This window comes from Pan paniscus, chromosome 2 (genome assembly GCF_029289425.2).
Source record: "Pan paniscus chromosome 2, NHGRI_mPanPan1-v2.0_pri, whole genome shotgun sequence".
NCBI classification, from domain to species: Eukaryota; Metazoa; Chordata; class Mammalia; order Primates; family Hominidae; genus Pan; species Pan paniscus.
In genome coordinates, this window is record NC_085926.1 from 31,340,166 (window position 1) to 31,484,344 (window position 144,179).

Consider the following 144,179-nt stretch of genomic DNA (forward strand, 5'->3'; position numbering starts at 1 on the left):
TGAAAGATGTTTGAAAGAAAACCCAATTCATTATTCAAAGGATTACAAGGGCCAGGAGAAACCCAAATAGCTATTCCTTTGTCCCTAACCTCGGTCCTTCCTTGCTGCCATTTAAATTCCGCCCAATCACATGCAACAGCTATTTATTCGCTTGGATGCTTATTTCCTCAAATGCCAAGGCAGCATCAAAGACTTTCCATGTGGCATGAAGAAATCCTTTTGAATATAACTTCCGTATTTGTTCTGAAAAAGCAACCAACAATTAAGAATCTCCACTATTTCATGGGCGTGAAATACAAAATGTCAAAAGCACATCCAGAGACACTTCTAGACTCTCTCCTCCTCTAAGCCTGTAACTGAAAGGACAAAGCAGCTTAAACCAAACACAGCAGCAGAGTGTAAAAAATCATCCCACACAGTGCTGCTCCTCAAGGTACCACCCACTGTCACCACCAAATTTTAGGTACCTTTCTCCCATTGCCTCACCCTTGTTGATTTGTACTCTTTAGCCCTTAGATTTGGAGACAACTCCTTGGATTTGAGTCCTTGGCTTAGCCCTGCCTCTTACCAATGATGTGAATTTGGACAGGTCACATAATTCCTTTATGCTTCAGTTTTCTCACCTATAACAATGAGACTGCTAATACTGAATATCTCACAGATTCCAGGAAGCATTAAATTATTACAATAATTTAATAATGGATGTACAGCATTTATGCTAGCTAAAATGTATTCTGTTATGCTGTAGTAATAAACCCCCAAATCTCAATGATTTCACCCAGCAAAAGTCTATTTCCTTTTTATCCTATATGTCCCAATTGGATCATTAGCTTCTCAATACATGCTTAGATGATGAGAAAAGAATATGGCAAAAGTCAGACGGTTTTCAAAGATTCCACCCGGAAGTGTCCTCTACCAGTTTCACTTACTAACATTTTGTTGATCAAAGCAAGTCACATAGCTATGCCTACTTTCAGAGAGAGGTAGAGAAATAGAATCCTATCATGTCCCAGAAAGGGTAGAAAAACTACCACATATTTTAACAGTCCTAATGGCTACCAAGGCATTAGAACATAAAGGTTAGCTATTATTGTTGTAGTTGTTATTATTATCATCCAGTGCATCATCATGTCAGAGCAAGAAAAAAAATCGCAGGAGTTCCACTGTATCCCGTTTGTTTATTCACTCAATATTTATATTCATAATTATTCAATATTTATTGAGGGCTATTGTATAATAGTTTGTCTGGTCTTTGTCCTGGGTATCTGGGAGGGAGCTTCTAAACTCTTGCAATTCCTTGAGTGATGGAGTGTATTTGTTATTTGTGGTGGGCTCTTGGAACTGCCCCTGAGTTTGTGTAACAAGGTGACATGTGGTAGGCCCCTAGATAGTTTCAGGAAAGGCACTGACTATACCAGAAAGACCAACCATGTGATTGGCAACTTGGAGCTTTGACCCACATGATATCAGCCCAACCTGCACGGAGGAGACAGGGTCTAGGATTGAGTTCAACCCCATAGCCAATGATTCAGTCATGCTTGTGTAATGAAACCCCAATGAAAACTCAAGACACTAATGCTTAGGTAAGTGTTCCTGGTTGCTAAACACATCAACAGGTTGTGATGGTAACACATTTGGATTTGACAGGGAGATGACATGCAAACTCCATGTCTGGGATTCTTCCAGATCTTGCCCTACGGTCTCTTCTTTTAGATGGTCCTGATTTGTATCCTTTATAATAAAACTATAATTGTAAGTGTAGCACTTTCCTGAATTCTGTTAGTCATTCTAGCAAATTATCAAACATGAGGAAGTAGTAGGAATCCCCAAATTTGTAGCCAGTTGTTCAGAAACATGGTGGCCAGGGAACCCCCAAATTGTGGCTGATGTTGAAGTGAAAGCAGTCTTGTTAGAGATGCCCTTAACTGGGAAGTCTGTGCTAATTTCAAGTATTTAGCATTAGAATTGCATTTCAAGGGTGTAGTACACACCAAGCATCAGAGATATAGAAGTTAATGAAAGAAGCACGGTTCCATTCCCATAGACCTCATAGTCAAGAGAAGGAGACATATATTAAAAACAAACCAAAAAGGTCTAAAAGAAATATCATCATACACTGAGTACTTTTAATAAAAGAGGTGGACATTGTGGAAAAGAATAACTGGCTACACCTGGTAGCCTTGAGACTAAATTTTGCCCAAAGATGTGATGTGCTTAGCCCCAAGTTGTATTAGTTGTCGATCATTTAAAATCAGAAAATTTAGCACAAAAATCTAGATTTTGGTCTTCTCTTGAAAATTATGATATGTGACAACTCAAGATCCCAAAGTTCCCCCAACAGCCACCGCTTTAGGGAAGCATGTATTCCCTGGCTCACTGTAGTCTGCACATACACACCTTTACTGATTTAGGCCACCTGGTGCCCACAGACATTTGTGTTGGTTCCCTTATTCTGAAGCAAGCCATTTGTGGAAACTGGGGCCTACAAAGGGGAGCTAATTTGTACACAAAGAGTTGGTCTGTGGCAAAGCTAAGACCAGAGTGCAGACCCCTTAAGGTCCAATCCAGAAGCTTCTTCCACCACTCAAAGCCATAGTCAAGCCTATCGTAGGCTCCCACTTCCTCTAAGAGGAATAGACGCTTTTGCTTAAAGACATCTCACCACAGGCATTCAGTTCTTGCCTAGGATTCCTTGCCTGCATCTGCTGGCCTTAGTCACACCCCAAGGTGCAGATATTTTCAATCCCTCTCATCCATCATAATGTACTTCTCCTTGGATCATTCTTTTACTCATTCATTCAGTCACTCATTTAAAACTTGTATATGCCAGTCAGGATGAGGAAGTGACAAAATCCAGAATCACCTTCCTGCAATAAACAACTAGAAAACTGGAAAAGAATATAGGACACAAGTATTTTAAGATATTAGACAAAAGTCAGTTCAGAACTGTAATCTCTGGGAGAAGGGAAACAAATGAGGAATAGTCTTTCTTTCTGCCCAGAGGCAATTTCCAAATTGCAGTACAAGGGAAGAGAACTGAAGCAGAGCCTGGTAGTCTTGCTGAGTTGATAAGGCAGATACCAGAATCTGAGGAGGTAAAAAAAAAAAATACTAGAATTTTCAGTGAAGAGCACCCAAAGAGAAAGCTACACAGAGAAGGCATTCCAGAAAAAAATAGAGTATTATTTTGAGTTTGACTGGATACTACATCAGGCCTACATAGTGTAAAACCTCATGAGGCCGTACACAGAAACTTTTGAGGAAAGAGCACTAACTGAGGAGCAAGAAGATGAGTAACCCTTAGATTCACACAATACCAGGACTCATTAGGGTTCCTACAATTCATTGTGAAGATACCTCACTGAATATACAAGGATTCAGTAGGAAACCCAGAGGACTATCATGCCTTAGTAATGGGGTTAATTGAACCCTAGAGCAGTGGTTCTCAACTGGATAGAGGTTTGACAATGTTTGCCCATATTTTTGGCTGTCACAGCTGGAGAGTTACTACTAGCAGCTAATGTGCAGAAGCCAGAGATGCTGTTAAACAATCTACAATGGACACACAGACCCTCAAAACAAAGAATTACCTGGTCAAACTGTAAATACTGTTGAGGTTGACAAAATTCTACCTAGAGTAAACTCAGAATCACCCTAAAGGAGATTTGAAAGAATACTCCGAAGGTTCAAACTAATCTGCAAGAAACTTAACCACTTGCCAGAATAACATCTGACATTCTTTAAAGAGTACAAAAAGTCCAGTATTCAACAAAATAAAATGTACAATGTTTGTCATTCAATAAAAAAATTATAAGACATATGAAGAAGTAGAAAAATGTGATTCATAACCAGGAAAAAATCTGCCAGAAGACATAGACTAAGAAGTAAAAGATACGATGAAGTTACAAAGGCATTAAAACAGCTATAAACATACTACATGTTCAGGCACTGTGCTAAGCCCTGATACTACAGTACTGAGCTCAACAAACATGGCCTCATGCAGCTTATATACAGTAGAAAACACAAGTATTTAATAAATAAATAAGTAAATAGATATATAATTAAAAATCATGATACATATTGTTAGGAAAAACAACAATAACAAAAAGGTGCTAGAGGAGATAGTAATAAAGGGAAAATTATTTTATATACATATTCAGGGATAGAGATTACATTAAGCCAAGACCTAAAGAGCTAACCAGCTCAAGAGCTACAAGAACAGCCTTTCTGGCAGTAAGAATAGCATGTAGAAAGTCCCTGAGATAGGGGAAAGCTTAAACAATTAAAAGAAGAGGCCACAAAAAATGAAACAATATTCTATGTTCATGAATTGAAATAATCAATATTATTAAAATGTCCATACTATCCAAAGCAAGATACAGATTCAATGCAAAATCCCTGTCAAAACACCAATGACATTCTTCAAATAGAAAAAAAATCCTAAAATTTACATAGAATCACAAAAGATCCAGAAAACCCAAAGCCATCCTGAGCAAAAAAAAAAGCAAAACTGGAGGAATCACATTAGCTGACTTCAAATTATACTACAGAGCTATAGTCACCAAAACAGCAAGCTACTGGCATAAAAACAGAGATAAAGACAAATGGAACAGAATCGAGAGCCCAGAAATAAGTCTATACATCTACAGTCAACTTGTTTTCAACAAAGGAGCCAAGAGCATACACTGGGGAAAGGACAATCCTTTCAATAAATTGTGCTGGGAAGACTGGATATTCGTATGCAGGAAAATGAAAGTATGTCTCTTGCCATATATAAAAATCAAATCAAAATGGATTAAAGACTTAAATCTAAGACCTGAAACTGTGAGACTACTAGAAGAAAACATTGGAGAAACACTCTAGTATATTAGTCTGGGTCGAGAGGTCTTGAATAAGACTTCAAAAGCACAGGCAACAAGAGCTAAAATGGACAAATGAGACCACATCAAGCTAAAAAGCTTCTGCACAACAAAGAAAATAATCAACAAAGTGAAGGGACAATCCACAGAATGGGATAAAATATTTGCAAACTACCCATCTGACAAGGACTAATAACCAGAATATATAGGGAGCTTAAACAACTCAATAGGGGAAAATAAAAATCATAATAATAATCCAATTAAAATGGGCAAAAGATCTGAATAGACGTTTCTCAAAATAAAATAAACAAATGGCCAACAGGTATATTAAAAATTCTCAACATTACTAATCATCAGGGAAATGAAAATCAAAACTACTGTGAGATAAGGTGTCATTCCACTTCAAATGGCTTTTATCCAAGTCAGCCAATGACCAATGCTGGCAAGGATGTGAAAAAAGAGGAACCCCTGTACACTGTTGGTGGGAATGTAAATTAGTACAGCCACTACAGAGAACAGTATGAAGATTCCTCAAAAATCTAAAAATACAACTATTGTACAGTCCAGCAATCCCACTCCTGGGTAGTATTCATCTGAAAGAAAGAAAATCAGTATTTCAAAGAGCTATCTTCCCATGTTTATTGCAGCACTATTCAAAATTGTCAAGATATGGAATCAACCTAAGTGTCCATCAATGGACAAATGGATAAAGAAAATGTGGCACATATACACAATGGAATACTATTCAGCCATAAAAAAGAATGAAATCCTGTCATTTGCAACATGGATGAAACTAGAAATCATAATGTTAAGGGAAATAAGCCTGACACAGAAAGACAAATATGCCTGCTTTTTACATTTTTTTTCATTCATATGTAGGAGCCAAAACCAAAAATATTGAATTCATAGACACAAAAAATAGAATGATGGTTACCAGATGCTGGGAAGGGTAGCAGAAAGTGGAGGATAAAGTGGGGATGGTTAATGGGTACAAAAATATAGTTAGAAAAAATTAACAAGATCTTGTATTCAGTAACACAACAGGGTGACTATAGTTAATAATATATTGCATATTTTAAATTTACTAAAAAAGTGGAATTAGAATGTTCTTAACACAAATAAATGATAAATGGGGTAATAATACCCTAAATATCCTGATTAATCATTACACATTGTATGCCTGGAGCAACATCACACATACCCCAAAAATATATACAATCACTATGTACCCAAAATAATTACAACAATTACACATTTTTAAAAGGAGTTCAGTGTTGGGGGAGTGTCAGGTTCTAGGCCAAACTGAGGTCCGAGAGGAGTCGGTGGGCAGGTAAAGGGTAACTAGAAAAACACTCAAGAAATCACAGGCAGTTTTGACATGGCTTTATTCTCTCTCTGGGCGTGAGCCCAGCCATGAGCCTGGGTGAGACATAGGTACAGCATTACTCGGGTTGTTGTACCTTTTACAGACAATAGTGGCTCCGTCCAAGCCAAGCACGAGCTCACGTGAGTGATCACCTAATGCGCCTCACAGGGCGTGGTTACATAACGTGTGGGGTTGTAAGCCTGTGCTCCAAACCTGCTGAGTCATGCTGTGCTGGAAGGCCGCCTCGGCCTACTCCAGACTAAAGTGCTGCCATCTCCTTTACAGGGATTATAATGAGCAAGTGGGGAGGAAGCATAAAATGGTGATGAAGACACAAGAGGATGATGAAGGCTGGTAACCCCTGGAATATAATTTGGATTTTCTTCTAGTACAATAAGAAACCACTGGAGCAGTGGCTGTCTTCCTTGGCTGCACTGGAATCAACTGGAGCTTTTGAAAAATATGCTTGTGTCTCAAGCATAGAAATTCTGAAATGATATGGCATGTGGCTAGAGCATTAGGAATTTTTTTTTTTACTCCCCAGGAGAGAATTTTTATGGGCAGCTAAGGTTGAGAACCACTGTAAGGGCAGATTTTAAACAGGGAGTGACATCATTTGATTTTGAAAGTTCTGTTACACTAACCCTATACTCATTATAAACTTGGCTATAATGTTCCCTTCCTTCTAGGAAACAAGGCTCACCTGAAGCTCTTTTACCATAAACAACATCAGAATGGTCATAATGAATTCTACTACTGAGAAGAGTGACACCCACAGTATTCAGAGAAATATGCCAGTATTTTCCTTCAAAACACCTGTTGTGGCCTAAATTGAGTCAATCTGTAATAGTCAATTCCAAGTGCTTTGTATTCAGCTCATCCAGAGACACAGGCAGAATGAGCTTGGCATCCAATTTTCTGTACTCTCGTGTAGCTCATGTACTCGTACCTCTTTGGAGCTGAAGAAGAAATCTAGCCCCATAAACTCACTCTTTGTTCTTCCCATAGATCCCTGTCTCTTAAACCCTTTTCTCCATCATCATCTCACCTGTATCCCACCTCCTCTTTTTCTCTGTCTTCAGCTTATGTTGTCAGTCATTCATTTCTATCACCTGAGGACTCAGAGAAAATTTTTGATCCACTCAAGTGATCTAAAGAGGAAGGCAGTGGATGAAGGAGAGCAGCCATCAGTGATTGATTCATTGATTCAAGATCAGTGGTTCTCAAAATGAGAACTATTACAAATGTCTTAGAAAAAAGCCATATATGCGCAAATGTGCACCTTATGGCATATATTTGTAATTAAGATTTTACTTCAGGCCAGATGTGGTGGCTCATGCCTGTAATCCCAGCACTTTGGGAGGCAGAGGAGAGTGGATCACTTGAGATTAGGAGTTTGAGACCAGCCTGGCCAACATGGCAAAACACCCACTCTACTAAAAATACAAAAATTAGCTGGGCATGGTGGCACACACCTGTAGTCCCAGCTACTTGGGAGGCTGAGGCAGGAGAATCGCTTGAGCCCAGTGGGGGCAGAGGTTGCAGTGAGCTGAGATCATGCCACTGCACTCCAGCCTGGGCAGCAGAGTGAGGCTCTGTCTCAAAAAAAAAAGAAAAGATTTTATTTCATTCAGAACCACTGGTCTTGAATCATCCTGCTCAAGGGCAGGAGCATCAGCATCACCTGAGAAATGAGAAATGCAAAATCTTGACCACCAACTCAGACCTACTGAATGCTCAGAAAGTCTGGACATAAAGCATAGCAATCTGATTTCACAAGTTGTCCAGTGGTTTTGGTGTACACAAACAGTGGTTTGGAAACTATTCTTTAAGACAATCAATGTTTGTGCATTATTATGCCATGAGAAACTTTCTCTCTTTTCATCCTTGAGTTACACTGTGAAAGGCCTCTTTCTCTTACCTTATCTGGTATATGCCTAACTCCAAATGGGTGTGACTGTGTAGCATGACTGAGATAACAGATAAATGGGGAGGAAATAAAACCAACAGCATCTTGCTATACCCCACATGATAAAAGTCAAAAGGACATCATAGCAAAAGGCTCTTATTACAAAACAAAGTTATCCTGGAAAAAGATACTGCATTGTTAACATCCGTCCAATCTGAAGTACCTTTTCTGTAATTAAATATCAAGAAAAAAGCATTCACTAGCTGAATACTAGTGCTACTATTACAAATCTCTTAGAAAAACATCATATATGCCCAGATGTAGATCTTGTGGCATATACTTGTAATTAACTTTTTACTTCATCTTGTTATTGCAAAAGTTGTTAGGAAAAAAAATGTGGACATATGTGTATATGTATTTCCCAGAGAGAATGATTTTGTCTTGTTGTTTTTAAGATGCCTCAACTCCAACAAGTTGGTTTTGAGGAAGGTACCAATATAACAACAAGGCCAATAATTCCTAATTGCTCCTTCCCATTCCAAGGTCAAGAAGGTTTACACAAACAGGTAAGGATTGATGTTTAAACAGATTCGGCTTGGTAAAAGGCCATAGAGTCCATGGGGCCATGCTCCTTCATGAGTTTTATTCATCATGAAAGCCATATGGTTTTCACTATAGATGGCCCAAATCCTCACCTCCCCAGGTCAAGCGAAGTGAAGACAAGAATATAATCCTAGCAAAGTCATCATTGGCATTTTGGTCTGTTTGCTTCTCACCAACTTGGGATCATACCATGTGCTTGTGTGTGTGTGTGCACATATACGTGTGCATGTATGTTATGATTAAGATCATAACCTATATAATGTTATATATCTGCTGATCCTAAGATAGCTATATATATATATAAAAGTATACATATACATATATAAGCATATATGTATAATATATATTATATAAAAGTGTATATATACACATATATAAGTATATATACTTTTATATAATATATATAAGTTTATATATATTTACCATAAGTTATATATATACTCTCTATATAGTATATGTTTATACTATTTTTTCCTCCAGCAAAGAGTAAGAGTATATTATGCTCTCAGAGAAAATCTGGCCTGAAAACAATAAATTTAACACTGAAACGTATATAAGTATATACATATATATTATATAAAAGTATATATATACTTATATAAAAGTATATATACTTATATATAAGTATATATACACATATATAAGTATATATATACTTTATATATATAAAGTATATATATTTATACTTTATATATATAAAGTATATAAATATATATACTTTAAATATATATATATACTTATTTATTCTCTAACAATTTATCCTAAACACCCTGAAATGCACAGGATGGCCCCCACAGCAGAAAATTATCCGTGACAAAATGTCAACAGCGTTGAGGTTGGGAAACTGCACTGGAGGCATCCCCTTTAAAATCAGAACCCAAACAGGATTCACTCTCTTAGAACGAACCTCATTCTCTTGGGAGTTCTAATCAATGTAATAAGGGCAAAATATAAATAAGATATTGAATTACTGGCACGAAGAAGACAAAATTATCATTTCACAACACATCATTACGCATTTAAAAATAAAAGAGTCAACTGAAAACAAATAGCATGAGTAGAGAATATTACCTTGCCATTTCTGTTTCCCAATAAAGAACTACCTACCAGCCAGGTAAACTTGACTACATATCATTCACATGTATTTATATATTTATTGATTGAAATATTTATTGAGTACCTACTAGTTCCCTGGTATATTTCTTAGCACTAGAGACACAACAGTGCATCAGAAACAATATCTCTTAGCTGCTGCAGCTTGTATGTTTTTATGAGTAGACAAAAAGTCAGATAAATAAGTAAGTATGCAGTGTATTAGTTAGTAATAAGTGCTATGGAAAAAAATTAAGCAGGGCACAGAGGAAAGAGAATTCTTAGAGGGGCAGAAGAACAAGCTCTTGTTTGTCCTATAAAGATTTTGTATTTATCGTATTTGACTTTTGCTCTGGGGGAGTTCAGAGGGCCGTTAGAAGATTTTGAGCAGAGCAATGACATGTTCTAATACATGTTTTCAAAAGACACTATATGTCTAATGAGTAGGAAATAGACTTTCAGAGGTAAAAAATGGAAACAGGTAACAGATAAACCAGAGACAAGGCCAGGTAGGGATCTATAGGTTATTATAAGGATGTTAGATTTTACTCTGAGAGAGATGAAATGCCCCCAGAGAGTTTTGAGAAAAAGGTGTAATACAATCAGACTCAAATTTTTAAAGGAGCACTCTGGCTGTGGTGTGGAAAACATACTGTTTAGGAATGAAAGGCAAATGCAGAAACAACAAAGGAAGACAGTCTTTTAATGCTAGCAGGAAAATTCTAGCTCCTTCCCCCATCCATTTTTGTCCAGCTGATTCTTACATGCTATAGATAGATGAGTAAGGAAATAACATTGCTTTTCATTCTCTTGGCAAGCAAATATTAATAAAAAGGCTTTCAAAAAAATTAAGTTGGTAAATTTCCTGTTTGTTTCATCTTGGCTTCAGCGGGCCACCCAGTAGTTTCTTTTGCACAAGAGAGGATTAAGTTACTTGACCCTGTGACTTTAGGGAAGAGTTAAATCTCACAGCCAGAATCGCTGTCAGATTCTAGTCTTCCCTAAACATTCTTGGGAATTATTTTTTAGCCTTGCTGACTGGAGCAATCTATATGTGAGGCTTTTTAAAGAAGTAAAACCTTGGAAGTGCTCCCAGCCCCTATCATTGGTTTCTTTTTCATGAATCCTTTTCAACAGCATCAGGCTCTGTTCATTAATGTCTGATCCTTATAGGTCACACAGAAGAAAGGAATTATATTGTCCTCTAGACAGACACCCTCATGTGATTCAAAAGTTTGAGGTTTTTGAGATAAGGAGAGAAGACAAACCACAAAAGACTTCATCAATTCTGATTCAGAGAAGACAGTGACCCCTGACTACGCTGAGCATCACATTCCTTAACAATTCCTTTAGGGGACATAAAAAAAGAATTCCTTTGGTTTATCAGCTGACTTTGAAAAAATGAAGACTAAGTCCATTATTTTACTGCATTACAAATTTTGACTTAGTGGTTATGATTTAATGAGGGCTATAGTTGGTTAGGACTGTTTGATGTGAAGTTTTATGGACAGACAAGTGGTTGTCACAACTTAGGAACAAGGCACAATGAGAATATCCACAAAAGCACAGAGCAGATGTGGGAAAGATCTGACTCTTGAATTACACATGAGGGCAAGGCAGGTACTGAGGGAAGTGGCCTGAGTTCAGGACAAGCCCCAGACTTGGATGGAGATGGTGAGTACAAATGGGGAGTTGGGAGGCAATAGGCTCCAAGGTAGATGTCCAGCCTTATATACTAGTCAACGTGGAAAGTGAATGGAAAATCTAGCTCTTAAGAGAAACTATGTCTTTCAATTCTCATCCCTGGGAGTCTCAGACCGTAACTTGGGTTGTCACCAATGCATGTATGAGGCAGCTGTGACCTTATGGGACACTAGACTGCATGGTTCTTGAAAGAAGAATGTTTCTGATATGCTGTAGTTTCTCAGTGACTTTCCATTGAATCAAAGATTGTTTACATGAGTACCTCATTGGATAAATCCAGGCAGATGACTTAATTTTAAGCAACCAGATGGAAGAGCAGAAGCTATTGGCATATTTCCTTAGTTGGTTTGTCTCTAAACCTATATACAGGAATCATCACTGTACCTGATTTTAACTTACTGGGAAAGGCCAAAGGAATTGATGTGATTCAGAGTCTGTTCTTATTGCCTTATTCAATAAGTTTCCATCAAACAAAAACAATCTTTCAGTGGATTCAGGGGCTTCTTTCACTTTTATTCAAGTGTGGTATGACTTTCTCTTAATGCTTTTAGAGTCACTAATGGAGATGTACAGAAGCAGATAAAATTATAAAACCATAGGGAAGATGCTGAACTAACAGGGCCGGGGAGTTGGGGGGTGGATACTAGAATGAAAATAGAATGGAGAAGAGCCACAGAGTCTGCTTTGGGGGATAGCTCTTCACTCCATGACAAAACAAATCTAGTTTGCTTTCCACCAATCACTTCTGCCTCCTCCTCCTCCTTCTTAACCCACACTAGTGAACAAGGACAAGAGGGAAGTCAACTGGTCAAAGATGGCTCTAATTAGAGGGTAATTTTAAAAGACGTGAGGACAGTCATTTGATAGTTCCTGCTCTTTGTTTTTTCTGACAAGCCCTGTAACTTCCCACCTAATTTTCTTTGCCAATGTGATCACCCCTCCCTGACAAGCCCTTCTTACCCCTTTTTCTTTGGAAGCCTTGGCTGTTTCTTAAAGTCTGCCTCCAACATACCCTCTACCACCATGGGGCCTCTCAGGAGCAGTTGGTCCTTCCCTTGGACCACAGTTGGAACTTTCCTTAAAGTCTGATCTTAAAAATCTTAGTCTATATTAGCTACGAGCAATCCAACTAATCTTTCGAAGACTCAGCTTCATTATTTGTGAAATAGGGATGCCATCTGCATTGCTTCTCTCAGAATACTACTAAGATGAGTGATATGTGTGGAAACTGTGCAAACTATATGGTGCTTTGCAATTAAGATGAGAACTGTTATAGGTACCCTTGTGTCCTATAATCATGGCCAGATAAGGACTTTTAAATGTCCTAAAATCTCTGAAAAGATTATGATGCTCCCCTAATGTAAAAAGACAAAACTATAAAAATAAAAATAATAGTTAAGCATAAGTTAAAAGCATGAATAATGTTGGAGGATGACTATTTCAATGCTTTATCATTTTGAAAACTCAAGTTCTGCTTTTTCTTTGCCTTTCCAGCTTGTTTTGAATCTTGGTTTCACTAGTTTCCTATGCGTAATAATTTTCTAGTGCTGCATTTTATCTCATTTACTAGGTTGGAGATTCCTTGAAGCCTCTGTCTCAGCTTGTACATAGCCAATGCTCAATAAATATTTGCTAAATTAAATTCTTCCTCTTGACACTTCACAGAAATGTGTCTTCTATGCAATCAGGAAGCTCCACAAATAATTTAAAAACATAGCTGACTCTGAGCAGTCATACCTTAATCACTCAACAGGAAAATATTAAAAGAGAAATAGACATATAATACAGAATTTGAAACAATGGAAAATATTTTTAAATGGAAGAAGCAGCCCATACCCCCAAAAACTACATGGGGAGAGGGGGATTTGAAAATGAGAGTCATGGGAAGGAGTAATTGAAACATAACTGGGAGAGGGAAGTGGTGAATAAAGAAACTAAGCAAATTCTTGAAATATTAAATTATAAGAAATCATTGTTGGAATTAAAGTTGAAAAGAATCTTAGTTGATATTTTAGCTAACCCACCCATTCGCCCAAATGTAAGCTCTTATCCACATGCAACAAAAGCTCATAGAGTAAGCACACCATGTATTGCAATCTCCATGACAGCACCTCACTTGGTTTTCAAGGGCATCCATGCTTTCTGTCTATGCTAACTAATCCTTATTCCTAGAGATGGCTATGACTCAGCACTTTTTTGAGACTATATTATACCCTAGAAATCCATGGCATTTTGCTTTTTGTGTGGATATACATAAACATTCTTAGTGCCCTAATTTCTCCCTCATTTCTCTCTCTTACTTTCTTTTAATTTCCTTCTGCCTCTGGTCCTCCATCATCAGCATTTTTTCACCTCAACATGGTCCTTTTTACCATTCTTTCTCCATGCTCTTCATGCTTTTAGCAAAATGCATTCTCCTGGAGGGGGTTACATACTCAAGAGACTCATAGTCATCTCTTATGAACTTTCCAGAGTTACTGTAACCAGGATAAATGCATATGGTTTAAAAAATGAAATGAAAATCAACTTTTAACCAATGCATTACATTAGGAGAAAAAAAACTCTATTGCACTTATTTTAACTTTACATTTGCATATTCTTTTTTATTTTGTATTTGGGTCAGAAATTAGTGAGTATATAGTTATGGAATGGTCTTTGTCATCAGAGAAAATTTCACCACTTCCTTTCTATGGGCCTTGGGGGAGCCATTTCACCTTCTCAGGCTTTAGGTTCCACTTCTGTGAATGGGAATAAAACAGAGATAACAAAGAAAAAGCACTTAGCCTGGTGCCTTGCCATTTCCAACTTCCCTCCTCCCGTTTTCCTTCACTTCTAAAAGAAACTACATGTCCTTGAATTCTTGTCTCTAGATCTGTTTCTGGAGTATAGAGAGGCAGACATTGTCAAGATACCTTGAAGCAGAGCTTTGCTCAGACAGCAGTCATTTGCATGTTCTTTCTTAGTTTTTTCAGTGTAGGGCAAGTAGATATTGTGGAGTTGGCTCCAGGTCAAAATCCTATGTGTGATTTTTTAAGCCCAGTTGCCCATAGGCAATTACAAAGTTTTCATCTCATAGGCCTCATGGGGGAAAGCTGCCCTCCCCAGACTTTGGGCACAGTGGGAGAGATTTATAGTCAAGAACTCACAGGCCTGGCCATGCAAAAAATCAACATTCTTCGCCCAGGCATCTCCATTCTGAGGCCTCCTTATCAGAGGATACCTCCACTGATGCCTTTCTCAGGCACCTCTGCTAAGACCACATTATCTGGTGAGCCTCAAAGACATTTGACTCAATATTCCATATTTTTCCCACTCATAGCCCTTCCTTCGTTCCTTCTTCACCTAGCCTTCACATCCACAAAACAGAAGGAGCTTCTTGTTCACAGCTCCCCATGACAGTGAGATGATCCCCACATCTGTGCCAACCCACCTGACCCTCCCACCTACACTACTCAAAAATGGAACAAGGTGTGGGGGTGGGTTCTGGAGCCCTTTCATGTTCAGGTCCTGTTTACAGTTTTGCAGTAAGTGGCTAAAGTCTTTACAGGTGCTTTGGTTTTGGCTTGTTGTTTTAATGGACCACCTCAACACCTGTCAGCTCAGTTCTTTCTAGCTCAATGCTTAATGAAGATCATTGACCTGGGAAAAGATCACAGTAGAACTTTCTCTGGCCTAACAAATGCAGGCCTCTTTTTTGTTTTTGTTTTTGTTTTGTTTTGTTTTTGAGACGGAGTCTCGCTCTGTCCCCAGGCTGGAGTGCAGTGGCGCAATCTCGGCTCACTGCAAGCTCCGCCTCCCGGGTTCACGCCATTCTCCTGCCTCAGCCTCCCGAGTAGCTGGGACTACAGGCACCCGCCACCACACCCGGCTAATTTTTTATATTTTTAGTAGAGACGGGGTTTCACCGTGTTAGTCAGGATGGTCTCGATCTCCTGACCTCGTGATCCACCTGCCTCGGCCTCCCAAAGTGCTGGGATTACAGGCATGAGCCACCGTGCCCAGGCAGGCCTCTTTTTATTCATAACTGGTCACCACAACCAATTTGCATGAACTCTTGATCTTCTAGAGAGAAAGAAAAACAGATCCCAACCACTGCTCCTGGGAATTTAAAGTTAAAGAAGCCTGTCAGGATAGGTCAGAGTGGTTTTGACCAAGATCTGCAAGTATAAATTGCCACCAGTACCCCAAAGGGCAACCTGACAGGAGTGGAGGGACAGTTGGGGAGTCTGAGACTCTGAGCCAGTGATCCAAGCTCAAACAACAGTCAAAGAGTCTTGAGAGGAGGCAGAATCTGGAATAGCATATAGCTAACATTGCAAGTTCCTCAGGACCAAGCCAGAGGGCAGAGGGTCATGCTTTGAAGACTAATCACTGAGCATGCAAGAACTGGGAAACTATAACCTGGGAGCCCAGGCAGGTGTTAGCACTGCCAATGGGGAAAGTTTCAACGAGCATGGGCACCATCACAGCAGCAGGCACACATGCATCAGATTATGCAAGGTTAGTGTTCAACAACTGAAATAAAGGCTGCTACAACTTTCCAGCTCTGTGTATGTGTATTTGCAAGCATGCACACACACGAATGTGTGTATATAGGTCTTCTGCTTGTTTTCATGACCAAACTCGGAGTGACAGAGCAAGCCTGCTGATTCTAAAGGCAGTGCCCTCTCCATTCTGTATGCTGCTTTCCAGGAAAAGCAACGTCTACTACTGAGTTTTAGGACATAGCTAGTCTGGTAACTATAGAGGGCAAAGAGGGCAAAGAGTCCAGTCATTTTTTTTCTTTTATTATGTTCTTTATTTAGCTTTATCCTTAGAACAAACATAGTAATTCTTCCTCATACAGATTCCACAGAAAGCAAGAAGAATATAATAAAAGTCATTGATATCTCACTATGCACAGATAACCACTGTTACCGTTTTTGTGAAATTATTTTCAGTATTTTCCCTTTTTTCATAAAATTCAGGGGACAATATATCCATAAAATTGTAACCTGCTGTATCAGAGTCCCAGCAAGAACACCCAGTATTCTTAAAAGAGAAATTAAGAATAGCTTAATAAAGGGCTATTTGTTTAGGCATGGGCAAGGCTACCACAGAGGACAGTGCAGGGCCCCAGACCAATGACAGCAAAATGGCATATCCCTGGGCCTGAAGGGGTAGGTTGGGGTGAGATTACCAGAACCCCAAGGCAGAGAGGGCTGACTGGAAAGAGGTTTCTGAGAGAAGCTGAGATTTACAATCCAGAAATGGAGCCATCCTGTGGCAACCACACAGGAAGGCAACTGGAATAAAGTCCCCAACTCACCTTTCTCTCTCCCTCCAAACTCCTGCCATGCTCCAAAGTGATAAACCTAACCAGAACCTAGAGGGCAAGGGAGCCAAATGATATACACCAGGGGCTGGCAAACCTTTTCTGTAAATGGCCAGATTACAAATAGTTTAAGCTTATAGGCCATATGGTCTCTGTCACAAATACTAAAATCTGCAGATGTAGCAAGAAAACAGCCATAGATGATACTTAAATGGATGTGACTGGATTTGACACCATGGATCAGATCTGACCCGCAGGCCGAAGTTTGTCAACCTCTGGTATAGACCATATGGGTCAGCCTCTCAGCCTCACACAGAGCAAGGTAGAAAACATGGAGAATAGATCCAGAAAGCTTAATGAAAGATACCGAGCAATGTGTTTTATTGGCCTAACATAAACATTTACTGTGTTGAAATTTTTATTAACCTTGTGATAAAGTAACTTTATTGGAAAGAGGGGCAAACAGTTCAGCAAATATTACAGAACTAGTAGCTGTAGTGTCATATATATATGTGTGTGTGTGTATATGTGTGTGTGTATTATATATGTGTGTGTGTATATATATACATATATATATATACACATATACACACACACACAGATAAATTAGGAACTTACTTTACCGATCCCACTCTTTGTATTTAGCTTATTTATACCACATAATGTTACAAAAAGGTTTTAAGGAGGCTTAAATATACACTATGAGTTGAAATTAAATATGAAATAAATGAACTTTTAGGAATTTACCCTGTAGATATAACCATTTGTGTGTATAGAACTTAACATATTCAAAAAGAGTTCAAATTAAATTAAAAATAAATGGATGAACTTATAGTAATTTACCCTGTGGATATAAGCATGTATGTGCACAAAGACATATACATAAAAGATATCCATTTCATCACTGCTCTTAATGGCAAAAAAAGGGAAAATTATCCAATTCAATTGGGAAATGATTAAATAAATTAAAGCATATCCACTGAGTGGATACTTTTCAACCATTATAAAGAACTCTACAAGAACTTGTGTGGAATGACCTCCAAGGTGTTGTACTATAAAGATATGTATGTATGTGTGTATGTGTCTGTTTGTATATATACACAGTTATGTTTATATACACATACATAACTCTGTATTTGTGTATATGTATTTTTCTTTTCTTTAAGGCATGGTTTATGGATAGATAGACAAAAAATTAAAAATACTGGTTACTCCTAGAAAGGGGAACTGAGTGATGAGGGGGTAGAGTAGCAGAGAAACCCATTTTCATCTGCCAATGCTTTTGCACATTTTAAATTTTGCATCATACACCTGTGTTACCTTTTTAAAATAATTCATTGATTTAAATTTCTTAAATGGTTAAAAAAAGATCATGCGTTGGTACAGATGTGCAGTCTGTACAGCAGTACATACTCTCGGGTTTGTATTAACTCTCCTGCTCATTATCTAGCCTGAGGGAACTTGATCATCCAGACATTCTAGAGTGCCACGTTGGTCCCTATATTGATGATGTCTTGCCTGAAATTGGAAAATAAAAAGTACTTTCTTCTGGAATAATCTAAGTAAGACACAGGCATGTCAGGGGATGAAAGATAAATCCCACTGAGCCAGGTATCTCTTAAGTGATGTTCTCAGGGATGCATGGGTCTGGGACATGGTGGCATAGTCCCTTTAAAGTGAAAGACAAAATTCTATACTTCGTGCAACCCACCACTAAGGAGCCACAATAATTGTTGGGCCTCTTTAAATTTTAGAGGCAAAATACAGCATGTTACCTTTATAAAATAACACATAAGGATGCCAATATTTATTGGGGCCCAGAGCAAGAGAAAGCTATATGATAAGTACAGGATGCAATACAAAGTGTTTTGCCATTTGGGCCACATGGTCCAGCAGTTACAATGGTACTCAGGGTGCCGTAGCAAATAGAAACACAATGAGACTTCTGGTAAACTCCAATAGGAGAATTCAAGGACACACTCACAGAATTTAAAATGCTTTCATGCCTTCTTCAGTCAATAATTATTCTGATTTTGAGACATAGCTTTTGGCTCACTAATATACCCTAATAGAGACTGAACATCCAACCAAGAGGTATCAAGTGACCTTGGTGTCTGACCTACCCAACATTAACTTACCATCATTATCTGACCCACCAACTGTAAAGTTGGATGTACACAGCAGCAATCCATGTGGTTTATCCAAGATCAGGCTCAACCAGATTTTGAAGCCACAAGTAAGTTGCATGGGCTTAGACTCCCATGGTAACCACTCTTGCTGCATTGTTGTTTATCCTCAATCCATACCAACAGCCCCATGGAAGTTTCCTGTGACTATTTGACTAAGGAAGATAAAACTTAGGTCTGGTTTACAGATGGTCTATACAGTATTCTAGCCTGAGCCAGAAGGAAATATTGCTGACTCACTCTGAAGTGTGAAAAATATTGAAGAATCCATTCCTGGGCAAAACTTTAATAGCACATTTGACACCCACTTTGCCAGACAGAAATATGGTAAAAGAAATGGATCCACTTCGATTCTTGAGCAATGGCTAATGATTTAGCCACATGGTTCAGGAACTGGAAAAACAACTCTGTAAGAGGAATGTCAGTGGGAATGGTGGAATAAGGACCTCTGAAAATCTGTTTCTCCATAAAAGCAATGAGAACACTAGCAAATTGTAAAAATCAACTTTTTCAGAACTCTGGAAATTAACCAAAGGCTCATAACAATCCAAGGAGTGTTTATTCAAGAAAAAGAGCTGACTCAGTAAGAACAGCAAGCTATGTGATATTTTAACTTGCCCTATTCCCATTCCCCTCTCCTAGCTACCCAGAAGGCTTGAAAATAAACAGTTTGTAATCACAGCAAAAACTAGAAGCCTAGCAGCCACTGGAGGAAGCAGACAGGCACTCTCCAAAATCACCAGTTCAGAGAATTGTCATTATTTGACCTCTCTGGCAGTTTCTTGGAAACTCTCACTAGCAGGTCTTTATATGACCTGACTGGAGCTCACTTAGTGTGAACAACCTTTTCCTTGAGGACATTTAGCAAAAACAATCAGCAGCAATTGTTTCCTATCACAGCTGCCTGAGGTGGCAATAATAGGCAATCAACAAACTGACCAAGAAACTTAAAAGGAAAAGCAAAGTCGATAAGGAGCTTTGAAAAGCGCTGACAACATCCTGGAAATTTAGAAGCCCATTCATAAGTTCAGGGCTGTCCACATGCCCAGGACTGCACAGCCAGAAAAAAACCTTGAGAACACTCCAAACTCTCATCTCTGGCTTACCTTGAAGTTCTGCTGAAGTCTGAAGTAAAGGCTACTGCTTGAGCATTGAAAGCATGTCCTGATATGCACACAGAGTTCCTCTGCAAAGGCTGGGAAATTTATTGGTTCAAAGCATTGAAGGAAGTCTCTATGCAATCATTAGCTAATCTCTAAGCTCATTGAGCAAAGACTTCAGCAGCCACACACAATAAAGAATGTAGACTTTACCAAATTAGTTCAGGAAAGTCACTAAACAAACAAATCACTTCCATATCTCAGTTTTATGCTCATGGAAAACCTGTTTTTCTTCTGCTTTTGAAAGTTCCAGACCTTTAACATTTCCTTCAGTTCCATGTATTTTCTGCATTGTCTTAGTCCATTTTCTGTTGCTTGCAACATAATGGCTGAAACTAAGTAATTTATAAAGAAAAAATTCTTACGATTCTGGAAGCTGGAAAGTTCAACATCAAGGGGCTGAATCTGGTGAGGGCCTTCTTGCTGGTGGGGACTTACTGCAGTGTCCCAAGGCAGTGTAGGGTATCCCATGACAAAGTGGCTGAGTGTGCTAACTGAGGTCTCTCTTCCTCTTCTTATAAAGCCACCAGTTCCACTCCCATGACAGCCCATTCATCTATTAACCAATTAATTCATTAGTCCATGAATGGATTAATCCATTCATGAAGGCAGAACCCTCATGACCCAATTACTTCTTAAAGGCCCTGCCTTTACTGCTACATTGGGGATTAAGTTTCAATATGAGTTTCGGAGGGGATAAACATTCCAACCATAGCAGGTGTGATAGGCCTCCACTATTCTGTGTCCTTCTTTTCCCATCTGAATCTTAGCTGAAATTTCAGCAGTCTGGCCTGTTTCTTAATTGACCTTATCATTCCCTATTGAGAACAGTATGAAAACTGCTTGCTGGAATGGTGCTTTCCTTCTGTTTGCTTTCACATTGCTTTTCTGGCCCAGACATTTGTCTTTCTAACTTATTCCTCTAGATTTTTTTTCTTTTGGGTTTCTCCAGAGTGTCTGATACCAAGTCAAGGAATGAACAGTTTTCAAAGCATGCCATTTTCAAACAAAGCTTGTTTATCTTCACCTCCTTGAGTTGTATAATCCCACTCAGGAGGCATCATCTCATCAGATCAATATCCAACTCAGGACTGACCTCAATTTATTTTTATCTTGCCTGGCTCTCTAGTAGTACATCTTATTTGCCCTGTGAGTTCCCCTGGGGGGGATCATAATTCCATAAATTTTCCTGGCAGGTTTCCTCAGGCACAGGCAATTCTTGCTTCCCCATCTATGATAACTGTACAATTTTCCAATTTACGACTCAGTGCCTTCAGTATTTTATCCTGGCTTCTCAGGCTTCCTCATTCACATTTGTCCAAATATTGTGCGTAGCTGTCTCAGTCCTCAAGGGGTGCTTACCCATGTGTTCTTATTAGGGAATATCTATCTGCAATTTTATAGAGATATTCCTCAATAGTTTCCTAATTTCAGGAACCCTCTAGAGAATCACACTCATCTCCTCCCTGAGATCAATTATCTTTTCTGATCTTAGAGCAGTTGTATAGCAATCCCTTCATCAGACAGGAGCAGCTAGATAGATGTGCTTCTCCTGTTCAGTTTCAGATATGTCGAATTTGGCCTCCAAGAACTTCTTCTCTTTCATATTTGTCTAGACTATATGCTAAGACTTTAATCATTTTCCTAAAGAAACGTCTCCCTTCTCCCCGTTAATCAGATGTCTTCCTTTATTTTTATTTCATTCTTCCACTTGCTCCTATTTTAATAGTAAGATCAACACATAATTTAAATAAATTCAGTTCCTCCTAATTCCCTGAGCAAACCTGATTATTAAACACAAAGTGTTATGAAGACAGACCTTTGTATTGTCTTCTTTTATTCTGATGGGCAGTAATTATTTATTTTCTTCATCCCAAGAAAATGTCCCACCCCTATTTAACAAAAGCTCCCAATTCAAGTTTATGATGTTTGGTAACACCCATGACCCTTCTCTGTGGGTCTCTATTATGAATAAATGGCCCATCAAGAGCAAGCAATTGTAAGAAAAATAAAGCCTTGGTAAATGGTGTGTAACAAATAGTCCACTTCTTCAGTTGCACATGACAAGGGCCATTTTATAAAAACCAAACATAGATGTGGGTAGTATAAATATTAATTTTCAAAATGTCAGAAAATGACTAATAGAAAACAGAAAAATAGGGAAGTAAGGTTGTAGAGGAAAGAATGTGAATGAAGGAAATTTTTTTAACTTTTATTTTAAGTTCAGGGGTACATGTGCAGGTTTGTTATATAGGTAAAATTGTGTAAAAATAAACAAGATAGAAAACAATACCTATATTTTAGCTAATCAGAATAGGAATTACAGAAAGCAGGTTGTAGATGTCACCATGACCATCCATTCAGGACGATAAATTAGGGGAAGGAGATATTCAAGTGCAGGAACCTGAAAGGAAATGTTCCTGTCCTAGAAAGCAGAGACTCATCACAAAGTGAAGCAGGGGAGAAGCTCGTAGACATGATTCTTTTCAGTGTCCTGAAAGGAGTAAGAAGAGAAATACACCTCGTCTTTGAGGTCAACAAAGCTGAACTCGGTGTACCTGCAATTTTTCTGTGTACCTGCAATTTGTGAAACCAAAATAATTGTATTTTCAAAATAATTTTAACTCTGACATTTCTCATCCTGTAGCTAATCAGTATAATATTGTGGTTAAAAACACAAATCCTGGATTAGACTGCCTGAGACAAATTCAAGTTCTGCTACTAATTTGTTGTTTGAAGTAAAGTCATTTAAACTCTTCTAATTCAGTTTCATCATCTATAAATGAGAATATTATTAATACCCATCTCATGAGGCATATTGGCAGGTTGAAATGAATTAATACACATCAAGTATTTAGAACGGTATCTGCCTCATGGGAAGTGCTCAGTTACATATTAGGCATTAGTATCACATGTGACACAACTCCACCAGGTGGTAGAGTACACAACAGGATCAAAGAACTAAGCTTTGGTTCTAGGGCTGGCAGTTAAGAAACGCAAGACCTTGTTCTCTCAAGTGGTGGCAGGGAAGGTAAACAGGTTTCTGTGAGCAGCCTTTGAAGTTTACCATGGATTGACTCATGAGGTATTAATTTTTTTGAACCGTGACTCATGGTTAGCTCGGTTGGTTCACTGTACTTATATAGCCTGGGCTCTGGTCTGATCTTCTTATGAGTTTTCTCCCCCACCACTTCTCTGGGGTCACAGACTGTATCCAATTCCTGATAAGCTACTGTGCACATAGCTATACTTAGTCTAAGGAAATTGAGTCAATAACCGTCACTACTTGAAGAAAAATTCAGAAAGCCATCAGTCTCCAGTTATTTACCCTGGCAAATGCAACTCACATTTACTTAGGCCCATGTTAAGTACCAGGCACATAGCAAGAATCAGACGTGGCATTTCATGAACACAAGCATATTTAATCATCATATCAACCCTATCATGCCATGAGCCCCATTTTACATTTTAATGTCCTTCCTAACTGTAAACATAAACACATGATCACATTAGTAAAACTGACACAGTGACACTTCTGCTTCATTCTTTTGGTTAAAACCCAGGTTCAAAGGAAGAAGACTACACAAGCACATGAATACTTACTCCACTTATTTAGGGGGTGAGATACATTGGAGTAACAGACCCTGTCTCTGCAGGGCTTAGTTCAAATTCCCCAGACAATCAAGTTCATCCCAGTCCATCCAATTGGTTGTAGCCAGAGAGGAAAAGAGTCATATAAGACGAACATGGACTCAAAAGCCATTCTTTCATCTAGAGCTATGTGGTGGAGAGAACAATTCTTAGAAACAAAGAACGTTAAGTCCTGCAGTTTTGTTCTTAAGATTGCCTTCGATATGGTATTAGTTTTCTACTGATCCTGTAACCATGTACCACAAACTTAACAGCTTAAAACAACACAAATTTATTGTCTCACAGTTCTGTTGTTCAGAGGTCTAGATGGGCTCAACTAGTTCCTTTGCTTTGGGTCTCACGAGGCCAAAACTATAATATCAGACAGTCTGGGTATTTATTTGAAGTCCCTTAGGGATAATGTCCTTTCAAGTTCATTCAGGTTTTTGAATGAATTCAGTTCTTTGCAGCTGTAAGACTGAGTTCTCCACTTACTTACTGGCTGTTATCTGGGAGCCTCTAACAGCTATAAGCCCACCTGCAGTCCTTGTCATGCTACCCTCTCTATCTTCAAACCACCAGCAATGGTTTGAAGATGAGTCCTTCACATACTTCAAACTTCTCTGGCTTCCTTGCTGCATCTCTTCTGTATTCAGTCTAAGAAAGTGGTCTGCTTTCTAGGGCTCACATGATTAGATTGGGACTATCCAGGTAATTCAGGATAATCTCCATATTTTAAACTCCATAACCTTAATTACACCTGCAAAGTCCTTTTGCTATGGATCATAACTATTCACAGGTTCCATAAATTAAGATGTGACCATTTTGGAGGGATCATTTCTCCCTACTGCAGCTCTTCTAGGTCTCTTGCATTTCCATACACATTTTATAATCAGCTTATCAATTGCCACAAAAACATTTCTAAGGTAATTTTGATTGTAATTGCATTAAACCTACAGATTAATTTGGTAAGAATTGACACCTTAACAATATTAAGTCTTCCAATCCATGAATGTAGTATATTCTTCCACTTATTTAGGTCTTTTTAAATTTATCTCTGAAATGCTTGTAAAGATATTTAATACTTTTTGGTGCCCTTATAAATGTAATCTTTTTCTTTTCTTTCTTTTTTTGTTTTTTTGTTTTTTTTGTTTTTTTTTGACAGAGTCTCACTCTTGTTTCCCAGGCTGGAGTGCAATGTCTCCATCTCGGCTTACGGCAACCTCTGCCTCCCAGGTTCAAGCGATTCTCCTGCCTCAGCCTCCCAGTTAGCTGGGATTACTGGCATGCGAAATGGCGCCTTTTTATTTTTTTAAATTTTGTTGGTAACGCACTTTTTATTAGGCATGATGTATCATCAAAATTTAGCACAGTACTTGGCAAATCCTAGGTACTCAACAAATGTTTGTTGAATGAATGAATTGCACTTTATCTAAACTCCTTTTATGAACTTTGACATTTAATACTTTTTCTTACAGCTATTTGTGTACAAGTCTTGGTTTCTTTTGAGATGGTGAGCATTGTAGGGTAGGGATATTTTGGAGTCAGCTGTCTACATCAAGTTCCTAGCATCAGGTTTGATATGTTATAGAACCCATTAAAGCGTCCAAATATGCTATAACTAGGTGGCATGAAATATCTGGACTCGTGAAGTATATTCTCAAACTCCTTGCTAACTTATCTTCATAGAAACTTATGTTGCATGAGGTATTATCGATGAATTATTTCATAAAACATATGTATTCCACATATTCTCTAGTGTCTGGAGTCTGGACTCCAGACCCTCTAAATTATGTCATTGGGTTAAGTCAGAAAGTTGTATACCTAGTCATTAAGCTTTGTAATCCTGGGAGAATTCATTTTTCTGAATTGTATTTGGCACTAGGTCACTGGCCTGTATTGAAGCACATCCTAGAAAACAGTGTTGTGAAATTCAGTTTGTGCTGACTGTTGAGATAATGTTGAGAACATAGTGCTCTACATCATAAGTTATCTTTTTTTTTCTTATTTTTTCTTCAAAAGCAGTCCCATTCAAACTTGTGAATCTTGTCCATGTAGAAAGATCACCAGTGTCTGAAGCAGAAAAATAAACTTTGTCTTGTACATGTGGACAAAGAGCAGGATATCGTTGGCCTGGTGGGAACTATATCATGCTAGGGTCTAGATCCCATGAGATAGCATCTGGCAATGCAAGGCAGTATTGAAGCTCGAATCCCCAAACCATCCAGCTGGACATACCTCCTGTCTTGAGGATCTGATGTTCCAGCAAATTGTGTGGTTCCTGTGGGCCTCCGCCAAACACTGCATGTGGATCAGCAAGGCCTTCAGGACTCTTTTCTAAAAATCTCAAGTTTAACATCTTCAGCTGCTTTTGCTCTTCCGTGTGCATTCTTTTCTCCTAAGTTGTAGAGGGTTTTTGTCCAGCCTAAATTATCATCTGCAATTCAAGAGCTGTTATCGAGAGCAATGGTCTGGTTTTTCAAAGGGCAAGTAAGTCCTTTCATTTCATATCCTAAAGCTTTGGCTTACTTTTAATTTTTGTTTTTGTTTTTTGGCCTCCAGATCTTCAGGGTATGGCTCACATTTTTATTTGCTGTGGAACTTTTCTTCTCAATCGCAAATCATTCTCTCCCTCTACAGAATAATTTTCTGTGAGTTTTCTTATCATTGTCTTGATAAGAAAGCTCAGTCTGCAAGTTCATGCTAAAGCTTTTGAATCTCATTTTAATATTTTCATTTTCTGATCAACAATGCATTTATTTTGTTTGAGAGTTTTGATATAATTTGCTAGTGACTGTTTTATCTTCTCTAGCTAGTTGAGTATATAGTCAACTTTCTGCTTCAAGAGTTTATAAGGAAGCATTTAGCTTGGTGTTATCGGTTTCCTCAAAGCTCATATTGACTGGTCATTTAGGTGGTATCCAATTCCTGATCTAATTCTTTCCATTTCCTGGTGACTTCATCTATATTATCTTTTCCTAGGACAGCAGCCAAACCCACCATCTTTAGCAGACAGATTAGTAAGAGTTTTGATCTGATGTTCTTTCTCATGTAGAATTTTTCCACCCATGCTTTGGAGCAGTGGTTCTCAAAGTGCAGGAGTTGGGGGTCCCAAGACTCTTTCAGAAGCTTGTGAGACCCTCTGAAACTATTTTCATAATAATACTAAGACAGTATATATTTTTGTCACCATTGACATTTTGTACTGATAATGCAAAACAATGCTGGGTAAAACTGGTGACACTTTAGTATGAATCAAGGCAGAGGCACCAAATAGTACTAGTAGTCATTGTATTCTTCTTTGCCTTGCAATCTCAGTTTAAAAAAAAAACAAACAAAACAAAAACAGCTTCACTTAAGTGTGTCCTTGATGAAGCAGGAGAAAACAACTATTAATTTTATTTTATAAAATAAAGTTTTACATATCTAAGCCTGACACCTTGATACAAATTGTTCTAGTATCTTGAACAACAAAATTAGAAGCACACATAAAATATTTCTGCTCCATACTGAGCTATGACGACTGTCCAGAGGCAAAGCATATGGAAAGCATGTGCAGTTGATTGAGTTGCAAGCTAAATGACTACCTTTTTTTTAATAAAAAAACTATTTTCACCTGAAAGAAAAACTGACAAACTATATAGATTAAAGTATTGGCAGACATTTTCATAAAAATAATCAAAGTAAGCCTATCAAACTTGACAGAAAACTGACAGTATTTTTTGCTAATGATAAAATTCAACTTTCCAAGAGAATACTGGAATATAGGAAAAAATTATATCTGTTACCATGAGCTTGACAGCTTCCCAATACTTAAAAAAAAATTCTGATTAAATCAGTGGAGTTATTAATAAATGTAATATTTTGATATTTTACAATAAAATATGTCAATATTTGGAAAATTTTAATAACTCAATGAACCGATATTTTTCAAGTGGCTAATATATGATGTTACAAAACCATGCATAGGTAAAATAAATCCATTCAAAGTGTGGTATCTAGACCAACAAGTTTTAATGTAACAGAATTTGGAAATTTCATTAATCTAATGTCAGATTCCACATTGCAACCACCCTTTAATAAATAATTATCAGGTTTTAGTAATAACAAAGAATACCCACAATTATCTAAAAGGCCTATTAACATACTCCTCCCTTTTCCAAGTACATATTTGTGTAAGACAAGATTTTCTTTATATACCTGAATTAAAACAACATAGTGCAATGTATTGAATGCAAAAGCAGTTATAAGAATTCAGCTATCTTCTATTAAGCCAGACTTTAAAGAAATTTGCAAGTCTATAGAACACCAGTCATTTCACTAATTTTGTTGTTGTTTTGGAAAAATTTGGTGATTTTAAATTAAAATTTGTTATTTATTTTAAAATGTAAGCAGCTTATAAAGATACAAACCCTTAATTATTATGATAAATACAATAATGAATAAATATTTATCTTAAAATTTATCCATTCAATTTCTAGTGCAGTAAGCATCAATAGATCTAATCCACATAAAGAAAAACTTTTTGGGGTCCTCAATACTTTGTAAGACTGTAAAGGGGTCCTGATACTAAAAAGTGTAGAACTGCTAGTTTAGAGACCTCAACCACTTTTTTCCTGCTTATTGAGTTTCTCCCTCTTTCTATCCACCAGCCTATTAGGAAAGTAATTTTATGTTTTCCTAAACATGGGCATATTCATCCACACTTTTCTTTAATGCTGTCATTAGTTATTCTTCACTCTTCTAACATAACTTTAAAGTTGTTTTGGCTTCAGCCACTTGGGATTGAATGGCTTCTGATTCATCTTCTAGCAACTGTATTCTTGTGATGTGAGTCCTCACCAACTCTTATTCTGGACGTCTAGATTTCTGCTCTCTTGATTCTTTTACTGAAAAGTCTATTTAACCTTAAGAAGGACCTTTTCAGTTTTTGGAGTTTTTAAAAATTATTTGCCTCCAGACTCAGCTTGGTCTTCAGAAGGCTGGCCTCCATCAGAAAGGATTCCAGTGCTTCATAATTTCTTAATATTCCCGAGCACAAAATTTTACTTTTTCTTTGTCTAAGGCAGAAAAAGTTATGCCAAGCTTCTTCTCCCCACCTCTAAAAGTTGATGTTTATCTACAAAAAAAAACCTCATACCATCTCCTGGGCAATGCCCCTGAGGGCTGCACCTGGGCTCACACCTTCAGAGATGGTGCTCACCCCTACAGGGCATTTTCAGGATGGCCCGGTGGAAAGCTTTGTAGACATCACCAGGCTCTAGAGCCACAGAAAGCCCAGGTCATCAGAGTTTTGTGGGGCCCAGAAAAGCACTCTGTAGTGTTCTGCTCAAAATATATGGGCCTAGCAAGCGGAACAGATCAGCAGTGGGAGCAGTCAGGGAGGAGCAGGAAGGAACAAAAATGACAAAACAGAGCTTTTCAACATTTTCTATATCACGGCCACACCAGTAAATCATTGTCACCAAAAGAAATGGGAGGTTCTTTGTGGCCTAGGGTACAGGCCCCACCTGGAAGCTGAGAGAGATGAAGTGTCCACATCATTCCGCACCTATGGGCCCTTCCAGGATTGCTGGTCAACAAGATGTTCTCTGCAGGAAAGGGCTTGTATGTTCATTGCATGGGCCCAGCTACCTCCTTTATGTCCTGCAGTCCTAGACTTGTGATTCTGTCTGCAAAAGTCCCAGAGATCTCCCTCCCCGCACACCCCGACTCAAGGTTATTTTGTCAGTATGGGAGCATCCATGTGCATGGCTGAGTCAGGAATACAAAGGGCCATACAGTACATTTCAGTAATCTGTATAATGGTGATATGGTCTGGCTCTGTGTCCCCACCCACATCTCATCTCGAATTGTAATCCCCACATGTCTGGGGAGGGACCTGGTGGAGGTGGTTGGATCATGGGGGTGGTTTCCCCTATGCTGTTCTCATGATAGGGAGTTCTCACAAGATCTGCTTGTTTAAAAGTGGCAGTTTCCCCTGTACTCTCTCCTGCTGCCATGTAAGACATGCCTTGCTTCCTCTTCACCTTCTGCTTTGATTGTAAGTTTCCTGAGGCCTTCCCAGCCATGCAGAAATGTGAGTCAATTAAACCTATTTTCTTCATAAATTACCCAGTGTCAGGCAATTCTTAATAGCAGTGTGAAAATGGACTATTAATAATGCAATGGCAGATTTGTCTATTTCTCTCTTTAGTTATGTCAGTTTTGCTTCAAGTATTTTAGTGCTCTGTCATTAGATGCATACACATTTAGGATCATTATGTCTTCCTGATGCTTGACCCTTTCGTCATTATTATGAAGTAACCCTCTTTATCTCTGGTAACACTTTCTCTTGAGGTATTATTTTTTACATTAATACAACCAGAGCAGCTTTCTTATGCTTAGTGTTTGTATGGTGTATCTTTGCCCACCCACTATCAACTTTTTTTTTTCTATGAAATTTGTCTCATGTAAACAGCAAATGTTAGATCTTGCTTTTTCATCTAACCTCTGACTCCTTGGCTTTTGCACGGAAGGTTTAGTCTATTTACATTCAATTTTATTATTGATACAGTGGAATTTTTTTCTCTTTTTCTAATTTCCTACCTTCTTTTGGATTAATTAGGTTTTGTTTCATTATGTTTTGTTGTTGTTTTTAAGTACTTTATTTTTGGTGTTATCCTTTAGTGATTGGTCTAGAGATTAAAATATGAATCTTTAGATATCAAGTAAAATGATATTGAACTACTTTATTAATAATTCAGGAAACTTACAACATTCTAATTGTATTTAACCCCTTTCATATCGTTTTTGCTCTTGTTGTCATATGAGTTACTTCTATATATGTTATAATCCCACAATATATTTTTATTACTGTACTTTGTTTTAAGAAAATGGTCAATAATAAAGAATATACGTGTGTGCATGGAGATATACATTATACATACATTATAATGTATGTAATTATACATTATATAATGTATAATTATATATAATGTATGTATAATGTATATTATACATTATATATTATAGTGTATATAATGTATGTATATATGTGTGTATCATATAATTATATATGATTATAGATTATAATCATATATAATGTATATAATGTATATATAATGTATATCTCTATGCACACACACATGCATATAGTCTTTATTATTGACCATTTAAAACAAGATATATATATTAAACCATTTAAATAATGTATTTATAAATTATTTGTAGTAAGAATTTGCCATTATTCTGTAAGCATAATAATATGCCTTTTTCTTCAAACTAATTTTATATTTTCTTATCTTCATCTTTTGGAAGTTGACTACAATTTGCTTGTAGTTTATTTTGAATTTATATTGCTTGAAGTTCACAGAGATTTATGGATCTGTTTCATCAGTTTGGACACATTCGTGGCCATCGTCTCTTCAAATATTTTTTTCTGCCCCATTATCTCTTTCCCTTCTTTTAAAACTCCTATTATATTTGATCATTTGATATTGTACCTAAAGTCTCAGATTTTTTTCAGTTTTACATACTTATTTTCCTTTTTTATTCAGTTTATATAATCTCTTTTAGCCTTTCTCCATGTTTACTGATCTTTTCCTGTTAGTAAGCCTATCAATTCAATTATTAAAATTAATTCTGATAGATATTTTTCAATTCTATCATTTTCTTTTGGCTTTTAATATTTTCCAATTATTTTCTGAAAGTCTACATTTGTTGTGCCACATATGAGTCTAATTCTTTTAACTCTTTTTCTCCCCCTCTGGATTATAGGTCACATTTTCTTCCTTTGTCTCCTGACTTGTTTGTTTTTAAAAATTATGTGCCAGAAATTTTGTACAAAAGTACAATGAAAACTGAAGTAAATAATATTCACTCCCAGGAAAGAGTATGCCCCTTCCTCTCTCAGGTCACTAGTACATGGATGGGTGGCAAGAGAAGGGGACAGTGATGAGTCAGTCTAATCTGAAGTTTAGCTGAATTTGGACATTGTTGGCATCTCATTTAGTGAGATTTAGTTCAAATATTCTGATGGTAGGATCAGACCTCTTCAGCAGGGCTTTGGATCTGAGCATCAGTGACAATCTGGAAACTTCTCTGTGCTTCGGACCTCTGTGTCCAGCTATCAACTATTTGGGTTGCTAGTGAGTTCCATTTGCTCTGATACCAATTTATTTTGTTTTTTTTTTTAAACTTGGAAATTATTTAAACTCCCTACAAGAAGAGAGTGCTTATGTAAGTTATGGAAAAACCAGTACTGAAAATGTATGCACTGGTTTATAAAATACTTCTGAGGAAAAAGCAAAATCCTTAACATGTAATGTTAAATTTAAAAAAACAGAACATTAAGCTATATGAAACAGAAACTATGCAAAAAATATGTATATACATAGAGAGAGAAAGATGAGTATTGAAAAGAAGCCCCTAAAAATAAAATGTTTGAGTCATTCATGTCACAGGATCATGAGCTGCTTTGTTTTAATTTTTATTTTGATTTCCACCGATATTGCCAATTGTATTATATATGATATACAGTACTTAAAAAGACAACCTAAGTCATTTGGGGCAAATCTTAGACAAGTCAGAAATAACAATAAAATATCTTAGTCTATGAAAGATAATCCAGAGCAGAAACAGGCCAGCTGTCCTCTTCTCCCTTAAGGCCCACACAAAAGGAAACTAGTTTAAAATATAGCAGGAAGACTGAATTAGGAGAAAAGAAGAAAGAGCCTTTGGACCATCAGGGTTGTAAAATGATGGCTAAAATGACAGAGTAAGAAAAGAGGAATGACTTAGAAAAACCCAGGTGCTGGGTAGTTCAGTCCTGCCCATAGGTTCTACATTAATTGATGACAATGTTGTCAGACATCTCAGAGTAAACCATCTTCATTTCCATCACTATTATTATGGACTGGAACTGATTACTAAGGGAAGCTCTGGCATTTTTTCCCTGGAGGCCCTTTAAAATCAGATATGAACAACTACCTGTCTAAATAACTCAGGTCCCATCATGCCTAAGGCAGGGGATTGAACTAAATGTCCCCTAAAGGTCCTTTTAAACCCTATGACTTTGTGATTCCTCTGCTAATAATATTAAGAAAGCGTTAATACCTAACTTTTTTCTAATCCTTTTTTATTTACTCTCTACTTGTATTTTTTCAGATTGGAAAGGGAAACTTCTTCCTGCAAATAGTCCATTCGCATCTCTCCCTGACACAAGGCTGAAATTTTAGTATTGCAAATATCACTGGGGAATATTTCTCAGCTGCAGTTGATTATTTCTTCCTTCACTACCAGATGTCACTGTACCTGGAAAGAATTCACTTAGCAAGGAAGGGGGAGGCAGTGAGCTGCAGAGGGAAGAAACAGTGTGCCAAAGAAACTGGTGGGTGGGCCTGAGAGAGAGTGGAGGAGGCTGGGGGAAAATTTGCTAAAAGTCAGAGACACAAAACTAGTATTTGAGATTAAAAATAAAATTAACTAAGCCATAGTTTGTGTGTGTGCACGTGTGTATTTAAAGTGTCTTAAGACACCAAATTCTACACCATTCAATCGAAGCTATTTGACCATAGCAATTAAAAATATTAATGAGGCCAGTCTAAATCCTTCATAAGAATTCATCCGAAGCTGCCAGAAAAGGCAAAAAGTTTTAGGCAAGATTTATATACACCCATTCAGAATGAAAAATTAGTGACCTGAAATTAGCGGCCAGAATGAGAAGTAACCAAATAAACTTCTATTTTACACCTGAATTTATCATCTCTCTAATTTGTCAGTGGTCAATTCTGGGAGTTCTTTTGGAGGACTGCCTTTTGCCCTTCTTTGGAATGTGATTTTCATCCAGGGAAGAAATGAGGGCAGGAATTATTGAAAGCTCTGTTTCAGATCAGCATTAACAATTCATGGAACTCATCTCTAGTTCTACCCAAGGCATTTGGAAGGACACCTGACGTGTAGCAAAGGCTTGTTCAAAGTGTCCCCTAATCTGCTTTGAAATGCATAGTGGATTGGGGCCAACACAAGGTCAACACCCGTCCTCATTTAGTGAGCTGGCTGGCTGCGCTCCTCTGGTAGAGGAACTGAAAAGACAGAACCTACTGCAAATCCACTGCAGAGTTTTTCAGCTGGTGGCTGAGGGTCTTTTGAAATGCAAACCTCTAGAGCTGAGGGGGAAGCTTGTTTTCCATTCTGGGCCACTGGCTCACAGAAGGGGAAAAAATAATCACCGAAAAGTAATTTAGGTTGGGTGATTTACAAAGTGAGAAAGATCAAAGGTTAAACTCACACAATTTAAATGTTGAGAATAGGGAATTTTCAACATTATTCATTAAATATACTCAATTTAGGGGAATGTATCTTGATTTCAGATGAGAAGCAGGTAAGGAAGACTTTCGTTCCTTCCACTCCACCAAACTTGATGCAGGTAAAATTAATGCATTCTACAGCACTGCTCATTCCCCCCAGCCACACTCTCTTCCTCTGGCTTCTGCGATGCCAAACTCTTCTGGTTTTCCTCCTCCTCCAACTTCCCACTCCTCAGTGTCACTTGCCAGGTCTTCCTCCTCTTCTCAAACTTGACTATGATATACCCTTGACCATGAACTCCTCAAACTTGACTATGAAACCCTGTGATATACCTGCCTCCTTCAAGGTCGGTTCTCTAAGGCTTGGTCCTAGGTCTGCTTTTATTCTGCCAATGTACTACCCCCCCACAGGACCTCATCCACACTGTAGCTCCACACCTTCTCTAAGCAGATGATCATGTGTTTGATCTTCATCCACAGCTCCAGGCCCACACATCCAGCAGCCTGCTGACTGTGCCCCTTGTATGTCTCACACACAACTCAGCGTGATCCAGACTGACCTCCACCCCTTCCTTCAATCCCAGTCTTCCTCCAGTGTTTCTTTTTCGGTGAAAGCAAATCCATCTGCTCAGTTTCAAAAGCTAGAAAACTAAGAGTCAGTCTTCAAACTCTCTCTCCCTCACCCCGCATCTAATCCGTCTCCAAATCCTAAATATCTCCTCTTCTCTCTACTCCTAAAGTCCAAGCTGCCAGCATCTCTACATCCAAAATGGCAACAGCTTATTAACCAGTTTCTCTGCATCTACTTTGCTCCCTTCAGTCCGTTCTGTGCATACCAGCCAGGGGGATTATTCTACAGGGCAAAGCTGATTGTGCCTTGCTGCTGCTGAGAATTGTTCAATGCATTGTAATGCTTTTAGGATAAAGATCGACATCCTTATCACAGCCCAGAAAGCTGTGAAAGACTTGTCTGCACAATTCCGCAGCCTCATCTTGAGATACCTTCCTGCCTTCCATGTCCTCTCCCAGTTCCACTCTAAAAACCACACAGGTTTTTCATTTTCTCAAGCTCACCCCACTTCTCTCCACCTCAGCACCTTCAAAAAGGGCTGGTTCTTTTCTGGCCTTTCATGCTTCCTCCTCACATTGTCTAGTTTCTTCTCATCTTTTAGATCTCAGTTCCTCACAGAAAGCTTCCTGCATCCACAAAGCCAGGTCAAAACCTCTGCTTACTCAGTGTCGCAATGTCTTTGACTTTCTATTTTTGTAAGACTTTTCATACTTTTTAATTAAATGGTGACTCTACATATTTAGTTGTTTTCTATCTTTTGCATTGCTACTTTTCCCAGTGCCTAGTACTGTGCCCTGCACATAAGATATATTCAATAAGACTGTCCTGAATGAATGAATGAATGAATAATATAAAGAGATAAAATCACCCAAAAAATGAGAAAGATCATTTCTAGCCAACTTACTCATAATTTGTGTGTTTTTATTTCTTTGAATTTGGTGAAATGCTATCTCTCTCAGTTACTTTTTTTGGTATTAGCAACCAACTTAAACCCCATTGGATTTGTTTTACATTAACTGAAGTCAAACCAGGTATATCTCTATGCTTAAGCAATTTCGTTTCATTTAAATGTAAAGTTTTATATTTGAGAAAAAAGTATTTTTGAAATGAAATTCTGCAAGTCAAGATAATAACTGTTCTCACCAGATGTCATTTGAAAATACTATAATCATGACTTTCATGCCTTTTTCAAATTGTTAATAAATTGTCCTCTTATGCTAGCACCACAAAAACCCTACGATACACCTGCCTCTTTCCCCATGTGGCAGGAATAATTGGTCAATTAATTCACTAGCCTTTCCCCAACCTCTTAGTCTTTCCTTTTTAGTTATAAAGTTTAAAACATGCCAGAGACCCACTTTGCCAGTTTTCCTTGAAGCTAGTGTTGTCTAGTGAGAAATAAGGTACATCTATAGAAGAAATGTGGAAACATATTTTGCTGTCATTTAAAAAAAAAAAAAGCAATATCAACCCAAGACATACTTTTTTAACACAATTACTCAATTGCTTCTACCTTTGAGTGTGGTTGCACTGCCTGGAACCATGGAAGCGATCTGATGATCATGAGGTAACAAGAATGAAGGAAGAGTCAATACGATGAAAATGAAGGAGCTTCTGAACCAGCCTGTTATGCCTATCCACAGAGTTCTTGTTATGAGAAATAACTGTATCTTCATTGCCTAAACCACTAATAGATAGGTTTCCTGGGATTTACACTCAAACATATCTGAAATGATGCAATCCGTTAGAACGGGACATTGATGAACATTCCAAGTATAGTTGATCATTCAGACACAACTCTGTCTACCTGCATTGAACAGCAATCATCATTTCTCTATCTTATCCACAAAGCTATCTTGGAGACTTTATTTTAAATTCCTCATTCAAGTCAAGGTACATTGAGACTGTGAGATTTCTCTCCTTTGAAAGTTCTGTAGGTTTACCCTATAAGCATTGCTCTTGGCCTGAAAAGAGTGTAGATAAGAGATATAGTGAGCTCAGGTCTTATGTCCGTGAGATTTGGTCTGCATTAACATTAAGCTTCTTAAGACCTTACTTTCTATCAGCTTCGTCGTCCTCTTTTTCATAATTATTTTTTGAAGTGGATAGGTACTCTTCTGAACATATAAAAATGAAAAAAACAACAAAACAAAGGGAATAAGTTCTCCCTGCTGCTCATTCAAGCCCTTTAATGGTTCTTTATCCTGACAAATTCTTCAGAGGCTCTCTCCAATAAATAGAATAGTCACAGCATCCCCTGGTTTTAGTTAGACTATCAGCTGGACTTCTGTATCATAGACCCAAAATAACAGTGGCCTCAATAAAAAGGTGATTATTTCTAACCTAACAGCCCAGGCATTGGCAGTCAGAGTGGTATGGTAGCCATAATTTCAGGCAGTTTCCCTCTCTCTTCTTCCTCTAGCATATCTTGTTGGCTTTTCCTCTTGGCCCACATCCAAACCATGGCATAAAAATGGGGACAGAAGAATGGAAGATGTTTTTTCCTTTTAAGGCATGACACAGGAATTGCCCTCATCCCTTCTGCCCACACGTAATTGACTAGAACTTAGTCACATGGCCACATCCCGGTGTAAGGAAGGCTAAAAAATATAGTCAATATTATGGGAAGCCGTGTGCACATAAAGATCAGGGATTTTACTACAAGAGAACAAAGTGAGAAAAAAAATTGAGGAACAACTTACTGTCTCTATCAGAACACCCTCCCAAAAGAAATCTTATTTTCTGGGCTGAAGTTGCGTAACAAACTGTAAGGTAACAATCTAAATGAAATCAAGCCAAAGGCCAAAGCTGGCTCCCAGGTTAGACAGAGGTCACCCACTTCGATAAGCAAAGCCCAATATTTTCTAAGAAGATTCTCTATCATAGTGGTTCTCAAAGTAAACTTGGCACCAGGAGCATCAGCTATCAGTGTCACCTGGATATTAGAATTGCAAATTCTTGGGCCCCACCTCGACTTACTGAATCAGAAACTCTGGAGCTGATGCCCAGGAATCGGTTTTAACAAGCTCTCCAAGTGATATTGACGCATGTTCAAGTTTAGAAACCACCACGCTGTAAAGTATAGCACTTCGTGGGTTTATAATGAGCACTTACTAATTCCTACAGTAAGACACCAGATTACCTGAGTAATTCTTGGGCTCAGGTGAGCAATGAAGTGTTCAGTTAGGAAAACATTCTGGTCATAAAATGAATTCCAAATAAAAAAATATATCCTTATATCAAGGAGTCTTTAATTCTTCTTAGGAAAGATTCTATTAGGTTTACCTTCAACCTTTTCAAAAACAACAGTTTTTCATCTGCAAAACGGAGTAGTGAAAAAAACAGTTATACAGAAGTGGATTTAAAATCAAGCAAAAGGCAAGCCCTTCTCTTACTGTATTGTCATCATAAAGACATGGACCAGCTAGCTCTCTTTTGGATATGGTCAGCATTATGAATAGCATGTTACATGGGGTCATCCTTCCCCAAGGGAAGGGATGCCAATCACTAGCTCAACAGGTGGAGGAAGGGGTCTCTGGGGGAATCCCTCTACACAATGCTTCTCTTTTCTGGCTCATGTATCTGAATAATTACTTATTTCTACACTCTAGCCTTTCTCTTCAGGTTTCATTACTTATAAGAGGTAATATATTGTATTTATAATCATTACATCGGGGTCTCTCAAACTTTAATGTGCCTGGGAATCACCTGGGGACCTTGATAAACTGTAGATTCAGATTCAGTGGGTCTGGGACCAGGCCTGAGATTCTGCATTTCTAACAAGCCCTCAGGTGAGGCTGATGCTGCTGGTCCACAGACCATAATCTGTATAAGAAGGATTTGTAGTATTAAAGGATAGAGAATAGAAGGGCTATTTCAGAAGGCCTCCCAAATTTAGCTGATGAAGTCACCACCCACGGTGACTGTTTAAGCTTTCAACACCAGGCATGTTTAAAAAAGAAAAAAAGACACCTATTTGCTGGGAGTAGTGGACAAAGAGGATAAAAAGGAAGTGGGGCACATGCTGCGCATTCCCCTAACTATTGTCCCACCTTTGCTTTCAGGACAGGACATCTTCACAGTCTGGGTGTTTTCCCTGGGAATCATTATGGTTGATGACAGGTATTCCCTCATGCATGCATTTATTTTAAAAACATTTATTAAGCAATGACTACATGGCAAAGGGGTCAACTCAAGTCTCAACACATTAACTGAATGAGCAGAAGGGCATCATCAAAGTCCCTGCCCTAACTGGGCTTTAGCCCCTTGAAGTGCCCCCATCACTCCTTCTGTCCATCTGAGCACTGGCTCATCTCCAGAATATTACCTTGGAAGTAGGGGCTCACTTCTCTTTGGGTTGTTTAATAGCTTTGAGGCTCATTTATATTTGACTCAATTTCTTTATCTTGCAAAAGACAATGTTTTCCCGTTGGAGAAGATAGGTCATCCAGGAGTATCCCATGGACACCTGTCTCCTCTATCTACTTACAGAGCTAGTGTACAGCATTTCTTCCCTCAACTCAAAATTATTCTTTTAGTCAGGTCTCAATGACAGAGAAGCTGTATCTGATTTACTGTACACACTAAACCCAAACATTCTCAATGTCTTAACCAAAAGATTATTAAGACAAGAGGAACTTTTGGAAATTTCCCATATACATCCTGACTCTCCTTTCCTCATCCTCCACAAGAGACCATTAAGAAAACTTTAAGAACCCTCCTATTCAAGGGAAATCAAGACATCATGTAGGCCCTGGACAAATTAAACAAATTTTTTCTAAGCCAAAATTCAAGAATATGCCTGGAAAATAAGAAAGTACTAATTGGAATAAAGGAACAGAAAATTTTAAAATAAGTGTATCCTAAAAGTTTCAGGCATATATTCATCTTGGCACTGGGTAGCTAAAAGTGTTCTAGAGGAGACATAGAAGAGGAAAATATGACACAGAGAGCAACACAGAGAAAACACAAAGACTGTGTGCTTTATAATTCTGTCATTCAGGGTAAGTTAGTCCAGTGTCTCTGAACTGATTTTTCATTATCGTTTCCCTTAAACAGTCTTTTTGGACATTTTTTCTTGATCCCCCAACCCACGATATTTAGTTTGTAAAATTTATTTATTTTTAGTTGCCAAATAAAAATTATATATATTTATGGGGCACAATGTAATGTTTTGATACACACACACACACACACACACATCAAGGGAAAATTAAGTCAAGATAATTAACATATCCATCACCTCATATATTTATCATTTTTTATGGTGAGAACATTTAAAATCTACTCTCTTAGCAATTTTAAAATATACATTATTATTAACTATAGTCTCATCTCCATGCTTTTCAGTGGATTTATAGAGCTTACTTCTCCTGTCTAAATGAAAATTTATACTCTTTGACCAATATCTTTCCATTTATGTTCACTTCTCCCTGAAATTTGAATACCACAAATGTGCTAAGTGTCTGCTTATGTACAGTGTGTGCACACTGTTTTTTTTTTTCTCCTATCCCAAGGGCCAATTTTCATACTCTTGGAAGTCATGTTATCCATGTTAGGAATGCAAAGGTTAGATACTGCTTGGTAACACACAATCCCAATTTTTAAAATTATTATTATACTTTAAGTTCTAGGATACACGTGCAGAATGTGCAGGACTGTTACATAGGTATGCATGTGCCATGGTGGTTTGTGGCACCCGTCAAACCCTCATCTAGGTTTTTAAGCCCTGCATGCATTAGGTATTTGTCCTAATGTTCTCTCACCCCTTGGCCCCCAACCCCTGACAGGCCCTGATACATGATGTTCCCCTCCCTGTGCCCATATGTCGTCATTGTTCAACTCCCACTTATAAGTGAGAACATGCAACGTTTGGTTTTCTGTTCCCGTGTTAGTTTGCTGAGAATGATAGTTTCCAGCTTCATCCATGTCCCTGCAAAAGACATGAACTCATCCTTTCTTATGGCTGCATAGCATTCCGTGGTGTATATGTGCCACATTTTGTTTATCCATTCTATCACTGATGGGCATTTGGGTTGGTCCCAAGTCTTTGCTGTTGTGAACAGTGCTGCAACAGACATACGTGTGCATGATTTATAATCCTTCGGGTATATACTCAGTAATGGGATTGCTGGGTCAAATGGTATTTCTGGTTCTAGATTTTTGAGGGATTGCCACATTGTTTTCCACAATAGTTGAACTAATTTACACTCTCACCAATGGTATAAAAGCATTTCTATTTCTCCAAATCCTCTCCAGCATTTGTTGTTTGCTGACTTTTTAATGATCGCCATTCTAACTGGCTTGAGACGGTATCTCATTGTGGTTTTGATTTGCATTTGTCTAATGACCAGTGATGATGAGCTTTTATTCATATGTTTGTTCGCCACATAAATGTCTTCTTTTGAGAAGTCTCTGTTCATATCCTTCACCCACTTTTTGATGGGGTTGTTTTTGTAGATTCTGGATATTAGACCTTTGTCAGATGGATAGATTGCAAAAATTTTCTCCCCTTCTGTAGGTTGCATGTTCACTCTAATGATAGTTTCTTTTGCTGTGCAGAGGCTCTTTAGTTTAATTAGATCCCATTTGTCAATTTTGGCTTTTGTTGCAATTGCTTTTGGTGTTTTAGTCATGAAGTCTTTGCCTATGCCTATGTCCTGAATGGTACAATCCCAAAACTTTAGTAGCTAGTTACAACAAAGCTATTTATTCACATCCTCTGTTTAATCACAGATCAGATGGGGTAGGTGCTGCTCCCCAGATCTTCTCACCACAGAATTCAGGCTAACAGGGCAACTGCCAATTCCAGTGTTGCCAGTTGCCAATGGAGGAGAGAAAAAGAGTGTTCTGGAAGTTTTCACACCTGCAATTAAATGCTTCAGCCTAGAAGAGATATAAGTCACTTTTCCTCTCAGCTCATTGGACAAAACTAGTCATATGGCCCTTGCAACCACGTAAGGTCCAAGAAGTATTACAATTCTATTGTATACCTAGCAGGTGGAGAACAGGAGGAAATACTAAGCAAAAGGCACCAAAGATTCAAAGCAACCTTGCCTTTGGCCAGCCCTCCCAATCAAAGAGAATATGCTGCTAACTGTATACAGACAGGCTCTCAGGACCATAGGACATAAACTTACCTCGTCCAAGGCTCACCTGAGTTCTTGCCAAAATTAATCAACAGAGACACTTCCCCTTGCCCCATCATCCTGTCCAATGACAGTCCATTCACACCCCAACTACACTGTAGCCACAAACTCTCCACATCCTCTCTTTCCTCCCTATCACTTCTACTTCTACTCCCCCAGTATTGAAAAGATCAAAAACCAGCAAAAGGAAGTTAGAAGGCTAAGAAGACTGTCTGTTACAGAAACTCTATAGATTGCAGAATTGTACCTTTTAAAGAAAGCAGATGAACTAAATACAAATTGTTTAACACAGAGGCAAGGGTCATTAGACCAAGTGAAAGAAGGTAGAGGCTCAAAAAATAACTGATACATGAATGAATTTACGATTAGATAAATCAATGAATGAAAAGCATGATGTGCCATCCATTTTTCTTTTCTTTTTTTTTTAACTTTCAGGTTCAGGGGTACATGTGAAGGTTTGTTACAAAGGTGAACTTGTGTCATGGGGGTTTGTTGTACAGATTATTTCATCACCTAGGTATTAAGCCCAGTGCTTAATAGTTACCTTTTCTGCTCCTCCCCTTGCTCCCAACCTCCACCCTCAAGCAGACCCCAGTGTCTGTTGTTCCCTTATTCGTGTTTGTGAGTTCTTATCATTTAGCTCCCATTTGTAAGTGAGAACATGCAGTATTTGGTTTTCAGTTCCTGTGTTAGTTTGCTAAGGATAATAGCCTCCAGCTCCATCCGTGTTCCAGTAAAAGTCATGAGCTTATTCTTTTTTATGGCTGCATAGTATTCCATGGTGTCTGTGTACCACATTTTCTTTATTCCATCTGTCATTGATGAGCATTTAGGTTGATTCCATGTCTTTGCTATTGTGACTAGTGCTGCAGTGAATATTCACATTCATGGGTCTTTATGGTAGAATGATTTATACTCCTCTGGGTATATACCCAGTAATGGGATTCCTGGGTCGAATGGTAGTTCTGCTTTTAGCTGTTTGAGGAATTGCCTTCCTGCTTTCCACAATGGTTGAGCTAATTTACACCCCCACCAACAATGTATAAGTGTTCTCTTTTCTCCACAACCTTTTCAGCATCTGTTATTTTTTGACATTTTAATAATAGCTATTCTGACTGGTATGCGATGGTATCTCATTGTAGCTTTGATTTGCACATCTCTAATGATCAGTGATGTTGAACTTTTATTCATATGCTTGTTAGCCACATGTATGTCTTCATTTGAAAAGTGTCTGTGATGTCCTTTGCTCACATTTTTTTTTAAGATGGAGTTTCATTCTTGTTGCCCAGGCTGGAGTGCAATGGCCAGTCTCAGCTCACTGCAACCTCTGCCTCCCAGGTTCAAGTGATTCTCCCACCTCAGCCTCCCAGGTAGATGGGATTACAGGTGCCCACCAACCACAACCGACTTTTTTTTTTTTTTTTTTGTATTTTTAGTAGAGATAGGGTTTCACCATGTTGACCAGTCTGGTCTCAAACTCCTGACCTCAGGTGCTCCACAAGCCTCAGCCTCCCAAGTGCTGGGATTACAGGCATGAGCCACCATGCCCAGCCCTTTCCGTACTTTTTAATGGGGTTGTTTGTTTTTCTCTTATAAATTTGTTTAAGTTCCTTATAGATGCTGGATTTTAGACCTTTGTCATATGCATAGTTTGCAAACATATTCTCCCATTCCGTAGATTGTTTGTTCACTCTGTTGCTAGTTTCTTTTGCTGTACAGAAGCTCTTAAGTTTAATTAGATCCAAATTGTCAATTTTTGCTTTTGTTGCAATTGCTTTTGATGTCTTTGTCATGAAATCTTTGCCTGTTCCTGTGTTCAGAATGGTATTGCCTAGGTTGTCTTCCGGGGGTTTGGTAGTTTTGGGTTTTACACTTAAGTCTTTAGTCTATCTTGAGTTGATTTTTGTATATGGTGTAAGAAAGGGGTCCAGTTTCAATCTTCTGCATATGGCTAGCAGTTATCACAGCACCATTTATTGAATAGAGAATCCTTTCCCCGTTGATTGTTTCTGACAGCTTTGTTGAAGATCAAATGGTCATAGGTGTGTGACCTTATTTCTGGGCTATCTGTTCTGTTTCATTTGTCTATGTGCCTGTTTTTGTACCAGTACCATGCTGTTTTGGTTACTGTAGCCCTCTCATATAGTTTGAAGTAAAGTATTGTGATGCCTCTAGTTTTGTTCTCTTTGCTTAGGATTACCTTGGCTATTCAGGCTCTTTTTCAGTTCCATATGAATTTTAAAATAGTTTTTTCTAGTTCTGTGAAGAATGTTCTTGGTAGTTTGATAGGAATTGCATTGAATCCGTAAATTGTTTTGGGCAGTATGGCCATCTTAATGATATTGATTCTTCCTCTCTATGAGCATGGGATGTTTTTCCATTTATTTGTGTCTTCTCTGATTTCTTTGAGCAATATTTTGTAATTCTCATTGTGGAGCTGTTTCACTTTCCTGGCTAGCTATATTCCTGGGTATTTTATTCTTATTGTGGCGATTTTGAATAGGATTGCCTTCCTGATTTGGCTCTCAGCTTGGCTATTGTTGGTGTATAGGAATGCTAATTTTTTTACATTGATTCTGTATCCTGAAATTTTGCTTAAGTTGTTTATCAGCTGAAGGAGGTTTTGAGCTGACACTATAGGGTTTTCTAGATATAGGATCATGTTGTCTGAAAACAGGGATAGTTTGACTTCTCTTCCTATTTGGATGCCCTTTATTTGTTTCTCTTGCCTGATTGCTCTGGCTAGGATTTCCAACACTATGTTGAACAGGAGTAGCCACCCATTTTTCAAAGTCCTCAAATATACATTTCCTTTTATTGCTGTTTTATTTATCTTGATTTAGACAAGTGGGGCTCTCCTTCCTTTCTTGCCGTGTTCCAGTCTTAGCTAAACAACAAGCTCTGTTTCCTTGTGGTCCCATCGTTGGCTTGACAACTTGATTTGGATTACCAGTGTTTATTACTCCACTTCCTCTTTCCTTCCTCTCTATTTGCAGTCAAGGTCTTATAACTTGGCCCCTTCTTTAAATTATTCTGTTACCTAATTGACCTATGACTATCCAAGCTTCAAATTAGCCCTTTTCAAAGTCCCCAGAAGAAAGGATCTGGTGACATAAACACACCAGCAGTGAAACAATGATATTGACAAGTAGAAAGAAAGTAACTGGTTATTGTGAAATGCCAGATGCATGTGCACAGAGTCCTGCAGGTCCAAGCCAATAATTGTTTTAAGTTTGTTGTTTCTCTCTCTCTTTTTTTTTTCCCCCTTTTCTTTAAGACAGGGTCTCACTCTGTCACCCAGGCAGGAGTGCAGTGGTTCAATCACAGCTCACTGAAGCCTCAACTTCCTCAGGTTCAGGTGGCCCTCCCACCTCAGCCTCCTGAGTAGCTGGGACTACAGGCACATGCAACCACACCTGGCTAATTTTTTCTATTTTTTGTAGAGATGAGGTTCCACCATGTTGCCCAGTCTGGTCTCAAACTTCAGACCTCAAGTGATCCATCCGCCTTGGCCTCCCAAAGTGCTGGGTTTACGAGCGTGAACCACTATGCCCAGTTCATTTTAAAAAGCATTAATGAAGCAGGGGGTTAGCAGTCAGTATTTTTCCTTTTTCCACAAATGGTTATGTGCCCAAGCACTCTTGATGCAAGTGGCATAATGAACTATGATCAAGAACCAGTCATTTGTCCATTTAGGCAGTTCAAGTGTCCAAGTGGAGATTTGTCACTTTCAAACCAAAATATCTAATTGAATATTAAAATATTAAAACCTCTCCTGAGACAGGGCTAGGGATAGAGTGAGGATATAGGGAATGGGAGTTAGTCTTTATGCTCTACAGAGCAATGGAGTCATTTTTTTTTTTAATACCGTTAGGGGAAAGGAAGAGGAAGAAGAGGTTCCCAGGTCAGCAGAAAAATTTTGAGTCAGAAATTGTAGAACCAAGCCTCGGAAAGGGCAACATAAACTTGCTTCGAACACAAATCAAACATCATTAACACACCAGATGGCCATCTGGGTTGTCTGTATCCTATAACATGTCACTCCTTGCTATGTGCTCCAGAGAGATTATAGATTTCTATTTCCATTTCTATTCATCTGATATTCTTGGCAAACAACATAATGGAGAAGAGAGAGTGCAGACGGCATAGAAGGAAAAGGATCTTTCTTTGCCCTTTCCATGTAGGCAATATATTCATGATCATGCACATGTGTATTGATGACAATATGAGACAGGCACTCAACTAAGAAGCACTGGAAATACAGCTGTGACCAACACAGACCCAGTCCCTGACCTCAGGCAAGTAACATTTTAATGCAGGAGAACAGACAATAAGCAAATAAACAAATGAATAAGGTAATTTCATGTGACAATAAATACTAGGAAGAAAATAGTATATTGTGATTTTTAAATGATATGAGAGAGATGTAACTTTAGATAGAGGTCAAGTGAGATTTTCTAAGACAGTGTCATTTGAACTGAGACCTAAATGATAAGAAAGGGAACAATAAGTACAAAGCCCCTGAGGCAGTAATGAGTTTGGTGTGTTCAAGGAACTAAAGGAAGATCATGTGCTGGGGAAGTGAGGAGGGGAACGATAGGAGATGGAGTTGGAGCAACAAGCTGAATCCAGGTCATGTGCAATCTTAAAGACCAAGGTCAATATGCCTGAATGTCTAAGGGTATGCGTAGTATGGTTGTCCCAAGTCAGAGTTAGGATAGTGAGCATTGAGTCTGTCTTCCTATACGTCTATTCTATCCCAGCCTCATTGTGTAGCAGCTGGTGAATGGGAGAAGTCTCACATCTTGTTTTGTTATTAAAAAAAAAAATTATTCTGTTCTACATCAAGTTTCCTAGGAGCCTACCCCAAAATAAGGATTCCTGTATAAGTAATTTATTAATGAAGTGTGCCCCTCAAAAAAGCAGTAAGGGAGGATGGGGAAGTAAGTTAGAAAAGGTGTGGAAACTAGGGAAGGGAGAAATCTCAGGCAGAGTCCCACAGGTAGGGCTGCAACCATAGAGGGAACACTCCAAAGCAAAGATATTTAACTCAACATCTCCAGGTTGTCCCAATTTGAGGCGAGAAAGCTGGCTTTCATGGTCTCACACTTGAGAGTCATTGACTAAAGGCCGTCCCAGGAAAAATGAGTTCCAATGTCCTGGGTACAATTCTCAAAAAAAAAAAAAAAAAACCACACAAAAATACTGGAGGTGGCAACTGTTGGAAGCAAAAGCACAATGAAGTGCATGCACACAGGCACACATGCACACACACAGGTAAAATCAGATCTAGAGGGTCTGGTAGACCACTGCTATTATCCACTATACATCCTAACTGAAATACCTAGCTTCAAAATATGGTGTCACCACTTACCATCTCCATGATCCCAGTTTTCTTATCTATAAAATGTATATAATCATAGTGTCTACCTTATAGGATTATTCCAATGATTTAAATAACGATAATGCCTTTAAAACTCTTAACACAATGCCTAGCATATGGTAGCCACTCAGTAAATGTTACTATTTTTTTCACCTAATCAGGCATTCCAAAAATACAATCTAATGGAATATTTTCCCACTTACTGCTTTTTCCATACTCACATGAGATCATAAAAGCTCCACTGATTTCCATGAGCATAATAGCTTTAAAATAAGGTCAGTTAGCAAGCTAGAGGATTATCCTCAAAACCTTCGAAGAGAACTAGGACTGCATTCCCACCTAATTATACATCAAGGCATCCTTAAGAATCTCTCTTCCCACAGTGGAGGACTAGGAATATTCTTAACAATAACCAAGGAATGTCATTAGCTGTCATAAATAGATTTAGAAATCACAGATATCCAAAGGATTTCAACCAAATTCTTTATACTGGAGTTCTTTATGGGTAATAATAGACATGTGGCTGCTTTGTGGACTCTTGGATATATTTCACAGCTTCCACAATTGCATTTCAAATGCTATCCTACTTCCTAATAACTAAGGTACATGTTCACTTCAGCAAAATTTTTTTTAATCTTGATTAAAGGACCCAATGTCAAAGAATCTCTATTTAGCACTCAACAGGAATTTGAACATTTAATCATGTTCATGCCTTTCATCATCCCACTTCCCAGCACCTACATTTTGAGCTGTTTCCAGGTTGGCCTATTTCTTTCCATCCATTAAAATGAGCCCACAAGAAGCAAGGGATGACCTAAGTACAACAATTAGAAACTAAACTCAGTAAGTGCAAGTCCCATACTGAGCAAGATAGTACTCAGCTCAGAGTCTAGTTGGAAAGGAGAGTAATAACACTCCACTCCTTAAAGTCAGCACAGTCTATTTAGCTGGAATTTCAGGGCCCATGACTGATAAAGATTGTTTGTGAAAAGTAGTTGGCTGAGATGTATTATCCTCCATGGTTTTCTCCCTTTCCTTGCCAAACCCCGTGAAATTCCAGTAAAGGAATTTTTTAAATGTGTTAACTCAAAAGGACAAACAGAGCAGAAGAGGAGACAGCAAAGGGATAGAGTTACAGGTGGACTGAAAACACAGCAATTAAGTAAAAATCCCCATTCTTAACTGTAGGAACTTTAGCCTCCTTCTTCCACCTGCCCCAAAATGACAGTAGCAAGGCAACTTATTTCCCCTTCATCCCACGCCATTATGGAGGCTGGATTCTTCTCTGCAAAAGCTGACCAGCACAAATATAAGACCTTTCGAGACATGTAGCACTCCCCAAGAAAAATATCTCCTTCATGAAACAGAGGTAACTATTAACCCCAAGAACAACCAAAATTGTATTAAGATGTGATCATAATATACTACTTATCTCAGCAGTGAATGGCATTTGTAGTTTGAAACGATGTAAACACCAGCTCCTTGAAACCAAAATTGTGATAGATTGGGTAGATGGTGGAGAGGGGAGGTGGAGACAGAAGGATCAGAGAAGTGTATACAGCAGTGAATTTCTCAACTATCTTGCAGGGAATATAAAAATAACATAAAAAAACATAAGATTATTATTTGAAATGTGGAGGTACATATTAGATGTAATTTCTAAAAAGAATTGAAATGGGTTATTTCTGGAGACTGAAAGTAAGGGATGAAGAAAGGTGAAAGAGAAGGTCACTTTTGATGTAATAAATGTTTTAGCACCAATTTTTTAAAAGATTATAAGCCAGTTCAAAACTAAACATCAAAAACAAACTCAGTTCTCCAGAAAGCAAAAATTCAAATCAAATAAATAAAATATCAAGCTTACTTTAGGCTCAGGTCAAAAAGTATATATATTGTCCTTTCAGTTTTGATTCTCTTTGATCATTTTTGTACACACACACACACACACACACATTACTCTTTATTCAAACCTCCCTAAGATGTGTATTCTTATGTTTCTTATTTTACTTTTGACCCTTTTGATTCAGTATCAACATTGTAATCCAGTTGTTGGTCTTTCTTGTAAGATTGCCAAATAAAATAAAAGATGTCAGTTAAATTTCAATTTCAGATAAACAACAAAAGTTTTTGGTACATCCCAAATAATGCATGAGACCTACTTATACTAAAAATTATTTATTGCTTATCTGAAATTCAAACTTAATGGGATTCTGTATTTTTATTTGCTAAATCTGACAACCCTATTTTAAGGATTATCTCTGTCTATATGCACTGCACATTTGCTTCTGAGTTAGTCCAAACTGCAGCTGCCTTTTTCCATCACATGTTCCCTGTCTAGCATTCCCAGCTCCATCTTGAGCCATCATTTCTTTAAGCCTTGTCACTGGAACTGCAAGGCTCTTGTTCATCCTGAAGAGGGTACAGCCTCTGCCTTGCTGGCCTCAGCCAAAGGGTGATGCAGAGACAGTGGTATTTCTTTTGCTGCCCTGTACTTAGACATCTGCCACTGACCTACAGTCTGTGACATTGTAAAAGATTGGTGACACTTAACACAGAATAATAAACATGACTTCGAGTAAAATTTAAAAAAAAAAAAGAAAAGCTTTCACTTGGGGTCCTCTCATGGAAAACTCCAGTTCCTGGCTTACTTTTTTCTCTCATGGTCAAATAGTGCCACATCCTCTTCTAGGCAATAAAACCCACCACCATTAGTCCTTCAGAATATGGGCCCTTTCTCCCCTTTAAAAGAACTTAATTCCTCACAGTCTTGCCCTTCTTCTACTAGAGGACTTTATTAGGATTAAGAATCCCCCCAGCAAAGAGAATAATGTTCTATATCTTGATTGTGGTGGTGATTGCATGAGTGCACATCTTTGTCAAGTTTCATGAATTGTACACATAGAATGAGTGCATTTAATAATATATTAATAACAAGTACCTCAATGAAATTGATTTTTTTTTAAATATCCCCTAGCAGTACTTTTACTAAATCATGAGTTAATCTTTTTAGAATCTAAAATAATGCCACCGAGATTTCAGCAGCACGGCCCAGGATTTTCTTTTCCAAGTTTGGATTTCCTCCAATTCTGGCCACCAGCATGAAGTGGAAATATGTCTTCATTTGTTCCTTGTAGCGTTCTACCCTCCTGTGGGTACTTTTGAATAAAACACACACACGCACACCTCAAAGAGTATACAATACAGTTTATCTGAATATCTTATAGAAAGGAAAATTATTTAGTAATAAACTATGTAGCTTGGAAACGTGTGCAAGATATAGCTTGGAAGAACAATTCAGTCAAGGCAAAATTATGGGCATCTTTATAAAAATGCACTTGCATATGAAACAATATTAAAAGTGGAATTATATTAAGCAAGAATATCCTCTGAACTGTTATACATGTGGTGGGGGAGGTGGAGTTGGGGACATTTGACTCCATCAGCTTCTTACCATTAAGAGTTTCCTCCAACTATTATAGGTAGTGTGGTGGAGGTGGAGCTGGGGATTTGTCTTGAGAAATAGTCCTGGGTTCTGGAATTTTCTACCCAACCCAGGGAAAATTCCATTTTCAGCCCAAACCCCAATCAGGAAATGATTCTTCCTAAAAATGGGGAACAGCTAAAAAAAAAAACAAACAAACAAACTCCTCCTTACTCCACAGCCCAGAAAACACAAACAGGACAGAAGGCTTAGTTCAGATAGAGGGACCGGAAGAGTCTGAACTCCACCCAGAGAAAAGTCTTTTTTGGGTAAGGAATTATTTAGGGCCAGGCATGTTGCAGATGACATAGGAGGGAAGCAAACCTCTTAAGCAAAAAGTGGGTACTTAGAGTGACCCTTTTGAAAGCACGTACACAAACTCTAACAACTTTCTGTAAACTTTAATAAACAAATGCTTTACTACTAAAATGAGAGAAAAAAAGAAATAAGAAACTCTAATATTAAACCAAGACAGAGCAAAGGTTACCCAGCAAGCAGAATATCAAAAGAAACAAAGAAAAGAGGTTGATGTCCAGCATTAGAACAATAATAGTAATAGTGACAACTGTCTTGGGCACCCACCGTGTGCAAGGACTATTCCTAAGCACTTTATCCTCATATCATCCTTAGTAGCAGCCCACCCCAAGGGAAGAATCAGGGGACAAGGCCCACAAGACCCTGGAAATATGCCAAGTATAAAACCTCAGGTCAAAAGGTCACACCACACACTTGTCTTTCAAGTCACCTGCTTAGCCCTCTTCCAAGTATAATTATCTTCCTTTTGTTCCGCTCTAAAGCTTTCTAATAAGCTTTCACTCCTGTTCTAAAACTTGCCTCGGTCTCTCCTTCGGCCTTATGCCCCTCACTTGAATTCTTTCCTCTGAAGAGGCAAAAAGTGAGGTTGCTGCAGACCCGTACAGATGCGGATTCATCGCTGGTAACAATAGTGCTTAGTTAGGTTCTTTTAGGTTGCACGGACTAGGCACCTCCAAGTTACTTTACAATTATGCTTTTAAAACTTTCCCACCAAATCCTCCTAACAGCTGAACCTATATACCTCCAGAGGCTCTGGAAGCCATAATCTTTTTTCTCTCTCTCTTCCTTACCTATTTTTCATAAACAACTTTGCTGAGGTGTAGTTTTCAGACTGTCATATTCACCTGTTAAATTTACAACTCAACGATTTTTAATAAATTTACTGAGTTGTACAACCATCACCATAATCCAGTTTTAGAACATTTCCATCATCCCAATATGATCCCTCATGCCTCTTTACAGTTAATCTCCATTTTCACCACCTGCCCCAAGCAACCACTAATCTGTTTCTGTCTCTGTAGATTTGCCTACTTTGAACATTTTATATAATTGGAATCGTACAATATGTGGTCTTTTTTCATGTGGCTTTTTTCCCTTAGTGTAATCTTTTTGAGGTTTATCCATATTGTAGCAGATACCAGTACTCAATTCTTTTTACTGCTGACTCGTTTTCACTGTATGGAGCCATAGCCTTTTTCATTGTTTAGCAAATCTGAAAAAATATTGAAGCCTTAATGTTTACCTTTAAAATTTATTCATGTGTTGTATGTGTCTGTGTTGGCCTTAATATGCAGATGTTTTAAGTGACATAGTTTTCTTCAAATTGTTAAGAACTTAACTGTTACTCCAGCTCATTTCAGACTTCATTGGTGTGAGAGATAGAGCCTCGGGTAATGGAAGTTAATTACAGGGAAGCCCGCAGAGAAGAAAAGAAGGCAGGGTAGGTGAATCTCAAGCCTTTGTCTAAGTTACCAATCACAGGTCCAAGCAGTGTGGCTGAGTTAGCAGAGTCGCATGGGACCAGGAAAGGCAACACTAGGCACTAAGAACTGCCCATAGTAGACTTCCTGAGAAGCAGGCAATGGAGTTTCGTGACCCTCTGTCCCATATATTTAGAGTTCTCATTTCAAAGTCTTTAGTCATTCCCAAACTAATATTTCTGTAATTGGCTTCTAGGTTCCAAGATAAAGATGCCCACCAGGTACTGGTATAAAGAGATAGGAGAATGAGGCGAACCATCATGACAATTGCAGTCAAGATTTTGAGGACTAGAATATTGAAAAAAGTGAGCATCTCTCTTTAAAAACTATTGTTTTAATAAAGGATTATTTCTGCTGTATAGAACAAGTAGCTACCTCTACCTTAATATCCCAAAAGCTTACTCTTAAAGATAAGCCCTTTTTTGCATGTTCTAAAGCTCTTTTTGTTGACTTTGTCAAAACTTGGAACAACCCAATGGGGCTGTTAATTAATTCCACAGATGATCAACTTGCTCCCTAGCTGAAGTTCTATTAAAAGCACCATCAACTCACCACCAAACGCTCCCTAGCTGAAGTTCTATTAAAAGCACCTTCAACTCACCACCAAACGCAAAGATCTTGGTTTATAATGTCATTTTCCAATAAAAGAAACCAAGGCTCCTTGGAAAAATAGTTGATTCTAGAACTGGGGCAGGAAATATACAGGATGAGCCTGGAGCATTTTGCAGTACCAGAAAGTAAGGAAGTGCTTAAAATAAAATGATGAGGGTACATCAAGGGACACAAGAGCCAACCTGAAAGATCTCCCAACAGCCAAAATCAGAAAAATTTGAGAAGCAAAATAAATAATGTAGTACTGGATTAAAATCCAAACTGTAAAATAAATATCCATGAGTCCCTACTGATATAAATAAATTATTGAATAAATAAACAAGTGGGAAGAGAAAGTAATCTCCAATACAGAAGAATTCCAAATTATCTGTGTAGATATTCCTTCCTCAAGGAAGTAGAACTTAACTCCCCAGTTCTTGAGTGTGGCTGTATTTAGTGACTTACTGCTGAAGAGTAGTATGTAAAGGGAGAAAAAAAGCTTCACAAAGGAGAAATCTGGCAAATTACATTGGCCAAGCAATCAAGGTTAACATCATCAGTGATAAGGCATGTTGATAACAGATACCCCTCAACTAATGTGTTGAGAGAATGGCATTTTACTTTCATGGTTTCCTTCCAAAAACCCATAACCACAGTCTAATCATTAGAAAAACATCATATAAACCCTAACTGAGGGACATTCTACAAAATACTTGACCAGTACTTCTTGAAACTGTCAAGGTCATCAAAACCAAGGAACATCACAGAAACTGTCACATACCAAAGAAGGCTAAGGAGACATGATAAATAAATATAATATGGCATCCTGGATAGAATCATGGGACAGAAAAAGGATGATGTTTTGGAGAAAAACAGATGAAATCTGGATAAACCATAGAGTTTAATTAATAGTAATATGCCAATGTTGATTTCTTAATTGTGACAAAAGCACCATAGTAATGTAAGATGTTAACATTAGGGAAAGCTGTGAAATACATGGGATCTCTCTTGACTATCTTTGTAACTTTTCTGTGAATCCATGCTATTCTAAAACAAAAACATTATTTGCAAAAAAAAAAAAAAAAAAAGCAAACATCAAGTTACAACCAAAGAGTTACTTCGGAAAATCTCTCTACAGAGAAATATGCAGTAAATCAGCCTAACTATGGGCAATCAATGGTTGTAGAAACAGGGACTTTTTCCTTCTTTTTTTTTAAGGAGTTATTCACTGCAAGTCTGATGTCATCCATACCCAAAAGCCCTGAGCTGCATAATGATGATCCAGTCTCCTGTCCCAAGCCCCTACTCAAATACCCAAAGCCTAATATTGTTTCCATGTAACTGTCCCCCAGGTCTCTCAAATGCATGTGACAACAATCCATGTACAATAAAGCTATGTATAGTGGTAGACTATTATTTTAATAGTTCAAATATCCAACACAGACTCATTTTCAGGAAGGCTGATGTTTGTGAATTCAGCCTCTTGGCCGGCCCTTGTGATTTACTCAGCCTCCAAAATGGATGAATCCATGTTATAAACCATTTGTGAACAAGGTCCACTGGCAAATAACCCAGTCATTCCTTAATGGCCAGAGCAGTTCTTGGGATCATTCAAAATAAACTGAAGCTAATTTTCTTTTGGTGCAGGGATGATGAGGTAGAAGTAAAGATTAGGAATAATATGAAACCCCTCACTAATTTTTTTTTTTTTTTTTTGAGACAGAGTCTTGTTCTGTCACCCAGGCTGGAGTGCAGCAGTGCGATCTCAGCTCACTGCACCTTCTCGAGTAGTTGGGACTACAGGTGCGTGCCACCATGCCTGACTAATTTTTTGTATTTTTAGTAGACAGGGTCTCACCATGTTGACCAGGCTGCTCTCAAACTCCTGACCCCTGGTGATCCAGCCTCCCAAAGTGCTGGGGTTACAGGCTGGAGCCACCATGCCTGGCTCCTCTCACTAAGATTCTAAAATCAGGAAGTTGGGCCCTGAGGCTGGGCCTGCGGATGAGAATTAATACTCTTTCTTGCAGTTACTTTCCCTCCGTCTTTGATTTGTTCTTTCATCAATTATTTGTTGAGTGCCTACAATGAACCTGAAAGCTGTGACCTACTACAAGGCGGTTTTTGAACACCTAGAACAGAAGAAAAGCAAATGGAACCAGAAATTAAATAAATCAAGTCAGGAACTACCTGGATGCCAATTTCCACAGTTCTTAACCCAATGGTACATGGCATACAGTAGGTGCTTAATTAAATATTTGTTGAATAAATGAGTAAACACATCAAGGCTTCCCCATAAATACCTGTCTGAATAACTGCATCGAAGGCTGGGTCTGATGGCAAATTAAGAAACTATTCTGCGGTAAGAGCCTTTGGAATGACAACACCCAGGAGTGAACTGCAGAGCCTCTTTACCAAACACACTCATCCTGGAGTTCCTGTGAGTCAAGGCGATGGAATAAGTGCAAGGAGCTTGTTAAGTTCCTTATTACAACATTGCTCCTGTATTTCCCAGGTCTCTCTAATCTTCAAATTAGCTGAGTAAGATCAATACATCCTTAATATAAACTGAATGATTATTTGTGAACAAATCTTTAAAAGCAGAGTAATCAACATGATGCTTTGGAGAAAGTATTGAGTTAGAAATTAAGAGAAGAGCATTCTGGTGCCAGGTGTGTCTTCATTCTCATAGAACTTTAGACAGGTTATTCTACTTCTTTGTGACTCTGTTTCTTTTCCTAAAGAAGAGAGTGCAGTGAAGAATTAGACTACATTATCTCTCTAAAATCCCCTCAGGGTCCAAAATCGTATAATTCTAAGGCTATTACTCTAATAATTATAATACCTATTCATAGATTGCACTGTTTGTTTTACATGCTTTCCAAGTATTGTCTTATATAATCCTCACAACAATTGTATAAAGTAGGTACTATTATTCCCATTTTCAGATGAGAAAACTGAAGCACAGAGAGGTTAAAGATCACAGACAGTCCTCATGATATCATGTTGACTGAAACTCACATATATTGAAATCATGCAAAGCAAGGGCACTGATCTGATATGCACATATTTTTGTTTGTACAATGTCTTGAAAGCTAATCACTGTACATAAACTCAAGCAATTCAAATTCAGAGTCTGTATGCATAGCTTCTATCTACACCAATAGTTCTCAAAGGGTAGTCCTCAGAACAGAAACATCATCATCCATGAACCTGGTAGAAATGCAACTTTTCAGACCCCAGTCCAGACCAACAGAATCAGAAACTCTGGGGCTGCAGCTTAGCTGTCTGTTTGCAAGCCCTCGAGGTGATTCTGATGCAGGTCAAAGTTTGAGAAGCACTGTTCCACAAGTTCCTGTTTAGTGACCCCTAGAAGATGTGGTGATGGAAGTCAGGAAGCATAGTGCAATGGTTGGGGCATCCTCAAAGTTCACCTACTCCAAAGAACTAAGCATTCCTTCAGCAGAGAGACAAAAGCCATAAAAAGGAAACATGCAGAAGTAGGGTCAACTTTGCAAGCTGGTCCTTTTCTTTTTAAGAGATGGAGGTCTCACTAGGTTGCTCAGGCTAGTCTCAAACTCTTGGGCTCAAGCAATCCTCCCACCTCAGCCTCCCAAGTAGCTGGGACTACTGGTGCACACCATCATGCCTGGCTTCAGTTACCTTTAGAGACAGCATTTTTTTTCTTTTAACCATAGCTCTTCAGTGAACAAAGAATAAGGAAAAAAGAAACCTGTTTTTTTCCTTTAAAACTGTTACCCATGACCTTTTTTTTCCCGGTTGAAGTGTCTTCAGGATGTATCCCTGAGTTTCCAAAGCACTAGGCAGGGATTTAGCTATGTGATTCCAATTAGACTCCACAGGAGAGAGCTGGAGCCACTGACAGGTGCTTTGAAGTCCTTACGTCTGGTGGACAGTCTGCCCTTCTTAGACACAGCATCTGATATTCTGACACTGGTGGAAAGCATCTGACAGCCATCTTATTTCTCTTCGGACCCAGTGCTGTTCATTCAGTGGCCTTTTTCTAAGAGGCACACCAGATTGTCAGCTTGCTTTCTTAAAAAAATGAAAAACAAAACAAAACAACAACAACAACAAAAAAAACAGAAAACAAAAAACTCCAGGCTAAGATATTCAAATTGCCAAACCAATGGTATCATGGGGGACCATTATAAAATCCTCTCCTAGTTAAATCCGCATGCCTCAAGGAGCAAAAAATTAATATACTGCCATTACACAGTTGAGAGGGAAAATTAATTTACAGAGAAACCTTTTCTAAGACATGTTCAGACTGCCTGGATACTACTGTAAATGGAAGCATTATCTGCCTTCCCAAAATAATACACCATATGCCCTAATCTGGCAGACACAAAGATAATTACATGACTCTGGCAGAGCCAATATGCTTGCTAATAAATGGAAAAATGAGAATAATGCAAATCAAAGTTAAGTTCAACCGTTTTTAGAATTGTGGTAGGGAAACTATCTACTACAATTAAATATGGTAAAAGGCAGAAAATGGGTCTCTTGCATAGATTTCAAAAGCCAAATCTGGCTGGGCACTGTGGCTCATGCCTGCAATCCCAGGAATTTGGGAGGTTGAGGAGGGAAGATCATTTGAACCCAGAGCTCAAGACCACCCTGGGCAACATAACAAGACTCTGTCTCTACAAAGGCTCAAAAAAAAAAAATTCCAGGTACTGCAGTGCCACCTGTAGTCCCAGCTACTAGGGAGGTTGAGGCAGGAGGACTGCTTGAGCCCAGGAGTTCAAGGCTGCAGCAAGCTGTGATTGTGTCACTGCCTTTCAGCCTGGGTAACAGGGTGAGACCCTCTCTTTAAAAAAAAAAAAAAAAATGCCAAAGCTGCTCTCAGGAAACCCATTTAATACGTATCATACATATCAAAGAATACAAGGAATATTAACATGGAAAAGACAGTTGCTTGTGAATAGGTGAGGCAATCTCATAGGATTCCAAGCCATCAGGCAATTCCTTTTCTAATAATCCATTGTTATAGGGATTCGGTGAGGGTTCTTAATAAAACCAAAGCTCAAAATGCCAAATTCCACACAATTACCTTCAGTTTTTGGCAAAGAAAACTAAATGCAAAATGTGGTCTGGAAGTTGGATTTGCATCAGTGCAAACCTATTTCAGATGATAGAACCAAAATCATGAAAAACTACAGTCAAAAATCACAATCTAACATTGGTGTATTCTTCAGAGCTCTCTTTTTCAGGTAACTGATTTTTTTTTTTTTCCTGATCATGTTCTCACAAAGCTACCAGGAATTCTTATTTCTAAGCTCCTGAATCTTGATGTGTATTAAAAAGTACTAAGTAGGCCAGGTGCGGTGGCTCATGCCTGTAATCCCAACATTTTGGGAGGTCGAGGCGGGTGGATCACGAGGTCAGGAGTTCAAGACCAGCCTGGCCAACATGGTGAAACCCCGTCTCTACTAAAAATACAAAAATTAGCTGGGTGTAGTGGCGGGCGCCTGTAATCCCAGCTACTCGGGAGGCTGAGGCAGGAGAATTGCTTGAACCTGGGAGACAGAAGTTGCAGTGAGCCAAGATCGCACCACTGCACTCCAGCCTGGGTGACAGAGCAAGACTCCATCTCGGGAAGAAAAGAAAAAAAAATGTACTAAATAACTGGAAGTATCAAGTCTGATTCCACATGACTATGAAAGAAAGATGTGGAGACAAAAAAAAAATGGTGCTTCTTTTACCTTAGAAAATATCCAATTTTGATAAGAAAGTTTTTTTCCTGCAATTTTGCTCTTTATCTCCCCCACCAATAAGCCCTAGCAAGCTCTCCTATCTTTAGAATAGAAGGAAGAACACGGTCCTAGTGGTGAAACACTGGTGTGGGGAACCTAAATTAAAAGCACCCAGGCTCTCATATGCTATCTCAAGGAGCAAGCAGAATCCTGCTACACCACTGGGGTAAGAGGTGAGGCATGGCAATCTCTGCAGGAGGGGCTTCAGCTTACAAGCCCCTCTTGTCATCCACAAGGAAAAATCTGTCACTGGGAACATGAACCCTTAGGGAAAAAGTCCCTCCCAGAGTGCTACCAAATAAAGTCCCTCGAGTCACTGTTGCCAATTAAATTCCAGGAGAAAGACAGTGACAGATGTGGGGGTGCCAGTGGATTTGAGCTCTGTTAGTACAAATACCTTTGCAAGGGAGTGTGCATTGCACAGAGGAAAGCAGCAGTAATGAAATATTTACATATTTATAAATATCCAGGCATTAACAAGCTTGCCAAACTCATTCCGTGCATTCTAAAGAGTGGTTCCAGGAAAGAAAGAGGAAGACATGGCCCTTGATCAAGAGATGGCCACAGATCTAGGAAATCAGGCAGAGTAAACCAAAATCTCCACTCCTGGAGAGTACCCATCATTTTTACTGCTTCAAGGACAACCTTTGACAGTCATAGAAGAGATTATTAAAAGTCCAGGCATGTATCTAATACAATGCCTCCAAAAGCATTTTCCACCCTATTCCCAAGAGATGATCCTGGGGCGGGGTTGGGGGGGCGAAGTCCTCTGGCTAGACAAAGGCTCTGAAAAGTCCTACAGTAAAGAAAGCTGCTAAATGTTGTTTAACCCATGTCTCTGACTTCTTCGGCCATAAGAATCCTTTTATTCACCAATACATATATCTCACATAGTCCAAATTATCCTTCACACTACCCAACATAGTGGAATTTAATTAGGAAAACTGTATTTGCTTACTCCATATTTTAATGCTGAATTAAACCACAGTGCATTTCTTTTCCTGTGTGGAAGGAAAACAATTTCCTTTAAGAAAGAAAAAAAAAAAAAGAAGAAGAACTGAATCAGCATGCCTATGAGGTTCTGCTTGATTTAAATCTTTTTTTAATTTATTGTTCTGGTACCCAGAGGCCAAGGTCAGACTTGCTTTTCTATGAAGACAAAAGTAAAAGACATGACTACACTACAGGTCATTCTCTGACACTCTAAAGCAACAATGGAGAAACGCGACAGGTCTGAGGTGGGCAGGGACTTAGGAGCATTTCTGAGAAGTGTCTGATTTTGATTGATTGCTGGTCTAGCTTATCTGCTTGTTACAGTTTAGGACAAGATCTAACTCTTTTATAAAGTAGAGCTCCTGAGTTATTTACCTGGATCCATTTCCATTTAAAACAAATTCTGGAGAAGTGGTGATGGGGAGAGATTAGTTAACAATAATATATTATACAGTTTCAAACAGCTAGAAGGAGGATATTGAATGTTCCCTGCACAAAGAAATGATAAATGTTGATGATGATGGATATGCTAATTACCATGATATGATCACTCTACATTATATGCATAAGACATCATTGGGTACCCCATAAATACGTATAATTATTATATGTCAATTTTGAAAAATAAAATATATAAAAGGAAATTCTCAATGTGAAACAGAATTACAGTTAACCCTTGAGCAACACAAGTTTGAACTTCATGGGTCCACTTACACACGAACTTTTTTTCAATAAATACAGTCGGTCCTCCATATCTGCGGGTTTAGCAGAAAACCAAGTACAGATGGAAAATACAGTATTTGCGAGATACAAAATCCACAGATATGAAGGGCTGGCTTTTTTTATATGTGAGTTCCCAAGAGTCAACTTTGAGACTTTAATATGTGTGGATTTTGGTATCTGAGGGGGTCCGGAAACCAATCCCTCACAGATACTGAGGGAGACTGTAGTACCTCCTCTCCACCTCCCACCCTCATCTTGAGCCAACTCACTTATTAGCAGCTCAGTGTGGCTCACTTGCCTACCCACCAGCTCTAAGCTATTTATACTCTAGGATCAGCCCTAAGTCCAGGCTGAAATGCAAAGATTTCCCTGCTGAAATAGGAATGGCCTTTGATCCTCCCTTAATTTATTTCTGTATTAGTCAGCTATTACCACAATAATGCCACATAACAAAATACCTTAAAACTCAGTGGCTACAACAACAAATGTGTATTTTTCTCACTCACAGTCCTCTGGGTCTGCTGGGATGGTTCACTTTCAACTGCTGGTTGGCTGGCTGAGCTCCAGGCTGTAGGTTGTGTTCGTGTCTGCTCCATGTGTCTTTTTATTTTGAGCCCCAGGCAGAAAAGACAGTAAATACGTAGGTATGCTTTCCTTTTAGTGGATCACTGGAGCATAAGAGACCTTGCCCTATAACGCAAGCACAGGTAAAATATCTGTTTCTGTCATATCTGCTAGCATTCTACCAGCCAAGAAACATCATACAGCCAAGCTCCAAATCAATAGGGTGGGAAATTGAGGGAGAAGGGACTGAATATTTGCTGAACAATAATTCAAACTACATCACTCATCTCCTCCCTTGCTTCTCCTTGCACTATGTATTTTGGGGTCCCTTACCCCTAACTGCTGGTCTGGCTTTACAGCCGCCTGGATGGTTTCAACCTCTTGGACTCTGCCTGCTTTCTAACTTTCATAGGGTCTTTTGGGATGTCAGCCAGAAGGACAATGCTGGAGTGGAGACATAAGAGCCAAAATCTAATCAAGTGGGATGAGTAACATAAAGAATCCTAACCTCAAGTCTTTTACCCAAAGAGTGTGGGTAAAAGACGGGAGCGAGACAGGCAAAAGTAATATGAGGAAGCCCAACTTCATCTTCCGGGTCAAAGGGACCCAACAGAGACAATAATAAGAGATGAACCTCAACGGTAAGAAGCTGAATTGACCCAGAAGCAGGATGAAGGTCAGACAGGCAGGGAGATTCAATGTTTTCCTGGCTAGTTTCCATCTGGTCATCAGGGTCTTATACTGTTGCAGGCCAAGTTTGGTAGAGCAACCTATTTCCCTACCACAAGGCCCAGGTATCCTGCCTCAGGACAGCAGGCTAATGTAGCCCTACTGAACCCTTCACTCACCTCCACACTAGAGAGCAGATGCAAAAGATAATTTTTAAGTCCCCCATTTCAACATCAGCTTAGACCTCTCCGTGATTAGGAGACAGGCCTCAGCATCCTTCCAAATGATTTCCCCTTTCCCTGAAGCCAGAAGTTCCCAAATTTTGCTTCACATTGGAAACACCTAGAGATCATTAAGTCAGCATGCCTGCCCACACTGCAGGCATGCTGACTTAACTGATCTGTGGTAGATCTGGGTACCACAATGTTTAAGAGATCCTTGGGAAATTCTAATAAGCAGTGCCGTTTGGGACCCACTTTTCTAAAAATCTAATCCAGCCAATCAGACTTTGATAAGAGTTCATTTCAAATTTACAACACAGTCTTGGATAGGCAAAAGGAGACCCCTAGATGACTTTGTAAGTAGGAGCTGAAGGGACCCTAGTTGTTCGGCATAAGAAAATACAGGCCCAAATCCCTTAGTCTGAAACCCAACAGGCTCTGAAAACTGAAAGTTTTTTCAAAACTCAATGGCAGTAAACCCTGACCTGACTTGAATCACTTGGTGTTAAGACCCAACTATTTATAGTTTTTATTCATCAAACACAGTGTGAATATTCATCCATTTTTCCAGGTAAATATTAACGTGTTTAATTACAGAGTGCTTTTCCAGACCCTGCTGGAGTTGTTACATAACGCAAGGTGTGTGTACCTTTCTACATTCTGAAAATTCTGAATTCAGAAAACATATGTGTGGCCGAAGAGTTTAGGCTAAGAGAATATGAATTTATACAAGGAATTTGTTTAATTGCTCCTTGGATATAAAGACCAGATAAAAGAAGGGGATAGGAGAGAGAAAAATGATGAGTTAACATAGCCCTTGTGTGACTTAGATAAAAGTGCCCATCTGAGTGGATTAATTAGTGAAAAGGACCACCTCTGAGTAAACACAGGCCTTCCCTTGGGCTCACAGCTTGATAAGCAGATCACAGGCTGGATTTTACCCTCACTCACCTCCCTTGGCCAGATTCTTCTGTGCACTGTACAAACTACACAACCATACAGATGGCCTTACAAAGGAACTTTTATAGCAGCTGGAATCTGAGGTGCAGAAATGAGCAAAGCTCTAAGTACAGAGATGTCTAATATTCAATTTTTAATTGTTTCTGTTAATGAAATGGAAAGGTCTCTGCCTCCCAAACCTTTAACCTAGAGCATACACGAAAGCTTTGGGATGAAATAAATAGGATTACCCACTTGGGGCACGTGCATGGGATAGCATGCATAGGATAGTATGTGTAAAGATGGCAAGCACGGGAGAACCAGAGTTCATAAGATGGGGCATTGGACTTTCCACCAACTGTTAAATAGAGTTCAAGCTAATTTCATCCAATTATTAAGGAACAGTGTCTAGTGTGACCCCAACCAATGTCTGAACTACAATAACAAGCTTCAGGCCAGGCGCGGTGGCTCATGACTGTAATCCCAGCACTTTGGGAGGCCGAGGTGGGCGGATCACCTGAGGTCAGGAGTTGAAGACCAGCCTGGCCAACATGGCAAAACCCCTTCTCTACTAAAAATACAAAATTGGCCAGGCATGGTGGTGGGTGCCCGTAATCCCAGCTACTCGGGAGGCTGAGGCAGGAAAATCACTTGAACCAGGGAGGCGGAGGCTGCAGTGAGCTGGGATCGCATCACCGCACTCCAGCCTGGGTGACAAGAGCGAAACTCCATCTCAGAAAAAAATAATAAAATGAAAATAAAAACATAACAAGCTTCAGAACAATTCTAGAAGAGAAGAGGAAGCTAAGATAGGTTAGGTCATTTGCCCAGTAAATGTGGCCAAAAAGTATCAAAATCAGTGATTCAATGCAGATATTTCTGATGCCAAAGCCAATGCTCACAACTACTACTCTGTTTCTACCCCACAGCAACTATAACAGCACTTAGTGCCCAAAGGCCACTCCAACAAACCCACAAATGGTGCCCACCCAGCCCTTTGCATATTTGCATATTCAAGGATCTCGTTAAAACTAGGCCTTATCAAACTAAGCCATGATAAACACCCTACCACACAAACACAAGCATGTGAAACACTTAACTAGCTCCTGTGTACTTGTGTGCCTCATTCACATTTATGTAAACTCCACAATACGAATGTACTCACAATTTCAGCTACATTTTAAAACTGAACGTCACCACTAGTTACTTAGAACCAAAAAAGCACTCTCATGTACCAGGCAAAACTGAAAACATTCTCAGCATTGTTTATCAGCAAGGGTGGTTTCCGTTACCTGCACCCTTTAAATATGCAACAGACCACAAGAAATTCAACCAATTCAGGATGCAGCAGTACCCTGACCTATGACTATACACAGAGTTGTTTGCTTAAATTCCCATCAAACTCAGCCACCAAATTGCACCAGTGATTGATATGGCACTTAATAAGCAACATAGATAAATTGAAAATATAAATTTCCTGCTGTTAGTGACTGTGGCAGACACTGCTGATTATCTCTGTGGCAATAGCTAACTATGCATCAAGAAACTTATCCACCCCAGAGGAGATTCTGGAGTACTAATTATTTTCTGTTTCTAGATCTAGATACTGGTCACATAGGTGTGCTAAGTTTAGGAAAATGCATTGGACTATACATTTATCATATAAGCATCTTTCTGATTTGTTCTATGCTTTAATTAAAAGGTTTTTTTAATCAGTTATCCAATATACACAATATAGGCAAATGAAAAGAATAAACTGAGAAAAAAAATGTTATCTTCCATTCTAGGTATACAGTTGTGACTAGAAGCAGATATCCAGGCAGGAAACTTTCCCAGGATTGCTTGCTTCAAGATAAAGCCCTGTGACTAGTTCTCACCCACGAAATGTGAGCAGAAGTGATATGTGCCATTTCTAGGTCATGGCGGCTACAGCACTGTGTACTTTCTCTACCCTCCCTTCCCATCTGTCCAATGAATGAAGAACACTCCCTTGCCCTAGAGGATGGCAGTACAACATGTTAACAGGTTGACCACTGACCAAGAACACCCACATTGAACTTTTAATGGCCTAGAAATAAAATTCTGTTGTGTTAAGCCATTGAAATTTTAGAGTTTCGTTGTTAAGGCAGCTAGCATTACCCTAACATATATACCTACCTAAAATCTGTTCACTCCTTCTTGACTAACAGAATCCTGTTTTTGTTTAGGTTGACAATGTGTCCACTTAAAAATACTGATCTCCTTAGATTATCTTGCAGTGGGATTTGATTATGTGACTCAGTCCTGATCAATGAGATGTAAATGGAATTTGCTGGCTATGACCTCCAGGAAAGCTCTTTAAAAGATTCAACTTTATCCTGTGTGGAGCACAGACATGCTACATGTAGATGTCACAGCCATTTTGCAACCATGAGAGCCTGAGAGCTAAAGATATCTTCCCCCAGGAGTAACCACTAACCTTCCCAGTCTCTATTATTTTCAGCACTCCCCAGTCACACATACATACATATCCGACGCACATGTGCACAAACATTTCTTTCCAAAATGGCAGTTGGGTATAAGAAGGAGGGGGTTCAAGTGTCTTCATGTGAATGACATGGTGATTACCTCAGATCTGCACAGCGTCCTCTAATGCTGTTCCTCATCTTCATGAGACAGAATATCCAGGACCTACATGTCCAAAGGGCTTCTTTTTCTGCCTCAGTCTCTCACTCTGTCTGACTCCTCTTATCCCCTCAAACATCTCACCAGAAGGGATGGGCTTTCTCTGTGTCATATTCTCCTTCTCAATTCCAGCTTTGAGGCTAAACCTAGATGGGGATAAGTATTTCTTTTTTTACTAAATAAGAGAAAGTCTAGGGAAACTGGCTTTTACTATGAAAAAAAAAAAAAAACAACTAAAGAAATTTAGAAAAATCTCCCTTCTCAACAATGCCTAATGCTCAAACCTATCTCTTGCTAAAGAAGTCAGGAACCTAACCTCTCCTGCCTGAATCACTAAAGCCTCCAGGCTTAGAGTTCAAGGAGAATCTAGCAGCTTAAAATAACAACCATTTATTCTGCTCATGAGTCTGCAGGTCAGCTGGGCAGTTTCTTTTGATCTCAGCTAAGCTCACTCATGCATCTGCAGTCCAGCTGTGGATTGGCTAGTTGGGTCTGCTGATCTTAGCTTGGCTCACTCTCACATGCCCAGGGGTCATATGACTATCAGTTGTTCTACAAAGGCCTTGGCTGCTCCATGTGTCTCATTTTTGCGCAGGCTAGCCTGGCCATGTTCTCAGCGCAGTCACAGAGGAATAGCAGAGAGAGCAGAAATGCACAAGGACTTTCACAAGCCTCTGCTTACAAAAAGTCCGCTAATATAATGTCCTACAGACCAGTGAAAATCACATGAAGCCCTTATTTAAGTGATGGGAAAATAGACACCCTCTCTTTAGTGAGAGAAACTGCAAAGTCTTAAGGCAAGGGGCATGGATTCAGAGAGGGTTTAAGAGTTGGTACTTTAAACTCAAACAATCTGCCATATCCACCAATATCATCTGCCATTGATGTAGATCAGATCCCCAGCACTGCCAGACTGGCCCACAAGCTTGGGACAAGAGAAAGCCCTCAAGCAGAGAGTTGCAGATACACGGAGTAGCACAATACTGACAATTACTGAAATGGTGATGCTGAGGGGATATGGGGGGCAGTTGGCAGTCAATCTACAGTTTGGTGGATAGTCCATGATAGAAATGACCCATCAGATTCTCACTCAGGAATTAGTACCAAGATCTAGACAGTTGTGATAGAAAAAAAGAGACACAGCTGGGCATGGTGGCTTATGCCTGTAATCCCAGTATACTGGGAGGTGGAGGCAGGAGGAATGTTTGAGCCCAGGAGTTTGAGACCAGCTTGGGCAATATAGTGAGACCCTGTCTCTACAAAAAAATTTAAATATTAGTCAGGCATGGTGGTATGCTCCTGTGGTCCCAGCTACTAGGGAGGCTGAGGTGAGATGATCACTTGAGCCTGGGAGGTCAAGGCTGCAATGAGCCATGATCATGCCACTGCACTCCAGCCTGGGTGACAGAGCAAGACCCTGAAGAAAAAAAAGAAAGAAAGAAAGAAAGAAAGAAAGAAAGAAAGAAAGAAAGAAAGAAAGAAAGAAAGAAAGAAAAGAAGAAAGAGAGAAAGAGGGAGGAAAAAAAGAAAGGAAGAAAGAAAGAAAGAAAAGAAGAAAGAGAGAAAGAGGGAGGAAAGAAAGAAAGAAAGAAAGAAAGAAAGAAAGAAAGAAAGAAAGAAAGAAAAGAAAGAAAGAAAGAAAGAAAGAGAGGAAGGAAGGAGAGGGAGGGAGGGAGGGAAGGAGGAAGAGAGAGAGAGAGAGAAAGAGAGAAAGAGAAAGGGAGGGAGGAAGGGAGGGAGGAGGGGGAAGGGAAGGAAGAGAGACACTAATTAGCAGGACACACAGAGGAAAATAGAGCTTCTAAGATTAGGTCTAGTTGCAAGCTGTAATATATAGCCATGTGTACTTTGTAATGAATGCCCTTTTCTTGAAAATACCTAAGTGAATCTCTGTGTATACTGACTGCCCAAAATGGGCCAAATTCTCTGTCTCCCCCTGTATCTCCCTGATCAATACCCCTTTGCAATGTGATTTTGTAGGTCCTCTAATCAAATATCTATTTTCATACCCTTTGAATTTGGGCTGGTCTTGTCACTTCTTTTGACAATAAAATGCAATAGAAGTGATAGTGAACCAGTTCCAAGTCTGGGTCTTAACAGGTGCATGATTTTGTCCTATTTTTGGAATCCTTGCCAGTGCCACAAAAACAAATGTTGGAGAATGAGAGAAACCATGTGAAAGAGAACAGTCATTCCAGCCATCCAAGTCATCCAAGCCCCTTCAACAACAGCTGACCTTCAAGCACATAAGAGAGCCCACTTAAGATCAGCAGACCTGCCTACCCAACCTAGAGCTGATTACAAACATATGAAGCAGCTCATCCCAGGTCAGAAGAACTTCCTAGCCAATACATAGGATTTTTGTTCTTTGGTATGTTAATATGGTAGATTATATTGGTTCATTTTCAAATACTGAGCCATCCTTGCATTCTCAGGATAAATCCCACTTTGTTGTATTGCATTATTCTTTTTATATATTCTTGGATTCAATTTGCTGATATTTTGTTGAAGATTTTTGTATCAATGTCACTGGTCTATCTTCTTTTCTTGTACTATCTTTGGTTTTTGTATCAAAGTAATGTTAGAGTTGTATCATGAGTTTGGAAGTCTTCCCTCCTTGTTTATTTTATATAAGAGATTTTGTAGAAATGGTGCTTTGGTCTTCATTAAGTGTTTGGCAGAATTCACTAGTAAAGCTTTCTGGGTCTAAAGTTTTGGGATTTGGTTTTGTTATTGACTTTTGTTTTTTGTGGGATTTTTTTTTGAAGATTCCTAAATATGAATTCAATCTCTTTAAAAGATATAAGACTATTTTTTCTTAAATAACTTTTGCTAATTTTTTTTCTTTCAAGGAATTAGTCCATATTATCTATGTTGTTGAATTTATGTGTATAATTTATAGATTTTTCTTATTACCACTTTAAAGTCTGCAGCATCTGTAGTAATATTCCTATTTCATTTCTGATGTTGATTATTTGTGTCTTTTATTTTTTCCCTGGAGAGTATGGATAGATGTATTGTATTATAATAGCCTGTTCTCACACTGCTATTAAAGACATACCCAAGACTGGATAATTTATACAAGAAAAAGGGTTTAATGGACTTACAGTTCCACATGGCTCGGGAGGTCTTACAATCATGGTAGAAGGCAAGGAGGAGCAAGTCACATGTTATGTGGATGGCGGCAGGAAAAGAGAGAGCTTGTGCAGGGGAACTCTTTTTAAAACCATCTGATCTTGTGAGATTTATTCACTATCCTGAGAACAGCACAGGAAAGACCTGCCGCCATGATTCAATTACCTCTCACCGGTTCTCTCCCACAACACATGGGAATTCGAGATGAGATTTGGGTGGGGACAAAACGAAACCATATCAGGTATTATGTATATATTATTGATGTTTTCAAATAACTGCCTCTTTGTTTCATTGACTTTTCCCTATTTTTCTGTTTTCTATTTTATTGATTTATGCTTTTATATTTATTATGTCTTTCCTTTAGCTTTCTTTTGAGCTTATTTTTCTCTTCTTTTACTAGTTGCTTAAGGTGGAAGCTTACAGATTTGAAACTTTTCTTCTTTTTTGATATGTGCACTTAATGCCAAAAATTTGAATCTAAACACTGCTTTAGCTGCATCCCACATATTTTAATACGATGTGTTTTTATTTATTTCAAAATATTTTTTAATTTGCCTTAAGATTTCCTCTTTGATTCATAAATTATCTGGAATTATGTGTTCAATTTCTAAATACTGAGGGATTTTCCATATATATATATGTATGTATTTTTTGTTTGTTTGTTTGTTTTTTGAGATGGATTTTCACTCTTGTCACCCAGGCTGGAGTGCAATGGCACAATCTTGGCTTACTGCAACCTCCGACTCCCTGGTTCAAGCAATTCTCCTGCCTCAACCTCCCAAGTAGCTGGGATTACAGGCATGTGCCACCACACCTGGCTAATTTTTTTGTACTTTTAGTAGAGATAGGGTTTCACCACGTCAGTCAGGCTGGTCTCGAATTCCTGACCTCAGGTGATCCACCCTCCTCAGCCTCGCAAAGTGCTGGGATTACAGGCATGAGCCACCACATCCGGCCCAGATATCTTTATTGATTTCTAGTTTGTTTTCATTAAGGTCAGAGAACATACTTTGAGTTATTTCAATTCTTTTACATTTATTCAAGATTGTTTTATTATTGAAGATATGGTTTATCATGATGAATATTCATATGGACCTAAAAATAATGTGCATTTTGCTATTGGTAGGTAAAGTGTTTTTTAACGTCAATTAGATCAAGCTGGTTGATGGTGTTACTTAGATCTTCTATACCCTTGCTGATTGTCTACTTTTTTGATTAGCTGGCAAACTAGAAGCGTTGAAGTTACCAACAGTAATTGGATTTGTCTATTTCTCTTTTCAGTTCTATTAGTACTTGCTGTATGTATTTGAAGTCTTCAACTATGGTAGTGGATTTGTCTATTTCTTCTTGCAATCTTTTAGTTTTTGTCTAATTTATTTTAACAGTGTGTTTTTTGGTGCATACACAGTAAGGATTGTTATGTCTTCCTACAGAATTTGCCCCTTTATTATTACGTAATGCCCTCCTTTGTCCATAATAATTTTCCTTGCTCTGAAGTCTGCTGTGTCTGAAGTTAATATAACTACTCTAGCTTTCTTTTCATTAGTGTCAGCATGGCATAACTTTCTCCATCTCTTTATTTAAACCCTATCTGTCTTACTATTTAATGGGAGTTTCTTGTAAGACAATACATAGTTGGGTCTTATTTTGTGTCCACTTTAACAGTTTCTGTCTTTTAATTAGTGTATTTAGACCATTTACATTTAAAGTGATTTTGGTATATTTGGATGAATATCTACCATATTTGTAACTGTTTTCTATGTGTAGCCTTTGTGTCTCCTTTTTTTTTGGTATTTCCTTCTTTTTCTGCCTTCTCTGGTTTTAATTGAGCATTTTATACCATTCTATTTTCTCTCCTCTCTTAGCATTCAATTATCCTTCTTTTAAAAATTTTTACTGGTTGCCTAGAGTTTGCAATATACATTTACAATTAATCTAAGTCCACTTTCAAACAACACTGTACCACTTCATAGCTAGTACAGTTATCTTGTAATACAATATGCCCAATCCCTCCCTTCCATCCCTTATGAAATTGCTGCCCTTTGTGTCACTATCCATAAGGTATATCATCCAATATATTATTATTTTGAACAAACTGTTAACTATTGTTAGAGCAATTAAGGATAAGAAAAGATTTTATTTTACCCTCATAATTTCTTCTCTAACACTCTTCCTTTCTTTATGTAGATCTGAGTTTCTGACCTATATTATTTCCTTCACTCTAAAGAAATTATTTTAACATTTCTTACAAGGCATGTCTTGGGACAAATTCCTTCACTTTTATCTAAAATGTCTTATTTCATTTTCACTTTTAAAGGATAATTTTTCTAGACACAGAATTCTCAGTGGATAGCTTTTTTCTTTTGACACTTTAAATCTTGTACTTTAAATTCTTCTTGCTTGCGTCATTTCTGAAGAGAAGTCTAGTGTAATTCTTATCCTCATTATTTATAGGTAAGGTGGTTTTCTTCCCCTGGCTTCTTTGAAGATTTTGTGTCTTTGATTTTCTGTAGTTTGAATATGATGTGCTTTGGTGTCAGGATTTTTGTTTCGTTTTTGTTTTACTATGTATCCTACTTGATGTTCTCTAACCTTCCTGGATCTGTGGTTTGTTGGATGTCATTAATTTTGGAAAATTCTCAGACATTATTATTCCAAGTATTTCTTCTGTTCCTTTCACTTTTTTGCCTCTGGTATTCCCACTACATGTATGTTATACCTTTTGTAATTGTCCTAGAGTTCTTGGATATTCTGTTCCAGTTTTTCATTCTTATTTCTCTTTGCCTTTCAGTTCACCCCGTTTCTATGAACACATCTTTAAGCCCACTGATTCTGTCCTCGGCCATGTCCAGTTTACTGATGAGTCCCTTAAAGGCATTCCTCATTTCTGTTACCATGTTTTTTATTTCTAGTATTTCATTTTGATGCTTTTTTAGAGTTTACATCTTTCTGCTACATTTTTTTTCTTCTAGTACCCTTAGCATATTAATCACAGTTACTTTAATTTCCTCATGTGATAATTCCAAAATTTCTGCCACATCTGAATCTGGTTCTGACATTTCCTTTGTCTTCTCAGAATACGTTTTTTGCTAGAAGCAGTTTCTTGACTTCTAAGCCACATTATCTTCCTTCTGTTGTTTTTCCAGTCATTCTGGGACTTTTGCTATGTTAAATCCCTCTCTGTTTAAACTACCTGGAAAGGTTTCAATTTTCCTATTCAATGATGACTAGGACCATAGGTGAAGTAGGTTCCTCACATGTGGTCTCTGGGGACGCCATGCATAAGCAGCTAAAAGAGTTCTTATTAATACAATTGGAGAAAAATATATTTTTTAAGTTGTGCCTTGGGGAGCAGCAAAGAGATCAAGTTTATCACTGCAGTACAAATGATAAAAGAAAACAGAAGCTTAAATTCATAAATTTGCTTGTGCTCTTGTCCTGCTCTTAAGTATGCTATTTAGCCTGAACATGATATACACAGCTATTAAAATTAAATATGAACCCTGTGACATCTAGTATGATGAGGAAACTGTGACCACCACCACTGGCATCAGGCCATAATCATACAGTCTGTGGCACTGCCACATCCATGCCAGGAATTCTAACTCACAGCCTTAAAATTTTTTAATTTTAAAAAATTATTAAAAATTAAAGGGAAAAACTACAGTTGATGTCCTTCAATAGGTGAATGGATAAATAATAACTGTAGTCCATCTGTACAATGAAATATTATTCAGCATAAAAAAATAGTTATCAAGCCACAAAAAGGTACAAATGAGGCCAGGCACCATGGTTCACACCCACAATCCCAGCACTGTGGGAGGTCCAGGTGGGTGGATCACCTGAGGTCAGGAGTTCGAAACCAGCCTGGCCAACATGGCGAAACCCCACCTCTACTAAAAACACAAAAATTAGCTGGGCATAGTGTTGGGGACCTGTAATCCCAGCTCTTCGGGAGGTTGAGGCAGGAGAATCACTTGAACCCGGGAGGTGGAGGTTGTAGTGAGCCAAGATCACACCACTGCACTCCAGCCTGGATGAAAAGAGCGAAACTCTGTCTGAAAAAATAAATAAATAAGTAAATAAATTTCTATATTTGGAAATAAAACTATTGTTACACTTAAAAGAATATTGTACAAAAGATGCTCAGTTTAGAGATAGAGCCATTAGTTAATCCATATAACAAGAGGAGAATCATATTTTCTCATAAATTTCATCCTTTCATGCATTCCCATGGAAGCCAAAAAGTTAAGACATTATTATATCAGAAATAAAAACCATAGGTTGAATTACCCCAAAAGTAGGACTGTTCCTAAGGCAGGTTTTTAAATCTTCTGTTTTGTAGAAATTAATCCTTCCACAAACATCACAGAAACTGCAAGCTTAACTTCATATTTACATAAAGAGAAGGAGAGAAAGGAACACAGACCAATATACACATACCATTTTAGAAAGCAGTGTCTCGCAAACACAATCACATTTGCTTCTTCATGCTAAATCAAGATTGTAGGGTCATTCAGAAATGAAATTAAATGAGGGAATGATAACAATATGCTTGAGTAGTTTTATCTGTGCCAGTCTGGAAAAGTATATTACACCCCAAAGAAAGAAATAATAGTACAGCTGAATGACAGCATATTTATTGCTTATTGCAAGAAAAAAAATGAATTATTTCAAAGCCATAAAACTATATTTGATAAATATGTTTAAGACAATAAACATAAACAAATCTTTGTTTATAATATGATCTTACTCAAACTATAGTTCATCCATGCTTCTGTGATGGTTAGTTAAAGCTAGACTCTGATTGAATAAGCAAAAGAGATTTTTCAAAGGATGGTAAGTAGTTCACAAAATCCTCTGGAAATCTCGAGAAACAGGCTTGAGATGAGCTCCCAGGAACAATTCCTAAACCCACACTGCAGAACTAGTCTGATGACAAAAATGTTATCACTACCACTGCCACCAAGCAGTATTTATGAGTTCGTACCACTACCACATCCATGCCAGAAATTCTACCTCACAGCCTTAACCTCCCAAGAGGAGAGAGATTTATTTTAAGGACTTGGTTCACATGACTGCAAAGGCTTGGGAAGTACAAAATCTGATGGGGTAGACCAGCTGGGAGGAATTGCAGTAAGTCCAAAGGCAGTCGCTTGAGACCCAGAGAACAGCCAATGTTGTGGCTGGAATCCAAAGGCCATCTGCTGGCAAAATTCCTCCTTGCTTGGGGAGAGGCTAGACTTTTGTTCTATTTAGGCCTTCAACTGATTGGATGAGGCCCACCTACACAATGAAGGGCAATCTGATTTGCTCAAAGTCCCAATTTAAATATTAATCACATTCAAAAACACCTTTACAAAAACGTCCAGAATCTAGATAGTTTGACCAAATACCTAGATGCCATGGCCCAGCCAAGTCAACACATACAATTAACCATCATGTTATTCCAGCTCTATTCTGTCACAAGCTTTTGGGTAAAGGTTTGGCAAAGATCTGATGAACAAAGTGAATCAAGCAGGAAAAAGAGGGCACACTCAGAAAGATACTTTCAGAAAGTTTATTAGGGAGGCTGTTTGCAATGGTGTGGGAAAGGATGGTAAAGCACCCAAAAACTAGCGACAGGGGGAAAACATTACTGCACCTAGATCTGAAGGGCCAAGGGAAAGGAGCTATTCTGGAACCTGGTGACAGCTTCCCTTCCCAAGCTGGGCTCTTAGGTATAGAAATGTAACAACAGTAGGAACATTGCTCAGCATAGATGGAGCTGGGGGTTAATTTCCCCTCTGCGCTCGCCTCCCACTCTCCAACTGCCTGCCATTGCTGCCATTGGCCAAACCCAACCAGAAGCAAGAGACAAGGAAACCTTGGTGATGTAGCCCATCCAAGTCAGCCTCCTGGAGGACAGGAAAGGTAGAGAATGGTGGAGAGTGGATCTGGAGGGACAAACAGAAGAAACCGGTATCACCCAAAGCCTAGCTCAGAGGCCTGAGCACCAGATGTTGGAGAGACCAGGAAGGTGAGCTCTGCCTTCTACCTTCAGGAGGTGGATTTTAAATGATGGAAAATTCCAAGGTAGAAAAAAGGAAGGTGTTCCAGTGATGCTGGGTGGCTACAAGCAGGACAACTGGACAACTGTCCTCTTTAAACTCAGTTGGGTACTGTTCCCAATATCATGGACATCTTCAACATCAGTTGGGTACTGCTCCCAAAATCATGGACATCTTCAAGCAGTAGCCACTGCTGTGGTACACATCTCTCAAGGGTACCTCCTCACATGCAGGCCTTTCTCTTCTCTTCTAGAATTTTCTTTCTCCTAGGACCACAAACTCTTTGCATTTTCATCCAGGCCAATATCTTTTCTCTTGGAAGAGATTGGACATTTCCTAATATTATCTGAGAGAAAGAAACAAGAAACAAATGAACACACTTGCACAAAATTAAAACTTTTCATTCCAGCAAGGACACTCTGAATATATAATTTAGTGCCCAAATCTCCTATTTAATCTTAGAAATACTCAAAGTCAAAGGACCTTGGCCTGACTCCAGAGAGATTCAGAAAGGACACACAGCAGCCTCCTGCTGTCCCTGTGGCAGCTCAGGTGATGAACCACCAATCTGCAGTTTGGGGCAATGGAAACTGGTATCAGCCTATGTGGTGAATTCTCAGGGTTTTATCTTGCCTTGGCATTCATTTTGAATACAAGTTTAACTTTCTCATACCAGAAGCAGGGCTCAGTCATCCTGGACACAGTTTCCAGTTCTACACCACACGCAAATGGCTCAAGCCAGTGGCCAGCGATAAGAACTTAGAGGTATCTCTCCCACCTGGCAGACTGGGCTCCCTGTTTTCCTGCCACTTCTTTCAAACGGACGATTCAGACATTTGCCTGCAAACTTAAAGTGATCCACATTATTCTCTTATACATGCTCTAGTTGCCACATGCTCACTCTCGTGTTCTCGCTCTCTCGCTGTCTCTCTCTCTCTCTCTCTCTCTCTCTATCTGCCTGAGCCTTCTTTACTGCCTTAGGTGATCCGGGGACAAAAGACTGCCCTCCTGACTCATTATGTCCTCCTTGCTCGGAAAGTAAAAATCTTTGAACTTGTTTCCTCTTTGGTGATGTATTGAATTTGCACATTTCATCTGAAGAGTCAGGGGCTTCCCCAAACCAGGTTTTCCTTGGGACACTGGAAAGAATGTGAGGTCAGGCTCCCAGGGCCAGAGTGATGGTCAGGCAGGCATAAAGTGGACATGGGTCAGACAAGAGCCACAAGGATGTCTGCCAGTATAAACAAACTTCCCATGTGCGAGACCGCTGGTCACAGGTTGAACCACTAGGCTTAAGGCCATCTGCCATGTAAAGAAGTATAGTATGCTAAGAGAGGCAAACCATAAACACCCACAGGCAGCTTCCCCTGGGCAGAGTCACTAGCCACTCTGGTACTGGAACCCCAATTTAGCTGCCGACTTTCAAAACAGCTCCTCCTCCAGGTGTCTCCTAAAAACCACATACACACCATGCAAATTTAATATTAAAGTCTAGAGCTTTTACCTCATAAACCATCCCTGTAAAAATGGACCAAAGTCAGAAGTCGCAAATGGTAGCCCATGGATCAAATCTGCCCTGAAAAGTATTTCACTGGGCTGCATTCTGTTAACCTACATCAATTTTAATATCATTTTTTTCATTGCCAACATTTAAACATTGGGAAATTCAAAACCAAAATCCAGATTACAAGATTCTCCTGAAAATTAGGATGCTCCGGGAAGACTGGACTCATATCCCACAGCACAACACAGCAGCACTCAACAGGAGCTGAGAAATCCCTGACTTCTTTTGATAGGATGTGTGCTGTTCAGGTCACCACTTTTGTGCCCTAGAAGCCAAGGTTAACCATGAGTAACTGATTGTCATTATATTCCTGCTATTGTTTTTCTTATAGTTATGTTAGAGAGATAAGTATTTTTCACACACATCTCTATCAAAATACAATGAAATTTAGACTAAGAGAACCATGTTTCAAGAGAAAGGAGAGGGTGTATATTTTTGTGCTGAAGTGATCCAGCCTGTCTCACTCATTTATGCTTTCTGCATAGGTCTGAGCCACATTTGGGGCTGTGATACCTGGAGTGACCCTTATCAACTTCTTTAGACCCACTTTTGCCTCTCAGTTCCTTACTTGACTTGACTTGCTTGTATAATTCTAAACATGAAAGTAATTTTTTAAATACAAAATGCCGCCTATGGTCTTGTCTGATCCATAAGAATGGAGACACCTGATTTCTTCTTTATTCAGTTATTCAGTATTCATTCAACAAATAATTACTGAGCATTATGGGCAAAGCACTTTGCTAAGCACCACAGATACAGCAACAAGCAAGACCAGTGTGATCCTAGCCCTTGTGGAGCAACCAGTCTCTGCTTTTCTAGAAATGAACTGGAGTTTATTATGATGTAGGAGCCTCATTTTTCAGTCAGTGACTTCACAGCTTATTTCTAAGCCAGCACACTGGCCTGGAAAAGTGTTCTTGAATATGGTGATTTTATTTCTATGAGAAGAAATCGGACAAAGAGGTAGAAGGACAAAAATTATTTTCACTAACTGGGGCCCAAATATTTTCATTACTGCATCAGTCAGGTTAAGCTGTTGTGCTGCAGTAACAAATGACCCCAAGTTTGGTCCATCACAGATCAGCTATAGTGCTTCTCCAGGTCAGCTTCACCCTGGGGCTCAGACTGATGGAGCTGACTGTTTGTGACCTGGCTGGTTTGTAGCAGAAAGAAAGAGGTTTGGTAAAAATCACACAAGAGCCCTTAGATCTTCTGTTTGCAAGTCTTGCACATCACTTTCACTTATATTCCTTTGGACAAAGCAAGTCACATGGCCATACCTGAGTTCAGCAGGGCAGAGATATATAACCATCCAGCAGAAGAGATACCACAGGAAGGGCATTTCAGGGAAAGACAATGTTTTCAACAATAACACAATCTATCACATATAGCCATACAATCAGCCACTGGATGATGAGGGTCATCTGGTCCCTAGAGATCAAAATAAAAACAGTTTTGGCATAAAAATCATATCTGCAACAAATTGATAGTCTCTAATGAAAAAGCCAAATAACATAGCAGAGGAAGAAAATGAAAATCTCAGAGTCACTTGTGTTCCCTCGTTCCTCACTGAAACAGCCCCAGCCACGTGTTTTCCTCACAAGGCAGATGAATGCTCGCTATGTATCATGCCCCCATTCCAAGGTGAAGTTTCTTCCTGCCTTCTCATCATAGCCTGAAACAGGAAGCCTAGAAAATTGTTTTGGGGGGATATTAAATAACTTCCTGATTTAATTGATTGATGAATAATAACTTCTAAAATTAGCTCTGCATTTCATTCCATAATGTCTGAGTGAAATCCGCTCAGCTTACCTGAAATCTTAGGAAAGGCAAATACTGAACAAACTCCCTTTAAGCTCCTAAAATTGTTATTCTCCAGTTTTCTTCCAGTCCTTACACACAGGGAGGGGAGAGCAGCTCACATCCATTTGTATAGCTTCTCTCTCCAAGAGCACCCACAGGTTTATAATTATAACCATCCAAAGGCCTTCATTCTCTCTTCACCCCTTTAGAAGAAGATAAAAATTGGGCATAAAGATTGATAACTGCAATTACTTCCCACTCAAGCTAACTCTTACCTTTACTCCCCCAAAATTTACCAGTATAAATTAGAAAATACAGATGCAGAAGGCAGCTGTGTTATTCATAAAGATCTAGGACAGGAATCAGAGGACTGTAATACACAAATGCCTAGCAGACAGGAAAGAAATCCTCCTTGTCCCCAGAAAAGAAGGCACTTAACCTCAATAGGGAGAAGAGGGAAAGGAATCCTGAGGCTTTTAAAACAATTATCCATATCTGCAGACCATCTGAGTTGCAGTTTATTTGTTTAGTTTACTTTCAGCCTCAAAGAGGCATATATTAAAGTTCTCCAAGTTATTCTACTATAGGCTACAAATGTTGATTCCAGGATAAAACATAATTAAAAATAGAAATATTCTTATCATGAATCTGAAACCCTTTTTGAAACTGCCCTTGCAAAAAAACAAAGCTAACTGTCTTTGCTCATTCCCGGGCATAGGCCAAGCTAACTATGAGAGGAATGTAGTTTATAGTTGAACTTTAAAATGAAGATGATAACAGCCCCTTCCCAAAATGAACCCCCTCTTTATTCAGGGACTGAAACTGCCTTGTAAAACTAATAAATTGGCTGCAAGGCTAGAATTAGGTTCAGGAGTCATGTGGCCAGAGGTCACAAGATTTGTAACCTCCCCAGTTGCTACTATATATGACACCACTATTGTAAAACCTTAACTGGTGTTTGAGGTATCTTTCAAAGCTTGCATGTTGGTAGACTAGCTGGAAACATGTAACCCATACCAAGAAACAGGTTCAACTGGTCTTGTGACTCCTACCCAGGAAGTGACCCAAGAAGACAGCTTCAACCTCCTGTGATTTCATTCCCAACCCAACCAATCAGCATTACACATTCTCTACCCTCCTGCCCTCTAAATTATCCTTGAAAAACTCTAGCCTTTGAATTCTCAGGGAGGCTGATTTGATTAATAACTCCCATCCTTCAACTTGGCTGGCCATGTGATTATTAAACTCTTTCTCTACTGCAACCCTGTTGTCTCAAGTAATTAGCTTCATCTGTGCAATGGGAAAGATGAATCTGTCTGGCATTACATTCTGTAAAGATCTAAATGTGGGAGGCCAAATGTGCTTTTTCAAATTTAAGCTCCTGAGCCCATATTACCACTTCCTCTAACACTGATTTCTAACCTCAGCAAGTATTTAGCAAGCATTTGTACAGCAGGTGTACATACAAGACAGAATGGTCAAATAAACAAGCACCCATGTAGTCTTAGAGAAATTCTTCCCATAAAACATGAGATTTGCATTTTCATTAGCTTGAGTTTATTGACAAGGAAACCTGGAAAAATTCTGATAGAGAAGCCAAGAAGTATAGTGGGAAATTTTCTCAAAGCCAAGCCACAAAGATGGCATTATACACTGCAAAAGTGGGCGCCTTCTAAGATGTAAGTGATATAATCAAAAAAGAAAGAATGATGTGCATATAGTTGTGATTGAGTGGTAAGGTATTGGATTTGTACTAGAGATATAGACATTAATAAGATAGACACAATTTCTGCCCCTCATGGAGCATATAGTTTATGAGGAAAGATAGATAAGTACTTGGAAATTTGATGAGCATTGTGAAAGAGGAGGTGGAGGGAGTTGTGGATTATGAATGGACATTTAATTTGGGACAGTTAGAAAAGGTTTCTTAATCAGTATATCAAAGAGATGTCTGCATTCCCATGTTAGTGCAGCATTATTCACAACAGCCAAGATATAGAATCAACCTAGGTGTCCAACAAATGAATGAATATAGAAAATGTGGTATATATACACAATGGGATATTATGCAGCCATAAAAAGAATGAAATTCTGTCATTTGCAGCAAGATGAATGGAACTGGAGATCATTAAGTGCAGTGAAATAAGCCAGGCACAGGAAGACAAATATTGCATGTTCTAACTCATATGTGGGGGCTAAAAAGTGAATCTCTTGGAGGCAGAGAGTAGAATGGTGGTTATGAGAGGCTGATAAGAGAAGGGAGAGAAATGAGGAGAAATTGGTTGAACAACTAGAAGAGAAGAACTGTATTGTTCCCAAAATTTAAAAAAAAGATCAATATTGGACGTGATGGATATCCCAATTACCCTGGTTTGATCATAACACATCGTACGCAAGTATCAAAATAACATATGCACCCCCAAAGTATGTACGACTATTATATATTAATTGTTAAACACTTTAAAAATAAAATTTAGGAAAGAAAAGCCTTCCTTGAGGAAGTGGCTTGGAAGCTGAGACCTAAATATTGTGTGGTCTATTAATTAAAACACATGGCAGCTCATATGGCTGCCCACAGCAGTTCTCACTGTTGTCAGCTCCCCACCTTTGCATCTGAGAAGCTCCCACCAGGCACGGTGCATCACAATCATCAAAGCTCAGCAGCAAGCCACCCACCTGATTCCATTAGGAAGACAACAAGACAGATAAGTGGAGAAATATGTTGAGAACTATCATGAGTCCAAGAAAGTTTAAATGGAAAAACCCAAAGTTTATTAGATGGGTCATCACAGAAGTGAGCTGATTTGAATTCTGTAAAATAGATAGTCACAAACTCCTGCCAAAATCACGATAACTACTTCCCACAGTCAAGAATAGTGCTCCACTTTTTTGATACAGTCTTTAAAAGATAATGAGATACAAAACTGCAGCTTTATAAATGAAACAAGAAGGAGGAACTTCTTGTCAATCTTTTGACAAAAGTATTTGAACACTTTCCTTCTAGATTGGTAGAAAAAGAAAACTAACAGCAGATGTTATCAACAGTCAATATGACTCTGAAATTTAAAGACAAATGTACATTGATTTTCTAAAACGTCATGTTTCAGTCAGAACTGTAGCATTTGATCCCATATTTCTCATAACAACAATAAGCAACTATCCAGCTTAATCAGCAATAATCTAGTTGGCAAACAGATGCGTGCAGCTTGATCCAGCTAACAGGGCTGGATGTGGAGACCTCTTAGCAAATTGATTAGGACAACTACATGAGTATTAATGTTTTGTCTTTTGAAAATGTGTGATCATAACAAATAAACATGTTCTTTGATTTAACGCCCATAATTAGGATCCCAGTTTCTTCTGGGGTTATTTTAACCACCTGTGACGTCTTGTTCATTAGCTACACAAAGAGAACCTGAGATGAACCAAAGAAAGCTATAAGAAACCTTAACTGAAAGCCCAAGGTGTGTTGCCCTCCACATTGGCATTACGAGAACACCCTCCAGCTGCCTTTTCCTTTTACCTGCGATAGGTCCCACTTGTCCTCATTCCTCTGCCAAAGCAAATTAAACCAAGCTCCCTTTGCTAACCTTGAAGGCATTCTAAGATGGATCAAAAAATCACGTTAGCTAAGACAGCTTTCTTTTCAGCCAAGAGCAGAGACCCAAGGAGCCCTGACTATCAAGAGCACTCGCTCAGCTACCAGAAATTCTTTTGTTAGGGTAAAGGGGCCACATGGGTTCATCAGTCCTGGTGCTCTGTGGTGTATGTTAACAGGCAGGAAGACTTCAGAGGAAATTGTTTCTGGCCTTTCTTTGCAATAAATGTAACTGTAACTTTGAGTTTGGGGATATACAAGTCTCTAAGTGAACTCCTGGGTAATCTCATACATTGTGATACATTCACTACTTGGAAATAACAGTCTGTGAGTTACATCTTATTCTTCTCAGGAAGAATCTCTTGAGAAAATTATAGCAAAGCAATACAATGTTTTGTTTTCTGTTTAAAAATAAAAACGGCTGACAGTACCATTTTCTATTTTGATATTTTTGTCATGAAAAAGTTGCCGGTTGCCTTATTTGCAATGTGACTTGAACAATGATTATTTCGCCATTCATATGCTATAAGGATGGTTACAATGTTCCCACTAGGGCTAATATTCATCAAACTAGTCAATATACTTCATTTCCTCCAAATATTCATGAAGCATTTAAAAAATGGATTTCTCAGTTGTGAATCAATTGGATGAAGTAAAATGCAGGGAGTTTTCAACACGAAGGTCAGTTTTCAGTATTCTGTGGTTTGTGGTAGATTCAGTCCTTCTTCTAAATAATATGCCAGCACAAACATTGGATGATTTATTGCCTTCCCTTCCTGAACTTCCTGCTCCTCTCTGCCCCCAACACCAAAAAAATCCAAACAAAACGACACAGGTTTAAGATATAAACATTAGCTGATAGACTGTCAACGTTCCAAATATCAATAAGAGAAATAAAAGACCACACACTGATTATTGGTTTAACTGTCAGTAGACGCAAGGACATACAAAATGACCTCAATCTGTCTAAATGACTGCCTTTTGTCTACCTTGTCCAGACCTGTTTGAAATTATACAAACTCAGATTCTATTCGGAATATTCACAAGCCCTTTCTGTTCATGTAATTCCCTTCTTTAAATTGACTAATGGTCTCTTCCTTTTCTCCCTTCTACTCTCTCTCCTCCCATACTCTTAAAGGTTTTGGCTTCTAGGAGGGACATGACTGAACTATTCAGAAGTTTTTTCATGGCTCTAAAAGAAAAACCTCTGACATTTTCACACAGGGAGCTTTCCTTTGTGATACAGACAAATCTTTTAAGTTCCCCATTATGTTCTTAATTATACACACTTTCTAAGTAGCTGTGGTTTTCTTTTCTGTTTTTAAATGTTAATTAAGAAGATCATAAATGTTCTTACAGTTTTATTAATCATTTTCACATGGACAGTATTACACTTGGCACAAGGCAGCATTCCAGTTTTCCCTAAAAAAAAAAATCCAAGAACTATCCTTCCTACTCTTTTCTCTTCCCTAATAAAATCTCTGCTTCAAACACCTCCCAAAATAGACCTATTTCCTTCCTTCCTTTTTCTCTTTGCTTTTTTCCTTCTAAACATAGGGAATTTGTCTCCAGGAAAGGAAAACATGGGGCTGGGGTACAAGGATGGGAGTGAAACTTACTTTTCATGTGTTTCATTTTCTATTGGCTATGAAAACTTCCCAGCTTACATCAACAAATGTATCACCTCATGATCAGAACTCTCAGTTGGCTTGACTGATGTCTCTGGCCTGGGTTTCATAAGGCTGAAATCAAGGTACCAGCACTTGTTCAGAACACTTACCTTTGCCTACAGCTGTGCAAAATTATCTAACACAAAGCCTATTTTATAATAAAGTGTTGAATATCTCATGTAATTTATTGAATACTGGAAGTAAAAAACAGAATGGTAAGGTTTCTACTGAATGTGTAGTACTTTCTCACCATTTTAAAGTTAAAAAATCTTAAAATATCTTAGTTGAGAGCATCTGTACACACATAAGGCCTCCCGTCTATTGCATGTAAAATTATACTCTATTTTTTCTCAATTATACAAATATTACATGTTCACCGAAGAAAAGTTATAAATTATATAAACAAACAAAGAGAAAAAATTAAGTTACCATTATCTCTCCGTCAACAGAAAGCCACTGAAATATACCGGTGTGTGCACTTCCAGGTGTGTGTGACAGAGAAAAAGACAAAGAGAATACATTGATTTCTCTTTTTCAAAAGTGGAATCATACTACATACAGTTTAATACCATTTTATTTACATTAATTATTTTTGTGAACATTTTTTCATGTCAGTAGACAAATTTCTGCAACAAAACTATTACAGTTCAAAGGGAGTTTTTGAAAATATTTTTAAATGAGTAACATATTCATTGAAGAAAAATTAGAGAATAGAGATAAGCAAAATAAAATTGTAATTGCACCATGTGAAGACAACCACTGTTAACATTTCCATCTTTATTGTTATTGGATATACACTACTCTAGTCCTCCCAAGTTGAACACTATTGCCAAGCTTTTGCTAGACATGCTTTTGCTAGACATGCTCTTGCTAGACAGGCACCAGCAAAGATGGAACAAGCTAAACCTTTGTTCACACCCTTGATTATTTCCTAAAGACTAAGTCCTTGATTAAGTCCTAGATGAAGTATTGGGTCCAAAGACATGAACATTTTTACGGCCATTGGTCAACGTTGCCAAAATGTTTTCTTGGAGAATTTATAGAGTATGGGAGTACATTTTTCCAGGTCCTCTCACCAATCTTGGGTGGTATAATTTTGTTTAAAAATCTTTCAAGCATACCACTTCACAACATTTTCAACTTTGGCACTGCACAAAGATGTTTTGGGTCTTGGTTTGGAAGCATAAGCTCTAATAGCTTTTCTGGGATACTGTTTTAATCAAGTCCTGGCCTACTGTAAGAGGCAGACATGTTTTTGTGCAGGAAAAATCAAGAAAGACATGAATATTTACATGAAGAAAACTATGAAATTACCAAAGAAAAGATTCAGCTGGAGAAAGAAATGGACTTCTCTTTGAAATTGTTTCCAGAAGGAAATCTTTGCTTTGATTTCATTTTCTTCAGCACCCAATCCCAAGGAAGCATCCAATCCTCTCTCGTCTTGTTCTGCATGTCAGAAGACAGAGTACCAGTTCTGAAGGTTCCTCCTTGAGATCCCTTTCATGGATCTGGTTTAAGTCCGAGAGCATATAATCTGCTATGTGGAGCTCAGTGCAACAAAGGCATTGGCCAATTTCCAGCAATTATCTGAGAAATTCTATTTCAGACACTAAATCTCCAGCTTTAATCAACTTGCAAATCCCAATCATCCCCAGCAGTGAGCAATCGCAGGTCTGAAGGAAACAGTGATTGTGTCTGTGACCCCAGAAGACCTCTCTCCATCAGGTATCATTTGGAAATCCCTGGGGTCTGATTGCCTCATATTAAACTTTCATTATTTCCAGATAAGGTATCTGAATAGAAGAAATGATGCCCAGGTGCTGGAAGGGCTGCTAACTTGGGGCCAGCTGAAACTGCCTGTGTCCTGCAGGCTGAAAATTGAGGAAGGGAAACAATGACCCAGGAGATAGATGTGTATTCTGTTCCTTTGTATCATCAGAAGCCTGGCTTGACCAGAGGTTTTTCTCTCAGCAGCTTTGGTGGTGATATCTCTGTGGCAGCCACCTGAGGGTAATTGATTCCTTGGCTAATTTGGCTTGGGTGCCAGCAGCCGTTTTGAGGCAACATTCACCCAGAGCTCCTAGCTTAACCTCAGCAGTTAAGCATTTTTGGCACTGCCAAAAGTTGTCACCTCACCCTGCATAACCCCCAAAGGCAGTGCTTGTAGTGCACAGCAGGAGTTGAAATTGTGTGTGTGTGTGTATGTGTGTGTGTGTGTATATCAGCAAGTGGGATAGATTAGCTCTTAATGAATGAGCACATAAAGATGATCCATTCCAAACATCTGCAAGTATAAAACCACATGCCTAGTGAAGAATTTTTTTCTGTTCTAATGTAAGATCTACCTAGAAAAGAATATCACAAAACTTACTGCTTTATGAGTTAACAGAAAAAAAAAAAAAAAAACCTGTTTCTGGTAGTTTTCTAAGTGTTGAGGTAGAAGGAAGAAGACAGGAGGAGCCAAAATTTGCATTTAGAAAATGAGGTCTTCCTCCCAGAACTGCCAACACAGATTCTCTATAACACTTTGTTGAAAATTAATTCTCTCCACAGAAACAATAATTGAATTCTAACCAATTTTTTCTTTTTAAAGAAGTGGATTATATTTATGCTATAATTAAACCCAGCAAAAAGATCATAGGCATTTCTTCAACTAGGTCAGAAATTATGAAGTTAGGTGTGCCAACGCTAGTATCAGACACACCTGCCAACAATTTAGCATCTTCCCACTTCATGCTTCTCTGAACAGCAGGAAATGTTCAGCGTTGTCACAAAGCTGCTTTCCTCTGCTTTGCTACACAAGCATCTTCTACCTGCAGTATTTTTCGTGGCTTATTTTTCCTATCTTGCAAAAAGAAACTGCACCAACCTGTTCCCCTATCTACAAAGGTTCCTCCCATAATTTTTTATTGTTAAATAAAGTCTTAATTCCCTTTTATTGATCAAATTTGAACTTTATGCCTAAGATACTTGTATTTCTTTTTTTTTTTCTTTTTCACTTTTCTGGTTTTTTTTTTTTCTTGCTTGGGTTGCATATTCTGCAAAACATTGAGAAATAATATCAGAAGACAGTTACTACCACATGCTCTGATATGATGATGTGGCACTTGCCACAGGCCAGGTGTCCTTTGAGGGATGGTTAATTCTGCCAGTGCTCCTCAGAAAGCGAGAAAAGCCTGGGAGTTTATGCCACTGTTTCTGACCACACAGTAGGCCTGATCCAATAACTAGGAATATGAAAGCCTAATATCAGGATAATCCTGAGACATAATTCAGATTTTCCCAATGGGATCAGGCTGGAGATAACCGTCACAGGATTTTGCTTGAAATTTTATCCCTGCAGGGGGGTTTCTTCCTATTTCCGGTATCTAGTGTTGCACAATAAGCCACCCAAACATTAGTCTTCTATCACTGTGAAACTACCCCAAATTTCAATTTTCTATTGCTTCATAACAAACTATTCCAAAGCTTAAAACTGCAATTATTGTATTTGCTCATGATTCTTTTGGTTGGGAATTCAAACAAGGCATGGCAGGGATTGCTTGTCTCTGTCTATGATGTTTGGGACCTCAGTTGGGATGGCTGAAACGACTGTAGGGGCTGGCTGGACTGGCTGGACTAGTGTCATATGTCTGGGGCTTTGGTTTTCACTGCCAGCTGGATTCCTCAGTTTTCTACTCCATGTCACCTCCCCATGGTGCTAGCTCAAACTTCACAGCTTGGTGGTCTCAGGTGGTCGGGTTACTTACATGGCAACTGGTTACTGCTGGGGACAAGCAGACACTGCTAGGCATCTTAAAAGACAGGCCTGGAATTAGGCCAGAATCATTTCTACCATGTCTGTTGGTCGAAGCAAGTTATAAGGCCAACTCTGATGGGAGGGGAAATAGACCCCTCCCTGGTGGGTGGAGTGGTTTGTGCAAACATGGAGGAAACGAATGGGAGGCAGCCACCTTTAAAAACCAGTTACTACACTCCGCTCCCTGTCCTCCTTGCTCTTTTACAGCTTTCTCCTGGGAGCACTTTCTAAATGAAATCACCTACACATAAACTCTCATCTCAGAGTCTTGCCTCTGGGAAACCTGACCCTAAGATAAAGGTTATTTCAATCCAAAGATTTCAGCCTCCTGTTCTAGGAAGGTTTGTTACTAATGTGGACTAAATCCAAGTCTCCATGCTGACATCTGCAAAACCCCAGGAGCAAGCATTATAATTCTACATCAGGGGATCCCCAATTTGGGATACTCACTACAAACACTTCGGAGCTCAAGAAAAAAAAAAAAAACCTTTATGTTTGGGACCTACTCCAGGGATTCTGAATTCACTGGGCTGGAATAAGATGTATGCATGGATATTTTTAGTATTTTTTTAAAGTTCCTCTGCTAATTCTAATGTGGAGTCCAGGTTAGGAACCACTGTTCTGGCCAGGTGCAGTGGATCACACCAGTAATCCCAGCACTTTGGGAGGCCCAGGTGTGTGGATCATGAGGTCAAGAGATTGAGATCATCCTGGCCAACATGGTGAAACCCCGTCTATACTAAAAATACCAAAATTAGCTGGGCGTGGCAGCACACACCTGTAGTCCCAGCTACTCAGGAGGCTGAGGCAGGAGAATCACTTGAACCCAGGAGGCAGAGGTTTCAGTGAGCTGAGATTGCACCATTGCACTCCAGCCTGGCAACAGAGCAAGACTCCATCTCAAAAAAAAAAACAAAAAAAAAAACCCTGTTGTAAGTAGTTCAAGCTATGAAGACTGTGTGTGGGAAAAAGAGGATGAAAATACCACAAGGTATCCTGTGAAGGCAAAAAATAAATAACCCTTAACCAAATCACCTCTTGCCCTGGGGCCAAAATCTTATAACTGCCATCAAATAACATGGGTTGCAAATCTGGTTTTCAAATCCAGTTGCTCTAGGTTTAGGAGCGGAGAGGCTTCTTTTACATGTCTTGTCTGAATAAAAGTCACATACATATACTCTACTAGTTCAGTTTAGAAAAATAAATTCCAGTCATTGTGTACCCTTTGCCTTATGGCCTACAGCATATTAAATGTTATTTCTAAATCCTACTAGAGTTTTATAGAAATAGTAATATCTAGCCTTCTCTTTACTAGGGACAAAGAACAATCTTGGTTATATTCGCACCTGAGTTGGAAAAAACAACTTTCAGTGCCATTTATTAAACTTCAAGAGTGAAATCTGATTATTAAAATTCCATAGTGTAGAAGAATATTTCAGAGTATAAAGGACTCACAGACACCTTTCCTAGCTAATTCCACAATCAATAGGACAAAATTTTCCCTTTTCTTCTTGCTGAGTCTCTTAATCTTTAAATGATACAGAGGAGAGAGTGTTCTAACTTCCTGTAATTACATTTTCTTGTTAAACTTTATCCTTAGTCCTGATTCTCAATTTGGTTTCTATAATCACTTGTTTTTATTCTATAAAACTTTGTTTTGTAATTAGCAAGATAGAGATCAATGTAACACAAAATATGTGCTAACACAGAACCAGGTTTTGCTCTTCCATGCATGAACACCAAGTGTAGAGAAGATAACCTGCAAAAACAGTTCAAGGGAAACTTGATCTCATCCCAGAAATAACAGCCTCCTCTTTCATGGGAGGCAGCAATCTTAAAATGTTGCATTTCAACACTGTACCTCCCCTTCTTGCCAGGAATTATAACATAGTAACATCTCTGAAATGGTGATATGTCTTATAATTGTCATCGTTTAATTGGCAGGTTTTTTTCTTTCATAGTGGTAAATAAAATAATGGTGTACCTTAAAACTGACAGTGTCTTAGTTTGGATGAAATACGGCAATCCACACTCACCCAGCTAAAGAAAGCATGGAATAAATTTCAAATTAAAATGCAGATATGTGAAAGGCAAAAAGAAAAAATTGAATTTCCTGTCTAATGTAGCCCCTTTTGGACCGTATCAGGAGCAAACAGCAATAACCAAAGCTTGGAGTGCTATATGCAGGTCACTACATATGCCTTCTCTCACCTATTGCAATTTTGAGCATATTGCCCACCTTTAGGATAAGCTCTAAGAGACTATCTTAACAGTATAGGTGTTTTTTTGTTTTGTTTTGTTTTGTTTTGTTTTGTTTTGTTTTTTAAGATGGCTGACTAGAAGCATTGTAAGCATGCCTCATCCACTTAGAATTACCAAAAAATATGTAGACAGTCTCTTTTTTTTTTTTTTTTTTTTTTGAGCTGGAGTCTCCCTCTGTTGCCAGGCTGGAGTGCAATGGCGCAATCTCAGCTTACTGCAACCTCCGCTTCCCGGGCTCAAGCAATTCTCCTTCCTCAGCCTCCTGAGTAGCTGGGATTACAGGCGCCTGCCACCACACCCAGTTAATTTTTGTATTTTTAGTAGAGACGGGGGTCTCACCATGTTGGCCAGGATGGTCTCGATCTCCTGACCTTGTGATCTGCCCACCTCTGCCTCCCAAAGTGCTGGGATTACAGGCAGGAGCCACTGTGCCTGGCCAACATTCACATTTTAAACACATTATCCAAGGTAGAATGTGGGAGTTTGACAGAAAAAAAAAATGATAGGAAACACTAAAATCTAGGAAGGAGAAGGAAAATGTGCAGCTTCTGTGGCTAGGATTGGCCCGGAACTGGTAGTGAATTCCTCAGTACAGGGGAAGGTGAGTGAGTGTCTTCCTACAGTTTACCTTCTCACTTGGGAACTGTACCATCCAAGCCATAGGAGAAAGACTTTGACTCTTCTAAGCCCTGATTCTGACTTGGGAGCAGCCAGGAGACTGTAGGAAGAAACCCCAAGGAGGGAACACACCTTGGGTCTCACACTCTTTCTGGGACCTGAGGAGCTACAATAAAACACCATTCTTGATCCTTGCTTTTAACAGACTATGCTCAGTCCTGGAAACCAGTGGCACCAGTCCCGGGCATTGGGGAAACTCAGGCTGCTGCTTCCAGAGTGGGGCATGGGGCCTAGGTAGGGGTGTCGGGGAGGCTTTTGCAAACGGGACTGAGAAGCAAGTGTGCTGTGGGCTGCAGCTGCTGGAGCTACATGTGGGCAACTCCTCCACTTGTCCTGAGTAAGACAAGAGTTGCTGCAGAAACTTGGACATGAGCTGGGAAGAGGGCCCCCATGGCCCAGGGCTGAGTTCCGGGCTAGGCATGAACTACCAGGTCTGACTGAACAGCCAGGATGGGGGAGGGATCCCCCAGCTGCAACAGCCAGGATGGGGGAGGGAGCCCCACAAGCACTGGGGCATGAAAAGGACATAAGTCCCCCAGCTGCTGGCCAAGGCTGTGGCTGCTGAGACTGCTGGGACTGGCCACCCCCACCACATGGTAAGACCTCACTGTAGTGGTGGTTGCCCCTCACCCAAGCATTTCTCCAGGGCCCAAGGATCAACCCACCTCACCCCCAACTCCTCATCACAGCTAGTCCATGCACTCATCATTGGGGGACCTGTGCACAAGTCTGCCTGGTCTGGCTCTGCTTGGCTTCACCCCACCCTCTGAGACAGAGTGCAGGATCCATGGTCCTGGGGGGTTCCATAACCCAATCCACCACCTGGGGCACCTAAGCATTTATCCTGGGGGACAGAGGCTGGGCACAAACAACATATCACTACCACCTCAAGTATCTGCAGGTGCTTGCTTCTACCTGCATGCACCACCTAGTGGCCTGGAAGCCAGCCTGCATGGCCCGGAAGCCAGCCTGCATGGCCCATTGCAACAACTGCCAATACAAAAGCACAGCACTTGGGAATCAGAAGAGCATCTCACCACTACTGCTACCACCATTGCCCACATCATGTGGCTGCCCAGGAACCCAAGAGCCTACTCACCCAACCAGTCCACCACTACCACAACCAGCATTGAGAAAGGCACCCAGAGCCCAAAAATCAGCCTGCTTTGAACCACCAACACAAGTGTCAGAATACACTGCCACAGAGCACAAGGATAGACATGCTTAGCCCCACTGAAAGCTAAAGACAGACCAATCTGGCATTCCAGACCCTAGCACAAGTTTACCACAGCCTCCACCAATAACCGCACCCTAACACACCAAGGAAACCACAGATACCACTGATGCTATTTATAGCCAATGAAATTATAGTAGTCTTCCCTACTCCACACACCCAAAAGCAAAGCCAAAGGGTCCTACCCAACCAACATCATAGTCACATATTCAGGAAAAAGCCCCCCCAGTGAAGGAAAACTCAAAAATAAAGAGAAGCAAATGCTGTAAAGACATAAGAAACATGAAAAAGCAATATGACACCCTCAAAGGAACACAATAATTCTCCAGCAATAGATCCTAACCAAAAAGCAATCCTCAAAATGCCAGATAAAGAATTCAAAATATTTATTTTTAAAAGTTCAATGATGCAAGAGAAATATGAAAAGCAATACAAAGAGCTCAAAAATCAATTCAGGAAATAAGTGAAAAATTTATCAAAGAGATAAATATCTTTTTGAAAAAAACAGACATTCTGGAACTGAAAAAGTCATCAAAGCAAGAACAAAATACAATCGAAAGTTTCAAAAATAGACTAGGCCAAGCAGAATAGAGAATTTCAGAACTTGAAGACAAATATTTTGAAATAATCTAGTCAGGCAAAAAATAAAGAAAAAAGATTTTTTAAAAAATGAACAAAGCCTTTGAGATACTTGGGACTACAAAAAGCAACTGAATGTATTAATTGTTAGTATCCCTGAGGGTAAAGAGAAATTGAAAGGCTTAGAAAACCTACTTAACAAAGTAATAAATGAAAACTTCACAATTCTAGGAAGAGATTTAAATATCCAGATATAGGAGGCTCAATGATCCCCAGAAAATACAATGCAAAAAGTACTTCACCATGGCCTATTGCAATTCAGACTGTGTAAAGTCAAAGTGACAGTACAAATTCTAAAGTCAGCAAGAGAAAAACATTTTATCATCTATAAAGGAAACCCTCTATCTGACTAAAAGCTAATTTCTCAGCAGAAACTTTACAGACCAGGAGAAAATGGGATGATATATTCAAAGCACTAAAAGAAAAACACTGTTAGCCAAGGATACTATGTCCAGAAAATTTCTTTCATAAATAAAGGAAAAATAGTCTTTCCCAGACAAGCAAAAGCTGAGGAAGTTCATCACCTCTAGAGCAGCCCTCCAATAAATGCTTAAGAAAGTTCTATACTCAGAAGCAAAAGATTAATAGCTACCATCATGAAAACACTCAAAAATATAAAAGCCATTGATAGAGCAAGCAAACAAGGAAGAGGAAATTAGCAAATGTTACCACTGTAGAATACCAACAAACTACAATAGTAAACAATAACAGAGAAATAAAGGGAAAAAATAATATATATAATTACCAGAAATCAAGTAACAAAATAACAGGAATAAGCCCTGATATGTCAGTAATAGCCCTGAATGTAAACAAATTAAACTTTCCATTTAAAAAAAATATAGACTTGCTGAATGGATTTTTTTAAATGACTCAAGTATAGGCTGCCTACAAGAAATTCATCTCATCTGTAAAAACATGTACAGACTGAAAGTAAAGGCATGGAAAAAGAAGCTACATGCAAACAGAAACCAAAATTAGGCAGAGTAGTTATATCAGATAAAACAGACTTTAAATCAAAAACAGTAAAAAGAGACAAAGAATCTCATTATATATTGATAAAAGGATCTATTCAGTAAGAAGATATAAAAATTCTAAACATATGTACCCAAAACTGAAGCACCCATATATATAAAGCAAATATTATTAGATTTAAAAGAAAAGACAGGCTCCAATATAACAATAGATAGGAATTTCAACACCCCATTCTCAGCATAAGACAGTTCATCTAGACAGAAAATTAACAGAGAAATATTGAATTTAAACTGCACATTAGACCAGAAGGACCTAAAAATCATTTACAGAACATTTCATCCAGTGGCTGCATAATACACATTTTTCTCATCAGCACATAAAACATTCTCCAGGTTAGACCATATGTTAGAACACAAAACAAGTCTCAACAAATTTCAAAAAATTGAAATCAGACCACAATGAAATAAAGCTAGATATCAATAGCAAAGAGAACTCTGGAAATGATACAAATACATGAAAATTAAACAACATGCTCCTGAATGACTGAATGAAAGAAATAAGGAGTAAATAAAAAAATTCTTGAAACAAACAAAAATCAAAACCCAATATGCCAAAACCTACAGGATACAGCAAAAGAGTGCTAAAAGGGAAGTTTGTAGCAATAAATGCCTACACCAAAAAAAAAAAAAAAAAAAATAGAAAGACTCCAAATAAAGAACCTATTGATGCATCTCAAGGAACTGGAAAACAAGAACAAACCAAACCCTTGGTAGAAGGAAAAAAAGAAAAATCAGAGCAGAACTAAACTAAATAGAGACCAAATATATATATATACACACAAGGGATCAGTGAAACAAAAAGTTGGTTTTTTGAAAAGATAAACAAAATCAATAAACTACTTGATATGCTAACCAGGAAAAAATGAGAGAAAACCCAATAAAATCAGAAATGAGAAAGGAGGCATGATAAATGATACCACAGAAATACAAAAGATCATCAGAGACTATTATGAACAACCGTACATTCACCAACTAGAAAACCTAGAGGAAATTAATAAATTCCTGGAAGCATGCAACCTCCCAAGATTGAACCAGGAAGCAATAGAAGACCTGAACAGTCCAATAATGCACAGAACATTAAATCCATAACAAAAAAATCTCTGAACTAAGAAAAGCCCAGGACCAGATATATTCATAGTAAAATTCTATCAAACATACAAAGAAGAATTAATCTCAATCCTTCTGAAACTGTTCCAAAAAACTGAGGAGGTGGGAATTCTTTCTAACTCATTCTACAAGGCCAGTATAACCCTGATACCAAAACCAGACAAGCACACAACAGAACAAAGAAAACTACAGACCAATATCCCTGATGAACATAGGCACAAAAATAAAAAAAAAACTAGCAAATTAAATCCAATGACACATCAGAAAGATAGTATACCACACTCAACTGGGTTTTATACCGGGAATACAAAGATGGTTCAACATACACAAATCAATAAATGTGATACATTACATAAACAGAATTAAGGACAAAATCCATATGATCATCTCAATAGATGCAGGAAAAGCATTTCACAAAATCCAGTATCCCTTCATGATAAAAACCCTCAACAAAGTAGTCATAGAAGAAATGTACCTCAAAATAACAAAGGCCATATACAACAAACCCACAGCCAACATCATACTGAATGAAGAAAAGTTGAAAGCCTTTCCCATAAAAACTGGAACAAGACAAGGATGCCCACTTTCACCACCCTATTCAACATAGTACCGATAGTACTGGCCAGAGTAATTAGGCAAGAGAAAGAAATAAAAGACACCCACATTGGAAGAGAGGAACTCAAATTGTCTCTGCGTAATTTGGAAAACCTAAAAACACCACCAAAAACCCTTAGTTTGATAAATGAATCTAGTAAAGTTGCGAGATACAAAAACAATGTCCAAAAATCAATAGCATTTCTATACACCAATAACAATCTAGCTGAGAATCAAGAGGCAATCACATTTACAATAGCTATAAAAATATAAAATACCGGAGGCGAGGTTCTGGCTGGTTGTGCCGTTGCGAGCTGCAGCGGGGATCGCTGCGGCAGGCCCAGAAGTGTATCCTGACTCGTAAATTGACGAAGCCACTGGTGCTGCAAGTGTTCTTTTGGGGTAGTGTCTGGGATCCGGTGCAAGTCGAATCACTGTTCAAATAAGGTGTAATTGAAAAGTGATCCTCTCTTTAGAGCTGTCAAAAACAAATCCAAGTCTGGATCTCGCTCTCCTCGCTCAGGATCTGCATCAAGATCTCGTTCTCGTTCATGTTGGAAGTCTCGGTCCCTAAGGCCATCTGTCTCTGGTTCAAGGAAGTGCAGGCTGAGTTCTAGGTCTCGTTCCAGATTATATTCTCCAGCTCATAACAGAGAAAGAAACCACCCAAGAGTATAACAGAATCGGGATTTCCGAGGTCACAACAAAGGCTATATAGAAGGCCCTATTATTTCCGTGGGCGCAACAGAGGCTTTTATCCATGGGGCCCGTATAACCGAGGAGGCTATGGAAACTACCGCTCAAATTGGCAGAATTGCCGGCAAGCATACGGGCCGTTCAAGATCCCGGTCCCCAGCGAGAAGGTCCCCTTCACCAAGGTCCAGGAGCCATTCTAGAAACTCTGATAAGTCGTCTTCTGACCAGTCAAGGCGCTCCTCATCCTCCCGTTCTTCCTCCAACCATAGCCGAGTTGAATCTTCTAAGCGCAAGTCTGCAAAGGAGAAAAGTCCTCTTCCAAGGATAGCCGGCCATCTCAGGCTACCGGGGATAACCAGGGAGATGAGGCCAGGGAGCAGACATTCTCTGGAGGCACCTCTCAAGATACAAAAGCATCTGAGAGCTCGAAGCCATGGCCAGATGCCACCTACGGCACTGGTTCTGCATCAGGGGCCTCAGCAGTTTCTGAGCTGAGTCCTCGGGAGCAAATTGCAGCTCTCAAAAGCCCCCTCCAGTCTGTGGTGGTGAGGCAGAGGTCACTCCTTCCTAGCCCCGTGCCAAAACCTAGTCCTCCACTTTCCAGCACATCCCAGATGAGCTCAACTCTGCCAAGCGGTGCTGAGTATCAGCCTGGGACACACCAAGTTCAGTTCGACCATGGTTCTTGGGTCCCTGAGTCCATCCAAAAACAGCCCTGTGGGTAAGAATTTACCATCCATTGGCTCCACATATGTCTCATCTCAGAAGGAGGAGAGTGCTGCTCCAGGAGGAGCAGGCTGTACAAAGAGGTACCTAGAAGAGCAGAAGACAGAGAATAGAAAAGATAAGGAACGGAAACAAACAAATACAGATAAAGAAAAAATAAAAGAGAAAGGGAGCTTCTCTGACACAGACTTGGGTGATGGAAAAATGAAATCTGATTCTTTTGCTCCCAAAACTGATTCTGAGAAGCCTTTTCGGGGCAGTCAGTCTCCCAAAAGGTATAAGCTCCGAAATGACTTTGAGAAGAAGATGGCTGACTTCCACAAGGAAGAGATGGATGATCAAGATAAGGACAAAGCTAAGGGAAGGAAGGAATCTGAGTTTGATGATGAACCCAAAATATGTCTAAAATCATAGATGCAAACGAAAACCAGGAGGAGGAGAAGTCAGGCAAATGGGAGGGCCTGGTATATGCACCTCCAGAGAAGGAAAAGCAGAGGAAAACAGAGGAGCTGGAGGAGGAGTCTTTCCCAGAGAGATCCAAAAAGGAGGATCGGGGCAAGAGAACCAAAGGTGGGCACAAGGGCTTTGTGCCTGAGAAGAATTTCTGAGTGACTGCTTACAAAGCAGTCCAGGAGAAAAGCTCATCGCCTCCCCCAAGAAAGACTTCTGAGAGCCGAGACAAGCTGGAAGTGAAAGGAGACTTTTCCACAGGGAAGTCTTCCTTTTCCATTACTCGAGAGACACAGGGCAATGTCCGGATGGACTCTTTTGATGAGGACTTTGCACGACCCAATGGCTTATTGGCTCAGGAACGCAAGCTTTGCCGAGATCTAGTCCATAGCAACAAAAAGGAACAGGAGTTTTGTTCCATTTTCCAGCACATACAGTCAGCTCAGTCTCAGCGTAGCCCCTCAGAACTGTTTGCCCAACATATAGTGACCATTATTCACCATGTTAAAGAGCATCACTTTGGGTCCTCAGGAATGACATTACATGAACGCTTTACTAAATACTAAAGAGACGAACTGAGCAGGAGGCAGCCAAAAACAAGAAAAGCCCAGAGATACACAGAAGAATAGACGTTTCCCCCAGTACCTGGCTGCAACGCTGAGGGAAAATACAAAGATGATCCTGTTGCTCTCAGCCTTGATATTGAACGTCGTAAGAGATTTTTTTTTTTCCAACAGAGTCACACTCTGTCGTCCAAGCTGGAATGCTGTGGCATGATCTTGGCCCACTGCAACCTCTGCCTCACAGGTTCAAGTGATTCTTGTGCCTCAGCCTCCCAAGTACCTGGGATTACAGGCATGTGCCCCCACCCCCAGCTAATTTTTGTATTTCATGTTGGCCAGGATGGTCTCAATCTCCTGACCTAGTGATCCACCCACCTCTGCCTCCCAAATTGCTGGGATTACAGGCATGAGCCACCATGCCCAGCCAGGAGAGAGATCTTAAATGAGGTAAATCGAGAGGATCAGTGGATTCCTGAGACTCCAGGCCCTCGAGGAAAAGGTCAGCTGAGAAAACAGAGAAAACTCATAAAGGATCAAAGAAGCAGAAGAAGCACCAGAGATCGAGAGACAGGTCCAGATCCTCCCTTCCTCCCAGTCATCTCACTCCTACAAAGCAGAAGAGTACACGGAAGAGACAGAGGAAAGAGAGGAAAGCACCACGGGCTTTGAGAAATCGAGACTGGGGACCAAAGTCTTGGTGGGTCCAAGTGAAAGAGGAAGTGGCAGAGCTCGAGGAACCTTTCCATTTTGAGCCAGAGGAAGAGGCTGGGGCAGAGGCAACTACTCTGGGAACAATAAAAACAACAGCAACGATTTTCAAAAAAGAAGCCAGAAAGAGGAGTGGGACCCAGAGTACACACCCAAAAGCAAGAAGCATTACTTGCATGATGACCATGAAGGTGAAGGCAGTGACAAGTGGGTGAGCCGGTGCCAGGCGGAGGAGCCTTTCCTCTGGGTCAGGTCCGGTTCATGTTCCAGAAATCAAGTACCAGACCTAAGGTGGCCCATGACAAATTCAGTGGGGAGGAAGGGGAGATTGAAGACAACAAGAGTGGGACAGAGAACTGAGAAGAGAAGGACAATTTATAGCCCACAACCAAGTAGGGGCCACTCTTGATGGGATTCCTTGCCCAGGGGAGAAAGGTGCTGGGAAGATGGCTGTGAGGAGCTAAACAGAGGAACCTCAAGAAGATTCTGAAAATCCTACCCCACCCCTCACCAGCCATGCAGATTGTACTACCATGGAAGTCATCCCTGGCACTGCCTCCCACTGGACAGAGGAGGCTGGCTGTGGAGCCCAGGGATCAGGCCCAGCTCTTGAGCAGAACACAACTCATTGGGCTTTAGCTGTTTTTCTCATTTGTTGCTGGTGTATGGCATTGGGGCAAGGGTAGGGCGGGACAGCGATGCTTGAATTTTTGTTTCCTATCAGAAACCAACAGTTTTGTTCTGAATTTCATTTCATTTGGAGCTAAGAAGACTAATTTGATGATTTTCAATCTCTTCTCCCCATCCTGATTTTAAAAACCTTCTTTTTTTTTCTTTTCTTTTTTTAGGCCTATGTAGTAATATTAGAAACATTTAATTTGGGAAACTTTGATTCTTAAAAGAGAAAACAAAGCATGTGAATAAACTTTGAAGTGTTCACCTCAGTTTGGGACCAAATTGCTTGGATCTTTGTAAAAACCGGTTTTGTATGTCAAGGAGGAGTTTAAGGCCTTCTGACCACCTTGTGTTCCCCTTTTCTGCACAGCCATGTATCACGTAGAGTTGCTCCTAACCACACCTCACGTGCCCCTGAGCCCTATTTCCTGATTTCTTCTGGGCTGGACTTCCCATACTCCACCAGCAGCTTCGGTATCCCAAACTTTCTAGTCCTGCTGATCCTTCCAGCAATGGGGTGGAAACTGGAGGGCAGTGTCTGGTCTGTTTTCTAAAAAACTTATGAATTATATTGTCTTTACAAATATAAGATGAGAAAATAATTTTTTCAATATTTTTATTAATCTTTTTATAAAATGAAAAACTCCTATGATCGATTAAGGAAGGTGGTTATGGCTGGGTGGTTCATGGAGTTTTTTGGGGTCTTTAGTTAGTTGTTTGTGTTGTTTGTTTGTTTGTTTGTTTTGTCTTTTTAACCTTAAGCTGTTTAAATTGAAGCATTCTCAGATGTTTGCGGGGAAACATCCTCTTAAAATGAGTCCTTGTGCTTGTCTTCAGGGGAGGTGGTCCTGAGCAAGTGAATCATAGGGCGTTTATGCATATGTTATACGCAGACTGCACCCACCTCTTCTGAGACTTTGCCTCTTGAGTTGTTGTGCTGCTTTCCCCTTACTTTGCTACATTTCTATAGTTAAGTTAGTTTTACTTGATGATTCATGTTTAGCGGGAAAATGAAAATCTCCCTTAAAATGTTTTTTAACTCTTCCTGCAAATAAATGAAGTGGCAGATGTTACATATACATTATATATATATATATATATATACACACACACACATATATATATACACACATATATATATAAAAAAATACCAAAATAAATAAATTTAACTGAGGAGGTAAAACATCTCTATGAGGAAAACTATAAAACACTGATGAAAGAAACTGTAGATGACACAAACAAATGGAAAACATCCCATGCTCATGGAGTAAAAAAATTAATATTGTTAAAATGACCATACTTCCCAAAGCAATCTATAGATTCAATGCAATTCCTATCAAAATACAAACACCATTTTTCACATAATTAGAGAAATAATCCTAAAATTAATATGGAACTAAAAAAGAACCCAAATAGCCAAAGCAATCCGAAGCAAAAAGAACAAAGCTGATGGCATCACATTACCTGACTTCAAATTATATTACCAGGCTATGGTAACCAAAAAAACATGGTACTGATATAAAAATAGACACATAGGTGGATGGAGCAGAAAGAGTACCCAGAAATAAAGCCACATATTTACAGCCAATTAATCTTTGACAAAGCTGACAAAAACATACACTGGGGGAAAGGACACCCTTTTCAATAAATGGTGCTAGGATAATTGGATTGCCATATGTAGAAGAATGAAACTGGATCCCTATCTCTTACTATATACAAAAATTAATCAAAATGAATTAAAGACTTAAATGTAAGACCTAAAACTATAAAAATACTAGAATAAAACCTAGAGAAAACTCTTTCATACGTTGGTCTAGGCAAATAATTTGTGACTAAAATCTCAAGAACGTGGGAAACAAAAACAAAAGTAGACAAATGGGATTTAATTAAACTAACAAGTTTCTTCATGGGAAAAGAAATAATCAACAAAGCGAAAAGACAACCCACAGAATAGGAGAAAATATTTGCAAACTATTCATCTAATGGGGGATTAATATCCAGAATATACAAGGTACTCAAACAACTCAACATCAACAACAAAAACAACAAATATTCCCATTAAAAAGTGGCAAAGCCTGTGCCCCATAAATATATACACCTACCATGCACCTGCAAAAATTAAAAATAAAGCCAGGTGCAGTAGCTCATTTCTGTAATCCCAATACTTCGGGAGCCAAGGCAGGCTGATCACTTGAGGTCAGGAGTTCGAGACCAGCCTGGCCAATATGGTGAAACCCTGTCTTTACAGGGTTAGCCAGACATGGTGGTGTGCACCTGTAATCCCAGATACTGGCTGGGGAGGCTGAGGAACCAGGATCACTTGAACTGGGAGGCAAAGGTTGCAGTAAACTGAGATCACAATACTGCACTCCAGCCCGGGCGACAGAGCGAGACTCTGTCTCAAAAACATAATAATAATAATTTAAAACCATTTTAAAAATGGCTGGGCACGGTGGCTCATGCCTATAATCCCAGCACTTTGGGAGGCAGAGGAGGGCGGGTCACCTAAGGTGAGGAGTTCAAGACCAGCCTGGCCAACATGGTGACACCCCGTCTCTACTAAAAATACAAAACTTAGCTGGGCGTGGTGGTGGGTGCCTGTAATCCCAGCTACTTGAAAGGCTGAGGCAGGAGAATCGATTGAATCTGGGAGGCAGAGGTTGCAGTGAGCCAAGATCACACCACTGCCCTCCAGCCTGGGGGAGATCACGCCACTGCACTCCAGCTTGGGAGACGAGAGCAAGACTCCATCTCAAGAAAATAATAATTATAAAATTAAATTAAAATAAAAATAATTGAAAAATTTAAAAAGTGGCCAAGGACATGAATAAATGTTTTTTCAAAAGAAGACATACAAATGGCCAAAACATATATTTTTAAATGCTCAACTTCACAAATCATCATCCCCCATCAGATGAATAATTTGCAAATAGTTGCAAATTAAAACCACAATGAGATAATCACCTTACCCAGTCAGAATTGCTATTATTAAATAGACAGCAAATAATAGTTGTTGGGAAGTATTTGAAGTAAAGGGAATTCTTATATATTCTTGGTGGGAATTTAAATTAGTACAACCTACGTGGAGAACCATAGGGAGATTTCTCAATCTGTTAAAGGAATCTCCCCAAAGAAAAGGAAATCAATTTATCAAAGAGATACCTGCACTTGTATGTTTATTGCAGCACTATTCACAATAGCAAAGATATGGAATCAACCTAAATGTCCATGAATGGATGGATGAATAAAGAAAGCGTGGTATATATATACAATCGAACACTATTAAGCCAAAAAAAATGAAATTATGTCTTTTACAGCAACATGAATGCAACTGCAGGTCATTATCTTAAGTGAAACAAGTCAAACACAGAAAGTCAAATATTATATACTCTCATGCATATGTGAGTGCTAAAATATATGTACACATGAATATAGAGAGTGGAATGATAGATAATGGAGACCCAATAGGATGGGAGGATGAGAGGGGGAGGATGATGAGAAATTACTTAATGGGTACAATATATAGTATTCAGGTGATGGATATATTAAATCTGACTTGACCACTATGTATAATCAATGCACGTAAAAAAACTGCACTTGTACCCCATAAATTTATACAAATAATTTTTAAAAAGTATAGATTCAAGGTCATAAATGTGGCAGTTACCAAGCTGGCATTTGGTTGGATTCCTATGACGCACTCCTCTGTTTCACAATAACTGCCTTTGGGACATAAATGTCAATGAGGGCTCCAAGACAGGAGTGTGAAAATTCTTAAGCTTTACTGAGAATAATCTTTAGCATTTGTTACACATATTAATCCCAGGTCCTCACCCCAGATCTTTTGATTCAGAAGCTCTGAGATTGGTGGGTGATGAACAAGCTTTACAGGTGATTCAGACGCATACCAATGCTGAACTGCACTTCAGTGGTGATTTTGGAGCTCTAGGCACAGTATGGCATGCACACTGGCTCATTGGTGGTGAGATATCCTAAGCCCAGTATGTGTGGAGAGCTGATCCCCATACGTCCAGATTCACCTGACTGCCTGCTCACACTGCTCAGTAGGCATATCTTGAGCTCATATCTTCTCACGCCTACTCTGTTTTTCTGGTGATCTGTCTGTTTTCTGCCCTCTGTGTGAACAACTGATGTCCCAAAACCTGGGACACATGTGTCAAATGCTCTACAAAAATACCTGTTCAATGAATAAAAGGAACTAAAGCCTAAAGTGATTTAGTTAAAAATAGTAAAGGGTCAAGAAAATTTGGATTAATACTTATTTATTTGCCAAATAATTTTCATTTTCAATAGCCACACAGAAGCTGCTTTTTTCACTAGATGTGGGATTATAATCAATCCCAACACCCTCTGCCTTCACTGCATTTAATATATATTAGAAACAGTGGGTGTGGTAGACTGAATAATCGCCCCCACCAAAGCTGTCACCCTAGTCTGTTCAGACTGCCATAACAAAATACCATGGAATCAGTACCTTATAGACAACAGAAATTTATTTCTAACAGTGCTGGAGACTGGCAAGTTTCAAGTCAAGGTGCCTGCAGATTCAGTGACTGGTGAGGGCTCGCTTCCTGGTTTTTAGATGCCTGTCTTTTCACTGTGTCCTCACGTGGCAGAAAGGCAAAGGTGCTCTCTGGGATCACTTTTATAAGGGCACTAACCCCATGTATGAGGGATCCACCCTCAAGACCCAATCATCTTCCAAAAACCCCGCTGCCTAATACCATCACATTGGAGATCAGATTTCAACACAAACATTCTGTCTATAGCAGACATCCATGTTCTAATCTTTGGAACTTGTGAATATGTTACCTTACATTATCAAAAAGACTGTAGATGTGACTAAGTTAAGAGTCTTGAGAAGGAGAATTTTGCCTGGATTATCCAGGTTGGCCCAGTGTAGTCACAGGGATCCTTTCAAAAGGGAGGCAGGAGGATCAGAGTCAGAGAAAGAAGATGTAAGGATGGAAGCAGAGATCAGAGAAGAGAGAAACGCTATGCCACTGGCTTTCAGTCTAGAAGAAGGAGCCTTTAACTGAGGAATGCAGAGTGCTGCTAGATATTAGAAAAGGCAAAGAAAGGAATTCTCCCTTATGGCCTCCAGAAGGAACACAAGCCTGCTGACATCTTGTCTGTAGATCAATGGTACCCACCCAGAACAGTAAGATAATAAATTTACATTGTTTTTAAGCCAAATTCATAATAGTTTGTTATAGCAGCAATTGAAAATTAATAGTGTGGGGTTTTAAATTATCTTTCTTATGACATAGCTTAAAATTCTCTGAGCAAACAGGAACCTTTGGGAGACCCAAGGGAGAATAATTTGGAAGGAGTCTGAGACACATTGACACTGATTTTTCTTATTTCTTGAAAGCAGATGGGATTAACCAACTATGACTTTGATTCTTAACAAATGCCAAAGTCTCTGGGCCCATTCCAGGAGATGAGCTGTATTTTGCAATCAAGTAGGAGAATCTACAAGTCTCCTGTAAAACTCACTTGTGTTAAAAAGCATGCTTGCTTGCTTCTGGGATATGTATAGATTTCTGTTTAGAGGAAAGCGTATCCATCTGCATTCGAAAGAAGATAGAAAGAAGCATGGCTCCTTAGTTTCTGCCCTACATGAGACAATGAAAGGGCTAAATAACCCATAAGAATTCCTGAATATTCATTCATAAAGGGATACTTTTTAGACTGTAGGCAATGCCTTTTGCTGTCTCATTCACTGTTCTGTCTCTTGCCCTTTCCTTCTCACCTGCTCATCTACCCCAATAAGGTTTTCCTGCACCAATTCTGAAGCTTTGGGAGACTTTAGATGATTTTTACCATCAGGAAAAGGATGGAAACTTTGAGGTGAAGTGCCACATTGCGTCTGTCGTCTTTCAGCCCTACACTTCCCCTTTTATGCCATTTTCTCACCAGCAGGGCAGAAAGCCTGCAAGCTACATTTGTCAGACCTACTTTCCACCTAGCTTCCTGTCAGATGCTACCAATGGGAGGCTCTGGCAGGAGTTTGGAAGGTGAGAGTAAGGAAGAAATATTTTTTCCTGTAGACACAGTTGTGCTTCTTACAGACGATGCAGCAACAAATGAGGCAAGAGTCTCAGCAGCAAAGGCAGTGGTAGCCATGGACAAATGTGGCTTCTGGATTTCTGCCAACTTTGTTCTAACAACACCACATTGTGTACTCTGAGCAACACCTTTTTCTCTTTGCTCTTTTGAACCTAGAGGTGTTATCTGTTTCCTGCAGCTACTGATCTTTGAAAAATCTTACCTTCCCCTTTTTCTCCTCTGGCTCTTCTAACACCTTTACAACAACTGCCTATTTAAAAACCTAGAGTAGCTTCTGTTTCCTGATCAGATGCAGACTGCTAAGATTGCCTCTTTCACCTACTTTAACAAGGGACAAAGGGCAAGTGAAACCCTTTTCCCATCTTTACTATCTGGGTTTTGGGAACTGCCATTTCATTAGGATCAACGGAATCAGAGCAGGGCCTTCCCAGAAAGGGGAGGTGACTTGAGTTTGGCAGACCCGTGGCAAACTGGATTGGAAGCCAATGTTCTTCCTTAAATACTCATGGCCTAGGTTAGTTTCTCTGGACATACTCCCTGAGATGAGGATTCAGGAGTTAGTGACTTATTACAAGTGTGCTATTAGAGAGGCCTATAAAAGAGTGAGGTAAGCCAGGCAGGATGAAGCCAAGCAGGGGAGAGATGCAGGTAAGGTCTCACAGAGGGTAGCTCCAGGCTGATCCCCAGGGGAGCTTTGGAGTATAAGCTATGCCTTAGAGCTTTCCTGATCACATGGTCAGTCATTGTCTACAAGCTGCCTTAAGGACACATAAACTCCCAGGCAATTTTGACTGGTTCCAGTAGTCTGAGAACAGGCCTCTGAAAAAGAGTCCCAGGTACAGGTCTTTGGAAACAGAAATACACTGAAGCTGGGAAGAACTGCACAGAAAAGGTAAAAGGAACCCAAGGGCTTCTGGCCAGGGCACTGACAAGGTCTTCTATATCCCTGTTTCTCACCACAGTGAAGTCACATTAATTCAAAGCTCACTCTCTCTTACTTCATTCATTCAAGATGAACCACTACTCTCAGGCACAGTGCCCTGGGGGTAGAGTGGTGAGCCCAATGTATGGTTACCAGCCTCTCATATCTGGCAACAAGGCAGAGAATGCAGACCACTGAATAGAGTATTATACTATTATGGGAAAAGCTCTGCAGTGGGGGGTGCAGGGCAGTCCACAATGCCTCGGGAACATCTAGCTGAAGCATCTTAATCGGCTGGAGTTTGTCCTGGCAGTTTCTACAGGCAGAAGGAAACTTCCAAGAAGACGAATATTAAACTGTTTTAGTAGGGAGGATCTCACAACTCTAGACCTGCCCAAGTACTAGGGCTGAGACTTATTTTCCTACATGGTTCCTCTAAGTATCACGGAGCCCAGCTTCTGTTTTGAGCATCGTATTAATAGAATAGTATAACAATCGCAGTTTTAGTCAGGGAAGCAGAGCCACTGGGATGTTACAAGGAAATGCTATGGTTTGAATGTCCGCACAAACTCATGTTGAAACTTAATTGCCAATGTAGTGGTGTTGGGAGGTGGGACCTTTAAGAGGTGATTAGGTCATAAGGGCCCCACTCTCATGGATGGATTAATGCTGTTATTGTGGGAGTGGGTTAGTTATCACAGATGTTTAGCTCCTCCTTTCCTCTCTGTCTCATGGGCTCCCTTCCACTTTCTACCTTTCAGCCATGGGATAATACAGCAAGAAGGCCTACACCAGAAGCCAACATCACACTTTTGGACTTCTCAGCCCAGAACTGTGAGCCAAAATAAATACCTTTTCTTTATAAATTACCCAGTCTGTGGTACTCTGTTAGGGGAGCAGAAAACAGACTAAGACAGAAATGTATTAGAGGAATTAGACCTCACAACTGTGGAAGTTGCTGGAAGAGAAAGTCCCAGAAAGAGTTGGAGGGTCAGAGAAAAAGTTACCAACCAGCCTTCTTGAAGCACTGACACCAATAGCCAGGTTAGAGTTTGCAGAGGGGTCTCCAGACACTGAAGCAGATCTTGGGAGGGGAGCTCGTAGAGAAGCCTATGAGCAGCTCTTCCCCTGTGGAGCTACCACATTGTGGGCCCACTGCCAGGCATCTGGAAGTGGACCTGGAGCCAGAAATGAATCTGTTGGTCAGAAGAACCAGCAGGTGGGAAGATGAGCTATGGTCACTGCTTCACTTCTGCCTCCCAAGCTTTATACAAGTTCTTCTTTTGGCCAACTCTATCCTAGAACCATAGAGGGAAGGGGATTCTGGGACACTAATTCCCAGCTTAAACAATTTGATAATACAACAATCCAGCACATTTTGTTGTGGCTTTTAAATAAATCTCTGCAAAGTCCATGGTTAGAAGTGGGCCTCCTTTTGCCAGAAAATCCACAGCCACTGACGATGAAAGGCCCACGAGCACCAGGAAAAACTGTTGACACAGCTCCTCTGTGTGGGCCTCCACGATGTGTTTAATCAAATGTCAGCAGACAGTCTGTAGGTGGAGGATAAATATCCATGCACAGACTGGCTCTGGCCCTGGAAGGTGCTAGGCTGACTCCACACCTCTCCACATCACCACCCTGTTCCTGTCCTCTCATCTTAGCACCCTTATCCCCAGCTTCCTTGATCCTTTGATGTCAATTCTCAAGTGTTTATTTGGAAAACGAAAAATACTTCTCACTGGTGATTTTTATTTTCTTTGCATATAGATGTAGACGCAGTGTGGTATTGCAGTTAAGAGCATGGTCTCCTAAAGTCACATTTTCTGTATTCAAGTCTGAGGCTCACCGCTTATCAGCTGTGTGACCTTGTCCAAGTTATGCCTCAATTTTCTCATTTGCATTAATAAAACAGGGATAGTGTTAGTACCTATCTCATACAGTTGTCGAGAGGATTAAAGGAATTGATATGTGTCAAGCACTTGGAAATGAGCCTGTTTAGGTACTTTCATTTTCCTCATTTTCCATGACTAGCTAGGGGAAGGGATCAGAAATCAGAGAAAAGAAAAGAACAAAGGTTAAATCTGTCTTTATAACCCAGAACTGGTCTAATAAGGTAACCATGTACCTATTTACATATCTAGACACATGTACCTATTTACATATCTAAATTTAGATTAGTTAGAATCAAATAAAATTAAATATTTGGTTACTCAGTCACATTAGCCACATGTGGCTAGTGGCTACCATATCGGAGAGCTCAGATAGAGATTTCCAATATCACACAGAAAACTTTATTATACAATGTTGGTCTAGATTTTCAAGAGGACTGTTTAATCTGCTGACTACCCAAGCTGTTTTTGAAGACTTGAATTAATGTATATGAATAACATATTAATTAAACTTCAATGATTGGAAATAATGTTTATTTAATGATTATATATTTTTCTTATCTATTCTACTAAGGCATTACCCAGTAGGATTTATTGATGCTTTGGAACAAATTACCATTAGTCAAGTGAAGGAAACAATAAAAATGCACAATGATATTTTCAAAACATTCTTATTATTGTCACAATTTCAGAATGGCCTTCCCCAAGCTTGTGAGATTTTATCATGCATGGACTCTACTCTTGTAAGGCAGAAGTCTTTAGAGACATTTTCTAATGAAGAAGAGTATTATAGAAAAGCTAAAACCAACTGTGAGATATCTCAATTCCTCTCATTTCTATTAATAGCTGGTGAATTTTACCAACAACTATTTGCGCACGTAATGGAAGCAGAGAGCCATAAGAAAAGTTTACAAGCATTGGGTTGCATATGAAGATCTCAGCAAGAATATAAATGTATCCTCCCAGTGACATATAAATAACCCAGAGTTCTCTCATGCTCAGTCTCAAGAAAATAACTGGCACACTCTAGTGATCTGATATGACAAATCATTGTGGTCAGAATTGTTGCTCCAAAAACACTTGTATGCATTGCTGGTGGGAATGCATATTTGGTACAACTTCTTTGGAGGACAATTTGGAAATATGTGTCAACACTTTTAAATACTTATATCCAGTGATGTGCTGTTATGTTTGTTGTATAATAAATAATCTGACTGGTCTTTGGCCCAGGTTCCTGGGACAAAGCCTCTAAGCCCTTGGAATTTTCTGAATGATAAATAGGAGTGTCTTTTTTATTCATGCTGAGCTCCTGGGACCACAGCTGAGTTTATGCTAATAAGGTGACTCAAGGTGGGCTCCTACATTTCAGGAGGAAATGTAGGAGCCCTCCTATGTTTCATGATAGGGGTTGGCCATGCCAGAAAAAACAATCATATGATTAAAGGGTTGGGCTTCAGGACACATGAGATTCGTTTATAATCTCCTGACCCCCAAGGGAGGGATGGGGGGGGGGGATAGAGATTAAGTACAATCGCATGGTAAATGACTTAATCAATCCTGCCTACATAATGAAACCCAAATTATAACTCTGGACACCTGAAGCTCTGGTGAGCTTCCTGATTGGTGAACACATTGATGTGCCAAAAGGGTGATGCATCTTGAAGCCACAGGGTGAGGACACAGAAGCTTCATATCAGGGACCCTCCCAGGCCTCACCTATGGGGTATCTTCATTGGCTGGTCCTAATTCTTATCCTTCATAATAAAACTACAGTTATAAGTGCAGCTTTCCTGAGTTCTAAGAATCATTCTAACGAATGAATTATCAAATCTGAGGGGGCTGTGGGAACTCCCAAATTTGTAGCAATTTGTCAAAAATGTGGGTTACCTATTGATTCCTGAACTTGTGGCTGGCATCTGAAGTGAGGTAAGTCTTGTTAGGGACTGTTCCCTAAACCTGTGGAGTGGGCTAACTCTGGGTAGTTAGCATCAGAATTGAATTACAGCATTACAATGCTTGACAACCAGCTCTCCAGGAGGGAGGGGGGAAGCCCTAAGCCTTAGTTTGTGGTGTTTGCATATTTTCATGTTATGAATGCTCCCACTATGGCCAATAGCAAGTTACCAATGTGATGTCATTGATCATGGAGTTGGGAAGAGATTGCAGAGAAATCAGCTGCTTGTAAGCCTGCATGAGTTAACTGTAGCATACGCACACCATTGCTTATACCTTTTGACCAAGCAACACCACTTAACAAAATTCATCCAACAAATATGCTGGCACAATTTGCCCTTCGTAAATGTATACAAAGATGTTCATTGCAGCATTGTTTGTATTCATAAAAGATTAAAAACCAGCTACAGACGCATCAGTAAGCTTAAGCAAATCACAGTGCATCAATAAAATGAAGTGCTATGCAGGCTTTAGAAAGAATGAAGCAAATCTACACCAATATGGAATAATGTGCAAGATATATCATCAAGCAAAAAAATGGAAAATGCAGAATAGTCTGTAGTCTGTCACCATTTGGTATAACATGAAGTGGGACATGTATTACAAATACAGTCTATCTTGGGAAGGAAGACACACAAACCTAGTAACAGAGGTAGTTTCTGGGAAGGCGGATTAGGAGATTTGAGCGAGAGGAACACTGCTTTCTGCATATGCCTTTTTGTGCTGTTTGAATTTCTATGATGTCTATTTAAATAAAGTGATAGGCAATAATGGAGAGAAAGCAGGATAATGGGAATGAATGACTGAGTACACAAATGAATGAGTAAGCCCTCTAAACAAAATGGCCATTAGCTCTTTCATCATAGTTAATGCATCTTCCATCAACCTCTGTACACACCTCTGTTCTTACATCTGCTTGAGGGAAAGGATGACAGAGTTCAAAGAGAAACTACAGTGCACTTTCTCTAACATTGAAGTCAAACACTGAAAGGCCCATAAGAACCAAGGAGGCACCATGAATGCATGAAGTTGTCCATGTGGGGACTGTGCTGAACTGAAGGGCTCCTGCCACCAGTTGAAGGGACTCAGCTACAGCGGCCCTTGTTCTGCAGAAATGTAGGCTCAGTGTTGCCAGATCTTTTGATTTTTCAAAAAAATTCAGAATTCCAAATTAGTATGTGAAATCTCTTCACCTTTTTGAAGTAAGCAACTAATACAAATCTTTCAATGAAATAATGTGGACCAAAGAAAACCCATTATAGCTTTATATTTTTAGACAAGACAGTATTTCTGCCCATGAAATACAAGACCTTGCTTTAAGCTGAGTTTAGATGAGTGGTAAGCATTTGGATTTAGTGTTCTAAGGAAAGGGATTTTATAATTTTTCCCCAAGTCCAAGACAATGAAATAAAATGATGGTATTTATAAGGTCAACTAAGCCTGAAACCTGTTCCTTAAAAGCTATGAAAAGCCTGCCAAGCCTATATGAAAGTGAGGGCCGGGGGTGTGCAGAAAAGAGCTACAAAGCGGTAGCAAGGCAACAGGAAGGGAGCCAGAGAAGGGAGCCTGGCAGGGGCAAGAGGATCACAGTACTGATTTGCCCTGGGAGGGTGGGAAAGAAGCCAAAGATGTGAAGTCCAATCATTATACTGGTGATTTTTTTCAATGGGTTTTCTTGTTTATTGACCTGCCTTTCTGAATCCCCCGTGTTTCCATTCTAATTTGATTAGAATTGTCCAAATCCATCAATATCAGTATTGTGACTAATTTATCTCTACTGACTTAGATTCTCCCAGCAACTGTTGGCTGAAAGTGTGCTGATTTCTTATTGCTCTAGCTTTTTTAGAATCTTGGCTGTAAGCATGTCCATGCTTCTATGGAAGTGCAAGCCTGTAAGTGTTAAGCAAGCCCAGATAGAGGCAAATTAATGATGGAGTCTGTGTTACTGTAGAGGGGGAGAAAGAAGTGGCATTAATAACAATGACGGGCATGGTGGTAGCTACCCTCCCAAGCATTTATTATGGGCAAAGGTGCTTTTTGAGGGAGACAATCTGAAGTCTCACCTCACTACTACATCTAGATCCAAGCCCAGAATCTCTGAGCAATGTATATTTCTCTGAGTCAGGCCCATGCATAAACTTCTCAGAGTCTACCAACATATGGCTACATAAATTTAAATATTTCCAATACACCATATTCAACAGAATAATGGTAGAAAGAAAATAAGCTAGCTACAGTAGACTCCTTTTTGGACAAAAGCAAATAGGGAGAACAATTCAGAACAATTAGTCCTTAACATATGCTATATCCAGTCAGAGAAGACTGGCAGGAATTCCCATCCTTGGCAATGAAGGGATATTCTTGGTCAGCCAATCTGGCTTCCCCTGGTTCTGCTAAGAAAAAGGACTTCACATAGGAAGGTTATGTCTTGTTTCCTCTTATAAGAGCCAGCTTGGACTAAACACTTCCCTTTCTTTCAGGACTTTACCAAAGGGTACAAGAATGAGCTAACACACTCCAAGACTGTGACATTTTTCTACGTGAGTCAAGGCTGAACTTCCATGTTATTGTCTCCTGTATACAGAGCAGGAAGCTAAGACTCAAAGAGATTAAATAGCAATTCCGATCAGTAAAAAGCAGAGCACAGACATGAATGAGTTTATCCTATTTCAAAATTATTATTCTTTTTTAAATTTCATCTTTATTACTTTTTTATTTCTAACTACAGAAGTAAGTACATAAGCATGATGGAAAAATTGGAATATACAGAAATGTATTTTATATTTCTTTTCAGTCTCTCTTTCAGAACACACAAAAACACATGTAGTATTTCATCAGGATCGGTCATAACATGTTCTTTCCACTTCTCTACAAAGGTACAGAATTCTCACCCTCAAGCAGGAAGAACAGCCCCAAGAATTCCAGGTTGCCAACAGTTTATTAATCAAGTGAAAGCAAACTCAAAATTTTCTCAAGTGAGCTTATATTTCACTGTGTTAGTTTTCAGATAGCCCATTATAATTTCATAATACACACACAAGATTAATTGAAATTTTAAAATATTTCTGTTTTGTACCTGATTTCAGAAATGGTACTAGGGTATAATGAATGTAAAGTCTAACTAAAGAACGAACAATCCCAGCCACCAAAGAGACAATCAATAGAAATAAAATAAAGTCCAATATCCAATATTCATCCATTCATTTATCATTCAACAAGTAATTTTGAGTACCTGTCATGGGCCAGACTTTGTTTTGGGGCCCAAGGATAAAACTGTAAACAAATAGACAAATTCCCTGCCTTCAGAGAGCTTACACTCCACTAAGGAGAAACTGACAATAAATAAATTGAGAAAATATCAGGTTGTAATAAGTACTGTGGAGAAAAATAAATCAGGATAAAAGGATGGAAAGTGCTGAGGAAGGAAGTTGCTTTTTTATGCTATGTATTAGCTCAGAATGCCATAACAAAATGTCACAGACTGGTTAGCATAAACAACAGACATTTATTTTCTCCCCATTCTGGAGGCTAGAAGGCCAAGATCAGGGTTCCAGCCAATTCCATTTCTGATGAGGGCTCCCTTCTGGCTGGCTGATGGCCAAGTTCTTTCTATAGCTTCACAAGGCCTTTTTTCAGTATTTGCTGGAGGAGGGAGAGAGAGTGAGCTCTCTGGATTCTCTTCTTATAAGAACACTAAGCCATCGATAAAGGCCCCACCCTTCTGACCTCATTTAACCTTAATTAGTTCACTATTCCAAATACAGTCACACTGGGTGTTAGGGTTTCAACATTTGAATTTTGGAGGGGTACATGCCTTCAGTCCATAACATACAGGTTATTCAGAGAAGACGTCCCTGATAAGATGTGGTAGCTAACTTTCAGGATGACCCTCAGTGGGCCTCATCTTCTGGTGTTCACACCCTTGGATAGTCTCTTCCCAAATAAATTAGGAATTGGGACTAGTCTCAGTGTGATAGAGTCAAGGGCTGGTCTCAGTGCAATACAGTAGAGCAGAGATTAAGGTATTTCACCTCTGAGGCTGGGTCATAAAAGGCACCAAAGCTTCCACTCTGTTTTTTGGATCACTCTCTCTGGGACAAGCCAGCCTCCATGGCATAAGGACACTCAAACACCCTTGGGAGAAGACCATGCGAGAAGGAAGTCAGACTTCCCACCAAGAGTACTAATTTGTCAAACATGTGAATGAGCAAGCTTGCAAGTGGAACCTCCAGCCCCAGTAAAACCTTCAGATATCTGACTGCAGCTCCAGTTGAAGTTTGAACTCCAACCTCACTGGAAGCCCTTAACCAGAACCACTCTGCTGAACTGATTCCAAATTCTTGGCCCCAGAAAAGGTGAGATAATAAGTATTTGTTGTTGTTTTAAGCCACTAAATTTTGGAGCAATTTGTTATGCAGCAAGAGAGAAGTAATGCATAAAGTGACATTGAGAGACCCAAAGGAAATACGCAAGTAAACTCTGCATGTATCTGGGAATGAAGATTTTCAGGTAGAAGGAAAGTGTTAAGGCCACACAATTCGAGCACATGTGGCATGTTGAAAGAACAGCAAAGAACACTGTGAGCCAGAAACAGAATGAGCCAGGACAAGAAACATAGGAGACTGGTCAGAGAGGAGGTAAAAGGTCAGAGCACACAGAGTCTCAGGCGTCTGCAACCCAACCACAATAATGTATGAAGAAACATTCACTTGGGAACAGAATCTTGTTTGTTTAGATGAAATATTCTGATGAGCTTTAACTTTCATGTCATTGGATCATATCAGCCACCTTGGTGATATCAACAACTCTCATTAACATACAAATAACTCTTGTTTGTATGTTTACAACTCCCAAATTCATATTTCCAGTCTAGACTTCTCCCTGAACTTCAGTGTTCTATACCCAAGGGCCTAGAAAACAACTCATCTTGATTGTCTAATGGGTGTATCCAACTTATTGTGTCTAAAATCAAATTTCTGGACTTTCTTCACCTCACCCTCAACCTCTGAAAGTAAAACAATCCATTGTTTCAAGTACTCAAGCCAAAAACCTTTAAGTCTTTCTTTACTCTCCTCGTTTTCCTGTATATGCCCATCAAAAAAATCAGCAAAGTCTATTAACACACTTTTGAAAATGTATCCACAACCCAACACTTCTTACCACCTCTATCTCAATCACCCTTCTCCAAGCCACTGCTATTTCTAGTCTAGATTATGGTATAAGCCTCTAACCAATCCCTACAACCACCCTTTTCCTGTTATAGTCTACTGCCAGCTCAGTAGCCATAAAGAGATCTGATCATACAAATCAGAGCATGCCATTTCTCTGCCTCAGATCCCCCAGTGTATCCCCATCTTGCTCAGTGTAAATACCAAAATCTTCATAGGATAAGGCCCCTCAGGATCTTGCCTAATTATCTTTCCAAACTCATCTCCCTTGATTCTGGCCCTTGCTCACTTAGCTTCAGCCACCATGGCCTCCTTGCTGTCCTAGAAACAAGCCAGGCACACGTCTGCCTCAGAAACTGTGCCCTGCTGTTCCTTTTGTCTGGAATGCTCTTTCCTCAGATATACCCAAAATTCACTCCCTTACCTCCTTTAGGCATTTGCCCAAATACTACCTTATCAGCAAAATCTTCCCCCACCACCCTGTAAAAATTGCAGCACCCTCTCCAGAATCCCTTAGCCCTTGTTTGTCTTATTCTTGTACACAGCTATTATCATTATCTGACATATTATACATTTTAATTATTTATTTGTTGTATTTATTTATTTTGTCTGTCTCTGATATGGTTTGACTGTGTCCTTACCCAAATCTCATCTTGAATTTTAGCTCCCATACTTCCCACGTGTTGTGAGAAGGACTCAGTGGGAGATAAATGAATCATGGGAGTGGTTGCCCCCATACTGTACTTGTGGTAGTGACTAAGTGTCACAAGATCTGATGGTTTTATAAGGGGAAACCCCTTTCACTTGGCTCTCAAGTCTGTATTGCCTGCTGCCATGTAGAAGTGCCTTTCACCTTCCGCCATGATTGTGAGGCCTCCCCAGCCACATGGAACTTCGAGTCCATTAAACCTCTTTTTCTTTGTAAATCACCCAGTCTTGGATATGTCTTTATCAGCAGTGTGAAAACAGACTAATACAGTCTCCTTCCACTAGAATATAAACCCCATGACGGTAAGGATTTTTTATTTGTTTTGCCCACACTGTCTCCTCAGGTCTTAAAACAGTGTTTGGCACATGGTATGCACCCAATAAACACTTGTCAAATAAATTAATTATCCCCTTAGAGTGGATGTAAGAGCCTCCAGCATAACCCTAACCCTAACCCTTTCAACACCCCCACCATGATGAAAGATGGTGGATAACTTGCTGTGCATAAGATAATGAGAAGAACTTGAGATGCTCTAAAGAATGAAGAAAAGAAAAATTAAGGCAAGATGTAGAGAGAAGGGCCCAGCATTTCTGGGGTCTGCATGCGAGGATCCAGAGAAAGTTATTCCGTTGGGAGTGGGCCCAAGAGATTGGGGAAATCAGAAATATTTTAGGTGACTTCTAAACTAGTTTGCTGTGGTGTGTACAATATAAATCTCAATCCTCCATCTCCTCTACAAAAGGTTAATTCTAATTTTTCTTTACTTGTTAATGCTTATGAGGGGGGTTCTTGTCGGGAAAGTAGAAGAGGATTGATTGACTTCTACATCCACGCTGGCAGAGAGTCAACATGTTCAGATGCAGAAGTCAAAGGCCAAGAGCACAGCTGATATCTGAATTGCACATGCCGGCTTTAACCTTGCTGTATATTTCCTTGACTGGCTTCTGTTGAGTAGAATGGTGATTTTAACAAGCACCAGGGATTTTAATTAATCAGGCACCTTTCACTGTGGCTCTGGTCCAATTCATCTTAGGGCAGCTGCTTTTCTACACATTCTTCAACTCATAATTATTATCAATAGCCACCACATCCATGTACAGTGTACCAGACAGGACAGCCTAGATGGAATCTCTGAGTGAAACTATTTCGTTTCTGACTATTTGGATCATTCAGTCCTAAAATCTTACTCTCCCACATTTTTCTAATTGGGTTAGCTTATTTAAAGTAGGTAGCCATTCATTCAAATTTGCTTCTCCACTAAGTTTTGCTAAAGCCTGCTCTTTAGGAGTGCTGCAGACAGATAACTTTTTTTTTTTTTTTTGAGACGGAGTCTCGCTCTGTCGCCCAGGCTGGAGTGCAGTGGCGGCATCTCGGCTCACTGCGAGCTCCGCCTCCCGGGTTCACGCCATTCTCCCACCTCAGCCTCCCGAGAGCAGCTGGGATTACAGGCGCCCGCCACCATGCCCGCCTAGAAATTTCTTTGAAGAGCAACAAAGGTGGTCATTTCCCCTGGAGAAGGGCCAGAAAATTAAAATATGGAGATAAGAATCATGTTATTGTTTATTGTTCATATAAAATCACATTAAGATAGTGCATTCAATGATAGTTAAACCTATTCACAGAGAGAAAAAAAATTGTGTAGGCTAAAAGACTTATTCACAAAAGCTATATATTTTTAAAATCTACATCCTATCTGGCTAATTTTATCGACTGTTGTTTTATTCTCATTATATTTCGTTGAGTACAAATAGTATGCCATAGGCTAAGAAAGCCGTGAGGCTCCTTTGCCTTCTGGGCTTTTCTTATTCAGAGAATCTGTTTATGCCCTGAAACTCCAAGTTATGAGCAACCCCTTTCTAGCTTCTTCTTACCCGGCTTTGCTAATCACCAAACCCTCTTTCCTCTGGGTAGAGATCCTAGAGAGACTGTTATTTTTTTAGCCCCCCTCCAAAAGAATTTTTCACTCTCCAGGTTTTCTACAGGTAAAAAGGTTATATATAACCTTTTCAAATCTTTCACATTTTTAAACTCTATTTTATTTAATTCAAATAGCATAAGTGATTTAAAAAAAATAAAATAATGCCTTTGTTCCTAAATAGGTGGACAAGAACAGGGACTAGCAATAGTATCTATTAGGTAGAAGTTAATAAAACTTACTGAACCCAGGTCAGCACAGCACTGTTGGGGTATATGATGGGACATGGAAGAGCTCCACACGTCCCATACTGATTCTCTATGTCATGTCCTGTCATATCCCATCACAAGCAATGTGCAAGTCCTAGGTTTAAAAAACTTTACTGACTTAGAGATGGACAATTAGGCCCAAAAAAAATGGAACAGAACAGATAGCCAAGAAGCAGAGGCATGCCTATAAGGACACTTGATGTGTAATAGATGAGGCATTTCACAGAAATAGAGAAAGACAGTCATTGAATAAATGGTGTTGGAAAAACTGGTTGTCTATATGGGAAATTTGAAATTGAATACCTACCTTACAGCATGCATAATAAATTCCAACTTATTGAGAATTTAAGAATTCAAATACAAAAGCCAAAACATTCAAACTTTTAGAACAAAATAGAGGCAATATCTTTATGACCTGAAGGTTTTAGGGGAGAAACCTTGTTTCTTGTTTGTTTCTTAAACAAAACATAAGAAGCACAAATCTTATAGGATGAGATTTATTGCTAAATTGGGCATTAAAATTGTGATCTTAAACTCATAAAATGACACCATAAGAAGGTGAAAAGACAAGGCACTAACTGAGAATGTATGTTTGCAATAAGATAACCAACAAAATATTAGTATCCTGAAAATACAGGAACTGTAAATGGTTACAAAAGCAAACAGACAACGCGATAGTTAGATACGCAAAATATATGAACAAGTACATCTCAGAATATAACCAACAAGTATGACATAATCAAAATATTTATTGATATAGTAAATATTTTTTAAATGTTCCTTATTAAGTTATCAAGAAAATGCAATAATAAGAACTGCAGCCCCACTGGATTGGAAAATAACTAAAAAGTCTAACACCAAGTGCTAGAAGACTATGTTGATAGTAGAAAATGATTTGGCATTACCTGATCGAAAATGTACATATTTTATGTAAAACGTATGCATTTCATTCCCACATATCAATTCTCGAAAAACCTCTAAAAATGATAACACAAAATTATACAGCACTCTAGTCTATTAAGCACTATTATAGGTACAAGTAGTGTACAAACTGTTGTTTCAATCCATTTTTTTGGTAGGCATTAATAACTTTACTTTTCACCGAGGTTACCTTCTCACGATCACATAATTGGTGAGTGGTGTTGACACCCCCCAGGGTTAATTCCCCTTTCTCCTGGTAATAGCCTCAACTTTTCTCTGGGGATCTGTCCTCTCCACTCTTATAGGCTTTGGGTGAGGCTCCATCCAGACATGGTCAATCAAAACACCACTGTTAATGGCTCAGGGATACCACGATACTTAGGCCTGTCTGATCAAGCAAACCACACGACTACTGGAAAAGACTCTTGCCCTTTCATGCTAGTCTAAAGCCTGGAAGGAAATGAGACTAGAATTCTGTAAGCTGCCAAATGGAGTCTGAGAATAAAGCGGCCAAAGCAGAAGGTAGAGTTGAGAAATGGAAAGAAATTAAGTCTTGATGATGTAACTTACAGCTCTGAGGTACCTAGGTCCAATCTATGCCCAAACATCTAGATTACTTAAGCAATAAACTCTCTTTTTGCTTAAGTGATTTTGAGTTGCCTTTTCTTCAACTTACAACCCAAAGAATTCTGAATGATACAATGACCAAATGAAAACTAGAATCCAGATATTCCAATGTCCACTTTTCTTTACACATAAGATGTGGTTGGTAGACTCCAAAAACAACATGAAAAAAATGAAAATAATATTTTTGTTTTACTGTGACAAGGATCTTTGGGGAATTTTTTTTAGCCTGTTATACAGAAAAATATTTCTGCCTCTTATTTTTATGGTTGTGTGTCTAGTTTATATCTTACCCAATTCAAGGTCAACAACTTCATACTCAAAGTACTTTCTTTGTCAAAAATTCCTCTTCAGATGGTCAAGGACAACATTGTGTAGTTATAGATAAATGCATTCAAACTACCAATTGTGTTTCAAGGTGATCAAGGTAAGGATATGTGTTAAATTGTTATCATTAAAGGGATTTATACTATTTGATTAAACAACATAAATAAAGAATGGTGACACTGCAAATAAATAACATAATCAACAGTGCAAAGTCCTAAACAACATTCCCTCCCCACAGGAGGCTGGGAGATTGTCGAAGCTGTCACCAAGATGTTCTTGTCTCCTGATAGAGGCTGATGGCACTCAGAGTACCCAACTCACCAACTGGAGTCAATGAACTGTAACCGAGGGCTCCAGAAACCGTGCCTGTAATTGCAAAATCATAATTCCAAACACAGTCTGACAAGTGTGAATGTACATATGAGGACAACTGCACAGGCTATGTGAAAGCAGGACTTCCCAGGAATTCCAGAATGGTGATCACCAACATCAATAATAAAAGTCATTTGTAGTCAGAGCAAGTAGGTCAAGGTGTCAAAGGATGAGCATGACATGTCAACACTGTTGCTAAAATTGAAAAGTCTTCAACGTCTTCTCTGCTTGTTTGCTTCTTTTCTGGCACCTTCTGGCTTCCTTTCTCCCTCACCCTTCAACCCCCAGCAGCCCAATTCCTTGTCTGTGAAAGCCCCACAAGGAGGCATCCAATTTAGACATAACCCTCTGGGGAACAGCTTAAAGCTCCAAAATTACGTCTTTCTTTCTCTCTTTCCATTTCACCCAGCGAAATTTCCATTTCCTCATAGAATCAACAGCACTGGAGCCATGCAGTGCTAAGTTGCAAACCAAGCCATGCCATTTACAAGCTAATGAAATTGGGCATGTTAGATAACATTTCAAAGCATCAGTTTCCTCATCTGAAAAATGGGAATAATAATAGCCCTAACTCACACAATTGTTGAGAGAATTCAGTGAGATAAAGCATGTAATGTAGTTTGCTCAATATATGGCCCATAGGGAGAGCCTAATTAACCTCAGTAATTATTGTTATTGCTACTACTGCTAATAGCAACAAAGATAAGAAAAAGCAATAGCTTTAACCGTCCTATGTAAATGTGTCTATTTTTGAAAAGAAACTTAATTGACAACTTAGAGGAAGTACTCATTCACAATTTGTATTTTGCATCCACTGTTTTTTGCCTGTGGGGCTTTCTGTAGAACAGATTGTGTATCTCTTACTGTAGTAAATTTCAACATTCCTTTTCATAGAAATCCATCGGCTCTGAAATAAGAAACTTTTATACACAGCCTGTAACCAGCACAAGCCATGCAAAACAATGCATTAGCCCAGAGATTCATTGCTAGCAATATAAAAGAAGACCTTTCTCCTCTTTTCTTTGGTGATTTATTTTATAAATAAATTGCTTTTCTTTAAAGGTCACTTTGTTGTTTTAGAGCTCTTTACACCTGACACTATCCTCTTACTGTTAGAAGTTGCAAAAAAAATATTTTAAGCAATATTTCCTAAGATTTTATCCATTACTCAGTCCAGTGACTAAGTAAGGTGGTTTGCTTGAAAATATAAGTATTATCAAAAATCAAAACAATAAAAAACTTATTTTATGTATCTTCCACCTAGGTAAGAAATAATAGTTTATTGCAATTAATATTTATTGAATACTTACTATATGCTTGGCAATATACATTAGGGTTTATATGTGTCATCTTACTAAGTCCTGACAATTATTTTATGAGGTAAGTTATTATTATTCTCACTTTTCAAATAAGAAAGCTAAGGCTTTGGTATGTTAAATAATAGAGCCAAAGTCACACAATTAACAAGGGGTAAAGAGAGGATGGATTATCCATCACTGTAATCCAAGCTGAAGACACTAGCCAGACTCAAACCTTTAACCATGACACCTCCAAAAGAAAATGTTGGGGAATGTAAATCAGGGTAGTTTTGAAGATATGAATCAGAACAGCCAATTTCAGTAAATCTTGTAGACTCTATCCTCTTGGCCTTTGGAACTTCTATCCTGAACTTCCTATCCACTAAGAGGAGATCTGAGAATTACCTTATTCTAATGCAGATTTATCATGAAAAAAATCAGATACAGTGATATTTGTCAACCTAGAACATACACTATTTCCTTCCATCCTCCCTATAATCCTTTGAGATGGATATTGACACCACCTTACAAATGAGGAAATATGGTTCTGAGAGTTTAAGTCAGAAAGACCAGAGCTGCTTTTAGATCATATGGATGTTCTTTTTGGTCTACATTAAAACATTTGAGCTAGCATTTAAAAATAAGACGATTACATGCTTAAAAACCCAGATTACGTGCTAAAAATCCAGATACCCAGATTCTATAGAAAATTTCAAATTTCTGAAAACACCAGCTACATTCCCTTATGGCAATCACCAGCTAAAGATGAGGACTAGTTGCCCAAGGCCCATCCTCAGTGGCTATTACTATCTCCATGAGACAGCATCATCATTCCATTCTAAAATGAGTCTCTGTTGGCTCCCTCCACTCATGAGAACAGGCAGACTATTATGGTCAGTTATGGACTGGTCCTCAAAAGGCCCTGGCCATGTGTCCACTCTGACACTGTTACCATTGTCAAAAGATGCTGAAATGCCAAGAGTCACAGAGGAATGATGCAGGAGCAAGGACAATGAATGCATCCTCTCTGTCTGCTGGAAACACTTCTTGCCACAAGACACATTTTAAAAATTGTTACAGAATATTGTTTTCATTAGTTGTTTTATATAAGAATCTAGCATGTGGACAGCCTTTGTGGTTTTGTCACATGACTTCCCTAGGAGTAATTCTAATAAAAAGACTTAGATCACACAGTGTTCATTTTCCCCTTTCTTAGAACCCCTAGTTTTAGGTGGGCATATGGCCGCCGAGAAAAAAACTACATTTCTCAGCCTCCCTTGCAGCTAAGTGTGGCCATGTGACTTACTTCAGATAAATGGGATGTGGACAAACTTCTGGGTCTTCCAAAAGATCTATCTAAATACTCTTTTTCTCTTACCCCAGGCTATATCACCAATACAGACCTAAGCCAACATCTGCCATATGGATATTAGAAGGTGATTACAAAGCAATAAGATGGAAGGAATTGGGGTCTCTGACTGTCCTCATAGAGGAGAGCCACCTTACCATCCCAAGACAGCTCATTCTGGTTCCTTTGGGGATAAATCAATTTTAACATACTTAAGCCACTAGAGTTTTATATATCTTTGTTACAGCAGCCTTATTCCCCTTATCCAATCCCATTCTGCCCATTTTCAGTCATCCTTTGTCATTCCTTGAATTTCAGAGGATGAGGTGTGTGCTTCCTTCACTGTGTAAAGTACAGCCTTAAATTCTGACACAGCTTCTTGGGAGAAGTGAGACCTTGGGCAACCCTTTTACCTTCTCTAAACCTAATCTGCAAAATAATTGTTGGAATAATTTGTCAAAAGGATTAAATAAAGCCAAACTACCCCGAAGTTCCTGGCATTTTGAACGCATTAAATAAATGTCAGTGTCAGTCTTTCTCTTTCCTGGTTTAAATCTAATCATCCCGCCAGTGTTCTGAAAGCTCCCTGTTGCCACCAATTACCCACACTTCTCCCATATCTGTAACCTTTCCATCTCTTTTGTTCTGTCTATTGGCATATAAACAGATTAAAATTTCTCCCACCGTAAAAATTAAGAATAAGAATTCTGTCAAATCAATAACCACCCTGACTTTCTCCTCTTCACAACCCAAAATCCACAACGGGTGGCCCACTTTCTCACTTCCCACTCATTCCTCAACCTCCCCCTTCCTTCAATCTGGCTTTAGCACCCACCACTCCACTGGCATGGCTCAGTAAAGTTGCTAGTGTCTTTCTGATTGCAAAATTCTTCTCTTGTCAGCCTCTGAAGCATTAAGCACTACTGACACAAACTCTCTCTGAACATTCATTTTTCACTTACTTCCATGATTTGATCATCTCTGGATTTGACCTCTTAGGAATTCCTTCTCTGTCTCTGCTGTGGTCCTTTACTTCTTCCCACTTCTTAATTGCTGGTATTCTTCAGGTTGTATTTTGAGAGCTGCAACCAACCAGTATACTTGAGGTGAATTCAGTGATGCACTTTCCAGATGCCCCTGCAAAAATAAAAGACTTCTTACTTTGGCTGCTGGGAGCACTGCTGGCAGAAACACTTAGCAGTCAGCCTTCCTCCAGGAAGAGAGCCACCTCACCCTAGGGCAGCATCCCCTTCCCACATCAAATTACTGGTTGAATTAGGGATTTAAGGCTCAGCTCCTTTGTCTCAACTCAAAATAAATCTGAAGAGTCATTGTATTTCAGTACTCGCAGCAGAATCAGCCAAGGTCTTTACTGGGATTTTATCTCAGGTTGACTTCCACCTCCAACTGGACTGCTACACAAGAGAGAAATAACCTCTGTCTTGCATTTTGGAGTGTCTTTGTCCCAACTTATACAGTCACTATCCAACCTATTTTTTTAAAATGCATACTTGAGCCAGTTGCTCCACACTAAAATCTGTCAATGGCACCCCAATTGCCCTTGGGAGAGGATCCACGCTTCTGTAAAAAAAGGTTTAAAAGACTCCAAATGACTGGGCTTCAATGTTACCTCCAGATATACTCTCTAGGCAGCCAGGGACATTGTCGCTGAGTTAGAGAAGGGCCCTAATTTCCAACCAGGGTTGTAATTCCTATTTTAGGGCCTTACACTCAGTTTTCTAGAGCTCTGCAAACCAGAAGGCGGTACAGTGTAGAGGAATAAGACCAGATGAATCAGACAGACCTGAGTTCACATATGGTCTCCACTGTTCCCTGGTGTGACCTCTGAAAAAAAGACTTAACTTTCCTGTAAAACAAGTACAGTTGCTCACCTCAGGATTGCTTTGAGTGTTAAATCAGATAATATATAGTGTTTGGCTGAGTGCCACGCATGTAGTAAACACTCAAAAAATATTATTATTGCAGCTCTCCTGGCTTTTTTAGTTTGTTACAGCATAGAAGCATAGAATAACTGCCCCCCCCACCCCCCTGCCCAAAAACACACACACCCTGTCCTCTACCTGACGATGTGTCAAGGACAGTGCACAGTGAGTGTTTTTGGTTTTGGGTTTTGTTTTTTTTAGACAGAGTCTCATTCTATCTCCTAGGCTGGAGTGCAGTGGTGTGATCACAGCTCACAGTAACCTCAAACTCCTGAGCTCAAGCCATCTTCTCACTTCATCCTCCTGAGTAACTGGGACTATAAGCATGCACCACCATGCCCAGCTAATTTTTTAAGTTTTTGGTTTTTTTTTTTGTAGAGACAGGGTCTAGCTATGTTGTCCAGGCTGGTCTCAAACCCCTGACCTCAAGCAATCCTCCCCATTTGGCCTCCCACAGCACTGGGATTATAGGTGTGAGCCACCATGCCTGGCCACAGTGAGCTTTGTATCTCAAATTATGTCTCTCTAGTTCCAATCTATCCCTGACTCAGCCCAAGCCCTCTCCTACGCTCCTGCCTGTCCGGTATAGTTTGAGAGAGAATTAATAGGTGGTCATGACTTCCTAGTATATAAGCAGCCAAATTCCAGCATTCTTGTACCTAACCATTACCCCTAAATCCCTCTCTAAGAGTTCACCCCTTTGAATCATATGCAAGTTGACCCTGGCTTCCTAGTTCTCTCTTGGAGACTTCAGTAATAAAAGTCCTTCATGTAAAGTACCCAAAGCGTAGCTGCATTGTGGTCCAGTCATGCATTAATTAAAACAAAAAGCCAGCAACTCGAAAGTAATTTTTTTCATTAGCATTTTTACTGCAGTTTCTTGGGGAAAAAAAAAAAGCCAAATAGGGAGCACAGAAGAACTTAGAAATTCTCTTTTCCTTTTCATTCGTTTTCAATTACTCCCAAACCCTGCAGCTACCCCAAAGTTTCTCAGCTCTTTTTCTAAAGCCAGACACATGCACACAGTCCACCAGAGCAGGCTTGCACTAACTTGAAAAAGCCAATTGTTAAATTTTTAGGAATTTTGCCAGCAAGTTGTTAAACATAGCCATTATTTAAGATTAAACTATATAAACTTGCAATGAAATAAATTATAAACAGAGATAATAAATATACAATACTCGGGAGGAAGATGAATAAACATGTAACAACATGGGTGAATCAAAATAATTATGCTGAAGCCAGACAAAAGAAGAGTATATGCTACATGATTCTACTTAAATAAAACTATAGAAAACTAACCTTTAGTGATAAAAAGCAGATCAGTGGTTGTCTGAGTAGGCAAGGGTAAGAAGTGGTGAAAGTAAGAGATTACAAAAGGGCATAAGAAAATTTAGGGGAGTAATGGATATATTCATCATCTTGATTGAAATGTACACATCACAGGTGTGTACATTTGTCAAAACTTATCAAACTGTACGCTTCAAATATGTGCAACTTATTGTATGTCAAGTATACCTCAATAACACTTTTTTTTTGAGATGGAGTCTTGCTCTGTCACCCAGGTTGGAGTGAAATGGCACTATCTCAGCTCACTGCAACCTCCAGGTCGCAGGTTCAAGAGATTCTCCTGCTTCAGCCTCCCAAGTAGCTGGGACTACAGATATGCGCCACCACACCCAGCTAATTTTTGTATTTTTAGTAGAGACGGGTTTCACCATGTTGGCCACGCTGGTCTTGAACTCCTGACCTCAAAGTGATCCATCTGCCTCAGCCTCCCAAAGTGCTGGGATTACAGGAGTGAGCCACTGCACCCAGCCAACATTTTAAATAAACACTCAAAATCCATCACTTTCCAGTTATTTTACTATTTTATTACATTTTACTATACATTTCCTATACATTTTATCTATACACTTGAAGTTTCTTTACATCTATTACATCTGTATGTAGAAACACTATATAATGTGCTGCTTGGCATCTCTTCCCAGCTCCACACCCAATGACGTCACTTTGGTACCTTGAAATTGGCCATGGTGGGAGGATTTACACTATGGAAATCAACAAACACTACAAATCAGAACTTGATTTATTGTTCTGTTGATTTCTGACTTTAAAAAGTCATGGAAAAATGCTAATAATGCAGATTAAACTTCAAAACATGTCATGCCTATAGCCATTACACTGTCAACAGCACAAAATATTAAGAAAATCCACTTTTTAAAAAGTGCCAGGCATGGTGGCACATGCCTGTAGTACCAGCTACCAAGGAGGCTGAGGCAAGAGAACCGTTTGAGCCCAGGAGTTTGAGACCAGCCTGGGCAACATAGCAAGACCCTCTCTCCGAAGAAAAAATAAAATACTTTTTTCAGCATTTAAAAGCTATTATCTGATTCAGCATAGAAGTCACTTGCTCACATCATTGCCCAATTTGTAAAGTTCCAGCATATTCTTTGTTGTTTTATTTCCTTATGTCTAACTCATTAACAAAAATATTAACTGATGCTTATGTTAGAACTATATTCATTTGTCAATTGCAGCCATAGGTTGGCTATGAATACAAGAATTCAGCAAAAATCAGTGAAAACATTCAATAAGGATCAATTGGTTGTATAGAATTTATAATAAAGAATATTACATTTTATGGCCAAGTGCGGTGGCTCATGCCTGCAATCCCAGCACTCTGTGAGGCCAAGACGGGTGGATCACTTGATACCAGGAGTTCAAGACCGGCCTGGCCAACATGGTGAAACCCTGTGTCTACTTAGAATACAAAAATTAGCCGGCCATGGTGGCATGCACCTGTAATTCCAGCTACTCAGGAGGCTGAGGCACAAGAATTGCTTGAACCCGGGAGGCACAAGTTCATGCCACTGCACTCCAGCCTGGGCGACAGAGTGAGACTCTCTTTCAAAACAAAAACAAAAAAAAAGAAATATTATATATTTAATTTATAAATTATGTGCTTCGCAGAAAAATGTATACTAAATATATGTATGTATGTACACACACACAAACACAGTTTTGTTTTCAGAAAGCCAGTTCTTAAGCATTTACCAGCACTACACCACTATTATATAATGTTTGTTTGCCAGATAACCACTCCATTTCTTGGTGTCCCCTGCCCTTTTGTCACCTCAGGTATTTATGGTGTATCTTGTTGGTTGAGAGTTTTTTGTTGTTTTTGTTTGTTTTTCTTTTTTATTTGTTCATTTTTCCCAATACCCAAATTCTGTATAAGAAAGGAAGAGTCTGGACGGACCACATAAGCAAGAATCCCGCTTCCTTAGTGAAGAAGGAAAATTGCAATCACTTCAATATAACCTGCTTACTTTGCTTCTCCTTTATTTCTACTCCGTGCATGTTTTTGGCCTAGTGTCTTAGAGCTGGCAAGGTGATTACACACACCCATGCTTGCTTATGCTTGCTTCAGCATTGCTGGCTACACTCACTTCCCCACTTCCCTTTAAGCTGCCTCACCAGGGTCCTGTTGTAAAAGTTAGCATGCATTTGCTAAAGGCATTGCAAAGAGAAGTACAGGTGTTCATTGCATAACATCCACTGGACTCAGATGTGAATCCTAGGATCTGAGTAAAGGCTTGAGTCCATGATTCTCTGACCATAAAATCATATCAATACTCTGATTACAGAGATAGAAGCATTTCATAGGCTTTCCCGAAAGGCCTGGAAAGATACAAAAATGAAAGTACTCATTTCTCGGGGTGGTAAAAATGTAGGTGAACTTCTTTTCACCTATATTTTGAATTCTACTGTGTTTGAATTCTATTAATGTCACTATAAATTGTTTGCATAACTATATAAATTAGGAATTTATTTATATGTTGGCATATCAAAATAGAAAAATGGCATTCTTGTTTTGTTTCTATGCATCCTAATGCACAAAGTGTTATACAAATTTCCTTCTATTCATCCCTATTCCAGGACCCTTCCACCCTCACTCTTATTATCTACTGTTTTCTCTCTATACTTGTTTCCTCGCCTTCCTTCATAGCCACAGCTGTTCTCCTCCCACCACCAGTCAGAGCGGCTGCTTCCTGACCCCACAGGGTCTCCACAAGCATGCTTCCCTCCTGCTCCCAACAGAGCCAAAAAGACCATCGCATCCCCATCCCTGTGGCTGTGTCACCCACTGAACATCCCAAACATGCTCCATTTCCCCAGAAAGTCATTCATCATCATCCCTTCATGCCTTTCGAACTGTTTCCTCTTCCTGAAATGTTCTTCTCTGTTACTGACCATGGAAGCCCTACCTCTCTTTCCAAACTCTAGAAAATGCCACTTCCTTGGGTAAGTCAAGCTTCCTCCAAGGCCCTGAGGGAATGAATGAGCCCCAGGTCTTGTACTTCCTTAGCCTCTGCCTGGGTCTCTATTGTCATGCTCCTCTCATGCTGCCTGTCCATGTCCCCTCTACCTGTCTGAGTAAACTCTTATGTTAAACTACACATTCTTGTTCCTGGAACAATGCCTAGCTCATTCACAGAACAAATAAGTGCCTTGTTCTATAACTCGTTATTTATGTTAATTCGATGAAGTTACTGTGTAAAATGTGTCAGATACTAGGGTAAGTGCTATGGATTCTATAAAATAATTAGGCCTAGTCTCTGTGGTCAAGAAGCTTGCAGATAGGGGATGGGGAGGGGTCCAGGGCTGGACTAGGGTGAGGCAAGGGAGGCACTCACCCCAGGTGCAAATTTTAAGGGGTTGCCCAAGAACTCGGTAATTAAGATAAATGATATTTTAATATTATATTTTTAAAATCAGAATTAATGCTAAAAATCCGTGATGATCAAGATACCAAAATGTTAAACAAAGGCAGAGTCCTTTTCCTTTTGCCTCAGGCTCCAATGTGGCTTAGCACAGCACTGTGTGAAGGGGTATGTGTGCAGGGGAGAGAGTAAGTAGGGAAGCAAATGACAAGCAAACAGGACACGCAGTAGCAGCGCCTAAATGAGCCTCCCAATCAGCAATATGGGGCCCTTCACCTGCTTATCTCACCGTGACCCTAACCTGGCTCTTCCCCTGTTTGTCCTGCCTCAGTAAATGATGCAACCGTTCAGAGCCCGAGCCGGAGACCAGGGAATGGTCTTGCCTGCTTTCTCTCCCTCTCCCCTGTCTGTTATCCTCTTTCTCTCCTTTCATATCCATGGTGCCGCTTCCTAGGCTTCCCGCCACCCCTGTCCAATCCACCCTCCACACTCCTCCAGGAAGCTCATGTAAACTCCAGTGGGATCCCCAGAACAGTTTAGCAGATAAAGCCCAAACTTCTCAGAGAGGTGTATGTGAGCTGAGCCCTGTCTGTGCCCAGATCTGAACTCAGTCCCCTGCACTCCCAAACCCTGGCCCTTTGCTCTTGCTTTCCCCTGACCCATCAGACGCTTTCTTTTCCACATCTGGAGAACTCCTACTCATCCCACAGGTGAGAAGCAAAATCTTGAACCAAAGACTGCCTGACAATAAATCCAGTTACCACTACAATTACAGAGGTATACATGCTTCTTTGCAGAAATTCTGCTTAGAGATTATCCCCTTCAAGAAAACTTGCTTGATTCTCCCCTATCTCCTAGGACAGTGTTGAAAGGCCCTGCTATGTCCTCTTATAAAAGCCCAACTCCATATTCACCATGGGTGCTATATTTGCCTGTTTACTTGTCTGTCTCACCATTGGAAGCAGCCCACAGTCAGGGAATCTTTGGGGATCATTTTTGCATCCCAGCTTCTAGCCACTTACTTATATGTAGTAGATGTTCAATAAATGTTTGTTGAATGGATAAATGAAAGTCTGAATGGCATCTGGATTGATAGGAAATAGCAGTTAGATGAAAGGAAGAAAAATACCTATCTCTTAGGGCTACTGTGTACCATGGGACAGGTTGTACACTTCGTAGCTTTAGAGAAATGTGATTTATGTCATGTCTATGTGAATGGCAACCCCAGAGATCACACAGGGGAATTCTAGTCCACCTCTCAGTTGTCATTCTTTGAGGGCATGCATCCTGTCTTAATCCTTTGAGGTCCACATACAGCACCCACACAGTGCTTCACGCCCTGTAGGTTCAGCGGGCTATTAGAGAAATGAATGGATATACTTAAGTGAATTTTTCATAAAGTTGTGGTAGCCAAAGTATTGCCCTCTTCACATTAGGGATATTTTTATTCTTTGAACTATAATGAATAGTCAAAATCTTTTCTTCCCATCAAGCATTAATTCATTCCACAAAGATTACTGAAATATTCACTTATGTGCCAGGTATAGGCACTGCCCTGGACACTGAGATAGAGCAGTGGGCAAAACAAAGCTCCCTCATTGAACTTATATTCTAGTGCAGAAAACACTGGAAACAAATACGCAAAAGAAGTATGTAATAGAATGTTGAAGACAGATAGGAGGAAGTGATATGAAGAAAATTAGTATTGAGTTGGGGAATAGAGGGAATCAGGGGGAACGATTTTAGATAAGATGATGTTTTCCCCAATTCATATGTTGAAACTTAATTCCCAACAAGATAGTAATCAGAGGTGAGGCCTTTCGGAGGTGGTCAGGTCATGAGGGTGCTGCCCATAAAAGAGGCTTGAGGTAGCCTGCGTGCCCCTTCTGCCACAGAAGAGAGAATGCAGCAAGGTTATTAGAAGTGAGCCCTCACCAGACACTGCTGGTGCCCTGATGTTGGACTTCCTTATCTCCAGAATTTAGAGCCATAAATTCTGTTGTTTACGAGTTAGCCAGTCTAAGGTAGTTTTGTTATAGTAGCCTGAACAGACTAAGACAGGTGGTTAGAACAGGCTTCTGTGAGGAGGCCATGATTAAGCAGCCCTAAGTCAATGAAGTGAGGAAGTGAGAAGTGCTCTATGTTAGGGAAGAACTTACAAGGACACCAGCAGAGCAAGTGGAAAGGCCAGAAGGTAAGAATGAGCTTGGTGTGCCTGAGCAAGTGCAAAGAGGAGTGGGAGAAGAAAAATGCCAAAAAATTTTTGCATTCCGGCCTCCTCTTTCTAGATTCCATAGGCAACACAAAGACCTTCAGTGACTAATCTTTTTTTTTTTTCAAGTCACTCCTTACTTCAGGCTACCAGTTTACAGCACAATTCAAGAGATTCTCTCTTTTTTATTGTTATTTTTTGACATCTTTACATTGCAGGCCTATCTTTTTGGTATGCAATTCTGGATATTTAGAAAACATTCTCTTTTCAACAACCAATACAAACTTTCTTTTTTTAAAAAAAAAAAAAAGGAATGTGAGTATGGAGAGGATTGTTTTTCCATATGCCCACGCCTATCTGAGACAAGTCATATTTTCGCTCATTATAATTAGCAAGAGGAGCACTGAAGAAACAAACAATATGAAAAATTAAGAGGATTGACTTTTGATATTTTTGCTTCTCTAGGCAAATGGTGACACAAAGACAACTTCCATTCCTTTTCATAAGGAGAGCATGGTTAAATATGAAGGTTTTCATCTTAATAAGGGTCCTTTCATTGGTTGTTAACCAAGCCAAATTTGACCAAAGCTTTTCTTCTCTTTTTCTAGGAGATATTTGCAGGCATCTTATTGTATTGAAGGCTCTCCTGTCCTTTAGAAAATAATTTCTATACAATTTTTTCCTACCATAGAATACCAAGAAGTCAGATAATATAAAATACTGTATGATCAAATGTGTTATGCTGACAATATTCTTTTTCTGTATAGACCAAGTCATAACAATGAAAAAACCCAACTCAATTTCACTTGATCCCTCTGGTATTATTTCTCTGTCCTTCATACTACATTCCCAGAAAATGATGGCTCATCTGGTAGGTGGCAATAATAACCCCACAAAGATTAGAGCCTTCGGAAGCATCAAGAATAAAGTTCACTCCGTGACTTGATAGACAATGTTTAGTTAAAACTCTAATTAGTCTTTTATAGAACCTTGGCAAGAAGTGATAAAACTATGAACACTTACTGCTCTTTTTCCCAGCCTACTCCATGTGAATAACAGAATTTCATATATAATTCAGAATTTGGGAGGTAGAGGAGAGAAAAAAGGTGCATGTATTTTGAAAAAGCTCCCCTGATATCCTGGTGTTTCTCTTGATAAGTAATTTTCCCTTCCACCTTCTTTGTACTGTTCTACTGTTCTGTGGCTATATTTCTATATGTATTCTGTTTTTCATTTATAGATATATTACTTATTTATCCCCTTCCTTACCTCTTCAAAACTTAAGGAGGTATTATTTCTTTCTCCCATCATTCTTCTATTTTATTATTTTCCTGAATATCTCCTCTCTCTTATCATTCTTTCTCTCACAACTGATCATAATACAGAATTCAAGTTTATTTTAAAATAGTTATTGTATCTCTGAAGTTTATATTTCCCATTCTTTATTGTGAAGTCCGAGTTTGGAGGAGGAGAAAGGAACAACCATTTATTAAACATTTTAGTATCAGACATTAGGCAAGGTGCTTTGCAGACATAAATTCATTTAATCATCTTAACAGCCTGTGGTCAATTAGATATTGTTCAGAAATATTCACTCCCTCCCCTTCACTTTCATGGGAGAGGATACGTCTTGCTCCAGTGATATTGGGTTTGCCTAAATGATTTGCTGTGACTTCAATATTGGGCAGGATGTACTTCCCTGCCCCTTGACATTGGTCTCAATCATGTGACAAGCTTTGGCCAATGGGATGGTAGCATAGACAAAACAAGCAGAAACTTGAATTACGCTTTCATGATTGAGCTTGCCCTCTTGCACTTCTGCCATGCCATGTGAAAATATCTCAGGCTAGGCCTCTGGTTCCAGGAGAAGGATGAATCTCTCAGAAAACAAAGCCACTGCAACCCAGATTAGCCAACTTCCAGCTGACCCGAGCTCTCCAGATGCATAACCTAAATAAAGGCTTGTTGTTTTATGCCACTGAGATTCTGTAGCTTTCGTTATATAGCAGTAGCTAACCAATGCACAATCCTGTAAGATAAGCAGTAGTATTACCCCTTTTTTTAACCAAAATGGAAACTGAGAGTAAGAAATAAGCCCACAGACACACAGCTGGAATGCTGTAAAGACAGGATCTACACCAAAGTCTGTCTGATTGAAACTCCAGTGCTATCTTATCTACAGTATGTTTCCTCTTTAATCTTTACATTCCTCTTTCCATGAAACAAACAAAATAAATATGATTTTTATGTGTCTCTTGGTTGGTTTTTGCTGAGGTCAATAGTCCTCCCTAGAAAGTGTATTCTTTCCCCTGCCGAGAAGTTTGACTTCCTAGAATCACGTCTTTACTTTATTCTGTGAGTTCTCAATATTGCCCACTTGTAATAGGATTAAAAAAAACTAGTAACTGGTTATTCCAAAAATTTTATATACATATATATATATACATATATATATATACATATATATGTATATATATATATAATTTTTTTCTTAAGCTCTAAGTTGATCAGATAGGAAGAGCAAATGCTGGGTGCAGGCATGTGATAGATAATTACTGCCTCCTCTACTACAGCCCAGAGGCGGAGTATGTGATAAAACTGGAGTATTCTGAGTGGTGGGTCCTGATAACACAGTTCTTGGAGCACAACAGAAACTGCTGGCATTACTGCGGAGTCACTTGTCATTATTTTTTATAACTGATAGCACTGAAAAGAAACACCTAAAAAAAATGACAAATACAGTGCCCATTGATTTTAAAATCCCAGAAGACTCTCCTGGATATTAGAGATTGATCAGCTTAACTTCAGTGTCTGCCAAGGTATGTGGACAAACAGTCAATTTGAGATAATGCTCTAGTTAACTCGATGGCCAGCCAAAAGTGTGTGCAGTTTGCAGGCTTAGCCCTCCATGGTAGATCTTTAAATATCACCCAGTGGTTGTTAAGATCAATAGGGAATACTGCTTTTTTATATAAATCTCACTTTGGGATATGATTCAGTTTCTCAACCTGGGCACTATTGGCATTTTGGCCCAGATAATCCTTTGTTATAGGAGCTGTGCTATGTAAGCATTGTAGGAGGCTTAGCAGTATACTCTGGCCTCTACTCACTAGATGCCAATGTCTCCAGACATTGCCAAATGCCCTGTGGGGGTCAAAATTTCCCCTAATTGAGAACCACTGGGCCATGTAAACACTTCCTCTAATTATATTTATTTAGTATGCCTAACTATAATGTAACCTGCCCATGAGCATGTATTCACCAGTCCTTGTCTCCACGGATATTACACAGACCGTCAGGGTGAACTTCAAAGCCCCGAAGTTTCACCCTGTTCCCCCTGGGAATCAGGAGGGGTTGTTGCACATACATTCCTGAAGTCTTCAGCTACTGTTAACATGCGATACCATTCTTTCCCCCTGCTCCAGGTTCCCTCCATGATGTCTGCCACCTAGGAAGCCATCTGAGGATACCTCCCCACGTCAGTGCTGCCGGGAGGTATCTTGAACTTCCAAGTTCAGGATGTCTGTGCTGCCTCCAAAAGTATTCGAGGACACCATCCCTGGAGATTACAGAGTGATACCACCTTCCTTGGTGTCCTCACTGCACTGGAGTCATTCTGAGCCCCTGAAGACAGCCTGTGTGTGCCATGCTGTATCACTTGGGCATCCAAAGAATACTATTTGTACCCTGTCATCCCTCACATCCCCCATCTCACAGAATCTGTCAAGAAGACAATAATTTGGGCTCAATGGTTCTCAATCCCTTAGGGAGGCCAGTGCTTCTCAAATGTAACATGCAGCAGAGTCTTCTGGGAGATCCTCTGAAAAGGCAGATTCTCATTCAATAGGTCTGAAGCGGGGCCTGAGATTCAGTATTTCTTACAGGCTCCCAGGTGAGGCTAGCTCTGTACTGCACTTTAAGCAGCAAAGTCTTAGTAGACATTAGAATCACTTGGGATATAGATTCCTAGGCCCCTTCCACCAGAGAGGCTGATTCAGAGGGTCTCAGTGAGATACAGTCCTCTATGTTTACAAGTTACCCCAGGTAGTTCAGAGTCCACATTTTAATTAACACTGCATTGCTGTAGCCTTTATCTTTGTAACATTGAGAAATATATTCACTAGGTCTGGGCCTAATCCATGGAGCTATAAAGCCAATTCCACAGGTATGTCATCTTCCTGATTATAAGCTCCCTCCCTACAGCAAATCACCTCATGCAAATAAAGAGCTGTCTGGTGACACCCCTAGGTCATTAGGTAGGCCCAAATAAGCCCAAGCCCCCAGTAACTAACCCAAGACAGATGCCTGCTGGGCCCCTAGCAGACTGGAAGAGAAGAAAGTTTGGGTCTCCTTCCAGGCTGCAGTACAGGGAGAGCCTTTTAAATAAAAAGCAATTGTCAATCCACATAGAAAGCACATACATCTTTCTGGAAACATAGAGTTAGAAAATTCTTCACCCTGTGGAACTTAGGCCTGAACTCTGTCTGTCCCTGGGGTCTTTTTTAGATGAGCAATTTCCTCAGACAGAGGAGATCTACCACCTGGAACCTCTTCTGATGTTCTGGAGTTTCAAGGTAGAATACACTTTTTGAGGATTTATGCCAAGGAAGAAAGTCTGGAGAGAACTTTTCTAGGTTAATATCCACAGAGGCCTCCCTCCCTGGTGTTCAACAGAAATTCCTTCTTGTCACTCAATTCCTCACAGGGGTCATACTTTCCCATCAGTAACTTCCTCAAAACAGGTGTAAGACATCAAATGAAAAACATAATAGTTCCAGCAGAAGAGATAGAAAGAGAGAAACTCCAAGTTTCGAGAGAGAGAGAATAGAGTAGTTTTATGATATGTTCACTTAAAAGAGAACCCCAGGATTTTCCATAGAAGTCAGCACGACTAGGGGTGAATGTAAGGAAGAAATACTGAGATTCTACTGTGTAACAGGCACCCTGCATGCATTACCTCCTATCACTTTCGCAAAGATAATGAGGTGTCATCACTCTCGTTTTAGTGATGAAGACATGGAGTTCAAAAAATTTGAATTCAAGAGAAAATGAGTCTGGGTTTCTGATCCCAGGGAGCTGCCCTATCAGCCCCGTGCTGCTTACACTGAAACATCTATCTCATTTAAGCTGCTGTTATTTTGGGTCTGTCTATGACAGTAACTGAAATCTATAACCTAACTAATATAACCAGATTCTATATCCAAAATTACTAGGATAAATACAACATTTAAATACCATCATTAGGAGATTTCATATCATTTTTCTGAGTGCTTTCTTTGATGGTGTTGCATGTGAATACAAATGTGAGTGAGCACTGCTGGGACCGTGGTGCTTCTCTGCATTCCCCCATTACCCGCTAACGCCAATAATGGCATCTGTCAAGCTCTTTCGTAAGTATGGTGTACAGAGAAATGTCCTGACAGATTTGGCGGGATCAGGCTAAATCCATCCAAGAAGAAAATGTCATTTCAATTTTTATAATAGATTTTTGAAGAAACGTATCATATTACTATCCTTCTTTATGAAAACTTATATTGCAAAAGATGAACTACTAAGCCAAGGGAGATCAATAAATGTGCCAGTGTGGTTCATCTCAACTCCAGTTTTCTCCAATTCTATCTCATTGTATACCGTTTTTATAAGAAGAAACAGTCAACGTTTTACATTTTAGCATAAGATCTAATCCCCTAATCTCTTAAGAAATATGGATACAGTGACAACGTACTCCAGATCTTCCAGGGCCAACCCAATTTCAAATGCTTTTTAATTGTCATCATTAGGTCCTAGTCTATGATTCAGCCCTGTGTCAAAGACTGCATTCTTGTTTTTTCCATTTAAAATAATGAAACATAGACTCCTTTAATCTGAAAATCACCTATCTCACACTTTTCCTGGAATAGATTTGATTCGGACAACTTGAACCCTTCCCAAATCTTCCCACTCCCAATTCTGCCTGCCTCCCTCTCATTCCCAAGGTCCCTGATTAATTTCCTTATGTCACATTTCTATTATTTACCTAAGCATTATTATTACAGTAATTACAGTGGCTAGGTTTTTTGTTTGTAGATATATACATTTATATGCATCTGTCTCCAGGCCTAGACTGAATTCTTTGAAAACAGTGACCCACTGCATTTGCTTTTGTATCAATATGCCTAACACATAGGCTGGCACACGATATATGTTCAATAACTTCACGTTTTAAGTTAGCAAAAATAAATAAATATGGTTTTGCTCTTTTGCTCATAGGTAAGTACAGAAGTGGGATTTCTGGGCACTGTAGAGAATGCTGAGTCTGTTTAAGATGTGTCACCCAGGCAATATGAGTGGCTTGGGAGAGCTGAGGGAAGAAAGGGATCGTGCTAATGGGGGAGATGAAAAGAAGCCAACAGGAAATGTTGCCTTCTTCCAATTTTGTCTAAAGCTCATCTTGTCCACAGCAATCACACAAAGCTAAATTTAATAGCTAGAAGTGAGGTCAAGGGCCAGGGGCAGATGTGGTTGAATTAGAAATTAAATAAATTCTCAACTTGAAGGATGAAGAATAAATGCTCTACTGCTACACTCTAAAAACATCCCCAAGAAAAATATGTTCCATTAATCTAAAGAACCAGAAACATAGTTCAAGAGATATTGCCTCCCCATTCTATAAGAGCTAATTGCTAGATATTCTTGTTGGCCAATAATGTGGGATGTGATCACTGTTCTTTTCTGGGCAAGTGTTTTCATGGGGCTTGCATAGGGAACTGGGGCCTGTAAACGGAGTACTTAGAAATTAAATTAGGCAAGATTTCAGGGGTACTCAAATAGGCTCATTTTTAAGTTTTATTTTAGCTAGCAGAGTGGATGCAGAAGAGGGGAATTTAGCTTCAAGTGACATGAGCAAGAGCTTGGATCTGCGCCCTGAAACCGTAGTCACTTCCTGTAGCACTCATATCCATGGATCTGAACACATCTTCTACCAAGCAGACAAAACCCACCCCAAAAAGTTATTTTTCCCGAGTTCAAAAGAGGTCTGCAGTTTGCATATTTCTTGATTTATCTGAGAAATCCGGATGCTTCTTCCCCCAAGTTCCGATTTTTGATCTGCGATTTTTATTTTTGCCTCGGTTGATAAAAGATAGTACATCCTTTCTTGGCACCCCCAACTTAGTCACCAGAAGCAGATGGCTGTGAACATGTGATCAAACTTATTTTTTTAATGATTTTTTTTTACAAAGCCAATATATCAATACATGAAAGCAGGCAGCCTGTCAGCCTAAAATAATAAGCACTACAAAAACCTCCTGTGTTTGAAGTGAAAACTTTTTCTCTCATGTACTCCCTTCGCCTCTAAATGCTCAGCTGCTCCACGCAAGCTGTAAAAGTCCCCCTTCCTTTGTTCACACTGTTCATTAACTGAGGGCATAACTGCTTCTGATTCTGCTCTCATATAAACCACCAGCACTTCACACTGGCAGTCTGATGTGCACAGATTATAGATTGGGGCTTTACGACTCCATGTGTAGTCACCACTGTTCTCTTTTGCTTTAAAGTAACTACTATCAGCTACCCATGATTATCCAAGTTCTTCTTGATGCTGTTACCCACTCAGCTTAATTAAGTCATTTGTTGATATAAATAAGGTTTTGGTTTAACTGAGCTCAGCAAAAGGAAAAGTGTGTTAAAGTTCTTTAGTTGCAAACAACAAAAATACAACTAGAACAACTCAAGCTCCCAAGAGAGGGGACTTTAGTGTGACACTGTGCAGAGTCTCAAAGGCCTGGAGGACCTGAAGGTAGAAAGACACATGACCTTAGGAAGTGAAAGAGCCTGAGAATTACAAAACTAAAAGGAAACATTCAGCCAAGGCATCTTCACATTCTCTCTCCACAAACCAGCCTTGTCTGTTTCTCAGAACCTGCAGGCTCAGCCAAGAGACAGACTCTTTCCGTTTCAATCCCAAATGCCCAGGAGATTGGCTAGTTTGAGTCTGATATCCAGCTTTGGGTCTTGCTGGCCAGAGCCAGAGATGGTATCACACAAAATAACCATGATGGCTAGAGGACCAAGTTTTAGGGTTGAAGCCATTCCTGGGAAAATAGGGAGTCATGGTCTCACTAGCTGATCAGACACCTCCAAGAGTCCCACAAAGAACACTTCCAAAAAAAAAAAAAGCCAGTTGTATCAAAATATCACAGGTACTCCATAAATATGCATAACTGTTCTGTATCCAAAACAATTAAACACAAAAAGTCAAAAAGGAAAGACTACCAGCCAGGTGTGGGGGCTCTCGCCTGTAATCCCAACACTTTGGGAGGCTGAAGTGGGTGGGTCACTTGAAGCCAGGAGTTCAAGACCAGCCTGGCCAACATGGTGAAACTCTATCTCCACTGAAATACGAAAATTAGCTGCGTGTGGTGGTGCATGCCTGTAATTCCAGCTACTTGGGAGGCTGAGGCATGAGAATTGCTTGTACCTGGGAGGCAAAGCTGGCAGTGAGACGAAATCACACCACCACACTCCAGCCTGGGTGAGAGAGTGGGATGCTGTCTCAAAAAAAAAGAAAAGAAAAGAAAATACTACCAATGCAGTTTCTCATATCACACAATGGAACAAATATTAAAAATACGTTGTCCATTTTTAATAGCTTTATTAGGGTTGTAACTGATATACAGAAGAAAAAACCCTGTGCACATGTTTAATTTTGAGTTTGGACAGGTGCAAACATCTGTGATACCATCATCTTAATCAAGATATTAAACATATCCATCATCTTTAAAAGTTAAAAAAAACACCAAAATATGCAAACATTCTGTAATCTCATTGAAGGTGAACAGTAGCAAGTTTGGTAACTGGGGAGAAAAATAAGGAATGCTTTAAGCAAGTTTTCCCCATCATTCTGAAAGGGAATGACCACCATTTTCAGCTTGTCACTGAGAAATAATGAAGATTTTGGACAGCTTTCTATTTCTTCTTGGACCTTATTTTCATAATGTAAATAGATTTGTTATTTGATTTGAAATATTGTAGTTTTCCTCAGTGTAAAACAAACCCGTAATTTAATAGAAGTCTCAAAATTCATTTAAAGCCTAATAGACACTATTTATGAAAGTGTGTTGTTAGATTTTTATTTCCTTCAAATGTCAAAGAACTGAAGTTGCCGGGCACAGTGGCTCACGCCTGTAATCCCAGCACTTTGGGAAGCCAAGGGGTGGGGGGGGGGGGTGGATCACCTGAGGTCAGGAGTTCGAGACCAGCCTGACCAACATGGAGAAACCCCATATCTACTAAAAATACAAAATTAGTCCGGCATGGTGGCACATGCCTGTAATCCCAGCTACTCGGAAAGCTGAGGCAGAAGAATCACTTGAACCCGGGAGGCAGAGGTTGCAGTGAGCCGAGATTGCACCACTGCACTCCAGCCTGGGCAACAAGAGCAAAACTCCATCTCAAAAAAAAAAAAAAAAAAGAACTGAAGTGTGGTCAGTGTACCTCAATTTGTAAAAGTAATAAAGATAGCATTTTTGAGATTCTTTTTCCCCAGTAGATCATTTTTTTCCTACACCTTTTTCTCTCCAAGAAGCATGGCAGTTCTAAGCTTGTTACTTCAGAAAAGGGACAAGCCTTGATGGAAATCTGAAACAACGTTTTCTGGCTTGGGTTTCCAAAATCCTTGGCCACGCTGAGGGATGAGGAGATGACAGATGGAGACCATCTTCAGCACAGGCAGAAATATGGTAGAGAAATTCCAGGGCTGAGAATGAGGGAGGAGTCGGGGAAGGCCGTTGTGTAGCCTGGGGTTTCCCTCACAGTTAGAAGATTCGTCTTGGCTGGATAAGAGGGAGAAATCTAGGAGACAAATTAAGTATTTATAAAACAGTTCTATAAAGTGTGGCCTGTAGGCTTTTTCCTGGTTAGAGCCCCCAGGAGACAGCAAAACCTCAGATAGATTTGTCAGGTCAAGGGATGGGTCCCTGATCTCTGCTTCTCATGTGGATGGAACTGTCTAGGAATGTGGCACAGACTACACAATGACCATGCTCCAGGCAGAAACCCAGGGAGAGTCATAAGCAGCTAGGCAGGCAGAATTTTGGTCATCCCTGGCCCTGGTGAGCTCACTATCGCACAGAAGCAGTTGGATGATTCTCATGCTCCAAAATACGATTCCTAAAGCAAGCCATTGATGTAACATCTCAGAGGTTATTTGCATGGATTGACTCCTGGGACAAAAGGACCAAAAACACTCTTCTGTGGATATCTGTGCAGATAGATGACCCAAAGATCAGATGCTACCCAGATGTGTTTTGATAATACATAAGCCCCTAGGATTTAGATACAATCTTGAAAGAAACTGAGACAGATAATTCTGAATTAAATGAGGTAAAGTTTCAGGCACTCAGCTGATTGGAGGCTCAAAATAGAATTAAGTTGCATTGTAGAAAAATGAAGTTAAATTTCAAACACTTGAATTTCTAAACTGAGATAGGCATCCACTAAGTAAATATGTAGGAAAACACAAGAAACAATTTCAGCAGACCCCCTAAAAGGCCATTCAATGCCATTCAGTATTATGAGAGGTTTTTAAGATTTTTCAGCAAGTATTCCCTTTTTCTTGCCCACCTCTTTTGGAGCTAGTATACTTCTCCTGCCTCATTGATGTGGGACATGAATAATGGAATGTTGGAGGACATGATGCAAATAGAGGCAGAGGCATTTAAAAATATTGTTGCCCATTTTGGCTTGATCTATTATGCTTTTGGTCTTCATAATGAAAAGAACATGCACCAGATACCACTTGTTCATGACTGAGGAGATGCACAAAGCAGACCAGAATTCAACACATAACCCAAAGCAGAATCATTCCTCCTGACCCCCAGTCCATGAATAAGAAATAAATGTTTGTCATTATAAGCTGAGACTTTGGGTTGTTGTTATAGATCTTATTACAGTAATAACTGGCTAATACCTATGAAAAACTGTAGCACTAGGAGATCAGCAGCTGCTCTAATGATGCAACCAAATCTTAAGTGCTTATGTGCTCCGAAGTATATGTTCCCTGATTCCTTCTTTAACATTCTGCCATTATGTTTGGAGTGCGTATCGATGGTATTCTCTATCCAGAATTTCTCTCCCTTCTTTGGGGGAAGTGTACTCTCTTTCTCTTGGAAATCTGTTCTTTGTCTCCCTTGCAAACCGTGTAGTTCTACTGAAGACTGACAATCACAGTACACAGTGAGCACACTGATTAGTCCAGTGTTGGTTAGGTGATCTAAGCAGGACCAATTAGAGCCTTCCCTAGGATTTTTTTAGCACTGGAGCTGCAGGGGACCATGCCCCCTCTCTCTTCATGCACAATGCCTATTGACAATAAGAGAGAATGAAGCAAACATGGGGGAAGCATGGGTATAAGACAAAGACAGTAATTTCTAATTTCTGGGTGGGTTTTATTCCTGCTTCTCATCCTACCTAACCATATACCTAATCTTCCTGGTTATATTAGCCAAAAAATTCTTTTTGTTTTGTTTTGTTTTGTCCAAGCAAATTCAAATTGGGTTTTTGTTCCTTAAAACCAAGAATATTGACAAAATTTTTTTGCTTTTGCTTCTACTGCTGCAGTCATTGTCAACTGTCTTCATATTCCCATCACAGCTTCCACACTTAGGGCCATCCCTTGGTTTCCTCTCTGCTTTCATGCGTCTTTCTCTTGCTGTCATGTATGAGCCCACATCCATGTTGGAGTCCTTCATACTCCAACACCCCAAGAGAAATTAGTCACGAACCAGGATAGATTCAGACCACCTCAAAGACTGCTGACGTTTGGCTATCATTGAACCTGGAATTCGTTGCTATTCCAATCAGACATGGTTTGGGTGGAGAGGGCAGTGTGGTACAAATCACAGTGTCTCATGACTAAAGGACTCTGCAGAGAGGGATTATGGGCTTGGCAGGCACTCTGGGGCTCCTCAGAAAGGAACAGCAAAACCAGCCTGTTCTTTTTCGGTCTGTCCTCTTCAAATTGCTGCTCTTGTTGATCCACATTATTGCTCCCTGTCCGGCTGTATGTACAGTGAAGGGTTGGCTGGAAATGAAAGCAGAAACAGGTTTCTATTAGAGGATAATATGGAATGGGAAGATTTTTAAAAAAAAAAAAATAGGTCTGTGAGTTCCAACAATGCAACTAAGAGAGAAAGTTCTTTTTAGCCCCACTTTTTCATGTTGCTAAGATCTTCTTGGTTCCATTTACCGCTCTCTGATGTAAATGAATTTTCATCTGATGTTTCACTTCTAATATCTTCTCCCAAATAAAAAGCTGGAGAGTAGATCATTCATCCATTTATTCAACAAATATTTATTTATTAGTGAAGCATAATTCACTTTGGATATTCAACTATTTCCAAATTTGTTAATGATTATTTAACCAATCATATCTTTTTTCTCCAACATTTTATACTGAAAAATATCAAAATCACAGAAAAGTTGCAAGAATAATCAAATGAACAACTATATCCTCCTAATTTAGATTCATCATTTAACTTTTATTGATTGGAATGTTACTTACACTGTATCAGGCTGAGGTCATGAAAATAAAAAAAAAAATGCCCTTGAGGAGCTCTAGTTCAAGGCTTCCAAGTGAAGGCCAGTCACGGTGGCTGATGCCTGTAATCCCAGCATTTTAGGAGGCTGAGATGGGGGATCGCTTGAGCCGAGGGTTGGAGACTAGCCTGGGTAACATGATGAAAATCTGTCTCTACAAAAAGTACAGAATCTTAACCTAGCATACTGGTGTGCACATGTAGTCCCAGCTATTTGGGAGACTGATGTGGGAGATTGCTTGAGCCTGGGAGGTTAAGGCTGCAGTGAGCTGCAATCACAGCACTACACTCTAG

The 144,179-nt window shown here is 39.4% G+C and overlaps 2 pseudogenes; both read left to right on the forward strand.

The window, feature by feature from the left end:
* The first annotated feature begins 15,986 nt into the window (after positions 1–15,986).
* LOC100972097 (thyroid hormone receptor-associated protein 3-like) lies at positions 15,987–97,513 on the forward strand (annotated as a pseudogene).
* A 163-nt stretch (positions 97,514–97,676) lies between these two features.
* LOC134729920 (thyroid hormone receptor-associated protein 3-like) lies at positions 97,677–98,338 on the forward strand (annotated as a pseudogene).
* Positions 98,339–144,179: the final 45,841 nt, after the last annotated feature.